We start from the raw sequence: 120,922 nt of genomic DNA on the forward strand, positions 1-120,922 counted from the left end.
CAATGGGTAGGTGCGGAGTGAGCAAATGGCTGCGTGGTTGTTTTGCTGCCTGCCGGGTTAAACCACAACACAGTTATCAACTAGATCATCATGGCTGATGTTGTGGTGTAATTAGGAAAAATGTAAATCACAATAAAAAGCTATGTAGCTATAAGAAATAAACCACCAGCATTTTCTGTCTTCAGAATGACGCACTTGTTTTCTGGGGGATATAAATACAAGTACTACTCTTTGAATATTATTATCACATGCTCCTATTTGCATTTTTTTTGCTAAGGACCTTGCGACACCATTAACGCATTGACATGTTTTTACAGAAGGCCTGGAGTTCATCTCAACAACAAAACATGGTACCCTACCATGTGTTCCCATGAAATCCATTCAGATAGTCCAGTAGCTTTTAATAAAAGTCCTCGTGAGATCTTCACCACCCTTTATTTTTCATATTGCCTAGAAAACATCAATGTCATAGCTAGGTTTGGATGCAGTCATTCAACAATATTATGGATCATTTAAAACCAGTCATGTTTGCCTGAGATGATGTTAGAGATAGCCACTGCACTTATGGATGGATATAGTCTGAGTGCTTAAGGAAAACAACCCACCTATCTGAGGCTAAAAGTGCAAGGATTAATGTGAAGCCAGATGATCTCCATGTCCTTTAGACATCCCTGCAAAAAGTCAGGAATGAAGTCATCAAACTGTGATGGTGATCAGACTCCTCTTCCATGTATGTGAAGAGCAACCGTAAGGGCACTGGACACAACACCGCTGGCCTGCAGTATCAGTAGGAAGCAACATTTAATGAATCACCCACTTCTCTGTATCTCATTTGCCATCGCTTTCATGTCTAAAGACAGTGGAAGTTTTACAGACTGGGTGGCAAGGAGGCAAATCCATTCCTTCTTTTTGGATTATGCCCTTGAGCTCAGGAGTCAGGGTTGGCTTGTCCCATTAGTGGAATTTCTTCCCCTGCAAGGTGTGTTTCAGGAGGCTGATTTGGCAATTTCTCTCCCTGTAATCCCCACTCTGCTGCTCCTGTGACAGGTGGGCTGGGAAGTGTCAGCTGGTGGATGTTTTTTGGTGAATTCAGTTTCTGTTTCCTCTTGGTTTTGTGGGATGGATGTTTGTGCTCATGCCTCTGGGAGACAGTTTCTGATAAGGCACGTGGATTAATTCCTGTGTTGCGCTCTCTGGTACCTCCCTCCCCTCTCTGATCGGCCAGGCAGATGCCCCATGCAGGTAGCAGTGCTGAGTGTGCATCCCATCAAGAGCCCATCACCTCCTGGCTCTCAAGGTGGCCAGTCCTGACCCCCCACATCACAGCCTGGTGCAACTGCCCCTTCCTGTCCCGTAACAACCCTCCTACTTCTCACAGTGCCCAAGGAAAGACTGCTGACAGGCTGCAAACCATGGCTGGGGAGCTCCCTGCTGAGTATCTCCTGTTTCCCCCCTCCGTAGCCAGACTGGGATAGTCCTTCCCCTGAAAGATGGGGGTGCAGCATGATGCTGGGCGAGTGAGCAAAGGGCAGGCAAAGGTAGCAGCAGCACTGTGAAGATGGGAGGAGGAGAAGGTGGGGAGGTGCAGGAAGTGTGTGGGAGCAAGAGAGCTACAGGAGCGTACAGGAGCTGGTAGGAGAAAACCTCTGAGCAGTCAGAGGCAAAGCTCAGCTCTGCTCCTCCCTTCTCACAAAGAAGCCTTTCTCCTGCCCTGCTTCACCCTGGCCCACCTGATTTGTGTCCACAGGAAAAGCCCTGGGTGGGATTCCCATGCAAAACACATGGGAAGCACAAGGCTGCATAGGCACGTGAGCAGGACCAAGCCAGGACCCCTTGCTGTACACCTACTCTGAGAGACAAAGTCTTCAAGATCTCCTGATGAAACCCAAACCAGCACATTTTGCTGGAAGTTGATGGCTGGTATTCTGTGGATTACAAAAATAACTTTTTTTTTTAAATAAAGATGATGCTTTGCCCATAGAATCAAATGAAAACAAAAATTTGTTTGCATCTACCAAGGTGTTTCCAGGAATACAAAAAACCCACCAAGCAAACCTTCTCTTAAAGGGATTTATTCAGGTTGCAGCCTATAAGCCTCTTCTTTTGAACAGGGTTTTATTTCCATACTCAGCAGCTTTGTTGGCTTCATATCAGGATGGGGCCAGGATGGTTCATAAAGCAGAAACAAAAAGTGAGATTGTGTCTGAAGAAGTTACAGAAATATTAAATAGTTCAATAGCTCCTGATTACTACAAGGGTTAATATGCTAAGAATAGTTATAAAATGGGGAAGCAGATTGCTTATTGGATTGGCTTATGGCTATATCTGATAAGATTAAAATCTGCTCTTCCTTTTAAAGATTAACCTTTTTGATGGCTTACTTATCAGTACTTCTGAGGGCTATTCACCTGCAGGACGCTGTATCTACACTGGCAGGTGGCACCAGATGATCTTCTGAAATGGATTCCTGGAGGATATGCTGTTTCCAGCACTGGCTACCTGCTCCTAAGCCTTTCCGGTATTCCCACCTGCTCCTCCATTTTCTGGTTTGGGATCAGGGTGAGATTTCATTACATTCATCTATGATTTTGCAATTGTACTTTTTATGTTTCAGATCCAAAAGTCTGCTGAAGGCAAAGATAAGGATGCAATACTTTTATGTTAGTGGAAGCCTATTGGTCATCAAGTGGGGAATTATATCAACTCCTGTCATTTAGTCACTAACTTAGGTGTATTATTTCTTTTGATAGTTGATGGTGTTGATGGAGGACAGCTTACAAAGGACATTCCAGAAATAAACTCAGGTAAGTCAGGACAGTAAGCAAGCAGAGTGTTGAATTATTACAGAGATCTGAGGTAGCCTTTGGGGACCAGTTCAAGACAGACAGGGAACTACTGGAGAGAGTCCAGCGGAGGGCTACGAGGATGATGAGGGGACTGGAGCATCTCTGGTATGAGGAAAGGCTGAGAGAGCTGAGGCTGTTTAGCCTGGAGAAGTGAAGACTGAGAGGGGACCTCATCAATGCTTATCAATATCTAAAGGGTGGGTGTCAAGAAGATGAGATCAGACTCTTTTCAGTGGTGCCCAGTGACAGGACAAGGGGCAACAGGCACAAACTGGAACACAGGAAGGTCCATCTCGATATGAGGAAAAACTTCTTGACTTGGAAGGTGACTGAACACTGGAAGAGGCTGCCCAGAGAGGCTGTGGAGTCTCCTTCTCTGGAGATATTCAAAACCTGCCCGGACACGATCCTGTGCAACCTGCTCTAGGTGATCCTGCTTTAGCAGGGGGGTTGGACTAGATGATCTCCAGAGGTCCCTTTCAACCCCTACCATTCTAGGATTTTGTGATTGTGTGACCACAAGTCTGGCAGATGTGATGGCACCAGAGCAGACTGAAAGCTCCTTCCTATGTGAGAAAAATCATAAACGTATTGTGGATACGGTGAGTATTGCAGGGCAATTAAAAATGTGTGGGATGAACCCCAACTATTTCTGGAAAGAAGGAAGAAGATCTCTGCTTTGCATTCTAGTAGCAGTCAGAGAAGATGGAAGGGCAGGAGCAGGGCATGGGGCAGAGGCCAGAAGGTCCATAAAAGGTTGGTGTTGGAAAGGGAAGATGGAAAGGCCAGGAAATTTCCATAAGGATAATTTTGTAGGGAGCCCATGATCTCAAATTTAGAAACACGCTTAACTGTTCCTGGGGAAGGCTCAGCAGCCCCTGGACCAAACCTGCATCCCTCCCCATCTTCTGCCACACAACTGCTGGAGAAACCTTGGCAGTGGCTCTAATTTAACTTCTGCTTCGTTGATGTGCATTCATCTTAAGTGAGTTGGATCGTTTGACATGATCGATGACCAAGGTATGAAACTTAAGTACCTTCATCCCTGCCCCAGGGTTTCAGAGCATTGCCCTGAGAGAATTTTTGTTTCTGACAGTGCCTGTTATCTGCTTTACGCTCTGCTGTAGGTTTCCTCTGGTTTTACTGACAGAGCAGAAAACATGGTGCAGGGTTGGGTGGGGGGTTGTTTGGTTTTTGTTGTTGTTGTTTTTTTTTTTCTTCTCTCCACATGTATGTGAGGAGAATATAAGTTATTTCTATAACAAAAGGTCTGAAGATGAACTGTCCATGCTGGGATTTGTGCTTATATGAAGGCATTAAATGAAAATGTTACACTAGCGAGACCATACAGTGGCTGGGGCTTGGGCTCAGCTCTGCATGGGGATTCTGGCACCTTAAAAAAAAAAAAAAAGGTATAAAATTAGTCTCAAATGCTGTATTTTTAAAGCATGGAAGCTGTGGATCAGCTGCTTAAAACACAGGTGTTTGTTGCCAGTTCAAATCCACTCTAGAAGTGGAAGGAGCTTCCCCAAACTCCCAAAAACTCCCAAACTCCCAAATCTACCAGCTCATGTGGATATTTTGGATACCCTTGTGCATCTCAAATGGCATCAGACACCTAAATGTTTAGGCAACTGGATGGACACACAGCTGTAATGGGATCTGAGACACATAGCATGTATTTTTAATTGCTTCAATCTGAGCTTGGTTCAGGCTCAGGTGGTTGAAAAGGTGGACTGAACCTCTTGCCTCTCCAGAATCCTTGTCTTTCTCCTTTGATCATATGGGGAATCCAAGATGATTAGCCTAGGTTAGCTATGTAGTTAGGCTATTAGATGCCTAACATCTGGACAAATCCATTCCACCATATATATCAACTTCAGTGCTTAGAAGTTCAGTTTCAGAATACAAGCCTTGGAAAAATAGTAAGATCTCCTCTGGGCAGCTGTTATGAAATTTTTATGGAAATCCTAATTCAACCCCAAATCCTTGTTAGCTGCAGACAGAGGATTGGCATGTTACAGTGCAGCAATGGTTATTTGTTTGCTTGTTTCTGGGCAATTGCTGTTTAAAGAGAGATGGGTTGGTAGATGAGACAGCCTGATAGCTTTTGTGGTCTTTGGAAAAAAAAAAAAAAAAAATTGTGGTTCTTGATACGTTACTCTGGCCCAAATAGTTGTTTATCTCTTTTCAGAAACAGGAAGGAAGCTATTCAAAGATGTCATTATCTTACCAGTACGTGCTGCTGATCTAATCCAGAATCAGCAAGAGTGTAGATTGGGCTTAAAATTTTAACACAAGCATGTTGATCTCATTAACACCTGGAGAGGAATGCTCTGGGGAACGACTCGTACAGATGGAAATTTCCCATCCCCTATATCCTAGCTGACAGCCTGAGGAATAAGACTTTTTATTGTGGTAGCATTGTATTACTTGCATTAAATATACTCTGGTTTTGTCCAGCTCTCTGAGCTGCTTTTGTTTCATTTGCTATTGAGTTATGCTGCGTTAATGCCCTTGTTACTGCTGGCCAGGCAGAGCGACGCAACTTTGCTCCAGAAAATGTTTTCAGTGTTAACAGCCCCAGCGACCAACCGGATGCTGATGAGCAGCCCAATTTAAGTGGTTTCAGTCTATCTGGCTGAGATCTCCAGATACTAAAGGCAGGAAATCCTAATCTCAAGAACATGCATGTTCATCTACTGCACCCTTCACGCCTTATCCCTTCTTGACAGTCCCAGCTCAGTACAGGCAGAAAGGAAATGCAGATATAAGTCAAAAAATTCAGAGCATTCTGCCTTCTTGTTTTCATCTAATTTTAGGCACTATTTCGAATTGTGAACAATTTAGGAGTAAAAACTAATAGTAAATCAGTGTTAAAATCCTATGGATCTCTCCTGTGTTTACTAGCCCCGAGCTCAAAGTTTACAATACTTGAAATTATATAATAACGTGCAATAAAATTAACCAGAAAAACCTGAGCAGTGCCCTGTATGTCCAAAAGCCTGCTTGTTTGTCTCAGGACTATCAGTTTATCTAATAAAATATATTATCTCTCCTTATAGCCTCTGCCAAAATTACTCCAGTCGGGAATTTTTCTAACAGCCTCTTGCTCTTTCATCCAGGTAGATATTTTTTATACGTGTTCATATTTTTAATGCACTCTCTTCATACTTTCTATCTAGAATTATAGATATTTATAATATTATAAAAGCAGAATGGCTGCTATTGTTATCCTCTGCTACGTGTTTCAGATCTGAGTGCTAAAGGTGTTATCCTGCAGGTGTTTGACATGTTCAGGCTGAAGCCTTGTGCTGATTTCAAGCCCTACGAAGGGGAGCAGACTTACGTGAAGTATGAGAAGCAGGACGGGTAATTTTGTATTAGCAACCTGCTTTGTACCACCTTGTTTGACATGATAGTTTTTCCAACTCAGGAGACGTTTGTTTGCATTCTTGCTTGTACAAAGGACATTAATACCTGAGCCACATTTCTGTCCCAGTCCTTGTTTGTATTACACTGGAGATAAACCCAATGCAAACAGGTTTGCATTGGTATTATCTGCATTTGATGTTCTTTTAATATAAGAAAACAATATTTTATTTCCATTTGCATCCTAGCTACTGAAGTGAATCCCTTTCCTGGCACTGTTTCAGGGAAAGCAAGCAAATAACTTCCTCCTGGTGTTGGTTAGGGGCAGGGTATGTCACTAGTGTTTTGGCATTAGTGTGTAGCTTCCTCTTTGCTTTCAGATGCAGGGTTGGGTTTACCCGACCAAATATTGAAAGCAGCAACCTCTATTGCTGTGCAGGTCACCGCAGGTTGCCTTTTCATTCAGTGGGGAGGAGGTGACTCTTCCAGGCCACAAACCATCTCACCTAAAATAGAAGTCTAAAATAAGTCTGGTGACTCACATCCCAAATGCCTGTTACTGCCCTGGGACTGTAAAGGTGCCAGGGAAGCGAAGTCAGCGGCAGATGCCAACACTGTGACTGTCTAAAGTTAGGTCAGGGACTTCCCCGCAGGCTGGGGAGGACCATCAGGAAGCTGGTGACACCAGCTAGTGTCTGTGTCTAGGACTCCAGTGTAGGCCTGCCCTCAGGCGTGGGGAGATGGTTGCACAGCATTTTTGGGAAGCTTTTTTTATTTTTTTAAATACACACAATTGTTTCTGAATGGACATGAAAAGCTAGGATTTCAATCTGTAATTAGGAACCAAACCTGAGGGCTGCTCAGCACCTTTGAAAATCAGGCCAGTTATTTAAATACTTCAGTAAACATACACATAAAGAGTGGCCAATGCAGTGCATGAGATTATAAAGCATCTGCTGTACTTTCCTGTGCTGCTCATCTGCTGCTGCTCCCCTTCCTATACTGGTTGAGCTGGGGCTACCCAGAGTTGAAGAGCAATAACCTTTGCCACCACCACCTCCTTTACAAGAACTGCAGCCAGCTGAAGAACATGCATGCACTCCTGTCCTGGGGGGGCGAAATGAAACAAGAAGGCCAATGACATCTGGGACAGGGACACACCACCAGGCTGTGGAAGGATGCTGAAGGTACACATTGCTCTCTATTCTGGCATGGTAAATCTTGGCAAGACTGCAAAACTCAGGTGCGAAATTCTAAAAAAATACTGATATTTCTTTTACTTTTACCTTGATCTTGCAGTTGAGTTAATCTGTAGATAAAAATCATAGATGGTACTAAGCAAAATGGGAGCAATATCTGAGTCTTTGACTTACAGGTGCTGGTCTTATGAGAGGGACCTTCAGAGTGGCCAGACAGTGTCTATAGGAGAGAGGTGTGACTATAAACAGGGGAGGTGTCAGCTGCTGCATGTCCTGGGGTTTTATCATGAGCAATCCAGGATGGATCACAATGACTATGTTAAGATATGGTGAGTTGAAATTATTGAAGGTATGATGCAGGTCTGAAATGCTTGAGAATCATCTGTAGCTGCGTGTCCCTTTTTTACAATGCTGAAACCTGTCCGGTTGAGAATGGCTGCCTACATGTTGACAGCTGGACCATTATTCAGTCACTGGTAAAGCATTTTGAAAATATCTTATGTGCTAAGTTTTATTTCTGGTCTTGCCTAATCAGATGTGTATGTTTTTGTCTAGGTTTTGCATATGCCTTTGACAAACACAATGACAGTTTCCTTAATGACCTCAATACCCCATATGATTATGAGTCAGTCTTGCAGTATGGACCATATTCTTTCGACATCAATAGCAACGTTCCTTGCATTACAACAAAAATTCCTGAGTTTAATGAGATCATGGGCAGTGGTTGGATTACAGCAGGATTGACTTACTGAGGTTGAATCGCATGTACAACTGCAGTAAGTCCTTCTTCTGACATATGTTTTTGAAAATCCTTACTCAAGCTTCATGATAACATGGATGGAGACACATGAGAGGAGCAAGAAGACTTCACCCTTGGGATCCTCTCACAATGCTAAAAGAAACTATAGTTCTTATGCAGCAGCAAGCTCCATAGTGGCCAGATCCCCATTGCTTTGTAGAATACTATGGGAGTGAATCAAGAGTCTAACACCTTTCACACACAGACTTTCCTGTAATATTAGTTGTAATAGTTACAGTCTCCTTCATGGATTATGATTGTCATGCTGTTGATAATGATAAAATCTTCAAGTAATACTAGTCTGGAATTGAGGCCTCTGGACTCAGAGTTTTTCAAGTTCCTTTTTCTGCCTATGTGATGTTTGGTAAGACAACTGGGGTCAGTAGGGTGATAATCATGCTTTCCAGCTCCACTGGCAAAGCTGTGAAAGTAAATACTCCACGTGCTGTACAGTACTGACATATTATGTTAACATATACCTGAATATTTCCACTAGGTTCAGCAGAAGTACTTCTGACTTACACCCTGAAGAGATAAATGGCCCACAGAGCCTATCCCAGGCAGGCTTAGAGAAAATGATGGAAAGGGAAAACGAGCATGCAGGGGCCAAGATGGTTCCCACAAGGAAATATTCAGCCTGAGTGGGAGAAAGAGATAATGTGTTTCTTTCAGGAGGAAACATGATGCATGTGTGGTAACAGAGACATAGATGTGAAAGTTTTCAGTTGTATTAAGAACATATTTCCTGATGTTACGTGCTGTATGTAAACACTCCAGTATGGGGTTAACAGTGAGAGTCTTATTTGATATTAAACATAGAATCACAGAATGGTTTGGGTTGGAAGGGACCTTAAAGATCATCTAGTTCCAACCCCCCTGCCATGGGCAGGGACACCCTCCACTAGACCAGGTTGCCCAAAGCCCCATCCAACCTGGCCTTGAACACTGCCAGGGAGGGGGCATCCACAGCTTTTCTGGGCAACCTATGCCAGTGCCTCACCACTCTAACAGTAAAGAATTTCTTCCTAATTTCTAATCTAAATCTACCCTTTTTTACTTTAAAGCCATTGCCCCTTATCCCATCACTACACTCCCTGATAAACAGCCCCTCTCCAGATTTCCTGTAGCCCCTTTAGGTACAGGAAGGTGCTATAAGGTCTCCCTGAAGCCTTCTCTTCTCCAGGCTGAACAACCCCAACTGTCTCAGCCTGCCTTCATAGCAGACATGCTCCAGCCCTCTTAATGGACATGATAAGATATGTTACTCTATTCCCGGCAGCTTCAAGCGTCACCTTCTTGGACCAGTGCTCTTTTGAATACATCAGTATCTATGGGATGGTGCTAAGTGGACAAGACAGTGCTCATTAGGACCACACATGGGGCAAACCAGGAGATGAAGACCATACTTTGGTGGGAAACTGTGCAGGTAACACATGTAGTTTTAGATGGTCATTAGACTTTACCATGCTTTCATGAGATGCGAGAATGAAGATATACAGAGATAAATAAGTCATTAGGAATACCCTTATATTAATGTTAATCAGTGTATACCTGATGCTAAACATGACTCTTGAATTTTCAGATGGAAAGGCTAATAATTTTAATTTGAAATGTTTAATCCTTCCTTAAATCTTTTCCCTACATTGTAACATCTCATGAAGAAATGACAGTTTGAGACTTTGCTGCTGTAAATTGGTGGTAGCTCCATTAAAATGAAGGGATCTCCACCAGATTGCCGTAACTAACTTTGGTGAAACTCCATAGAAATGAGTTGAGTGACTCATCTTGGCCTTTTATGCATATGTTACAGGATTTTGAGTAATTTTCTAGTTTTTGTTTAAAGCTGAAAGACACTTTCCCTTTGTACAGGAGTTCACTTCAGGCATCCCTACAGAAGTACACACATAAGCAAATACCACAATACACATATGTTGTTTGTAGACAACTTCTGACATTGAAACAAATCCAGGATCATCAAAATAGGAAGCTGAGCTTCAGCAATGTGTCATGGAGCAGGAGGAAACCACCCTCTGAAGACTTCTTCAAGGGAGGGGATGCTGTGTGACACAGAGCCGTATCAGGAGAGTGTAGCTGCTGCTAATTCAAAGTTTGTTTGAGCTGCATCACATAGGGAGGCTGAAGGATTATCTGAGAAGCAAACCAGCAGTGATTTCCCCTCTTCTGATGCGAGTGTTGCATGGGATCCTTTTGATTGAGGGTTTGGCTCCGACTGGACAATTTAAATATATAGTGAACAAATATGACTGTATTGAGTTCTGCAGTATTTCAGTTGCCGCCAGGGCACAGGAATTGAGTAAGGTCTGTTGTTTTCAAAGGCAGTGGGGAGAAAATTAAACACTGCAGAGGAGTATCACATAGTCCAAAAATCCTTGAGCAAAAAGGTTTCTTTGGAAAGTCAAAAGAAATGCAGCTGGTCTGTGTACAAGGGGTCACAGGCACATCTCCTTCCCAAAACACAAGTGGTGGTTAGTCACAAAAGTGTCTCAGGGTGCAGGAGGGGAAAAAATTAGTGAATAGAAAAGAAAGCCATTTCTGTGGAACTTGTTCCCAGGGAGGAGAGAGCGAGAGATGGCTTTTGGCAGTAACAGATCGTGTTTGTTGCCTAACGTTGCATTTGGTTACAGTTTAGAGATCCTGCAGTTATACCAAATTTGCAGGCAGTGAAGAGGAGACCAGGCGTGTGGCGGGCAGGGTGAGGGGATGCTCCTGTTCTCATCACATGTGGGGTTCAAGAGGGCAGATGTGCGACCGGTGAAAGGCACAATGCAAAAGCCAGCTCTTGGAAGATCCATCAAGTGGGGAGCAAAACAAATAGGGGGGTTGTTTAGGTCCCATCATTGGCAAGAAAAGAGAAATTTCTTACTTCAAGAGGAACAAGTCTGTCTGGCTGTTGTTTGGCAGACTGTTTGCTTGTGGTTCGCAGGGCGTGCGGTTTGCTGACACTGTAAAGGCTCTGGATGTGTGACAGAGCATGTGGCCGGGGAGCTGACAGCAGCTTCCTGCCTCTCACAGCCAGTGACAGACAATTAACTGCTCTTCTTCGAGGAGGGGGAAGAAAAATGTTTAAAACCTAAGCAGTCAGCCTTCATAAGTTTCCTGAGGGCAAACGGGTCAGCAGTTATTGGCAAATAAGCAGCTTTATTGGGTATGTGTAGGAGAACGTACTGCAGAAGGCCAGCAATGCATCCAAGCACAGGCATGCAGCTGGAGGCAGCAGCGGAGCTCAGGGTGGCATCAGGTGGCAATTCAGAGTTGTCGTTCTCTACAGAGTCTCTTCTACTTGCATCAGTCAGCTCCCAGACAGACAGAAAAGTGCAAACCCATAGGCGCAGCCACAGGGTATTTGGAAAATCCCAGTGTGGTGCAGCTTGAAAATGTCTTTGCTGTCAGGAGACACTCTTCCTATAGAGGGAGATGTATTGAGATTATTAGATGAAGCTGATGCACTTGCACCCCACCAAACCAAAGTTCTTGTTTTCATTCCAGCAGAGAATGGAAGCACTTTGGAAACAGCAAGAACTTTTGCAAGGCAGGAAAGCTGCTTCCCATGATTGCTTAACCAGGAACGTGTGCTGCCTAATAAAAATGCAAAGAGCAGTCTACATTTCTGGCATACAGAATGGCCCCGCTTTTCTGTAGGTCATGTAGCACATTTGGCAGCGCTTCCAAGTCCCCTTTAGCAATAAGAAAAGCAGCTCAGGCCTCTTTGTGCTTTCCCTGACAGCACTTTGTACCAGCGCTTTTGTACTGGGGGAAATTCAGTCCTGCTGGGTGATATGGGTGCCAGTGGTCTCAAAAGCATTTGCAGTGGCTAGGTGAAGTTGTAGTCAAGAGACTGAAAGACTTGTTAGGAGACTGCATTTAGTCTCCAGCTGTAGACTGGTTCAGCTTCATTTCTAGACATTAATATAGTCATATTTATAAGGTTCCAGTCTCTGCATTTGAATATTCAGTTTGATACCAGGGTGCCGAAAAACTCAGGGGCAGTTTTGCTGATGAAAGTTGGAGGTTGTGTCTGTATAACCACTGAAGGTCTGCCCCATGCCTCCCACTTCTCCACAAGCCTTTCCACCCTTTCTCCGCACCTCCCAGCCCTGTTTCAGATCCCCCCCATCCCAACCCAACCCCTTTTCTCTCTTTCTCCAGTCTCCCTCCAGCTCAGTAATCCCGGGATCTCAGGTTGGATCTCCATGTGCGCCTGCAGCTTTCTGCCATTCCAATTTCCCCTCCCACCTCCTTCACCAGGTATTGCTTCAGCTTCTACAGACATTTGGATAAATTATTGTTGCTTCATTTCTTGTCCCTGGAATCAGCCCAAAAATCATCCCAGAATACACAATAGAACTGTACTATATTCTCCACGTATTAAATTAATTACTTTTTTTTTTCTTTTGTTGCAGATCTCACCCCTTTGGTTACATCTGAAGTCCCAGTTTGTCCTTGAAATGCCCTCAAACTCTTCACTACAAATGCAAGCAGTCATCTGTGACAGATAAAATATATTACTTCACTAAAGAAACTCTGTTCTGTGATTTCTGTATTTTAAGAATTTGAACTAAACTTCCCTGATAGTTTTAAGAGAATAAACCCATAGACTCCCCAAAGATTATTTTGGTCCAAGCAACAAAGCGCTTCTCTTAGTTATACCATCTTTTTTCTTCCCATGTTTCATTCTTTTTGTTTATCTTTACTGATGGCAATGCGTGCTTCCCAGCTCTTGTGTCTGAAGTCTCTTTGTCCAGCCTTCCTTAGCCAGAAGCACCACTGCTTGACTTTCCAAAATCCTGTTCCAGGATTTCCCTTTTCTCCCCATGGCCATTAACACTCCTTCTAGCCCAGCTTTTGATAAGGCTCACTCCGAGGTATGCAGCTCATTATGTCACTGCTAAAAGAATAGGATGCTTCCCTACCTTCATCTGCGTCTGGACCCAATTCAGCATTATGTAGAAGTTTTCATGAAAGCAGAATGGGAATTTGTTTGGATCTGGTAATGGGTTGACCTTGGCTGGCCACCAGGGGCCCACCAAGATGGTCTATCACTCCCCCTCCATCAAGAAGGCAGAGGGAGAAAAATACGATGAAAAGCTCATTGATTGAGATCAGGACAGGGAGATCACTCACCAATTACCGTCATGGCCAAAATAGCCTCGGCTTAGGGAAATTATTTTAATTTATTGCCATTCAAACAGACTAGGATAATGAGAAATAAGAACAAATCTTAAAACACCTCCCCTTACCCGTCCCTTCTTCCAGGGCTCAACTTACTCCCAATTTCCCTTCCTCCTCCCTGCCAGCAGCACGGGGGACAGGGAATGGGGGTTGTGGTCAGTTCATCACACGTTGCCTCTGCTGCTCCTTCCTCCTCAGGGGGAGGACTCCTCACACTCTTCCCCTGCTCTAGCATGGGGTCCCTCCCATGGGAGACAGTCCTCCACCAACTTCTCCAACATGAGTCCTTCCCATGGGTTGCAGTTCTTCACGAGCTGCCAGAAGACGTGGGCTGCTCTCCATGGGTCTATAGGTCCTGCTAGGAGCCTGCTCCAGCATGGGCTCTGCATGGGGTCATGACTTTCTTCAGGGCACATCCACCTGCTCTGGTGTGGGGTCCTTCATGGGCTGCAGGTGGATATCTGCTCCACCATGGATCTCCATGGGATACAGGGGGATGACCTACATCACCATGGTCTTCACCATGGCCTGCAGGGGAATCTCTGGAATCTCTGCTCTGGCTCCTGGAGCACCTCCTCCCCCTCCTTCTTCGCTGACCTTGGTGTCTGCAGAGTTGTTGCTCTCACATATTCTCACTCCCCTCTCCCAGCTGCTGTCACACAGCAGTTTTTCATCACAGGCTCTTGGGGGTAATTTCTGGTGTCTTCTCACAGAAGCCACCCCTGTAGGCCCCCTGCTACCAAAACCTTGCCACATGAACTGAATACAGCATGCATTTGGGGATGTATACATTGTGCAAGGTGCTAAATGAATATATTAAATTGCATTAGTATAACATGAGATGGCTGCATAGCCATTGTCCTCCACAAATTCAAACATATGCCTACAGAATGACTTATCTTTAGACATCCTTTTTGGTTTCTTGGGTAATTTTTAAGTTAAGGGGACTGAAATCCAAGTATTTCTCAGACTACTCTGATTTTGCTTTATATTTTTGTTCCTTTCTCACATCTACTGCTACAGATCTGCTAATCATGGCCTTCATTCTGTGTTTTGACTTCCTCTGTTCCTCTGTGAGAACAGCCTTTACATGATGTATCTTGAGGCATGCTTCTCTTTTACTAGTAGCGTGTCCTGTTCTGCTTAGGTATCAGTGTCCTTCGAAATAATAGTTCATAAAAGCAAATGTTGAAGAAGACCCATGTATGCTAGGTGAAAGATCAGCCCTCTGGGGCCCTTCTTAAAAAAAGAAAAGATCTCTGTATTTGTTCCTCTGCAAGGTGATCTCATACAAATAGCTTCCTACTTTGATTTGTTTAGAGGAAAATATGTTGCTCAGGCTGGAGGACTGACTCCTTTCTAGGACAGGGTAGTCACAGGCACATTTCCTACTGAAAACCTACTTGCACTTGAGGCTTCTTCACACTCCAGTGCTCAGTGTCTCCCCCCATACCACTGGGAAGCAGTGTGTGAAGCACCTCCAGAGCACTTTTTCTTCTCTTCCTACTCAAGCCTTCTGTGTCGTGCTGTGGGTGGTGGTGTCTTTTCCTACCTAATTGCTGAACATAGAGGTGGATGACCTCACCTTCATCACTTGTCATTTCAGATGTGAAACGTGGGAGCAGGATTCAATTGCCTAAGTTTAAGGCACTGTAGCACTCCAGGGCACATGGGATATTTGCAAGGAGATAACAGGTATGATGCAGGACCGGTGAGATCTAGAGCTTTCTGGAGCCTTGGCTCAGTTAGCCCATGTGCCCTCCCTGACCCATGTCCCCTGAGAAACAAGACAGCAAAGTGCAAGACAAGAGTTTGTCATCTCTGAAACCCACCAGAAAAGAAAAGAGCATCAGTCTGGGAGGCCAAGGATCTACTGAAGTATGTGACCATCTCTGGAGGCAAAGGGTGGCATGTTGTGCACTGGGGCATCAGTCCTAGGATGGGATCAGCTGTGGGAAAACACTGTCAGGGCATTCATAATCATACATTTTTTATCTCTAATCTTTACAATGTGATGTTACTTATTAATTGAGAACAGCACTGGGCCAAATTTTAATGTCACTGGAGTGCTATAAACACAGAATAATTCTGCTTAAGCATGTGGCTTTCCTCCGGTGCAGTTGAGATAGTAATGCTGACAGATAACAAGCACAATGGAAGGAGTCAGCAACTTTGGGCCAGATTGAGATCTTCTTACATGAAGTCTGGGTGGGCCTTCCACCAGCTGCACTGAACAGATGAAGTTATCACATTCCTCTCTGTAACATTCCTCCAAAGTAGACTTAGGTAATTGATAACAACAATGCCATCATGTGCCATTTAGGAGGTAAATCTTGCTGTTATAATACTGTTATGAAGGTGGAAAGTTCAAAGCTGGTTGGCTGATGTTCCACGGAAATCTCGGCAGCATGCCCTATATATTGCAAGAGATGAGAGGGATCAGCTTCTTCTCCCATTGCAAAAATGGGCTCCAGCATCTTCCCGCTCCTAGCGCTTCTGTTATGTTATGTGTATGGTACTCCAGTCTCTGTAAGTAGAAACTTGATTTCTACAGGTTTCTCTCAGTCCGGAGACATCTCATACCTTATACTGGTTGTATTTTATTCTCTTTCAGGTTGAGCACCTCTCCAATAAAGCTGGTAAGTGTTCTGTGAACTCTTTTGAGTTCTGAAGCATTTTTGTTTGCTTGCTGTGTGCCACCACATCTGAACACATAATGTTTTGCCTGTCTTGTAGCAGCAGATGCTGAAGTCGGTGAGATAATCAAAGACATTCCAGACATAAACTTAGGTGAGTTCATGTCTAAATTCTCATAAGGCCTGAAAAATTGTGAGCAAAATGCTGAATTTTCAGTATTGTAAAAAAGACAGGGGTGACTGATGGTCAGGAAGTTCATGGTAACAGGAGAAATATAATTAAGTGAGCTCTGAATGACCTTCCTCTGGCTATGACACATGAATCTATCCTAGGACTGTAACCCAATACAAACAAGGGATGCAGATGTCTTTCACTTGTGAAGTCTGGATGGACCCAGGGTGTTAGGGCAGTAACACACTGTACCAATTGGAAAGGCTCTGGAGTCCCACCAGCATTTTGTCCCCATTTCTATATGATTTTTATAATGTTTTACAAAGTGGAAAACAGCTGAGATGTTTATTGAGCTTTTATATAAGTGGTAAGGAAATCAAATGGAAAAGACACAACACACTGTACTGTCTTCCTCTATTATTTTTTTATTTCTCGTAATGTAAATTTCCATATATCCTTTGATCTTGCACTGTACAATATTATTCCTGATGCATTACTCAATATTACTATATTCTCTAGAGCTTTGTCTCATTGTGTGATTGTTGTCACTGCCTTATAGCAAGCAAGAGGTTATCAAACTAGACAGGGATGATGGTGGCCACTAGACTTCCACCACCAAAATACAGACATTGTTGAGTAGTAAATATTGAGTAGAAAGTACTGTTATTTTTAGGTCTGTCCCCATATTTCAGTGTAAAGAGGCTGGTCTGTCTGTATTTTTCTGTAAATACCTGAGGCTATTAACCTTCTATAAGCAGGCTCAATATGGTTTACAAGGTGAAATACATTTGATATTTCATTTACATTATCTTTCATAAAATTACTTTTCAGCTGCTGGACTGGATCTCTTTCAGGGTGATATCTTGCTCCCTGTAAGTAATTCTAAACTTTGTCTCTATCACTTGTCCAATTGTAATTTTGGTACAAATCAGCCCACCTCCCCACAACAGATGCATCACCAGCTGTTAATTCCCTTTTCAGCAAAATCAGCAAAATGCCCTGAGAAATGAGACCTACAGATGGAAGTTCCCCATTCCCTATATTCTGGGTGATGACCTAGGTAATGCAGATACTTTATTCAGATTTTAGTTCCAATCCTTACTTCCACTGGAGTCACTGTGATAAAAAATTTGCCTTTTTCAGAACTGGCTCTCTCACATTAAAATTCACTAATAACTAGATTGTTCCTTTATATGAAAACCTTTTTTCTCTTCTTCTACAGCTATCACAGCAAAACACAATTTAATCAAATGCAATCATTTTTCTTTTCAATCATTTTTCTTTTGATCCCATGCATATATCTGTGTGCATGCCTTACCTCTCCAGGATGAATGGTTTGCAGTGTGGTAAACGTGCTTTCCTGATGTGTTTTCCAGATCTGAATGCCAAAGGAGTCATTCTCCAGGCATTTGAAATGTTCCGTCTTAAGTCTTGCATTGATTTCAAGCCATATGAAGGAGAGAGAACCTACATATTCTTTAGAAAAGAAAATGGGTAAGGGTTATAGCAATTTCTGTTTAGTTTTGCCATGTAGAATCAGCTGGGAATTCATTCCATCTGATTTCAGCAGTCTAAAAGTTTAGTCTAAGTTTGTTGTCAGCAGAGAAAAAGAGGCCATGGAGAAAGCAACCCATCTTACTTTCTTAGACACAGAGTTTGGAAGCAGCTGCCTCCCTCTGCTGACTGCAGAGGATGTTCAAGTGATGAACTTGCAATGGCATCTGACATTTGGATGGTTACTCTTTGAGGAGGTGAATCCCAGCATCACTGGGTTTTCATCAACTGGTTCCACTTTCCTACTTAGAGTTGTTTGCCATTTCAGTCGTGGGTGAAACGATCCCCATGTAGATCCTCTTATCTTACCAAGAATACAAATAGCCAGAATTTAGGTTTCAAAATCTTTGGAAGACAGTTCAAAAAAAAAAAAAAAAAAAAAAAAGCTATGGAAAGCCAGTTTATTGTAATATTGCTATTGTTTTTATGTGGGTCTCTTTTAATGAAAGGTTCTCTCAAAATCTGAAAGGGTTTTTTACTCAGAGATTCAGGATTTCAGGAACTGGAAAGATTTATTTTATTTCCTACATCTAAACATGTTTTGAAAGAACATCTAGAAAAGCATAAAAATCTTCTCACTATATCAGCTGTGAATATTTCTTGTTCTCCTAGAACTTCACAAAGGCCTACAGGCACTGATTTTTTTGCCCTCAGCTCTTCCCTGGGCAATATGTCCTATGACACTTCTCTTACAAGACTGCAAACACCATTATTTTTGACAAGTTGGTGCTGAAGAGCCTGGTATGGGAAACTCCCTGGTAGCAGCTATTCAAGAGATCATAGGATCAAGATCTATTTTTCAGTACCCGCATTACTTTGTTCACAGCTCCTTCAACAAACTTGACCCAATACTGCTTTGTGATGTGCAAAAGAAGCTACAGTCCAAGCAGATGCTCTTTAGCAGTTGCTTCTCACATCGCCCTCAGGTTACCCCAAAAAGTTCCCAGTGAATTGGCTGAGGAGGTCCTTTTCTCCTCAGTCATGATTAGCTTCTACTGAGTCACGGATGAGGGGCTGGGCCCTCACAGAAATAGATAATTTCACACCCATGGCCAATGCATTGCATAGTTGCTGTTAAAAAGGACCAAATGCTGCTATTCTAAATCCTACTAGATCCTTTCTCTAGCCCAAGTGATTGCAAAAAAGCTCAGTCTGTCTTGACAAGTGTACTGTTTCTATGTGTGTATTATGTTTCTTGGCATATTTCTTGGCAAAATGGCAGCTGATATAGGACTAAACTTCTGTGGATCTAAAAAATCAGAGGTCAGATTGTCTAACACAGAGGATATGTAAAGAGCTGGCCTCATGCAAGTGACAGCGAGTATGTTTTCGAGGCTTAGTCTGCTTTCAGAGCTGAGTGTCTGCAGAGTATGAGGCTGAGTGTCTGCAGAGTATCAAGGCACTTGGTCAGCACCTAAATAATGATTTGTGTTATTCCTTTTGTACTTATACCTGGTTTGAAATTACTTTAAATCCAGTGATCACACTGAGAACTTAAATACAGAGAAGAAAATTTTACTTAACAGACAGTAAGATGTCTCTCTTTCTCAGGTGTTGGTCCATGGTGGGGGACCTGCAGACTGGACAGACCCTCTCTATTGGGGAAAGGTGTGACTACAGAGCAATTGTGGAACATGAGATCCTGCATGCTCTGGGATTTTACCATGAGCAGTCAAGGATGGACCGGGATGACTATGTGACCATCTGGTGGGACCAAATTATTATAGGTGGGTTTTGACCTTCAAGTCAGATTTTGTAAAGTGCAGACTCATCAGTATCTTACTTTCCCTCCTAGTTTAAGACCTTCTCAAAGAGATGATTTTAGAAACATTGGGCCACACCTGAGACAACTGTACATTAATCTGTAGACGAAGTGGGATTTTGATACAACTTCTCTGGTCAAAGACCGGAGACTGTCTAAGGCCAGAAGAGAGAGGCCCTGCTTTGAAGTCAGAAGACTTTATTTCCCCTTGTCCCCAGGACTGGTCTGCTCTCTGATTTTGAACAAATCACTTCCCCTCTCTAAGATATTGTTTTCTCTTGCCATGTAATGCAAATTGTAAATTTACTGGCATGGTGTGTTGGGATCCCAACTTGTCCTGAGCTTTGAGGCAGTTCTTCTTTAATGAAAGGTCCTCTCAAAATCTGAAAGGTTTTTATCTTCAGGGAATCAGGTTTTCCTGGAACTGGAAAGATTTACTTTGTACATAAAGAAGTCTTAAAGTGATTAGATCAGACAGGACATATAAAATGTCTCTGCCCTGCTCTCCCCTTTCTAGTGTGTCTCTGCAAGTTCTTGCCTTCATGTTTAGTTTCACCAGATCCAGTGGCTTTATAAGTTTCAGCAAACCCTCCACACTCCCGCTGGTCCCTAGACAGTTTCTGCTGTCTCCTGTCAGGTCTGCTTCCATACTACTTAATGATCATATATTTGAAAAAGAGTGAATGGGAGTCTATAACAGGTTCTGAAAGGCATGCTAGCAAAGACTAATCTCTTGTTCCCAGTGGTGGTGCTTTGCGATGCCAGCGATGGTGCCAGTGTAGCAAAGTTGTCCTGCCATTGCTCATGCTCTGTGCGGACAAACTGATCACTTCAGTGTCATGTACTCACTATGTTTACAAATAAGTGAAAAATATGTGCCAAATAGTCATCAGAAAGGAACAAGATTCAGGGAATGTTGTGTTCTCTTTTGGATAGATAAGAAGTGCTGGTACAAGCAATTTCTGCTGACCTCTAAGAGCAGTATCTGCTATCTTGAATTGCTCCAAGTTGAATGGCCATGGGCATTACCACTTGCCTCTACCCTGTGATTACAGTGTCTTTTGGGGTGGCTGAGCAGTAGATGGGATGCAGATACTGATTTTGCAGACTATTATTTTTACTGTTAAGAACAGCACTAAAAACAATTCCCCTTATTACTGACTTGGTCTTATCTTGAATCATGGTAACGAAGATGATGATGATGTTAATATTATGTAGACTCTGACTTTTGGGCCCCTTTTTGCCATGCACTGTAACAAACCACCTCCAAAGTAGGAAGACTTACAGTGTACTTCTAATGCACTATTGCGAGCTCCATGCTGTACACAGGTATTGAAAAGCTTGACAAAACAGTGCCAATTCTCTGTGCTTTTTCTTTTTCCCTCAAAAAAAAAAAAAAAATTACCATTGAATCCTCTCAACTTACTCATGGTGTATTCAGCAGGCACAAATCTGGAACATCAAAATTTCTACAGATGATGGACTTTAGTGTGACATTATTCTGAATGGAGTACTGGGGCTGATCTGATATCATTACAATCTATTCCTATATTCTGTATTTTATTATCCATACTAGAAAATGTCATTTTCCAGTTAGGCAAATTCATTAAGTAGAAAACTTCTACTGAAGCCATTTGAAAGATGTCTGCTCCTCTAAAGGGAAGCAAGACTGGTATGATTGTGCTCTGTGTGTTTGTGTGTGTGCACACATCCATTCCTGCATTAGTGATCTGATTTAATAGCATGGTAGCAATTTTTACCATAATGCATTTTCATAGACTGCAATGCAGGTAGCTGGCTGGTGTGAGAAGAGATTCCCTATTCATGTTGCCGTTGACAGAAAAGATAACAAGCCTATTAGACTTCAGAGAAAGCACAAAAGACAGCCTAATGAAATAGCCTCCTCGCTGTATGGTTTATTTCTTTTAAAACCACATAGAAGTTACACTTTGCCTGGTAATGCTCTTAAAAACTAGTATCATTACACACACCTGTGTCCTGCCAAGATTTTGGCCCCAGCTATAAAAAGTGATAGCACTTAATTGGCTAGATTCTCACCCTTTTTGATAAATGATGCAATTCAAGTATCTGTAAGAAAACAATCCCAAGCTTTTATCCAATCTCAAGCCCTGGACTGAAGACCTTTGTGCCCATAATGGCCTTGCAGAAGGGAAGGGCAGCCTTTGCACAGAGAAGCTGTAATTATGCACTGAGCACAATCATGTGCTGTTTCTTCTTGGAGAGAGAATGTCAAATATTCTTAAAATATTTGCAGTTGGAAATGCTGGCAATCTCTCTTTACTTCTATACCAAAGTATGTGAAATGGCTCCCTCTCTCTGCCCCAGCAGACACCTTCATAATGAAAAACTTTCTCTAAGAAACCTTGAGGAACATGTTTCCAAAAGTCATTTCAACAGAAATATCATAGCAATATTGTCCATCTAGGGTAAAAACATCTATTTCCACCCCCCAGATTCCTAAGGTACTCTTTGCTTCAAAAAAGAACAGACCCTGGAGGCACTCCAGGACTGTCATACCTGCCCCCTTAATGAGTAGAGGGCTCCAGGGCCTCTCCTTGTCCATAGGTGATCTAATATCCTGGGAAATGTTTGCATCAATATTCACAGGCTCTGCAATGGAGTACATTAATCCTTAAGATTAATCCTTCAGGATGCTTACTATTTGACCATGTAATCTGACCTCCTATATATCCCATTATTTACAGCTCATTGATATTTGATCTTGAACTTACTGAAGTCACATGTGAAAGCACAGAACTGCAATCAGATAAAAATAAATAATAATATAAATAAACAGATCTTGCTAAATTTGAATATTTTATCATAAAGTAATTGCTTTCGGGTATATCAATTTTGCCTCAGAAAACTGTATCCAAGGGGCCATGCTAAAGCCATTTCTTTTCCAGTTTCTCTAAAAATTAAGCACTTTTTTGTTCTTTTACCAGACAAAGAGCATAATTTTCTGAAGTACGATGACAGCTTCATCACCGATCTGAACACCCCCTATGACTACGAATCATTGATGCACTATGCACCATTTTCATTTAACAAAAATGAAAGCATCCCCACGATCACAGCGAAGATACCAGAATTTGATAACATAATCGGACAACGTCTAGACTTCAGTGCCATTGACCTGGAAAGATTGAATCGCATGTATAACTGCAGTAAGTCATAATTTAACCATGGCAAAGTGTTTCTTTGTTTAGACTTGAGCCTGGCTGGTTTACCACCCTTGTGTCTCTAAACCCACAAAAACTCTTCTCAGGGGGTCTTGAGGTGGTATGGGAGAGGGCCTGTGGTGCAGAGACCCAGAGTGTTTATTTCCTTCTCATCCATCTCTTTGGCTCTGCTACTGTCATTACTTTTGTAAATGTAATTACATTTTACACAATTAGTCAATGAAAGTCATTCCATTCACATTTTTTCTTCCATGTTGCTCTTAGGGGTTTAGACATGTGGTTGTGTTCTGCTGGTGTGTGGGCAGCTTCATTGTGCTTTTGTGAGGTGAATGCAACTGTATTTTGTTCTCTTTTCCTGACATTTGGTCTTAATCAGATTATTTTGCATCTGAGATTGGCTAAAAGTCTAGAGTCTGACACTGTCTAGTTGGTTGCACTAAGCTGGTTAAAAATGTTATCACCATGTGTGATTGTTAGCGAGAAGTTATTGTCCCCATGGATCTGTCAAAAGAAGCATCAACTTGCAGGCAAACTCAGCTGAACTAAGATGACTCGGTGGACTTTGCTTGAAACGGATTAAACAGTGCTCATGCTCATCAAACAGACAAGTGAGCCTTGGAGAACAATAACCTCCAGCAGAGGAATTGTTAAATGTAACACCACTGCTGTTCACAAAAAGTGACTTGTCTCTCCAAGGCTTAAAAGTGGGCACAGAGACAGCCACCACCAGTCACCGGGCTTCAGCTGCGGTGTGGGAGTTTGTTAACCTTCTGCAAAGTGGTCAAATGTTGGTATCTTTATGCAGGGAATCCCTCCAGGAATCAAACTTTTCCTATTTTGAGTCTTTGGGCTCACATCTGCTGTGGGTTAAGTCTTCTCTACATTATGTCTATACCAGTGTAAACAAAACCCCTTAAAATTAGAGCAGAAATTTTAATGAGATACTACTTTGTAAGTAACCATTGTGCACTTTTTTTCAGCTTCAACTCACACTTTTTTGGACCAGTGTTCTTTTGAGTTTGAAAACATCTGCGGCATGATTCAGGGCACCAGAGATGATCTAGACTGGGTCCATCAAAAGAGCGGTGCTACAGGGCAGGAAGACCACACACTTTCTGGGCGCTGTAGAGGTAAAATGAAGTAACAGAACACTATCCTATGGAAAAGGGGTTAGCTGGAGTAATGGTCCCTTGTGCATGTCTGTACCAGTCTGTGGGCTTCAAATACAGTGTCTTTAACAACTTCTCTGAACCTGTTATTGTAGTCAACCCTTGAGAAAATCCAGCACTGGCTACTCTGAAAATACACGATTAAATGACCATGTTTAAGACATTACCCAGCAAACAGCTGAGTTGTAATGTTCTTAGTTAAGCAAAAAGCCCTTTTTCTTTTCACGTGTCTTGGCCCTGTGAGTGTGAGTTTATGGTTGCGCTCATTAAGCTTTTTCAGCATAGTGCCAGCAAGATAAAAGGGGGCAAAGAACAATCTTAACTAGAGGCCTTTTAAAAATAACCTGGGAAAGGACTTACTGCAACTTCCAAAGTCTCAGTAGGAGTTATGTTACCCCACGATAAGAATGAAACAGCACTCACAGCCACTCATAAATGTTGTGTTTGCAAAGTGAATGATAAGTTAAGCTTGAGGAGTGCTGGTTCTGAAGGTAGAAGAAAGTTGCAAAGTATTTTATGGTATAGGGATTTAGGGATAATTTTGGTTTTCACATGGTAATTTTGCCATTTTTCAAAGGAAGAAAATCTCAAAAAGGGTGGAGTCAGCTGTAGCCACAGTCAAAAGGTGCTAGCTTGCAAGTGAGAATAAAGATTAAATCCCAACAGGCGGTTCTGAAAAGCAAGGGCCTGATGTGTCATTATTTAGACAAGGAAAGCTACTACAGACTTTAAAAGAAAAGGTTGCTTTGGTTGCAAATTTTGCCCAAGTACAGAGTGAAGGAATCCTGGCCTACATTCAGTTGGGCTTTGTTACTCTTTGATAAGGGAGAAATTTGACTTGTTGTGCTCAGGACTAGACTTTTCCCCTTATGTGAGCCACACACTGGAAAGAAGAACAGATCCTCAACCTTTTATAATGATGGTACTTGTCAATCAGGTCTGAGAATGCAATGTAACTCAATAAAACCATCTGACAGCTTCTATAAGTACATGCTCCTAACCCTCACCTGACTTTTTTCATTATTTCTCTCCTATTTTTTCTCCATATACTATAATTGTAACTGAAAAGGAATTCAGCTGAGTTGTTTGAGATTATCATGCAAAATCCAATCTGTCTGAAGTAAGCACTTAACTTGCCCTTATGCTTTAGCATCTACTGACTTGATGCAAAATCCAAATCGACATTCTCTGAATAGTACCCGTCTGGAGAAGGGTAGGTGCCTCTGAGGATCAACAGAGTGTCTATATGAATTGCATGAGTAGGAGTGCCTCTCCTTTTGGAGAACTTCAAAGGCACATTGACTCCATTAGAAATTTAGACATTTTTTTGGCGAATTTCTTCTGCAGCCATCTCAAGCAGGGGCTAATTTTAGGTTTCTAGCATAGATGGATTGTATATTGCCCAAACAGTTAGTCTTCTTTGCTTTTTGACTTATTACTGGCTAAACTGAAAGAGGGAAGATGGCAGCCTGGCTCTGGATTTGATCACTGTATCCCCACGCTAAGGCCATATCCTAGCTGCCACAGATGCTGAATGTTGCCATTATTTGACTTTCTTATCAAAAAGGAGGTAGAGCCTAGATCATCTGGGATCATAATGGATAACTAAAGAGCAATGCAATACAGAAAAAATGTGACAAGTCCATGTGATACCAAGATAAGATATGTGTGTAAATGGTGAATCCTTTGTAAATATAAGGATAAAAGTAGACATTTCAAATCTAAAGGGAAGAGCACTTCAGAAAATGTTAATGGAAAATTAAGCTAGAGGGGCAGGAATTCTTAACTAATTTCCCCAAACGGAGAAGCTGAGTTTCAAAAAGTCTTTGGGCAAGCTGTAAAAAAGACCTTCTTCATGTTCAAGGTCAGGAGAGTGCTAGTTCTGTGTCCAACTCTTTTTATTATCTTCATCACTGATAAGAAATGATCTTACTCTTTGCCAGGTAAAGTAGCATATGATCCCTAAGATCACATCTTCAGATTATCTTCAGTATAAATCAATTAAAAAATATGATTACTAGCTGCTTGCAGTCAGCACTGAATCCTCTGTCTCATACCTCTGACATCCTCGAGGCATCCAACTTCCAACTAGACCAACTAATACAAAATTGACATAAGCTGCCAGCAACATGTTCCATATATATGCTAAACTACTAGTCCTGTTCTTATCCTGGATATCTTGGATGGTTATCCTATACCATTTCCTGCACTATTTATGTTAAGTACTACACTTATGCCTACTAAGAGAGCAGAGTTGAAATGACAAATGTAACCCATGCAGCTAGCAGGAAATCTAGGAAGAGTCAGTGATGCTCTACACTTTCTTCACAGATGCTGGCTATTTCATGTATTTCAACACCAGCTCTGGCAAGGCAGATGATGTGGCAGTCCTAGAGTCTCGAATCCTTTATCCAAAGAGAACTCAGCAGTGCCTCCAATTCTTCTATAAGATCACAGGAAGCCTTTCTGACAAACTGATCATCTGGCTTAAAGAGGATGATGGCACTGGAAATGTTCGCAAGATGAGGAAAATTCAAACCTTTCAAGGTAATTCTGGAAATATGAGGAATATATAGAATATTGAGGGAGGAAAAGTTGTCTTACTGAGTCCATGAATGCATTGGATTGGCTCAGAAATCAAAAGATTTTCCTGAAGCTACCAGAATGTCTTGCAATCCAGCTAAGAATTTTGGTATTACGTGAGTGCATTTAGCAGTGGAACTGTGGGTTGTAATAATGTAATTTAGGTGCTCCACAGCAGAAGTCACAATGTTCCCTATAATGTTATGTTACACTCAGTGATTGAGAGGGACCCCAAAATCTGCTGGAGATCCATTGACTAGATCTCTACTGGCTGCTATATGATCTAGCAGTGAGCTGTTCAGATGTAAATACCGGTGCTCACCTGCAGTCTGTAAGAATCCCAGCCTGATTTTTATATGGTTGGAAATACAAAAATATATATATTTTAGACATGTGAACTGAGTTCCCATTTTGGGTGATTTTGCTAAATAGGACACATTCAGCCACGGTGGCCCTATGCGTTTATGTTGTCAAATCCCAAGATCTATGATAACCTGACTATATCAAGCTGCAGCACTTTCCAGGGATGGATAAGTCCCTGGAAAAGTGGCAGCAACGGTTAATTCTAAGATGTTGGGTCATTGACTCCCATCCACTTTCTATGTCCTGGCCTTTAGCCTGTTGCCCTTTATACTGGAGACTGCCTTTCACTAATGTGTGAAAAGTTCCTAATACAATGTGTTCAAAGCATTTAGATGATAAGGCAATGTCAGTACATTATAATCACAATATCAACTTAAGATCTCCAGCCTTCAGGACTCTGTGAGAAGTTCAGTTGTCTAAAAATGCAGCTGGAATGGGTGGCTAGGAATAAGCTGCTTCATAATATCATGCTGATGGCAATGTTTTGCTTTCCTTTTGCCAAAGCGGATAATGACTATAACTGGAAAATTGCCCACGTAACCCTCAACGCTCAGAAGAAGTTCCGTTACCTCTTCCAAGGACTAAAGGGCAACCTCAGCTCTTCATCTGGTGGGATTGCTATTGATGACATCACACTGACAGAGACCCCCTGTCCTACAGCTGTGTGGGCCATTCGGAATTTCAGCCAAATCCTCGAAACAGCATCAAGTGATGTTATTCAAAGCCCTCGGTTTTACAGCCCTGAGGGTTATGGTTTTGGCATAAGTTTGTATCCGCACTCCACAATCAGTGGCTACTCTCGCATTGCCTTTCACTTGTGCAGTGGAGAGAATGATGGTGTTCTGGAGTGGCCAGCTCTAAACCGCCAAGCTACACTCACAGTGCTGGACCAGGACCCTGACATCTTGAAAAGGATGTCCTCAAGTAAAAGCTTCACCACAAGCAAAGACCATGTTAGCTCAAGTAAGTGGTGTCTGCCTGGAGGAATGATGAAAATGAAAGCCAAAGAATCCAAGTGAGAGGACTGGGTGTAGGACTCAGAGTTGGGCAACTTTGGCTGCATTTCCCAATTCGGGACACTTTCCTCTGTATGACTTAGAATTCCTGTCTGCAAAAGATCATCTAGTGTGAAGTGACACATAGAAGGTTGATGTTATTATGAACAATCCACGGGATACCTGACTTTGACTCTAAATACAGAGTTCTCTTAAGAACTGGCAATTCCCGTTCTACCTGTGGTTTGCCCGTTATGATAGGTGACCTATCACCACAGGATGATGCAATGCCAGCAGGGTGTTGTATACCATTACTCAATCAACAACCATTTAAGTTAAAATTGCATTTTGGAGGCTTTGTTAACTTGCACATTCATGGTTTGAATGCACAGGGTTCACATTGTAGCTGTATTTAAGAAAAAAATACCTGAAAACACCTGTGAGATCAGTCTGCAGCATTTGAAGCCTGTCTTGCTTGGCTAGGTGTGGACTGCAGATTATGAACTCTTTCACACAGGGGCTACCTTTGAACTAGAGGTTTATATATCATGTAAGACCATAGTTCCACATCCATCCCTAGAATTCCCCATGAATGTGTTAATTCAAAGAAATAAGAGCAACAGGAAAATATTGAGTTTGGTACAGAATAAAATACTAGAGATGAATCTCCATCCATCTTCACTTTTTCCAGTGGAAGTTTAGTACATGCTTTTTCAGCAGGAGGTTTTAAACCTTAGGTAGGAATATGTTTAACTGAACCATAGCTATGAACAAAATCTGCTAGCCTCTAAACCAGAGGTACTTAAAAAGTGATGAGGGAGTGTCCTTACACAGGAGGGAGTTCTTAGCCAGTGTCAATGAGGAGGTAACTTGTGTTTGGTTAGTCCTCAATGAAGGAGGAGTTGTGGAATTTCAATGCCCTCACATAGACTAAGAGTCCTCATGCAGACCACATCTAAGGATCTGCTGGCACTCATAATTTGTCAGTCCTCTGTGATTTCTTTGGGCATTTCAGCTCTGAATTTGATTTTACAGCATAAATCCCATTTAACACTGTAATGCACAAGTCAGTCATGTCATACTTCCAGCTGCAGAACTACGTGGTTCTTACTCGTCACTCATACTTTCTTTGCAGGTAATAACAGTACCTTAATATGGGAGAAGCCATCAATTGTTGGAAAATTTGATGCCTCATGCAATTGCTATAGAAGTACATCCTGGGGGTGGACTAACTTCATATCCCACAGCCAGATGAAACGGAGAAGCTTCCTGAAAAATGATGACCTGATTATTTTTGCAGAATTTAATGGTAAAGGCCCTCTTCTTGATTGTCCTTACAAAACCAAAAAAGTGATCCTTTCTATCTCTTTTCACACATTCAAACAACTATTGCCACCTGTCTCTGAGTCATCTTCTCTTCTAATGGGGATCAACTTTTAAAAACATATTTGTATCTTAGTTTCAGGTGGGTGATGTTGGCTGAAGTGACTGAGAGTTCAGAGGAATCTAAATGGCAACGATTTACTGAAGGTTAACTTCTTAGACACCTTTCAGCACCCTAACCAGTAGTTATGTCCATTTCTAAGTGTAGAACATACTAAAAGGCCTTCCTCATTCTGTTTATTTTCAAACAGAACAGCTACACTTCGCATAATTTTTCAAAGTACAGAATATCACCGATTTACCTAACTAGTTACCATAATTTCAGCATTATTATCTTGTGCTTTGAATATGCAGAACTTACTGTGGTATGGCAAGAGCTCTGTTAAGGGCAAATGGACAAGGAGTACATTCTGTTCCACAAAGCACCCTGTGAGCCCCTGGCATGAAGAATACTACATATAGCATCACTCACTGTTACCTGATGTCTTTCTCTTCTCTCCTTTTTTAAAAGATCTAAGTCACCTCAATAACACTGAAGTCCCTGTTGAACCTGAACAATCTGCCTTCATGGAAGGCCTCGCTCTTGAAAGGAAGAAGAGAGCAGCCCAGGATACGGAGTCTGTTAAAGACCAGCTGCCTTATCTGCAAGACGCGTGTGACCCAAACCCCTGCCAGAATGACGGAATCTGTGTGAATGTGAAAGGGAAACCAAGCTGCAGGTACCATGAATCTCTGCCCTGATTGCCTTGACTTTCTTCTGAACCAAATGATGCAGCTAATAAGTATTCAGAGCTACAGACCTCAGAGGTCTGAGCCACTAGGTCTTCAAGGAACAGTAGGAACAAAACACTTCACCACAGTGACTGGTTTCTACTAGCATAAGGGGAGGCAAAGAGACCCCACTCTGTAGTGCTTCCAGGGGATGTAAATAGCCTCCAAACAAGGTGGGGATGTTGTGATATGAACCCCTCTAATGGGAACTGCCCATCCAGCATAGTGATTGTCAGGACCTTGAGGTGGGCCTATAGAGCAGGACAAAACTCCTGATCCATTTGAATCTGCACTTTATTTTTCCCAGGTGCCCATCAGGACAAGCCTTCTTCTTTACAGGTGAGAGGTGTCAGTCAAGGCAGGTCCATGGGAACATCCTGGGGATGACAGTTGGTGGAATTGCTGGAGCCATTGTCTTAACCATTGTCCTCATTTCCATGATGGCTAGAAGACGAAGAGTTGCAGTGGGATAAATCTCAGCCTGGTATTTTTTCAAGTTCGTAAGACATCAGTTTTCAGTGAAAAATGATGAATACAATTTGTAGAAGACCAGTCAGCACACGGATGAAATGCTTTATCAACATCTTGGTAGCAATCTGTTTACCCTGTAGGACTTGGCAGTTGAAGAACATCATGTAGAACTGCTGTCTAATGAAAGTTCATGCCCTGCCTCTCTTGTGTATTCTTTGAATGTTTCATTGCTTCATCCAATAGCAAGCGGTAGTGCTGGGAGTCCATGCATTTACTCTCAACCACAGTTCAAACTTAGATTAAATGACAGGTAGAACCTCTCAAAACACTAGAAAAAGTCACATCAAAGCACATATATTAAGATTCCAGAAATGTTCCTATAGAAATTACTCAAGAAATCTAAAGGGTGCATATCCATAAGTATGTGAATCAGTACATCTACACTCATTTTCCATGGAGCTGTGCTGGTTTACAAAAGCTGAGTAGCTATTACATAGAATTCATAGTAAACTACTACTACTACTACTGCTATGTATTTTGGGCCAATTTTCTAGCAGGGAAATAATTTCATATCAAAGCTAGTTGTCTTTCTAGGAGACTTCACTACAAAGGTTTTCAAATATTCAAGTGTAAATATATTCTCTGGGCATAATCCAAAGTTTGTTTAAACAGCTATAAAGGTCCTTGATTTCAGCAGGCAGTGGATGAACTTGGAGCAGAACATCAGTTGTCATAGGACTGGATCTGTAGCGGTTACCATTAAATTCATATCCCGTTGGAAATCACAAATCAAGGAGAGCGGTGGGAGTGTAGGAAGAGGAAGACTGGGTCTGTGACACTGGTGGGTGCTGGATAAGGTGTTAACACCCTGGAGCTTATTGCAGATGGCAGGAAACAACTGATCTAGTATGTCCCAAGATCCCTGCTTTCAAGGGCTCTAACAGTTTCCACATGTCAAACTTTGTTACCCAGGTTTCCTCCAAAATCAGTTTCTTTTTGCCTGTGCATCAGAACAGAAGGAGTTCAGAATGCAAATGGTACATAGTCACAGAGAGTGAGGCTACCGTTGTATTTATTACATACCTGTCACAAGGAATGGCAGCCAAGGGAAAACGCATTCTCATGGCAGTAGGTTGTACACACAGAGCTGTTGTCTGCTTGTTTTTACACTTGAATTCATCCTGGTGCTCACACCAGTCCCCTACGTAAGGACAAATCATCCAAATCATGGTGTATTTAATTAAGGCATTTTGAACAAGTAAATACTCAGTCCCTCTTATTCTCTGCATTTGGGAAAAAATAAAAAAACCCACTTATATCAGCTTTTCCTGCAACATGTCTGACTATCTGGCTGGACCTCACCACAGGTGAAAGATAGTTACAGGTCCGATTACCTTCTGCCAGCTGGATTAGGAGACTCCTCCCTGGGTTAAGGGACTCCCCCACCCAAGTTGACAAGCTCATAAATTGCCCAGGGTTATGGAATGAAAGATGAGAGATCTATAAAAATGAATAAAATTAGATGTTACAGCTTGCTAGTTAATGTGTGAGACAGAGAAACAAGAGACAGAGATGATCCAGGTAAGTCATATCCTGCATATAATTTTGGTGTCCCTAAAGGGACACCAAGAATAACACTGCAAGTTGTCACCACTCACTCCAAAAACATGCGTAGGCTCTGACACTCTTCATTTTACTTGAGTAGACAGAGCCCATGTCTTCACCGCCCGTCAAACCACACAGTGACTCCTCTCTGCCGGGGGAACTTGTGATGGCGTCCTGTCACAGAGGATGTCCCGGCAGGTGATATTGGGTGCACTTGGGCCCTGCTTGATGCTCTGGCTCCCTGTTGAAATCCAGGAATAAAAGTCTGTCCCCAACCCCAAGGGAAGGAGATGGAGCTGCTCTCCTCCAGCAAAGAGTAAACCCCTGCCTGGTCCATGTCTGGGACATGTCCTGCCCCCTTGCAGGGCCTGGCTGGGATCTACTGGTTGCTGTTTCTACTGGGTCTGGGGGCCTGCTGGGCTTGCCAGCACTGCTGGTGACTGGGTCCAGGGATTTCTTCTCCTCACATCAGAAAGCTGGATTTGCCTTACTCTCATTCATCTTCAAAGCCTGCTGGCAGCAGAATGTGATGGTTGGGAAAGATGACAGGCCCAGCTCCCTTTGGATGATGTTACTTTAAGCCTTTACACTGGGGGAAGAACATATCCTAGCTGCCCCTTGGCTAGACCCTAGCTCCACTAGCTCCTCATCCTGAGAGTAACAGAGTTCAGAGCATCTCATCAGAGCAGAAAGAACATCTCAAGTGTCACTCTCCACAAACATTCCAGTACCCGCCCCTTTTCTGGGAACTGTACATGCAGTTCATTTTCCTTGGGATCTGAAGACTGATAGTGTCAGTCTTCGCAAAAGATGCCCAAAAGGAGAAGCCCTATATTCCGAGTCTGCTCACTTCCTTGCTCTTCCTTGGTTCCCAATCAAGGTGCTTTATTTTACTACCCATTGACCTTTGTACTGAGTACACTAGGATGCTCTATTATCTGCAACAAGTGCTTCCAATATCCCCTAAACATTGTTCAACTTAATTTCATAGACAGTTTCCAGGATCTTTGCAGGTCAGCATCACTGCTCACTCCTTCATTTCCTAGAAGCCTATGTCTCCAGCATACAGGATTTCTCTGTACTAGTAGCAAAATTCATGTTGGGCAGTCACTGTTGCTTACAAGTGGACACTTGGTTACTAGCAAAAGAGGAAGGTTATTATGGGCAAAACACAACACTGATCGATGTTGGATAATGCTCTGAATAGAGCAGCACAATCAACAACAGTTGTTGCTGGGCCAACCACTTGTTTCACTGCTTTTGGGAAAATCATCTCACAAAAGTAGGATAGCCTCAGAGAGCAGCTTGGTCTTTCCTGTGTTGGCTTCCAGGCTGGGTTAACTCAGCCAGTTTTAACATAGGCTTGCAGTTCCTGTCCTTGGCTTTTCCTGCTTCTGAGCTGATCCAGAAAAGCAGCATGGGAATGGACGAAAGGTGCCATGGCCACAGGTGAAATGCACTTTTCTGGAACTCCTGGAGTTCAAATAAAAATACTCATCACGGTGTAAACTGTTTCCCAAGCGCAAATGCTGCACTCAGCCCATGAGCTACAAGCTCAGGCAAGGTCAGAAGTCAGAAGAAGTTGTTTTAGGTAGTTCTTCTCTCCAGTGTGCCTGCACTGCAATTAACTCATATACTTTGTGTTCAGTCACTATAGGATGTAGCTGACAGCCTCTCTGTGCTCTCTTAAAAATCATGTCTAATAAAGGCAGCTTTGCCAGAGTCATTGGAGCAGAATATTGAAAGCATGAGTTTCTAAGGTTCTTAACATCTATATTTAGGCTCCTTAAATAGACCTGTATTGAAGTTGCCCAGAAGCAGTGACTAACTGTAGTTTCTAGCCTGAGATCTTGTTTGATCTGTACCAGGTCAGTTCTAGGAAAGGCCCCTAACTCTGACCCATAAGGAGAAGGACTAGAATAAGCCTGACCTGCCATCTGGAATTTCTCTAGAGAAGTGTTTTTGGGAATCTGCAGATCAGATTTTTTTTTTTAACCTGTGTTGTATGAAGGAAAAAAAATTGCTTTGTGTACAAATACAAACATTAGCTGAAGCGTTGGTGATTTTTGCTTGTGGCCAAAGCATGTGTAGGTCTTTGTTTCATGTTCAAACTTGCATTTAGGGTGTTCATTTTCCCAAAAGCCAAGAACTGTGTTTCCAGTTGACCTGTGCTTAACTTGTACCACTTGCATGAGAAATGGGAATTCCATTGTGGGATGAGAAATCCCTTTCTCTCTAACCTCCACCCACAGGCTTTCAGTGCAGAACATCAGCCTTGCTTCTGTGCCCCAAGCATGTACTGGTGGTGGAGCCAGGTTACAGACCTGTAACCCTGGCATGGGTTTGCAGCTGCTGGTACTTTGCTTGCCTTACCACCCGTTTTATCTCACAACGTTGAACTGGAAGCAACAGTGGTCCAAGGTAATGGAGATCAGAGACCTGGATCACAGGGAGACGCCACACCTCTAGCTTCTGCAAAAGATCCATATAACCTACAGAGGATCCTTTGGTGCCACCAAGTGTTGTCAGCATTGCTTGTAGCTCTTGGTTGCAGGGAAGAGATGTGAACGGCACAGCTCAGACAGCCTGAGCAGAGAAGCAAGAAAGTGTAGCTTTCTAGGTCCCAACCCCAAGCTTAGGATGTCCCCTGGGAAGAGCTGTCATGGCAGTTATTCTCAAGCAAGGTGTCTGTCCTATCTCTTGTGGGTTTTCTAATCAGCAACAGCATCATTGAAGCGTGTGAATCTGCCTTATTCACTTAGCCAGGGTAAAACAGGATCTGCAGCCTAGGCTCCATAGGGTAGAAAATACTTCTACAGTGATTGCTGGGACATTTCAGACTCCACGTAAACAACTCGGGTGCTCACAAACAACCCCATGTATCTTTGCTCCCCCACCCCACTGCCAGATCTTCTCCTGGTGTGAGAAATGGAGCCTCTAACACTTCAGAGACCACAGCAGGTCAGCTCCTGTGTGGTTGTTCCCTCATCCAAGGCTGGGACTGTAACTAGATGGTTCTCATGGACATGTATTTTCTTTGTTGTTAACAAGACACCTCACCTTCCCAGCATGGCTGGCTGCTGCAGACCTGCAGTTAAACAGGGGCTCTCACTGCAGGGCTGGCTGGCCATCACTGCTGCAGGGAGGGCCGCAGACACCCTCCTTTGCTACCCTGGCTCACCTGGCCTTGGGGCAGCATAGGCCAAACAGGTTGGGTGACACTCGCAGCAGCACTGGGCCGGGAGCAACAGGACCCTCTCCTGAGAGCATTGCTTTGAATGAGTGCTCCTGCCAGGCAGCAAGTGGAAAAAATCTTGCAGGCTCTCATTTGGCCCACGTGCAGGTGTATTTACCGTCGGGAAAGGCTGCAGCTGTGGGAGGTGGGACTGCCGCCCAGGGAAGGGACAGAGCTGCCTGGGCCAGCCCGCGGCACAGCGGATGATGCCTACAAGAAGCCAGCAGTGTTACCCCGTGCAATGCGCACCCCGTTTTTCAAGGGGCTGACAGGCAGGCAGAGATACACCCAGACCACTTGATTCTTGTGCACTTTCCTGTTAGAAAGCCAGGGTAAAGCACAGGACACAGCCGTTTGCGGGCAGGCCAGGCTGCCTGACGCAGGCAGCAGGCGAGCAGAGGCCCGCCATGTGCTGTGCCAGCACTGCCGTTCACCCGCAGCACTTCTTTCCCGGGTGCGGGGGCTCCATCCCCTTCCCTGGGGGCTAGGGGCAGACTTTCACTGCCCCGTTTAATTAGCCAAGCGGAGCACTAGGCCGGGGCCAGGGATACCCCAACGCCCAGCCGCAGAGGCCGCCGTTATCCGCCCGCCCTGAGGGGCGGTCGTGCCGTTGCCGCGGTAACGAGGCGCGCCCCAACGGTCCGGTGGGGAGCACCTCCTTGTGCGCATGCGCGGCGGCAGCCGTTGCCAGGCGACGCGGTCGGCGGTTGCGGCGGAGCTGCTGTGTGAGGGCCGCGGCCCTGCGGCTGTGCAGCCCGGCCGGAGGGCTCGGTGCCACCGCCGAGACGTCGGCGTCGGAGGGGAAAGCCTCCTTCCTGCTCGATTAAAAAAAAACCTGACGTGCTCTGATTTACATTGTGCGTTATCCTGCAAAGAGAGCGGAAAAAGGGAGGAGTGATCCATGAAGAGGCTGTGGGAGGATCGGCACTACTTAATCCAACAAAAAAGCTAGAAAGAATGCAGAAACATTGTAAATTAGAAGAAATGATCCTAGATTTTGTGTAGATTGTATTGTATGCTTTAGCCTTGTTTTCTACCAGGAAAGTACTCAAGAAATGACATGGTCCCAGCGTGAATCTGCCTGTCGGCCCCGTGTCTTCTCAGCAGCATTGAATCCTGTTAGCTGCTGAGGACCAAAGCCTCAGAGAAGTTCTTGTGAGTTTAGAAATACTGACTGTTGGTGGAGCTTGGTAGAGCTGCCACTGAGGGAAGGATGGGCAGAACACAACCATCCCAGCCCCTGGCAACCCCCAGCCAGACCTTCATCTCCTCTGTGGCTCTGCCCTCCCCACAGCACGTCCAGTTTCCTAGGGAGGATACATCAGCAGAAAGCACTGTGTGTATGGGGGGAGGCTTAGGGAGGCCCTAATCTTAGGGGCAGAGATACGTGAGGACTGGGTATGTGAGGAAGACCATGAAAACTCAGATGATTGGAAAGGGAAGAGAGTTGGTGGGTACAGGACACAAGCCTGTAAGAAATGAACCTCATTTCTGTTGCTCATGGGATTAACAAATCCACCTGAGGTCACAGGTGCTATAAGGTAATATGCCTTACAATACCTTACATACTGGGCACTTTGTACATGGGCTGGGGCAACTTTTTATTCTTGCCTAACTTTTCCAAAATGCAGCAGTTTACTGATCATGTTTCCTGGGACAGTGTGGGAAGCGAACATGCTGGCCAGACTGCTGAGCCGTGAAAATGGCATAATTGGCTTCATGGTCCAAAGAAGAGGTATCAGAACTGCACAGCTGTAAACCTCAGTTCTGGGGCACGTTGATTTTCACTGACCACTGTAGTGTGGATAAAATGGTCCTGGGCTCTTTGCATTGTTTATATCAAAGGTTCCCAAACTCTTTAATGAATGAAGGTGAAATCTAGACTTGAGCACATGTAAGAGTTGTTCAGCAACTGTCACAATCCAAAAACTCTAAGCAGGGAGTGTGAGAGAAAGCAAGTCTGTGCTTCAGACACCTGTGTCACAATTCCCTCCTTCACTGTTTTTTGTGAGCTGGAATAAATCAGAGGAAGGTACCAAGGCAGTGACTGCAATCATCAGGAAACAAGCCTTGTGACAGCCCTCACTTCAGGGAGGCAGGTGAGTGGAGGGATTTGGGCTTTGATCAGGACAAAGAGAAGTCAGGATGAAGGATTGGGCCAGCTGCCGAAAATGCCAGACTCCTGAGGAGAGCAACCTGTTGGTGAGTCCACTGCCCGCCTTGCATGTGCCAAAGACTTAGTTCTTGCTGCTGAGAGTGTGTAGGAGGGGTATAGGGTGGTTGCTGCCATGTGTTTGCCATTCCTCCTCCATTCAGCTCTCCCACCTTCTCTCTCCTTTTATCTTGATCCATGTATAAATACAAGTGAAGCCTTGGCCCCAAGTCATTAAGACTGGCACAGTTAATTTCTTATCTGCTTCTCTTTCATGAACTGGCATGGCTTTTGTAACACTAGCAAGAACCTTGCCTTGGAAGATCCACCCAAAGATGGGTCCCAGTGCCAGACAGCTCCGCATCACATCCTAATTTCTTATTCACATACAGTTGAAACCCAGGCTTAGCTAAACTAGGAGATGTGGTGAAACCTCAGAGGTGAAATATCTGCAGAGATAAGGTGTGGTGGGACTGTGCTGTTTACAGGGACTTGTACTTTGCAGTTTATGGGAAGCCTCAGTGGGAGTGGATGGTTCTGCAGCAGGTCAATATTGCACAAGCGACTTCCAGAGCGAGTTAGACCAAATGGCTGTCCAAAGGCAAATTTTGCTTGGAATAATGTGCAAAGGTCTGATTTTCAAGTTTCCACTGGCCATACAGTTCAGAGAGATTCTGGATTTTCAAATATTTCTTAATTTCTGTGTTCTAATTCTAGTATTACATCTACATCTTCAAGCAAAAAGAAAATTGCTTTCAATATAAGTAATACATTTGCTGGATGCTTGTTTACTGTCTTTACTCATCACCACCTGCCCATACCAAGCCGTCACACATGTCTGTAACTGTAGGCAACAGTTTCCCATCCTGGTTCATCCCAAAGTCCTGAGAACAGGTTCACCACCAGTAAACATAGGCCTGATTCTCCAACAACCAAATGGGGCTGTACCACCTGACAGCAGTATTTGATATTGGCCTCAAATCTAAATCTTTATGATTCCATCTATCATATTTTACATTATTTCATAACATTTGTGTGTGCTATAAATACTTTGCAGGCTCTCTTGTAGCCGCCTGCTTAAGACAGGAGTCCTGCCTTTAAAGGTATACAGGCTTGGAAAGAACTGATTCCACAAATGTAGTATTAGAGCAATAATTTACACAAAACCTTTCATCCTGCCTGGCACATGGTGGTTTATATTCACTGCAGAGTTGACTCTCTGAGACCTCCAAGTGTGATTCTCCTCTGAGAGGAGACCCAAATATACAGACTTTACACAAGAGACTCCTTGCATACTTAACATTACTATGCATTAAATAAATGCATTCCCCTCTATGGTAGAGGGCAACAGTCATCTCTGTCTTACCACATTACATATCAAAGGAAGGAGAATTATAGCTAAGGTTATAAAGCTTCCTTAAAAAAAAAAAAGTGCCACGTGGAGCTTTCAGTACATTCCATCTGAAAGAAGACCACGCAGGAATCATCACAGTCTTCATTTTATCTAAGTCAAAGTGAAGATCTAAAATGGACCTTCTCAGTTGTGAATCTTTGTTCCAGAAAGTCTTAAATAGAAAGTGGAGAGCACTATACCCTATGGCCTTTCCAGACTCTAATACAAGGCCAGGCGAGAAGCTATGAGGTACTTGCGTATCTACACAGGCCTTTGGAATCATTCAGAGTTGATAGGGGAAATGCTAAAACCACTGGACAACAGCTGTATATAGCACTGCAGTTCATGGCTCAGTACTGCATAGTGCTAAGCACCCTCTTAATGGCTGAGAATTCTTCATTCCCAATGTCTTTTCTATCACTTGAAGGCCTTCAGATCCTTCCAAGTTTGAAACATCTTGTCATCTCTTCCAGGACTGGCAGCCCCTGTAAAATTCCACCTCTCAAAGCTTCCCTGCCTTACACATTAACCAGAAATGATTATTCCAGAAGAATGCACCAAGGCAGTTTAGTCAAAGTGAAGCAGTCCACTTCTTGATGATTCACAGGTGCTTTTTATGTGTGTCTTGGAAAGGGCAGAGGTCCTTTCAGAGTTACATGATTTAGCATTTGCAGTGCCTCAGTTAAGCAAAGAATATGATTTGGAAATGTTTTCAGAGGAAGAGCTGGATGGCTCTGAAGAAGATACTCTGTATTTTCCTGCAAAACAAAGCATAGTGGTTAGATGTAAGGACAGATAGCCTGAAACATGTTGGCACTGCAATGTAAGGACTATTAAACCTGTCCTGATGACTTTGACTTGGTCTGCAGCCCTGATACGAGCTGGATTACAGCAATACCACCAACCACAGAAATTTTGTTGGGTGACACAGCCAGGATGTGTCAGCTTGAAATGATGATCATGCCATAAGGAGTAGCTTACTCACACAAATGAAGGGACTTGCTGGTCTTCCTTGAGCATGGGGATCCATCTAGAATACGTGGTCTTGAGATGAATCCCAGCTCCCTCCCTTCTGTGACCTCGAGGCTCTAAACTAAGACCCAGGTGCACAGAGCCCGAGAGCAGAGTGTGGAAGAGAGTGCTAATAATCTGCGAGTTTCAGGTGGCAGCAGCATGGGAGGCAGTTGTGGGCAAATCTCATTCTTGTGGTGGGAGGCTTCTGCATCTACCTAGTGTACTCTTGTAAACTTACTATAGCAGAGTCAGAGACCAACTTCTTGTTTCATTATCTGACTAATAAACAGGCTCTTAAAAAGCAGTTGCTTGCCTACATTAAACTCCTTCATATCCTACTGACCAAATGTCACCATCTTCTCTGAGCAAGGGTTGGATGCAAAGATTACACATTTAGGGATGCAATTACTCATATTTTCACCAATGCTTCTTCCAAAATAAAGTCATAACTGAAATGGTGACATCCATAAAATGACTGCCAGAGAACTTTGAACAGTTTCAACTCCAAAGTGGTGAAAAGTACATGACCAGTAAATGAACAGAGGAGCACCATGTCATCATGCCATTAAGCTCAAAACAAAGCTCAGTTAGTGGGTTTTAGAATTGGTGAAACAGGCCACCATCCAAAACTTGTTTTAGTGTTGGGCAATTATGCTGTTAGCATTATGCTACAATCATGAGCAATTATGCTAGGGATTCCAATGACTTATTACAGTTCTTTTGTACTAGAAGATGAAATACCATCTATGGATGGATGGATAGACAAATAGATTAACAGATATCAGGATAGACAGACCCTGACAATGAGAACACAGTAGGAGAGATCTATTGTCACATACCTGTTTTCCCACATAAGTTGTTAAAGGTTCTTGAAAATGGATAGCTCATTGCAAGCATTGGCGTCACCAGGATCAGGGAGGTGGACTGTAAGAGAGAACATTCCTTTCTGTCAAAAGCCTAGGACTTTCTTTGTAGCCACATTGCAGTGAAAAAATAAAAGTTTACAATAAAATGTTGTTCAGTAGTACAAGCAGGCAATCCACAGAGGGACAAATTACATGTTTGTGAGGCATCAAGTTCACACATTTGCATGTTTATGATGGCAATGAAGGTGATCAACTTTAAAAGAAACTACAGGACACAAACAGCCTGTCTCTAAATGTTGGCCAGGGAAGATGGCTTAGGCTCCAGAGTCTGTCATATCAGACAGTACAGAGTTCTGGTCCCTTATCTGAAGGAGTATGTCCATTAAGGTAGCCAGAAAAGCTAAGATTTATATGCTTGTGGATGGCTGTTGAAGGCTAATAGGCTGAGATAATCAGAGGCAAATTTAACTTGACACACTAGAGGGCATTGGAACACAACTTTCTACAGTCCAGATGGGAAGGAAGAAACTTTTTGCTGCTAAAATTAAGTTTCTTTTTCAGTTTTGGAGTGGTTTAGGAATTTAAGGGGATTCCTCCAAAATATGTTGAAAGTATGGAAAACACACCTTTTTCTGTTCATTCCCTCTCTGTTCATTAGGTTGTACCATGGTGGGGGAAATTAGGCAGTTTTGTGCATTGGCACCGACATCATAAGGTGGTAGAGGAAGGTTAATGAATCATATCTAAAAATTTTGATCAAAGACTTTGATCTTGCTTTATTTATTCCTTATCAGCAGAACAGCCAAGGAAATATGCCAATTCCCACTGCCTGGGGCAGCTTCCACAGTGTCAACTAGTGTTGGAAGTGTCTGGTCCAGGAGATTTTGTCTGAAAAGGAATTCAGAATTGGGGTCCAAGACTTAACAGACTTAACAACTTGTTCTCTCTACTTCATTCTCTTGGATGTGTCCGTACAGGAGGAAATGAAGAAACTGACATGCTTAATGATAGTTGTATCAGTTATTCTGCCTTCCTTCCAGTTTCCTGGGAACAAGGAGATTTTCCCACTGTCAGAATAGCACCACAACCAGCAGATGTCATTTTCAAGCCAGAAAGAAGGAATGGCACTTTAAAAATGCATTAGGAAATGTTCCCAGACCTGGATTCCCAGGAGTAATCCTCCTGCAGAAAACGCTGGAATACTTTGAGTACCAGTTAAAAAAATTCAGATGGATGATTCTGAGGATCCTAAATGAAGAAATGTGAGGTAGAAACTGCATCTTTCCTGTCTCATCCTGACACAAGATCTGAATGTGGCAGGTGGTTGGAACATTTAAAATTTGAGCGCTGCTCTGCCTGACAAATCACAGGCTGCCTCCTCCTGGGCTTCAGCGCATTGCGTGTCCTGGAGGGGACATGCAAAGAGGTCGTTACTGGGTCCAATACTGGTTTAACATCTTCGTTAATGATAGAGATGATGGGAAAAGTGCACCTTCACCAAGTCTGCAGATGATACAAAACTGTAAGGAGCGGCTGATAGATCAGATGAGTCTGGTACACCCCCCAGTGCTGAGGGTTGTCTGACTGGAAAGGTATAAAAACAGAGCCAGACTTTTCTCACTGGTGCCCAGTGAAAGAACAAGAGGCGGTGGGAATGAAGACAGAGCCAGACTTTTCTCTTTTGTGCCCAGTGAAAGGATAAGAGGCATTGGGAACAAATAGAAATACAGGAAATCCCACTTAAAAAGAAACTTTTTCACTGTAAGGGTGGTCAAACACAGGAAAAGGCTGCACAGAGAGATTGTGGAGTCTCCATCCTTGGAGCTACTCAAAACTCAACTGGACACGGCCCTGAGCTCTCGCTGACCATGCTTTGAGTGGGAGGGCTGTACTAGGTGATCTCTAGAAGTACTTTCCTGCTTCACCAATTCTATGATCCTTGTGGAAGCTGGAGTGATTTCAGCCAATGCTGCTCCTAGCTGACAGTCCAGCCTTAATGGACTCCTTAATTCCTTTGAGGCTATGTACCTATCTGTCCTAATTATACTGGTTTTCAAGTCTGCTTCCCAGTTCTTTAGCAATACGTCTACAGACTTTTCTTAATAAACCCTGTTCAGACACCAGTATAAAACTAAGGTCTATTGTCATAGAAGAGTGATCCTAGCATTTAACACCATTTTCTTTTTCCACCCCAAGTATGAGTGGTTAGATTCTGATGCTTTCAATCCCTTACCCATCCTGGTGTGGGTTCTTTGGTGAGAGATCATGAATGCAGAAGTGTAAGTTGAAACAAGCATTTCTGTGTTAGAGTACAGAGTTATCCATCTTCATGCAGCCATCCCAGATAGAGGTATTTTATTCCCATTGCCTGAAACTTTTCTGTATTCGGTGTCTGGGACTGTGGCTTCTCTTGCGCAGAAGCAGAGATGGACAGACCTTTGCCATCAGCAGGAGGAGGATAACAAACAACTCGGTAGCCCCAACATGTCTTCAACAGGCAGACTTCTTTGTGAAGTGAATATTAGTCCATAGCCTCAGCTCTTGGCCCTCTCCTGGGGCTTTGAGACGTGTCCCGGGTCACTTTGAATCTGCCACTCATTAGGGTCAGGTTTGGTCCTTAATTATCAAACTGATGGCACATTGTGTCCATGGCCACATAGCAGCGTATGTCACTTTTAAAATTCCCCATCAGTTGTCTAGGCTGAAGAGTCCTATGTCATTCGAGCACAGCAGTCATCCCACCTCTTCAATACTTGTTCTGCTCTGCATCTTTCCACTTGGGCTCTGTCTTTTTGGAACTTAATTAAGCTCGTTTGTCCCAGCACTTTCCTGAGGCATAAATAGCTCTGCCTCCCTTTAGGCATTTGGGATGAAAGGCCTATGGTGTCATGAGATGTGTGGAGGTGAAGGAGGCATGGAGAGAGGAACCAGGAGCTGCTAAAGATTAGGAGGTGTGAAGGGAGCAGATACGTGGCTGGCACAAGACAGTCTAGCTCCATGGCTGCTCTGTAGCTTATAGCAGCTGGGCCCTGGTTTACCCTTTTCAAACACCTATGTAGCATTTTTTTTCAGAGTCTTTATCTCTGGACCACAAATTGAAATGGAAGAAATTCCATTTAATCATAAGAAAAAGCGCTTTTTTTTTTATGCTGAGGGTGGCAAAACACCACATTTTGTCCAAAGAGTTAGTGGATTCCCCAGCTTTAGAGATACTGAAAACCTGATCGGACAATGTCCTTAGAAACCTGCTGTAGTTTACCTTGCTTTGAGCAGTAGGGTTTGGACTAGATGATCTCCAGAGGTTCCTTCCAACCTCAACTGTTTCATGATTCTGTGACATGTCTTTTCAGTAGGAACACTGCCTGCATTTCTGTCCTAATTGTTTTCCTTAGCAGTCATTTTCCTGAGACACTGTGCAAACTTTATTTTTTCTTTTACAGATGGCAGTGGAACTGTTTTCCCCCTTTAATGTGGACACCTGTTCCGAGCAGAGGCATTTCCAGATGTCCATTCAAGTTGTACTTCAGTTCAAGAAGGAGTGCAAAAATCACTGGGCCAGAGAAAGTATCTGTGGATGGAAGAGAAGCCCTCCAGGATCTTCCTTAAGAATCCAGTCCCTGTTTGCAACGTTATTTCTTTTTTTTTTTTTTTTTGGCACTGAATGTTTTTGGTTAAATGCAGGAATTTGCTGGGTATCGGACCCAAGTTTCTCCTCTTCTGGGAGTGTGTCCAGGACAGTTAGTTCCAGAACCACATTCATTTATGTTCTGTCTTTTGCTCATTGGAATCTGTGTCTTTGCTGCACATAGACATGATTTTGACAAAAGATTCATACTTCCTCCCATTTTCCATTCCCATCAAAAAGTGCAGGGTAACCTGTCTCCTTGTCTCACGAGTTCAAGTTGCAATATCTCCATCCTTTTCTGCTCATAGCTAAAGGGCATCTTTCTCTTAGGTTGTGAATAAATAATGGTGCCACTGAAATTTTCAGTTTTCTAACTTAAAGTTTCAGTTACATTTTGTGGTTTATTGTGGAATTTAGATAAAATGTCCACCAACCTCCTTCTTATTTTTTACCAATTATAGGTGAAATAATGAACCTTCAAAAAGGGGGTATATTCATATTTATGTTGTTAGTGTCTTCTATTTCTCTGACTAGTTCTAATAAATAATTCAGAATACAAAGTGCATTTGACTGAAAAGACGCTTGGAGAATGTTAGACTATTCAGCAGTAACTCTGAAATACATTCTTAAGTCAAGGTTCTAACCTTTGTTTGCTGCGAACTCCATTTGGACATTGAATTCCTCTTCAGCAGGGCTTCTTGTATCTATTTATTTTAAAAAAATCAATCAGTAAATATAGCAATTATGTTCAAATTCCAACAATATTTTCACATAATATAAGAAATAGTTTGAATTCTTACCCTCTTGTCCCAGAGAGTCCCAAACACCAAAATGAATAATCCCTAGGAGACAGATAATTACATGGAGTTTGATGACACCAACCTTTTAATTGCAGTAAAATTAAACATTGTCCATGTTGACTATTTGAACTATTTGAGAGAGTGCATTTTTCTAACTGCATCTCACATAATGGACTGCTGATGTGGCAGGAGTTCTCCAGGCCTGGCCTATTTAAACCGGGTGTATATCTGATCTACAAAAGTGACAGGGATAGTTTGCAAGCACTAAACGTATTTGGAAGAATGGACCTTTGTGTATGGAAGACACACCCTGCCTATGCTCCCCAGATAAGCTTACAGGCTCACAATATAAAAGGCAAGTGATTTTGGTCTGAAGCATACAATTTTGAGGCCATACTTAAGACACAGATTAGACATAACTATTGTGTCCTTAAGAAATCCCTTTGTACTGGCATCCTACTGGCCACCTAAATATGTTGTAAAAATCATACTAACTGAAAACGCTCAATCGTGTATTTTGGTCAGTTCCTCTCTTTATTAGTAGTACTACTTAGCTGTTCTTGGTGACTTTCATGTTGTTTATACTCCCCCATTACTTGAATCCACAAGAGCACAATATGATGCCTCCAGATGCAAAATAAAAGAGACCAGACATGATGAAGCTTGTCCGCCTGAACACAATAGGGCTATTTTCCTGCTCTTCAAGAATGAAGTTCTTCCCAAAGCTACTGGCAAAACTGGAAGCTATCTTTATGTCAGCTTTATCTATAAGGCACATCTGTTAAGGCAGCTAGGAATATGAAATACTGCTGGATTCCTGGAATGAGTTTCCCAAAGAGTCCTTTGGGAATAAGGATGTGTAAGGCAAACCTGAGCTTTCCCAAGCTGTTTTTATTCCCCCTCCAGGCACAGCACTGCAAGAACGTCACTATGTTCATGGTCACAGAGGAAACAAAACCATACATGTGTGTAACTCACCTGCAAAGTATTGAGCAGAGCAAATAGGATGTGGAAAGCTCGATGGCTGTTTTTGATGATGGTGGCAAGGCCAAATCCCCAGGTGAGGCCTAACAGTGGTGTCAAGATGGCCACACTTTTGCCAATTTGAAACAAAGAGTTCCTTTCCTGCCTGTTTGACCTATCCCCAATAGTTGGCCTCAGTATTTTTATTATAACAATTGCAGTGATGAATAAATTCATGGCCACAATTATCAGGGCAGGTATGACGAATGCCAAGAGAGCTTTGCTGTCCTTCCAGTTGAGCCAGCAGACATCCTTTCTGGTGTAATTGTTCCTTGGCAGTGTGACAGCAATGGTGATGACTGCAATGACAAAGGGGCACCCATATCCCAGACAGAATGCCACTGCTTTCTGAGCGGTCTTGCTTGTGTTATGTAAGATGAACACCAGTCTGTAGAAAAGAATGAGGCCCAGGCTGAGCATCCAGAAAAAGACACACAGGTAGAATAAATGGATGAAGAAGGTGGCGACAAAACAGATACCTCTGCTTATCTGTTGGTTTTGGTCATTGATGGAGGCAGTGACAATGAACCAAATGTCAGCAATCAGGAGCGATGTAGCTATGTTGAGTATACAGACATGGCGCATATAGGAGGTTGTGTTGTTTGTCACGTATTTCCAGACTAAGGATTCAATTATAATGCAGACCACCAAACTCAAGATTGAAATGGCCAGGCCAATGTAGGTAATATAATCTAAGATTACCTGGGAGGATTTATCAGGTGACATCAGAATGGAGAATGATGTCAAGTGATTGCAGGAGCAAATGACATGTTCATCTACCTCTGTGGGTCTGCAACCACGAGTATCCCAGCCACCCCCATGTATGTTGAGTGTGAAGTTCCAAAAGACACACTGGGGCATCTTTAGAGATAAGTTTTTCTTTGCAAAGGTCATATTAATATTGAACTTCTCGCTTCTGTTGCTGCTCACAGTTGTTGTTATCAGTAAGCCGTTCACATAGGCAGACTCATTCTGGGGCAAAATTTGTCCAAGTTTTGAGTACATCACACTGACGATCGTTGAATTTTGTGTTAGAGTATGAATTTCAGCTTCACCAATGAGCACATTAACGGTGAGGTTTTCTGTACTGCTGAAGTTTTTCTTATAATCCATGTTATTTTCTGTGACAACTATACCTTGTAGCTGAAGGGTGTTTGCAAAGACAAGAGGAATGGTATTATTAACTGGTTGGAGGCGCAGGGAAAAATTTTCTACCGAATGCAGTAACGAAGAACTTTTGATTATCTTGTCTTTATTCAGGTCTTCCCAAGCTTTAGCTGTGGAATCAGCAACAATGAAGTCCACTGTGGAGAGGAAATTCTGGAACAACAACAGAATAATGCTGTTACTGAAATCTCATTCAAATCATTGTTGTTTCTGATGGTAATTTCTGCGTGGTCCTAGAATTGCCTTTTGAAGAAAGCCCAGTATTTTCTTATTTTGTTCAATCCATGTGAAACCTTCAGTTGTTAACCCTCTGCATGCCCTATTTTCAAGTCAAAGTTTCCAAAAGAGGAGCTGTGTGGCTTTTTGTTACATATTAGTATTTTTTCTTCTCCTTATATCTAATATAAATCTCTCCTTCAGCTTAAGGCCATTACCCCTTGTCCTATCACTCCATGCCCTTGTAAACACTCCCTCTCCAGATTTCCTGTAGGCCCCTTCAGGTACTGGAAGGTGCTATAAGGTCTCCCCGGAGCCTTCTCTTCTTCAGGCTGAACAACCCCAACTGTCTCAGCCTGTCCTCATAGGAGAGGTGCTCCAGCCCTCTGATTGTCTTTGTGGCCTCCTCTGGACTCGCTCCAACAGCTCCATGTCTCTCTTGTACTGGGGACCCCAGAGCTGGATGCAGTACTCCAGGTGGGGCCTGACAAGAGTGGAGCAGAGGGGGAGAATCCCCTCCCTCAGACTGTTGGTCGTGCTGCTTTTGATGCAGCCCAGGATATGGTTGGTTTTCTGGGCTGCAAGTGCACACTGCTGGGTCATGTCCAATTTTTCATTCATCATTTCTTGTCCTTTCCTCTAACTTAGAATGCTAGAGACATTTATGGGTGCCTAGAGGATTTCTAGTTGCTAAGCATACAGCAGTCTCTCTTTTATGCACAGGCTCCTTGTCTTCATCAATTTGACTTTTCATAAACTTTTTTATATCTTTGCTGTCTTTTCATCTTTGATGTCATTTCATCTCATTCCCTTAATACCTTCCTGTTCCTGACCCTAACTGTGAAATTTTTTCAGGGAGAATGTCATCTTCTGTGGCAAAAGGGGCCAAAGGGCTTGGTAAGTATAGATAAGACTTAAAATAAAACCTTACTTGAACAGTGAGCTTCTCTGCATCTGCTGGGATAGAGGAGATCATACCCAGGATGGTAATGATTGCACCTAGGTTTGCAGGAGAACTGTTTATTGTGTTTTGCTCCTTTTCTGTCTTTTCCTTAAGCTCTGCAAGGTAGTTAGGTAGGGTTGCTTTTGCGTCAGGACTGTTGACCAAGGACTGGAACAGAAGATAACAGTAGATTACACGTGTGCAAGTTGCCTAGAGCTTGGTCCTCCTTCATAATGGCTACCCTTATACTAGTAAAATAAACGGAGCCAAGGTCATTCTAGACATGCTGGTAGCGTTCAACTCTCTGACTCTCCAGAACAGGGTATCCTAACTGCCTACTGAGAGTGGTCTCTCGTCTGTGCTAACTCGCAGACTGCTCCTGGAAATTTCAGGGGGAAAAAATAGTTGGCCTGGGCCCAGACCATATGAGGGAGTAAGCCAGCAAGTTAATAAAATACATAATTGAGTAGCTGTACCACTGCCTGGGGCCTTGCTGTGCCTGATTTACTAAAATAAACATAGTATTTGATGAAAGATGATTGTTCTCATCTAACCTCACCCTAAGAGGAGGGTGACTCTGGATGGTTTGTAGAAGTGAAGAGCACTATGACGGGATACCTAGGCTGAAAGCCGAGGCCCTGTGAAGTGTCATGGCTGGGGTCACGCTAAACGTCCTGGGGTCTGAGGTTGGACAGTGGCCCAGAGCTGTCCCTGCTGTGTCTGTAGCGTGCTTTGGGTTTGTGCCACTAGTGTTCACCAAGGCAATGCCTGAGCACGGTTCAGGGAACACCCCGGGCCAGCGACTGTTCCCGCTGGACGCTGTGAATAAGGTCACCTTGTCTGGGGGAGAGAGTGTTCATGTGTGCGGATGTTAGCCATGCGGTGCCACATGCCCGCTGGGCCAGAGAAGGGGACGTAGCCTCTTTCACTGACTTGTGTAGCTATAGTCAATCATTCTTTATATCTTTTAAAGGATATTTTTAATTAAATATTTGATTTTTTAATGCTTCATATATTTTAGATTATTTTAAGCAAAAAACACTCAACAAAAGTTTTTGTTCTGTCCTACCCGCCCTCCTGCCCCAACCTCTAGAAAACTCATAAATGTTACCTCGGCATTAGTCAGGAGGTTGCTTATTGGTACAGACAGGCAGTCATTCCTTTCAACCTTCCATGATTTGTTGGAGCACTTGTAAGTTTTATTGCCTCGGGTAAAATAATCTGGATTATTTAATTCCTGGCATCGTTTTACTAATATGTCCTCTTCTCTTCCAATGCCAATGCTGTCTGAGCAGGAAACGTCCTTATCTGTATGGACAAAAAGACATAGAGGTGGAAAACTAACATGGAGGGAGATGAGTAATTTACCCCCATCAAACCTGTGATCTCCTGAAGTTCAGAGGTCTTTTAATTAGTTAGGATTTCAGCTTGCTCTCTTCATTAATTATGACCTTTCAGGTTGTATATGTCTTACATTCCCAATTTTTTGGAATCGTGAAATTAAAAAGGAAATTGAATAAAGCCCCTTGTTTTTGAGTACCGAATCAAACCAACAAACAAATACCCAAAGTTTTAGGATTTGTCTGTTAGATTACAGGGTTAGATAGAGGTGAAGTGGGATTATATTGAACAGTAATTCGCACAAAGTTTATTCTTGTAAAGGATTCGGTGCTGCTGTAGCACTAATAGGGAATGCATTAAGACTTGGATAGTGAGGCCTCATCCTTTTTGATGAACAGCGAGTCTTGCTAATTGGCTTTGATTGGGTTAGTCATATCAGTAAGTATCTGATGACTAAAATATATAAAGCATCTGCATATTTATTGCCTAAAAGAGAGTGAAATCTGGCCAGATACAGTGATTCAACAGTAGGCACGACTACTGTAGAAAAAAGAACACTTCTGCAATATGGGGATGTTCAACATTTCTTTGTTTCCAATTTAGAATAAGAAGCTGAAATATCCAAACTCTGGTCAGAACTAAACATCAAAACTGGATTTAGCAATGTTGAATTCTAATTACCCAGCATGTCCTGCAGAGCTGACTGGAAGCTGGGTCTGCCCTGTTCTCTGTAACACCTCATGGAGGTTGCCATTCTTGTGTTTAAAGTGGATATGTTCTCCCACAGGCTGACCTCCCAAGCTAGATGACTTCTTCCTGATGCACCACAATCTTTTATCCTTGCTAAATTGTTGGTGCAAGCTGGGAGCTGCATGACCACATTTCAACACAGGAAATGAAGCTCGGTGGTGCAGGTAGGGACAGAAGATGACTAAACTATAACTGCTTGGGAACACACTGGAGCCACTGTCAAATACAGTGAAGATAAAACATCTCATCTATTTATTTTTTAAAATTTTAGCCAAATTGATATTTTCCTCCGTATTTCAAAATTTCCCATCAAAAAAGGAGACAATAATTCTTGGCTAACAAAACCTGCTCCTGTTAGGTGTCACCAGTGATAAATTTGTGGCATCTGATTTAACAAAGATATGTGGATTTCCTCTTTAACAGCTTTAAATAGTAACTTCTTTCTTACCAGGTATCAAGTTCAGTCTTATTCTTTCACTGTTGACTTCCTGTCCAATGCGGTTAATAAACTTGCAATATACTGTGATCTCTTTCTTTGTGTTGCATTCTGTTTCTGTGTAATTGTACATGTAGCAAAACAAATTTCCTGTTTTCTTTTTCCCTGTATGGAAGGATTAAGACAGGTTAACACAGAGTTGGGGGTCAATCGGCTAGCAGACAGCAGAAAGCTTCTGCAAAACTTCCTTTTCTGTGGGTCCTTGAGAAAAAAACTTTGATGAAAAACTTCCTTTCTGTATGCTGATCTCTGTCTCTTACTGCTTATTAACTCTCCTGGCAGCTGCTGCATAATCAGTACGTTTTCAATTACTGGTGTATGAGCAAATCCTGAAACCTTTTACCGAGCAGAAACCAAAATTTGCTTTAGAAACCATTTTGGAGAATACTCTTCCTGCTCCTTCTTCTACCACAGGTGTTTCATTTAGCCTAGGATACTTTTTTGCTGTCCTTACATGGTTCTTGGAACTCAGGATCTGTACCACACTCCCGTTGCTTTTGAGTATGCCTGTGCCTGAGGGCCCCTGACTCCAATCTCTTCCAAGAAGATCTTGGCATTTTTCTTAGCAACCAAAGGACCCCTCAGTCTCCACCTGCTTTACACTTCAGCCTGGTTTTTTTGCACTCCTGCATGTTTTCTGACTTAGTTTAGGAGGGTCATCTTTGCTTTTTTCAAATGAACTGTTTTGTAACCCACTTGAAAACTTCTCGTATATAAAAACATCCCAGGGAAGCTGCAGAACTACCCTAAATTTGAAGACATGCAGAAGAAGGTTAGGCTTTTGTGCTGTTAAAGCTATGTCACCTGTATCCTTGAAGAAAATAGAATAGTTCTTTGAATAGCATTCTTAATGTGTTATTCTACATTTCTGATGAATTAGTAGATCTTCTTCTTGACTAACCTTTCCTCGATACTCAGTTCAAAAAAAATTACAAGAGTGGGAGGTAAAAGCAAATAAACAGAGTTCAGCAATTTCTGATCTGAACAATGATGAGGATACTCACTTCTTACTGCCTGGCAAGGCAAACCAAACGTTGAATTTACCTTTTACACATTTATTGCCACACCAGTGACTTCAGTGGCTCTTCTATTAATCTCAGCCACACTCCCCAGGCATGGCAACCATCCTAAAAAAAGTCCATTTCCCTTTTTTTACACTCTCAGGAGTACTTGTGGGTTGTCATAATAGCAGTAAGTATGAATTGGTTACGCGGACCTAACTGAAAACAAAAAACCCAAGGGACTGGGTTCTGACAGTGGTTCTGCAAGTTTATTGTTTCTTACCAACTTGAACTGCATTTCCTGGAACCATGAATGTGACCTTGTAATCTTCCATGGTGCTAGCATTTATGCAGCACTCAAGGGCTTGTTGCACTTTGCATAGTATAGATGCTGCAATAGGGTTTATCAGGATGTTCTGCTTCAGAGGCAAGGAAATAACCTCGATTGTCATGTTGGCAGAACTTTCCAGATGCTTCTGGGAGAATGTGCAGATGAAGGTGCCTGAAAGAAGTGACACAAAAAAGTATGTCTCAGTCAACAGAAGTGCTCTTCAGCTTTTGCATGGTCATGAGCTTTAATAGTGAACAACTATTGGCAGCATCATGTCTTGCTGTCCTTCAGCAGTTATGATCTTTTAACTTTATTTATTTACTGTGGCCAGGCTTCACAGTGATTTGCAGGGCTAGGGATGCTGTAAATGATCTGGTACGGAGATTTCATTGCCTTTGTAGCCAATACAAACCAGATTCACTCACCGCTCCAGTCCTGTGTGGCAGTCTTCACTGTGAGCACAGACGTGGCTGGAAATCTGCTATTTTTGATGCACGTATCACAGTCTACTCTTCTTGTGCTATTTCCAGACTGGATTTTCCAACTGATACTGTCATAATTGCTCACATCACTTTCACATGTTAGATTGAATGCATATCCCTCGGAAACTGATGAGTTTGTGCTTGAAGATATTGTTACATGGGCTGAGACAACACAAGAGAAATGCCATATTATTGAGAGTCACTTGTTATAATCATTTGTTTGCAAATGACGTGCCACAGAGGCCACCTACACGTTAAAGAGCTGATGGTCTGTTACATATTACCTGACTCTTACCTGTCCGGAGGTACGTCACTCTGATGTTTTGACTGCGCCTGGCACCGTGTCCAGTCTGTAGCTCACATGTATATGTTGTCACTGTACCTGACTTCTCAGGTGGGCATAGCGATTCATTGATGTTGAGCTTGTATTCAGTGCAGTTTGCACTGAAACTGGAGACTCCTAGAGGGAAATAAACATTCCTTGAAGGGCTATGGATGTCCGAAAATACCTGGGCTCTGGAAATCACAAGCATTTGCTCTAGCTAAGGAAAACCTTGTGGGTTTGTATGTAATCTTTGACAGCGTGGCACTTTTAACTTATTATTGCTGAAGTTCATTTGCATATTTTATTCTGGCAACACTTGCAGTAGTCTTCCAAAGGCCTGAAGACAGCTCTCAGCACAGTGCTGGGCACCTTGCTGCCAAAACCAGTCTAACTGAGAGCAACAACATTACCTCAGGATAAGCCAAAATGAATAATATTCTGGTTCAGCCTAACCTCATTATCCGCGATATTTAGGATGAGTAAGATAAGTAAAACAGGAGTAAATACTGCAGATTTTAATGTCATCTTATTTTGAAATAAACATTTGGAGGTATTTGTCATTCAACTTTAAACCTGAAGAGTGCAGGTTTAGCTATAAGGGGAAAACTTGTCCCAAGCTGGAGCTGAAAGTGAAAGAAATTCTGCTGTCTGGCATGAGAGAAGGGGGAAAAGCCTTTCTGGCTGGGGGGAAAGCCTGGCCACAGGGAATCAAGGGCAGCACAGCTCTTTACAGCAGGCCAGGATCACCCCTCTCTCTGCAAGCACTGCCCACCAGTACCTGTCCTCCGTGCACATGAGCTTTGAAGGTTTTCTCTCATTTTGCTGTCCTGCTTTCTGCTAAATTTCATTTGTAACAAGTGGTTAACAACAGTTAGCCCATACCCATAAAACATTAAGAGAGCAATAGGCTGTTTATGACTATGGTTCATAGACATTTATGAGTGTTTCTATTGATGTTGCTTTTAACTCTTTGTAACACATTTACTTGGTGCTTTGTTAACTCTTTGTATTCATATTATAAGTAAAATCTTGTGGGATGCCACTGACTCACTGGCATGTGATGTATTACAGCTACAGGTGGAGAGGGAAACTGTGTGCTCAGTATTTAGCCATGCTGCAGCTGTTTCAAAGTGTAGCACCTGCCTCTCTGGGTTGCCAAATCTCAGTCTGAGGTACACAGAAGCTTTTCATACCCTGAGGGTGATTCTGGAGATAGTAGTAGAGACTGATGCACTCATCCTTGCTCTCAAAACTAGACAATATAGGAGGAAGCTTTTTGGGAAAAGTTGGTATGATGCCGGTCCAGGCAGCTGTTTCCATCCAGGATGGCACAGTTTTAAGTATCAATGTCTGCACTACGCATGGAAATGCCCAGAATCCCACTGGCACCTGCACAACACTTATGGAGTCTGTACCACGCTGTAAATCCATCATCCTTCCCACACACAAACCTTTGGAGCATACCCTGTATTCATCCTAGGAGTCGGCCTTCAGGGTGGCCAGTTAGGAGGAGATCTTTGAAGAACAAACAAACCTAGCAGGTGAAAGACAGTATTTTTTTTAATCTTACCTGTAATATTGATTGCTCCATTTACCTTCCAGTCACCAGTAAGTGATGGTAAGTGTCTGTCAATGCAACAGGACAGCAGAGGACTGTTTGTCTGCATTTCAGGACTGTTGCATGTAACATCGGTGTCGTTTAAGTTCGCAGTGATGTGTAACGGAAAGACTTTTACTGGTTTTGTGGCCTTGTATATCAGTCTGTGAGACGAATCGCTCTTTGTGAAAATGCAACTATAGGTACCTGTAAAGCATAGGCAATATCTTAGCATTGAGAACACATTTTGCTGGTTTTTCCTCTACACTTGGAGTTAGGAGCTGGGACCTACTTCTACACCTATTTTTCACATCTCCCTGCTCTGCAGGGGCTCTGCTACTTGCTAATAAAATTGTACCCTCAGGTCATCTGCAGTGTGCTTTCTGCAGACTCCTGGTGCCAAATGTATCTGCATTAGGGAGCTTCAGTGTTGATGGGTACTTGAGAAGAGACCAGTGCTCAGGGACTGAACTACTTAAAATCTGGCTGAGTTGGTGTTTTTGGGATCTGTATATTGCCCATAGTCCAAGTGGCAGCAATATGTCATGGTAAGAGTGTAGACTGACTGTGCCAAAGGTTCCTACACAGAATGGGTAAGAGATAGGTCCCCAGGGTGGACTCCACAAGAGCTGGCACTCCGCGTTTAGGTACATACACTTGCTCGGAAGGTATTTGCAAAGTGGTATTTATCAGCTGCTTTCTCAGGCACTTGTCCCCTGGATGCAGCCAGGCTTCCTTTTGAAATTGGTAATCAGAACTCCAAACTTCCTTCATACTTTAGGTAGGTGTGTTCTCCTTCCCCATTGGAATAGCCAAGTGAGTAGGCCACTTTCATAGGAGTGGAGACACCAAGGTTCAGGGCATCCTTAGCCCAAAGAAGTCCTGCCTCCCATAAGCGTGCCCAAATACCTGGTCACAGGCCACCCTTTTTGAAGTTGAATGTAAAATTCATAGTCCAAAGAGAAGAACTGAATGGGAGCTTGAGTGAAAACTCTCATAATATATGATAACTCTCCTGATAATTCCTCCCAGCAAAATGTCACCAATTTACCCGTTTCTGATTTTCAAAAAGCCCTAAGCATGAACACATGAAAAACTGTAGCTCTGAGCTCTATTTAGGTAGGTTATGTTTGCAAGGGGGGGCAAGGGCCATCAAGGACAAGTTCAAGCACAGCCTAAAGTTCCCCCACCAAAAGGGGGTGAAGGCCTCACAGCCATGTAGTCACTGCTGTCTCCTGTGATATGGCAGTGAGGCCCGGCACTGAGAATACCCAGGCCTGTATTGTCACTTCAGTCAGTTCACATTTTACTATGCCAGTCAGAGCATAGTTCATTGTAGGAAAAAAACCCCAAAACCAACCAACCAAATCAAAAAACCCCACAGGAAAATTATGAAGGACAGTGTATTTTTCACATTTACTCTAGGAAAATGCAGTCGCTGCATTTGTCTTTGCTTTTTATAGAATGAGACACACTAGAGAGATACATCTGCTGTTTTAACAGTAGAAAATCGTACCATAATCCTCCTTTGTAATGTTGATAATTTTAAGAGTCGAAATCGTCCTTGAAATGGTTCTTGTAATTTTTCTCTCTATTGAATACCGGAAGCTGGTTGAGATGATCTGATCGAAGTGATACCAGGTCACATTGTCAGATGTTGAATTTATCTCACAAGTCAGTTTTACTGTATCCCCTTCAGAAATGTCTACAGGACTCACAGTGAAGTTTGTCTGATCTGGGAAGACAAGGAGCAACATTCTGCATTATTGTCATTTCAGCTCATGTCTATATGGTGTCTTTCATCTCATGGGAATCCTAGGTGCTTCACAACTAATATGCACTCAGCATCAGTTGCAGGGTACTCTGATTAAAGCTTTGCAATTTTCCCACAACATACTCTTCTACTATCTTTGTCCACCAAAGATCTCAGAAGGTTTTATGCAGAGAGCCAGAAATATTATCACCACCACTACCTTCTAAGTAGATAAACCAGGAGAAGAAGCAACCAGGTTGAAGTAATCCTCTGAGACGGTCCAGCGCTCAATGTGCTGAGTACAGCAGCTCTGGGGCACTTGATCAGACAGCCGAATTGTAACACGCTACCTAGCAGCAGCGTGGCAAATGTGCCAGGGAAGCCGGGGGGAACCTGTTCTCATGTAAACTGCAAGAGGTTATTTTGTTTTCTTTGAAGAAGCAGGAAGTGCTGGCAGCCTGATACTCTAAGAGTTGTCTCAGTTCTGGAGGTGAACTTAAGGGTATTCAATCTCTCTCCCGTGGGAAGACTGCATCAGGGTCCAGTGGATTAGCTGGAAGGATTTGGTTTTCCGTGGGAGGTACTGCCTGCATGGTCATCTCAGGTAAGTCCTAAGCTTTGGTGGCACAGGATGAAATGAAATAGCCAGAGAAATAAATGTTTTTTGAACGTCCAGCACCAAATAACAGTATAAGGCAGCTACATGGTTCAGGCTAGAAATACTAAAGTAAAGGTTGAAGGAAAATACTGAGGGAGCTTTAAACTTACTAGTTATTTCTGTTGTGAAGGTAGTTGGGTTTAGCTGGTACACTGCAGGTAGAAATTGTGGTACCATTTTGTTGGCACTTGCTATCTGATCGAAGCTTGCTGCTCCTGCTTTTACTTCATAGTTCACAAAAACACTTCCAGGCCTAAACAGATACAAGAATGAGAGAAGCACCAGAACTAAATATCCTTACATATTAGTGGTTTTCTATGTTGTGGTGACCCATCTTGCATGGCTAGGAAGGCTTCACAGGGCTCACCTGTGAAGGCTGCTCTTGTGACTCAAGGCTTGCTCTGGTATACAAGAAGGTTGTGCTACAGGTCTTCCCAAAGTAAGAACACCTTCATGTGACATCTATCTATCTATATCTCCTTCGTCTGCTATTTCTAGTTAACTGCCCTTAGAAAACCTAAAATACAGCTGCATTTAAATATGGGTGGACTTGAGTAATGTCTCTTCTATCCAGATCCAGTGTTATATCCAGAGTCAATGTACTAATGCATCTTCCTGATGACCTAGGAAATGATGTTAGGTTTACTCACATCCTTTCCCCTTTTGGGTGGAATTCAGTCTTTCCCACAAAAGGCTTTGATCCAGATGGAGAATGATTATGTTTCTTGGACTTCTGCACAGTAGTGAATTTTACCCGCAGTCCTATTTCCATGCTAATAGTTGAGTTTTCATTTGCAGCTATTATACTGTTATTCTGTATGCATATCCTGGGCACGGGTTCTCGCCAGAGTGAGTGTAGTCTTTGCTGACAGGTGTCTCCTTGAGACTGGACAGAAAGATTTGTGTGTTCCAGGAAAAAATGAAATTGTTTACTTACCTGAAACCAGTTACTGTTCCCGATACAAAGCCTGGTAAACACTTGTAGCTATCATTAAACTGTGAACAAAGACATATTACATGACATAAGTCTTCTGTATATTACTCTAGCATGCTTAAAATAGGAAACTCTCCATTCAACATTGATGTGAGTAAAGGTATGTAGCATATCTGATAGAACGGGCCCGTACTCTCCCCACTGTCATGGGATAAACTTGTGCTGATGGTTTCATTCTATGTGTGCTCACATGGATTTAAGCTGGGACCAATAATGTGATTTTCTTTTTCATACTTTTGATGCAAAAGATTCCTAAATACTTCCTTGTTGGCCAGCATATTAAAATGAATGGGAATATTGTTACTGCCTTTCAATGAAGGTCAGCTTTGGCCCACTTTGTAGCTACCACTGCTGCACACTTCACAGCTCCCCACAGAGACAGTACACCCTATTTCCCAGACCCCTAGGGTAAATACCATATTTCTTAGAGGGTTTTCTACCTTCAGAGATGGAAAACTAAAGTTATTACCGCTTTTTCAATGTCAGCTTTGTATTTTTTGTATTGTTCAGAAGAAGAATTCCTGAGATCATCCGAAAAGTCTGTGTCGAGTCTGACTGACATATTCATTACAATGGGCTCTCCGATAGCACATAAGTCTGCAAGGAAAAACATAAAAATACATGTAAAAATAATCAAAAGCAATGCTTACAAAGTGATCAGTCAGCTTTTTCTTCTAAATCTTAGAATCTTAGAATCATGTAATGGTTTGGGTTGGAAGGGACCTTTAAAGATCATCCAGTTCAACCCCCCTGCCATGGGCAGGGACACCCTCCACTAGACCAGGTTGCCCAAAGCCCCATCCAACCTGGCCTTGAACACTGCCAGGGATGGGGCATCCACAGCTTCTCTGGGCAACCTGTGCCAGGGCCTCACCACCCTCACAGAGAAGAATTTCTTCTTAATATCTAATCTGTATCTACCCTCTTTCAGCTTATCCTGTCACTCCATGCCCTTGTAAACAGTCCCTCTCCAGCTTTCCTGTAGGCCCCTTTAGGGAGGAGCATTGTACCCAGGGCCCTGGACTTCTAAGGTGTGTGCAGCTTCCACATGGAAGAGATACTAGCTCTAGTCCTGGCAATAGTATAGCAGTATTGGTATGGAGCTGCCCTGTGATAAAAGCATTGCCTCTAAGCAGAGTTGATTAGAATGGGCATGCTGACAGCAGTGGACTGCTTCCAGCTCTAGGGCTGCCTCTGGGTAGCTCTGCATGCTGCTCCATCACAAATCAGAGGCAGAGCCTCATAGGGGTTTGTCTTGGATTGCAGAGAAAACAGGTCCTCACCCCAGTGCTGCCAAGCCTAAGTGTCCAGTCATCTGGTTCCTAAAAACTCATGGGCACCTTGTCACGAGAGCCATGAAATAAAACCAAACAGAAGATACATGCTCGGTTTTTTTGTTCCTTCTCTTCTCCTGAGCACTGTGGCACACTTTGGTCACATTTATAAGTTCCTCTGTTGAAAATCTGATGAGATGAAACTTTCTTTGCTTAGGGAAGCTGAAAGTCCCAAAGAGGCACCTGAGTGATTCCAGGAGCTGGGGCTCCAGTATGGCACTAAATATCTGCAAGTACTTGGGTCAAAGGGGACCCACATCACAAAGACAAGAGCTCTAGACCATCCCTACAGACTTTCCACATTCATAGGCAATGTCGTAGCCAGCTCAGTCCTGACGTGCTGCTTTCTCACACCTATAACACTATTCCATCTTCTAACCAGTTGTACGATGATGAAGTTCGGTACTGTTTCTCCTTACCTTTAGTCTGAGGCTCACAGTAAGGCCCGTAGAAAGGCATTTCCTTCATGTAGCCACAGAGCAGGGCAGGTGCTGGGCTGGCAGAAGGGCAGGTTATCAAGTCACTGCACACCGCATTTGGCCAGGCGTATCCATTTTCACAAAAACAACAGCTATTGTTCTCACCACTGGGCAGACAGACTAATGTCAGACAAACAGAGAAATACTGTAAGAATGGTAAACAGGGCAGAACTTATTGCACGATATATATTTACCCTGCTGTATCTTTATGATCTCAACTAAATATTGCCCTTCTTGTGAGTTCACTTGAATGATGCAAACATGATGATCTGACACCGTGCAAATCTGACTATACTAATTATAAATTACTAACCAGAAATGGGAAACAGACTGGTACAGGGATAAGTCTGATCAATTACTTTTAAGTAATTGAATGGAGATGTGAAGCCTCATACTAAAAATTTACCTGGCATTTTGGCCAGGATTCTGTGATAGTTTTCAGATTGGATATTTCTATATTGCCGGGGCTGAAAGCAAATGTATAGGCTTTTAAAGCTTTTAAGAGCACGTAATGGTCATTCAAAGTCGCAGTGGCTACTGAGGTCCTGTGCCATTCTGACTGTATCCTGACAGACGCTGCATGAGACAAGGTGACTTTATCGCAAAGCGCTTTAAAGACATACATTCTCTCCAATAAAAAAAAACAAACCCAAACCACAAAACACTTCACTGTAAGTTTTTCTGCTCTTAATCTGGCATTGGCAAAGTGAGATATTAACAAAGTGATTTTCACACATTTCATGTGACCCTGAAGGCCTTTAAAAGATCCATTTGCGTGTTGTTTTGAGAACCGATGAACATTTCCTTTCACTGCTTTATGGACCAGTGATAAGAAGGTACCAAATCTCCTCCTCTACTGTTGTAAATGCTTGGTGTGTTTGTATGTCCTCCGCTGTATTAGTTACTTGGATGTGATGTTGCAGAACAATTCATGTAATAAAACCTTTCTGCTATCTTGCCCTGTAAGAATATGTTTACTGAATTATATGAAGAAAAAACTGTGTCTCATGCAGCTTGTATCTATCAGGGTCAGAGTACAGCCTCTTACATTGATTTACATTCCAAACGCAAGTGGAGGGAAATAAACAGTCCGATAACTGCTGTCGCAGCTTCCTGAAACTTGAAAGTAACTCAGGCTGCTTGTTAGTCAAACTAGAACAAAATCCTTTGGCTCAGGCTTCCTCTGACTTTGTCCCTTCCTTAGGAAAAGCAAAGTGTTCAGGGCTATTGCTAATGCCAACGTTATACAAAGAGGAGTGGTGGGATGCAGAGAACAAAACATGCCGTTGTGTGCTAAAGCGTCAGTCTTGTTGGGTCTTTCGGCAGGCAGCAGAGACAGTTCGGTTTGGCTGATTTCTGAGTGTGATGGATGGTGAAACTGGGAGAGATCACATACTGGCAAGAAAGCACATCACTCAGAATATAAAAATAAATAACCAACCCACCTGTTGTAATGTTGATGCTTGAAACTGTCATTTCTACATTTGAAATATTTGTTGAAATAGGAAGATTAAGGTTTTTGAAATACTCTTTGATTGGCTCCAGAAAAGATGAATCCATAAGGCTTACTTCAATGTCAACAGTGTGCTCCGGAGGGGGAAAGTCAAAAGTAAGTACTGAAAGAGAAATAGCATGAGACTGCAAAGCTGTGTGTGAAGGTAAATCACAAATTAATGGCTTCCGGTTCGGCATTTGGGCTCTTTGTTGCTATTTAATGGTAGCTTAGTGTGGCATTCTGCTTAAGAAATCTTCTTGCTTCCTACTCAGCAGATATTCTGCATGTGTTTTATCTGCTGCTTCTCTGACAAAGGCAGATTTCTTTGGTCTCAGAGCAATATGAAGATGATATAAATAGCATAATACATACAGAGAAAAGCCGACTAATCCCTTCTCTCCTTTGACTCAGCAAGTGGATGGTTTGTCAACCATAGTCTGAAGGCATACAGGATTATCTTGTGACCCCTGTCCTGCTAAAGGCCTCGGGGGTTTTTCTACACCATGTATTTTAACTTGCATAGAAGCTGTGATCATGTATGTCATCATATGGATGCCATCCACAGGGACCTGGACAAGCTTACGAAGTGGGCCCATGTGAACCTCATGAAGTTCAACAATGCCAAGTGCAGGGTGCTGCACGATTCGGGGCAGCCCCTGGTATCAATACAGGCTGGGGGATGAAGGGATTGAGAGAAGGGAGAAGGACTTGGGGGTACTGGTGGATGAAAAGCTGGACATGAGCCGGCATTTTGTGGGCTTGCAGCCCAGAAAGCCAACTGTATCCTGGGCTGCAACAAAAGAAGCATGACCAGCAGGTTGGGCTTGTTCATCCTGGAGAAGAGAAGGCTCTCGGGAGACCTTAGAGCAGCCTTCCAGTACCTAAGTGGGCGCTTGTAAGAAAGATGGAGACAAACATTTTAGCAGGGCTTGGAGCGATAGGACAAGGGGTTTTAAACTAAAAGAGGGTTGATTTAGACTAGATATAAGGAAGCAATTTTTTACAATGAGGGTGGTGAAACACTGGCACGGGTTGCCGAGAGAGATGGTAGATGCCCCATCCCTGGAAACTTTCAAGGTCAGATTGGATGGGGCTCTGAGCAACCTGATCTCATTGAAGATATCCATGCTCATTGCAGGGGTGCTGGAACTAAATGACCTTTAAAGGTCCCTCCCAACCCAAACTATTCTGTGATTCTATGGTTCTATGGCAATCTCTGGCCAGACAAAAGGTTCCACGTCTTTTGTTTGTGCCTTTGCTTCTGTACTGGTTTTTACTGGGGTAAAGTTACATTGCTTCATAGTAGCTTGTATGGGGCTACGCTTTGGATTTGTGATTAAAACAGTGTTGATAATACAGAGCTGTTTTAGCTACTGCTGAGCAGTGCTTACATAGAGCCAAGGCCTTTTCTGCTTCTCACCCCACCCCATCAGCGAGTAGCCTGGAGGTGCACAATAAGGGGGACACAGCCGGGACAGCTGACCCCAACTGACCGATATGATGTCACACACCATATGACCTGGAGCATGACACCCACACCATATGACATCATGGTCAGCAATAAAAGCTAGGGGAAGAAGAAGGAAGGGGGCAACCTTTGAAGTGATGGCATTTGTCTTCCCAAGTAACCATTATGTGTGATGGAGCCCTGCTTTCCTGGAGATGGCCGAAGACCTGCCTGCCCATGGGAAAAGCTGAATGAATCCCTTGGTTTGCTTTACTGATTAAACTGTCTTTATCTCAACCCACGAGTTTTCTCACTTTTACCCTTCTGATTCTGTCCCCCATCCCACTGGAGGAGAGTGAGCCAGCAGCTCGGTGGTGCTTAGCTGCCAGCTGGGGTTATGCCACAACAACTACTCTCCCTTGATGATCTCAGTTCAGTACCTCAAGAGATGCTGTCCCAAATAGTGATTTCACCCTCACCTTCCTAGAAACCTGTTCTGTTACCATACATTTGTGTACGTACTGTTTCGCTTCTGTCTTTGCATCTCTGACTGGAAGCTTTCCTTTCCTAGTGCACTGTCAATCTGTGGGGAAAAAAAAGTGAAAAAACAAAAAGTGAAGCTTTAGCTGCTGTTGTTGACATGAAAGAATTAATTAGCGAAGAAAATACCATCATAGATAATTTTTTTCCCCTCCACCAATCTTTGCCCCTCCCCATCCCTCTTTTCCTCTTTAAACAGAATATTTCTATTTGCCAAGCAGCGACATGTTAAACACCAGCTGAGGGATTGTGTTGGTTTTGCATGGCAAGGTTTTGGTGGCGGGGGGGGCTACAGGGGTGGCTTCTGTGAGAAGCTGCTAGAAGCTTCCCCTGTGTCTGACAGAGCCAATGCCAGCCGGCTCCAAGATGGACCCGCTGCTGGCCAAGGCCAAGCCAATCAGTGCCTCTGTGATAACATATTTAAGAAAGAGAAAAACAGTCAGAGAGAGCTTTTGCAGCCGGAGAGAGGAGTGAGAAGATGTAAGAAACTCTGCAGACACCAAGGTCAGTGAAGAAGGAGGGGCAGGAGGTGCTCCAGGCACTGGAGCAGAGATTCCCCTGCAGCCCGTGGTGAAGACCATGGTGAAGCAGGCTGTCCCCCTGCAGCCCATGGAGGGAGGATGAGGGGGTGTAGACATTCCACCTGCAGCCCATGGAGGACCCCACACCAGAGCAGGTGGAGGCACCTGAAGGAGGCTGTGGCCCGTGGAAAGCCCACGCTGGAGCAAGCTCCTGGCAGGACCTGTGGACCCATGGAGAGAGGAGCCCACGCCAGAGCAGGTTTGCTGGCAGGACTTGTGACCCCGTGGGGGACCCACGCTGGAGCAGTTTGCTCCTGAAGGTCTGCACCCCATGGAAGTGACCCGTGCTGGAGCAGTTCGTGAAGGACCGTAGCCTGTGGGAAGGACTCACGTTGGAGAAGGTCGTGAAGGACTGTCTCCCGTGAGAGGGACCCCACGCTGGAGCAGGGGAACAATGAGAGGAGTCCTCCCCCTGAGGATGAAGAAGCGGCAGAAACACCGTGTGATGAACTGACCGTAACCCCCACTCCCCGTCCCCCTGTGCCGCTGAGGGGGAAGGAGGTTGAAGCCGGGAGTGAAGTTGAGCCCGGGAAGATGGGAGGGGTGGGGGGAGGTGTTTTTAAGATTTGGTTTTATTTCTCACTCCTCTACTCTGTTTTGCTTAGTAATAAATTAGATGAATTCCCTCTCTAAGTTCGGTCTGTTTTGCTTGTGACAATAATTAGTGAGTGATCTCTCCCTGTCCTTATCTCGACCCACAAGCTTTTCATTATACCTTTTCTCCCCTGTCTAATGAAAGAGGGGAGTGACAGAGCGGCTCTGGTGGGCACCTGGCCCTCAGCCAGGGTCAACCCACCACAGGGATGTACCGAGTTTGCAGGTGTCTCTGCATTTCTCTGCAAGGCAATCGTCTCAGCTTAGCAGAAATTCTGTGTCTGAGCTGCAAACTGGCTATGGGGCTGATGCAGTGCTCTCAGTCCTGGGCCAGCCTTGCAAACTGCTTCAGCCTTTGAATCCAGAAAGTGGACCCGTATTACCCTTTGCTTTCCTCTTTGCTCTGAGCTTCCAGCTCTGCAGCAGCAAAGCCAGCCTGAGTAGGAGTGGAAAGGGGATTGAAATGTCTTGGCTCCAGCTCAGGTGTCAGGTCAGCTATTTTGTGGGCCATCAGTAGCACAACAGTTGACCAGGGCAGTGGTGGCACAATTTCAGTACAACTGGGTTCATGCAAGGTGCAGCCAAGTGAGATGCAGACCGTCTTATTTTTTTAATCATGCCCTAAAAATACATTGGCACGACAGTTAGCAAGGAAGGCTAAAGAACAAGCAAAGACGCAGGCAGGAAATCTGCAGCTTTGCCAGTTTCTTGAGTTCTGCTGAAATCTTTATTTACAGAAAGGGTGAATAGCTTGGCAACCCTTAAGTCATCTCTTTACATAAAGGAACCATCTGGTGTGTGATTAGAGCTGGGCTTTGTATCGCAGCTGGGCTGGCAGTGAAGATCCCAAGGTGCATTGGCATTTTTGCACTGCTGGGGTGCTACCTTTCACCTTAAAGGTTAGCTGCAAAAAGTTACAGGAAGCCCACTGTGGTCCACTTCTTCCCCCAGGTTTGGTCTCAGTGGTTTCCTTTTTTAATTATTCTCCCGAACAACTACAGGGTATTGCTATGTCGTTAAATACTTCACTGCTATGCCGTTAAATACTTCGCATATTTCACACCATTAAGTGATGACTCATTTGCAGGATCAACCATGGATCAATGATGCTATAAAAAATAAAGTGTTACTCTTCTCATGAAAATGCCTAAGTGCTGAGCTGGAGACAGTTTGGAAAAAAAACCCCCAACAAAACACAACCAAAAAACAGATCAAACAAGATATTTGGTCACTATTAGACATCTGCCAAAGGGCAGACAGGGCTGCTGGAACCAGCTATATCTTGCCAAGACACGGGATAGTGGCAGAAACAGCTTAAGGAGTTCCCACCTTCCTCTTCACCTCTCCTTGCCTTTTTTCAACCTGCTCAAAAAAGCACATTGTGTTCTGGTCATCCATCAGAACTAAGGTATCTGTGGTGCTAGGGGCTGAATATAGATGCTAGAATCTGTTTTGGCTTGATAGGGTTCATAATGCAGAAGACAAAAGAAGTATTTTCTGGTCTAATAATAATTGCGATAGACCAAGAGCTGGCAGATTTGTAGGCTACTTTTCTTTACCAGACTATATTAAATTCCACTTGGTCAGTCCCTTTGTTTCTCTGTTCCTCTTTTGTCGTTTCTAGTCAGGGACTAGTTGTGCAGAAACTGTTACCAAACCCATACACAGGATGAAGGACAAAATTTCCTTAATTTGCACCACTGATGAAGTAAAAGAGGTATGTGAGAATTACTGAAAAAGTGGGAAACTGAAGTAAAGTCTGAGTCCAAGTGCAGCATCTAAACACAAGTCTAAACTCAGGAGTAGCATTTTGGTCATGTGTACTCATGTCCCATTGTCAAGACAGTGGTGAGACTCCTGTCACCTACCTGTAAGCAAAACGGAGCCAGATTTGTTATTTGGCGCCTCTCTCTCCTAGGATGGGTGAATCCCATCCAGGAACAGTGCTGCCCACGTAACTGTTACCTAGGCTTAGCTCCAGGGACAGCAATTCAAATCCCTTGCAGACTAACACAAGTGAGAAACCAGAAGTTTTGCTCAGTTCTTTCTGGAGAGGCTTTAAGACTGGGAAGCAAGAAGAGCCCTTTTCCTGGATTTCTCCACCTTTTTTATGTACTGGGGAGACTCTGGGTTCAGTTTCCCCACCTGATCTTACGCTGACTGCCTCTAAGTTTTTGTGGATGTAAAGGAGAGCTATACCAGCTGGGTGCTACAGGCAGAGACCACATGAAATGGGTTGGGAAAGGATACTCACTACATATTGGAAGAATGGATCCAAGTTTGAGTCCTGTGATGTCTGGCAACATGCTGTGACCAGTAAAAATAGGCAGTGGAGACCTGCAGTAATCGGGGATGGCATTTTGTCCACTGACTTTGCTGTACAGCCTGAGAGGAAAATAAAGCAAAAGGATCAGGGAATTTTCAGCTGACTCACACAGTAGGAATACCAGCACACTCTACAAAAACAGTTATGTTTGGACTTTTTCAGCACAATCGGCCTGTTCACGCCAACCAAGACAGAGCACGGAACAAGGTCTGTAATTATTCCTCTGCCACTGTCACCAGACTGCTTCCCTCAAATCTCATTTTTGTTTTCATGTTGGCTGTACCTACTCAAAACAGAGGGAGAAAGAAATCGCTTAGAGAAAGCAGAATCCTAAGCAGATTCCTGACAGGGACAAATGAGGTGCTAGAAATTCATCTGCCGTGAGAAAAGTTGACTTTGGATCTTCAAATATTCCTCACAGTGGTACCTGGCAAATGCACAGCTGGAACATGAGGGAATAGTTAGAAATATTGCTGTAAGCGAGGGCTTGTCCTGTTGTTGCAGGGATAGCTCTGCTACCGGCCCTGTCCCGCTCTGGAGAGGGCTGTAGTAACATCATGGGCTCAGCTAGAGATTTCTTTTTTTTTTTTTTTTTGTTGGTCACCCCTTGGCTAACAAGGGAGACAATGAAGAGTGATACGTCCTGGAAAAAATCTGCTTAATTTTGAGTTTTTAGTATACATCTCCATTAATTGCACTGAATATAACAAGTGAATCACCTAGAACCCAAGAATACTGACACACTGAAATATAATGTGGTGCCTGAAATAAAAAAAAAAAAACCAGAAAAAAACACCTTTTTCCAGCTCATTAATACCAAAGCTATTTTACTCATGCAGTAGATTGGATGATGAAACATAAAGGGAGAGGCAAAACATGCATGGACCCTTATACCGGGTGCTGATACATTTATGCAACCAGAGGGATAGAGAAAGGGAGCTGAAGAGTACGTAAAAATATGTATTTTGCTATGAATATGCCCTTTCTGATTATTCCAAACAAAGCAGTTCCCTAGCTCCAGGATGAACAACTAGTAGAGAGGCAGGAAAAGGCAGAACCCAAGTGGACTGTGAAAATCATTTTAAGGGAAGCATAGAGAAAAGACTCAAGAACAGTGCTGAACAGTACCTGAGCGGGTAACCTCAGCTTGACTAAAATTATGAGCTTTTGTAAAATTATGATCTTTTTGTATTGAAAAGGCTGCTCAAACAAAGTCAGGCTTTGAAAGGCTGTGAATCACCAGGTGAAAGCAGAAAAATCAGCACCCCCTGAGATGATAATGAGCGTTGGCAATGGCTGCCATTGCCACCACAGTGCAGATCAGAGCTGGTGCTCCCAAGTGGATGAGGTGCTTCGCTGTGACTTTCCTGCTCGAAAGAGCCCATGACAGAAAATTATAATGTGAACATGACGTGTGGTCTCACCTTGTGAATGGATAGAGGACAGCAATGAGCTTATAGCCAAGCAATATACTTGACGTCACCGACGTGGGTATCCAGCAGGGACTTGTCAGAAAGATTCATCTGCAGAGGGCTTCACCTGGATACTGACCTGGTTAAAAAAATAGGAGGCAAAAGTAGGAAGACATTATTGGCTTTTCCAGTAGAGAGATGTCGTCACCAGAGCTCCACAGGAATGTGCGTGTAAGCCTGTGTCTTACCCTCTATTCTCAAGTGATGTGGAAAAGGCAGTGATCAGTGATACAACACTGTGAATGTGTGTTTTGTGAATGTGTGAATGTGAACTTTACATGATTGAGGCTAACAAAAGCAAAGCCTGCCTGCAAAGATCTGCGTAGGGATCGCAGGATACTGAACGACTGGGTCATGAAATTAATGAAATTCAGCGCTGGTAAGTGTAAGGTAGAAAAACGATCCTGACGTTATGTATTCTGTGATGGACTCTGAACTAGTACCACTCAGAAATGGGGTCTGAAGAAATGTCAACTGAATTCTGAGATGCAATTAGAAAAGGAAAATTAATTTGAAGATATTCTAGAGTAGCAACAGAGGTGAAAAAAAAAACCAACCCAAACCTAAAAACTGTGCTCTCTAGACTTTGGCGCTGACCTAGTATGGCTGCTCTTATGCTCCTATATAGGAATAACCAGAAAGCAAGACATCTCCCTGGTTCAGAACACCTTCCTACCCCATCCCAAAATCCATTAAAAAAAAGTCTGTTACTGGCTTTTTTTTTTTTTTTTTTTTTTTTTAATCCAATGGATGAATGACTGGCAGAATTGAAAAAAAAGAAAAGAAAAGAAAAGAAAAAGGTAGGGAAAAGTTTCTTTGGTTTGCTGGGCATGTCCATCAGTATATCCAGCATTCTACAAAAGAGACTATGTTGCTGTTTTGAAGACATCCACTTGTGACAACTTCAAGACTTCCATGGGTCTGGCTGATCCCAAGACCAAGATGGATCAAAACGGATCAAGAGGGAAACATTGCCAAGTTATAAGCTGTGACACACATCCTTGAGATAGTGACATGCCTCGATACTAGAAACAGTAACAGAACAAAGATTTCTGATAGTTTTGTATATGCAGCATATGCTCACAACATATGGTACAGTAGCTTAATCTGTACAAAGAACTCGTATTTCATTGGTAAAGGGTTGATAAAACAGATAAAAGGAAAGAAGATCACTAAACAAAGTTTGTGATGAGTTTAAACAGCATCTGCTACAGTTTTGCATGTATCTTTTGCACTGTTCACAAGCTTGCATTCATATTCAAATGTTGTGGGTCAGCCTCTATTTTCAAATACACTCTTTGTGGAACCGTGTAGCTGAGATCAAATGCCCCATTAATTGTATACATAATAAACCATATGAAGGACAACTTGTGCAAATGAGAACCCTGCTGCTACTCAGGCTTTGATAGCTAGTTAAAAATCCCCAAATCCCAAGCCAGTGTTTAGAAAACCAGAGAACTAACAAACAAATATCAAATAATAAATGAGGAAAAAAATATTAATGTTCTTCTCAAGTAATGGGGCTGTTCCCCTGTTCATTTAATTTCTTGTTGAAAAAAGAATTGCTGTAAATTTTTCAGCAAGCAATTTCTCAAGTATCTATGTGCCTTCTCTTGGTAAAACAGAAGCTATGTGGACACATTCATCATTTCTCATACAAACTTTCTCCTGGGACGCAATAAGTATCTTTGACTTATAAAGCCCCAGAGAACTAAAGGAGCCCAGGTTTGCTCCAAATCTCTTCTCCACAGTATTCAGGCTGAAAAATGTTGTTAAAAATTAACTGTAAAGTGGAGGAGATTCCTAGAGGTAAATAGCAAGGTCTCACTTTAACCCAGGACACAGGTGGTATACATGACCTCCTTTTTACTACTTTGGTAAGTTTCTCTTTTTCATAAATATTGCAAAATAATTACACCCTCTTTTGCAAATCCACCCAGCACAATAGTTACTATCCCATATCTTTTAGAAAATAAAGAAGACACCCAGAGATATAATATGGTTTACCTTCTCAGGTGATTCAAAAAGTTCTTCTAATTAGATCCATCTTAAACGTCCTCTGTTTTCTACTACAGCCCAGGCTGCTCTCTCAAAGGGAAGCCAAGTTGCAGGAACTCATATAATTAGCTGAACATGTTATTACCGCCCAGAAAACGAGTTGCCTCTAGAGCTTGCACTCAATTTACAAGTGCGAGGCTGACCAGAGATGCCACTGCAGAAAACCCACAAGGCGTTTCGAGAGGAGATATTTCCTGATACCGTTCATCAGGTAGTACTCATTATTTCCCCCTGCACTGATCTAAGTCCTTCAGGTCTTATCTGCAGATTACTTTATGAAGTGGACTAACTTGTTCCACTGCTGCCATTACTCACCTGCTTTGTTCTAACGAAAGAGGGTGTTGAGGACTCAAAGGAGTCAAATCATATTTTGTAGCTATGGCAAAATGTTTGTGGGTTTTGATTTAAATAACAAGGGAGGGAAACCCTGAAGTTTTCCTAACCTGAGCTGGCAGCATGCTCGCTGTGGACTGGACCTGCAAGGCACTAGGGATTTGCATTGATCCCCTTGGAGAAGCTACATAGAGATGCCAACCTATAGCTCTGATGGCTACTGTGGAAGGTTGGGAAGATCAGGAAATTCCCAGAAATCAGGAAAAAGTCTGACGTGTTATATGCATTTCTACCTTGAACAAAATCTGGAGCCAGGAACCCGCTGTACAACCAGGAAACGTCTGTCCAAATAACAGTGGGGCCCTTGTCCCTACAGTATTCGATCATAGCTGGTGTATCAGTGGAATTTGTTTCCACAGCAGTGTGTGTGAGGCAGTCACTGAGTTCATGCAATTTCTGTGGAAAAGCCTGGAATTAAATTTATGTTCTGGGGGATTTTTTTTAAAAGTGATTCATTCAGGTCTGTGGAAAGAACTCCTGTTCCCCCACAGACTGGTCTCTGTGGAGATCTAGACTTCTCGTAAGAAGTTTGTGGAGGGCGATACTCTCATGGTGTAGACAGAGGTGCCCCAGGATCTCCAGAGCCACCGTGCAGCAGCTGAAGGCCATGTGAGGCACACCAGGCCATCTCAAAAGGGCACACGTCTCCAAGGTAAACTGACTCAAGCTGTAAATGCCACTCATTGTCACACTGCAGAAGGAAAACAGGAGCAAAAAAGTCTATAAGGCACCTGATAACGTGTCACGCCTTTCCCACTTCTACACTAGTTCCCAAATTAAGGGGTTGTGACATTGGGGCTGGTCCAGCAGTTACACGTGTCACGTTGCCAGCTGACTTTGGCTGTTTCAAGGGAACAGGAGGGATGGCTGTCAGGGCAGCACTGGGCAAAGTCTGGGTTGCTCTTGGTGTTATCTGTCTAGAGTAGTAGTGGTCATTTTTGTGTCACGGTGAGGTTGGACCAGGTCTTCAATCCTCTGTCAACTGTCTGCGGTGAGTGTGCTGGTTGCTCCATTTCTAACAGCCCTCACACATGTCACCGCATTTTGCCTCTTGCTGAGTCTGAGTCATAAAAAGCAAAATGTGTGTTTAGCAAAGTTTACCCTGCAGGCTTGCAGCTGCCAGCATTTACTGCAGAAGCTAAGGATAACACGCTATGTGACTGTAAACTTCTCTTCACTGAGCCAGCTTGAGGAGCGTTGTCCTCGGCAGCAGTACAGCCTATTCCTGTTCCCTTTTCTGCAAACGTGGTCACCTGCTGCTCCCCGCAGTGTCTCAAGTCAGCCCCCAGCTTGCCTTTCTGCAGCAGTTTTAAGGTGAATAAATTGGCATGATTGATGCCCTCGTTGCCCTTACAGCGTGTCCTCACTGTTGCAGTGGCATCGGTCTGGTTTATTGCCCACCCAAACTGGTTCAGGAATCTGAATAAGCAGAAAACCTGGGCTACATCTACAGCACTACATGCAGCCACCTCTCTCTCTGCAGACAGGTTTTATGGCTGGCCTTGTGCTGGTGCCTACCAGACCCCTCTGAGCCAACTTAACTCACTGTCCCTGCAGAAAACTAATGCAGCAACAAAGCATCTAGCTTGTTTTCATCCGAGCAAATTTAATCAGCTCAGAGAAGGGCCCAGAGTGTGCCAGGGCCAGAGCAAGGAGAGGAGGAGATACGTGGCCCCAGGCAGGGAAGGGGGGAGGAGCAGAAGCTGGCAGAAAGGGCAGGAGGGTAAGGAGAAGGAAGGGCTGGAGGGTAAGGAGGAGGACCTCTTCCCTTCTGCCCTGGCAAGCGGTTCAGCATGAGTTCATGGTCTGTCCCTACAGAGCAGCTGTGTCGTTTTCACTCGGTGTTACTCCCTTGGCTCTCTCCTTGCCAGGTTAGGTGAGCAGCAGTGCCAGGGCAGAGGATGAGGTGAAGAGGAAGGCAGGCTTGGTTTAAACGGAGTTAGCTGTGGTGGATCTACATTGCCAGCCTGGACTGGACAGCCAATCTGATTTAAACCCTCCTGCTCCCCCTTTTTTTTGTTGCTTTGGCTTTCAACAGTTTTAACTAACAGCACCTTGGGGCGGGGGAATGGAAAGGAATGCCAGCAAGGGGGAAGGATTCCTTAAATGAGAGTTTCTGCTCAAGGCACTGTATCATCAAGCTGCAGCCTAAAGGTATGAGAAATCTCGGTTCACTTTGCAGGACAATGTGAAAATTGCACAACATCAGAGCATTAGGTGTGTAATCAGTTTTGTATGTGAGCACAGGGGGACGTCCTGATCATCCTGCTGTTTTTTCCTGTATGCATTCATCATGTACTGTCATGTCACCAGAAACTGTCAACTTCCTGGATTTTAAAGCTTTCAAGTTTCAACCCCAGAACACTTTCAGTTTAAAGATCTGAGGCTTGCACTTACAGAGCCATCACAGGCTCAGGAAAGGAAGCAAAAGGTGTGTTAGAGGGTATCTGCTCTGAACAAGGAGCACTCATCCAAAACAAGGCAGAGATATGCTGATCCTATAATTCACTGGAAATGTGCCATTACAAACGCATGTGGACACATCTCATCTGGCATGAACAAAATGGACCGGGGTAACGTTCCCACATAGATGCAACCTGAGAGATACTGTTCAAAGCAAAAAATAAATGCAGAAACAACTTAGAAATGAAGTTAACAAGATACAGCCCTCTTGCCTCACTCATCTTCATTCCAGTCCTGGCTGTTAACACTTTGGTCTCATCCCTAGAATCTAACCTCAGCAATTTGTGTCGTCAAATCCCATTGCCACTTGTATCCCAAACTCAGAAAAAGATGGCAAAACCTCTCAGAAGCTGGATGCAACACTGCAGGTTCTTAGACCATTTGCCATTCTTATTATTTTTTTAGTATGAATTTTGCATGGTCAGATTCTCAGGGAGATGAGTTTTAGAAATGGAAGGACAGTGTGAATCCCAAGAATGTTGGGATTGATAGGCAGGTTACTTTGAGATAAAAGGGTTTGGGGTCAATCTGGCAATGCCTGGGGCTTCACTTATTATCTCTCTCACATGAATTTATACAGTTTTGCCCACCTCAGTCTTGCAGAAAGGAATCTGGAGGGAGTCCTAGCAAATTACTACCTAAATCCACTCAGCATGATGCTGTTGAAAATAAGGCTAATCTTATTCTGAAGTTTATGAACCAGTATTTTTAATTTAAGACCTGGAAGATAACAAAAGTGCTCTGTTGATGCTGTTGATGCCTTGGCTGGAGTGCTGTGTCCAGATGTGGCTGTATTGGAGAGCATCCAAAGGAGAGCCAGGTGAATGCCAAGGCATGAGCAGAGTATGGCCTTGTGAACAGGTGGAAGGTTGTTTGGTTTAGGTAGGAGAAGACTCAGGTAAGGCCACAGTAACAGGTTGTCACTGGGTAAAGGACTGACATAAATGTTCACGACAATAGCTGGGTGAAGGATGATGTGAAATCACACAGTCTGAAGCAAAGAGATTCAGAAGAGACATGCAAGACCACCTATCTGTGTACCTAGAGCTGTGTTTGAACTCTGCTATATGCACCTTAGACAAGTTCAGGAATTATTTTCTGGACCTCTCCAGCACAACATTCCCCACTAGTTTAAGCACAGAGGAGGTGAACTGTATCTACAACCATATCAAGAGTTTCTCCAAAACGGTATTTCCAGAGAAGAGCTCTGGTTCACACCCTCTTCTACACCAAGGCACATTTTCCATCCTTGTTTACGAAGTATATACTTTTCCTTCTTGACCTATGACTTTAAATTCCTCTATTCCTCTGTAAGCCTTGCCGTGAATCGGTGATGACCTTTTTACATACTCAAATAGTCTACATGGAAAATGAAAATAATTTAGTCCCAGCTATCTGCAGATCAGACTCAAATCATACAATGACCAAGCAGGACTTCCTGCAAGAAGAAAACAACTCTGCAACGCTCCTGTTTGCAAGGCACAGTTGCTGAAATAGGAACCACTCAGCCAGATAATTGAGAGCATAGAAAATACTGCCTGGCTGAATGGCCAAATTACATCCTTCAAGCACTCCTAATGCTCTGAGAGCAGCCAACAGAAGTTTCCACAAACATTTCAGCACAGTCTGGACAGTACCAGTCAGCCCTGGAACATCATCCTAGCCCTCCCGGAACAGTTCACAGTTGGATTTACTGCTTGTCAGCGCAGACCAGCAATCTGCTGGATCGGTGAGGGTATTCCGACATGAGTAAGCATCGACTGCAATAGTTATTGGCTAAGCGTTAACTAAGGGAAGGAGGAAGGTGAGAAACAGTCTGCCACACTTGGCAAGACATTACTGCTGTCCCAGTTGATGGCTAGCTGTGCAGCTGACCTCTCTGGGTGTGTTGGTTTTGCGTGGCAAGGTTTTGGTAGCGGGGGGGCTACAGGGGTGGCTTCTGTGAGAAGCTGCTAGAAGCTTCCCCTGTGTCTGACAGAGCCAATGCCAGCCGGCTCCAAGACGGACCCGCCGCTGGCCAAGGCCAAGCCAATCAGCGCCTCTGTGATAACATATTTAAGAAAGAGAAAAACAGTTAGAGAGCGCTTTTGCAGCCAGAGAGAGGAGTGAGAAGATGTAAGAAACTCTGCAGACACCAAGGTCAGTGAAGAAGAAGGAGGGGCAGGAGGTGCTCCAGGCACCGGAGCAGAGATCCCCCTGCAGCCCGTGGTGAAGACCATGGTGAAGCAGGCTGTCCCCCTGCAGCCCATGGAGGGAGGATGAGGGGGTGTAGACATTCCACCTGCAGCCCGTGGAGGACCCCACACCAGAGCAGGTGGAGGCACCTGAAGGAGGCTGTGACCCCGTGGGAAGCCCACGCTGGAGCAAGCTCCTGGCAGGACCTGTGGCCCCGTGGAGAGAGGAGCCCAGGCCAGAGCAGGTTTTCTGGCAGGACTTGTGACCCCGTGGGGGACCCACGCTGGAGCAGTTTGCTCCGGAAGGTCTGCACCCCGTGGAGGAGACTCACGTTGGAGAAGGCCGTGAAGGACTGTCTCCCGTGAGAGGGACCCCACGCTGGAGCGGGGGAACGATGAGTCCTCCCCCTGAGGATAAAGAAGCGGCAGAAACAACGTGTGAGGAACTGACCGTAAGCCCCACTCCCCGTCCCCCTGTGCCGCTGGGGGGGGCGGAGGTTGAAGCCGGGAGTGAAGTTGAGCCCAGGAAGATGGGAGAGGTGGGGGGAGGTGTTTTTAAGATTTGGTTTTATTTCTCACTCCTCTCCTCTGTTTTGCTTAGTAATAGATAAGATGAATTCCCTCTCTAAGTTCAGTCTGTTTTGCTCGTGATGATAATTAGAGAATGATCTCTCCCTGTCCTTATCTCGACCCGTAAGTTTTTTTTTTCATTGTACCTTTTCTCCCCTGTCTAATGAAAGAGGGGAGTGATAGAGCGGCTCTGGTGGGCACCTGGCCCTCAGCCAGGGTCAACCCACCACACTGGGAAGCTACCACACCAACGCTAGACCTCTGTCCTGCCTCTCTCGTGGGACTAGGCAACAAAGTTCACCTGCACTTACAGCCATTTCGCTGTGTTAGGATAGAAGAGACCTGCTGAGGACTAACTTTTCTTCAAAGTAGGTACCTCTATCTTTTGGCAGGGAAATGATGCCCACATAGCTCATGGCTTCTATGGCCTTACCAGTGTAGAATGGTGCAGAGACATCTGGGTTGTACCAGAGCCAGAAGTAACATATTGTTGACATGCTGTATTATCCCTTGCAGCAGGGTTTGGTAGCTCATGTCTGGTGGCCAGACTCTTCTATAGACAGTCTCACAGTCCTGTGGCTTGTTACTTGGGTTCTTCAGCTCAGGTAACATCTGTTCACTCAGCAGGACCTGGCTTATTCCACCTTATCCTTCTGACTCCCAGATTCCCACTCTCTTGTCTCTTACAAGCAGACATATTTGGTAGCTTCTCTTAGCCTGCCCTGCCATGTGTTCTTTCTAGACTCTTTGACACAACATTTCTCATTTGATACCAGAGTTAATGATGAGAACATTTCCTGGTTCTGGATGGCTCTGAAATACAGTGTCCAGCAAAGGGCCAAGAATATGATTAAGGGTGTGGAGCATTTGTCATACCAGGAGACGCTGAGAGAGCTGGGACTGTTTAGCCCAGAAAAGGAAAGGCACAGGGGGATCTTATCACTGCCTATAAATAAATGATGAGGGGAACTAAAGAAGCACCCACCCTGGAGTGGCTTCTTTGGTGAGAGATCATGAATGCAGAAGTGTAAGTTGAAACAAGCATTTCTTTGTTAGAGTACAGAGTTATCCATCTTCATGCAGCCATCCCAGATAGAGGTATTTTATTCCCATTGCCTGAAACTTTTCTGTATTCGGTGTCTGGGACTGTGGCTCCTCTTGTGCAGAAGCAGAGATGGACAGACCTTTGCCATCAGCAGGAGGAGGATAACAAACAACTCGGTAGCCCCAACATGTCTTCAACAGGCAGACTTCTTTGTGAAGTGAATATTAGTCCATAGCCTCAGCTCTTGGCCCTCTCCTGAGCCTTTAAGACATGTCCTGGATCACTGAGCCTATGACCATCCGGTGTGATTGGCCTCCCATATTCTGCTTTAGAGGTTTGTCAAGCCTCATTGTAAAAGCAGTTAGTTCTGTGGATTTACTCCTTTGTTCACATCGAGAGACCATTCCCCCAACCTTTCAACGGGTAGTGGTTCTTCCTGCCCTGAGCAGGTTTGCACTTGGCGGATTTAAGGATTCTCTAGCCCAGTCACTTCTTGTCCAAAGAGGGCTATAGCGGAGGCCCTAGGGAAGAGTTTTACAAAAGCAAAGTAAGCTTGTAGCAGCACATCTTCAGAACGTTCTTTCCACCTCTGACTATCATCAGAGGTACAGGGACTTCTGGAGGCAGGGCAAGACCTTGGTGTTTAATAGCCCTTAACGGCCTATTAAGCTTACACAAAATGAAGTAAACTATGAGAAAACCTAGGAAAGTGTCAAAGATCCATAATGTCCAGGAGCAAGGAGGTTTAAATCTCCTCTGCTTACTTTGAATCTGCCACTCTTTAGGGTTAGGTTTGGTCCTTAATTACCAAACTGGATGGCACATTTTCTCATTGGCCACATAGCAGCATACATCACTTTTAAAATTCCCCATCAGTTGTCCATGCTGAAGAGTCCTATGTCATTCGAGCACAGCAGTCATCCCACCTCTTCGGTACGTGTTCCTGCTTTAGCAGGGGGGTTGGACTAGATGATCTCCAGAGCTCCCTTCCAACCCCTACCAATCTGTGATTCTGTGATTCTGCTCTGCATCTTTCCACTTGGGCTCTGTCTTTTTGGAACTTAATTAAGCTCGTTTGTCCCAGCACTTTCCTGAGGCATAAATAGCTCTGCCTCCCTTTAGGCATTTGGGATGAAAGGCCTATGGTGTCATGAGATGTGTGGAGGTGAAGGAGGCATGGAGAGAGGAACCAGGAGCTGCTAAAGATTAGGAGGTGTGAAGGGAGCAGATACGTGGCTGCCCATGGCTGCCCTGTGGCTTATAGCAGCTGGGCCCTGGTTTACCCTTTTCAAACACCTATGTAGCATTTTTTTCAGAGGTTCAATCTCTGGGGCTAAAGCCTTTGTTTTTGGTGACCGTCAAATTTGTTCTTCCTCAGCCACAACAGAAGAGCTTTCCCTTCAGTGCATAAAGCATGACATTTGGGTAGTGCGTATTAAGTTGGATGATCGGACAATGTTGCAGACATAAAACACACAATGACTTTAACAAACACACACCCAGGCACAACAATATTTCATGGGAGAGTTGGCTAAAAGGGAAAGGAAGGGGCAGGGGAAGTTGCACTGACCTTAGATAACACATCTGAATGAGAACAAAAATAAAATAAACACAAATTAATCAAGGACTCCATATCGAACCACTTAGTGATAAGGATTCAAACAGGCAATAAACAGGCTGTGAGATACTCTCTCTGTGATGTTTGAGGAACTGCATTATTCCAGCTTTGTGCATAGCATGGTGCAGGGGCCTGAGCTGGCTGGCATGCTAAGGGATCTGTAGGGCTTGAGCAGAGGTTTAGTGTTCAGAGGGGCTGTGGGGGCAATTTTTGGTTTTTTGTGAGTTAGTTGCATGCAAACAGATGCCATGGCACTCATAAGTGAAGGGATGAATGCTCCCCACATGACACATTCATATGCCAGGCTGAAAATAGCAGTAGCTGAAACCAAAGTGAAAAAGGCATTTAAATCAGCACTTTACTGGAAAAAGAAAGCCCTGCCTAATTCTTGCCCTTTTCCTGGCATTTCTTCCTCACCTTTGCTCAGGAGGTTCTGCTCAACTCCAGCTAAAGGCTCCTTCTTGACCTTTGTGTTTTGTAGAAGGAACAAAGAAAAAGAGTAAAACAGAAAATGCAAACCAAAGAGTTCCATTCTGCTATTCCGGCTCCATGCACATAGCTGAGCACCATATGTTTTGAAAGGCTGGGGAAAAGCACACGCCACCATACATTTGATGGCTGGGATGGGAGAAGGGATGCAACCATGAACTTTCCCTTCTTCTCCTCATCCTTTTTGGAGCATCCGCAGTTATTAGTGGCAGGTCTATCTCACAGCTAGCAGTAGCGAAGCACCAGATTTGGAGCTCAGCGCTGCGTGAGTTCAGGGAAGGTGGAAATCTCTGTGTACTCCCATACCGATATAGTGAAGAGAGAGGTCTAACAACATCCGTTAAAGTGGAATTTTCATGGGCTTCAACGAGTTTTGGATTAGGTCCCTAAGTCAGGCCAGCCACGGGTTACTTCTATAGACCAAAGTACTAGAAAGTCTGATGACTGCATGCTTCCTGCTCGTTTCATTTTATTAACCTCTTGATTTTTTTCCTGTTATTGCTGCAAGCACAGCTGGCTGTATAGGAAGCTACTACAAGTTGTGTAAGTGTCAGCCATTTGGAGTTTTTATAATCCTGCTCTGGACAGCAGGAGTTTCCTGCCTGAGGGCCTGGCCTGTCACACCTAGCAACAAAAATGTAGAAGTACAAAATAGCATCCACCTTTTGCACAAAAAAATCATATAGATGGAGGAAAATCCCCTAGATCAGTGAAGGCAGGTCTCTGTTGTACCTCTCTCATAATTCCCTTCTGTAATGATCAAACTGAGAGAAAAAAAAAATTGTATTTTGTTCCACTGATCTCACTTCCAGCCTTACTATTTTTGTACTGGTCTGTCTTCCAGAGCACAGGATAACTCAGAAATGCTAAACAGTACTAGTATTTGCCTTCTTTGAAGGCTACACTTGTCTACAATGTTTTCAAAATCATCAGAGCTCTTTCATCTTCATCACTGGCATTAGGTGTGAGATCAACATGAATGAGACTAGTTTGTTTTACTAATGTTCAGAAGACTTTAAGGAATAGTGGACTTTATACAGATGCTAGGCTTGATTGAAAAATGACACTTCAGATTTAGACCAAGGATGATCCAGCCTTGTGAACCCCTAAGGTGCATATCGGGCTCACATGGTGTAGAAGCATAGCAATGCAAAGACAACTTGCACCTGACAGCAGGTTTGCTCATGCAATCCAACACTGAGCTGGGTAGATGACTGGCATTTCTCAGGCCCCAGAGATGCCCTCAGAGAGCTTAAACAAGCACAGGCCATGAGATGTAGGGCTGGAGTAGATGACCTATCACATGTAGTGATAGGACAAAGGGTAATAGTTTTAATCTGAAGGAGGGCAGATTTAGATTAGATATAAGGAAGAAATTCTTCCCTGTGAGGGTGGTGAGGCACTGGCACAGGTTGCCCAGAGAAGCTGTGGATGCCCCCTCCCTGGCAGTGTTCAAGGCCAGGTTGGATGGGGCTTTGGGCAACCTGGTCTAGTGGAGGCTGTCTCTGCTCGTGGCAGACGGGTTGGAACCAGGTGATCTTTAAGGTCCCTTCCAACCCAAACCACTCTATGATTCTAACATCTTATGTGCCCTTACTTAGATAAGAGCCAGTGGTTACGAATGGCAATTGAACTTTTTAAGCCATAGACTTGAAACAGGATGGATAGTGAGAGGAAGGAAGGAAGTTCCATCAGTCCTGTTTTACAGCCAGAGAGACTTGAGGCATCCACAGGCTCCTCTGGGATCTCAGCCATAGGGTCAGTTGACTCAGATTTTAGGGACCCCATGCAGGAATTAAAAGAATTTGTCCCTCAAGAAGGAACAGTAAAGCAATTTCAGGAGCAAGGGACATGCTGTGTACAGCCTGTCATAAGGCACGTAGGGACAGCTTTGGAATGAAGATGGCTTTTACACACTCAGCCTGATGGTTGTCGAGGGCCAAGCCTGTGGTCACAGGAGCGAGCTGAAGCAGGAACTCTAGTAGAGCTTTTCCTCTGTGCATGAACAATCGGGGGAAGCTCTGCTGTTTTGAGGAATTTCCGAGGACAGTAAATTACATACTAGATCACAGCTCTATTATGTTTTTGGGGAAGGCGTTTGGAAATTAATGTTTCGTATTAAGATTTAAGTGGGGAATACATACAGCTCTGCTGCTCACAGGCATCCTCAAACCTGGTCTGCTACCTACAGCATTTTCTCTCCTGTTGAGGTGCGTTTAAGCGGAGCCTGGCTCACAGCAGCCAACCGTGTAAGCCAACCCTCTCTACCTCTGTGCTTCAGTTCTCCCACTCACCACCTCCCACAAGCAGACAGATGCCCAGCAAGTCTCCAAGCAATGGTGACCTTGGAAGACAACCCTGGCCCCTGACCCTATTTTTTATCGCTGAACTTGATGTCAGATGGTTTGAAATATCCCTTTTGTGAATTTGGGTCAGCTTTCCCAGCTGTCACCCCTCCCAACTTCCAGCCCACTCACTACAGAAGCAGAGTTGAAAAAAGAGAAAGCCTTGACACTGTGCAAGCACCGCTCAGCAATAACCAAAACATTGGTGTGCTATCAACATTGTTTTATCCACAAATCCAAAACACAGCTCCTTAAGGGTTGTTATGAAGAAAGCTACCTCCATCCCAGCCAGACCCAGTACTCCCGTCTTGTTTGGCTTGCTCAGGTGGAAGTTCCGATGGCGAGGGGAGGGCTTTGGGGCAGAATTCATTACAGGCTTCCACAGGGATAAACTGAAGTTTGGAGAGAAGATACGGGCTGGGTACACAAATGATGGATTAAGGTTATGACATCCAGGCCATGTCATAGGATGGTTGTCAGAGTGAAACCTCTCTTACAGGCCACCACCATAAGCAGACGAGCCCTCAGAATAGGCTGCAAATACGGTTAAAATTCCTTAACAAAGTCCACCGGTGCAGCATTATAACAGGAAAATATAGTACTGTAATTACTAGACAACCTCCCACAGTGAGTTAGCTGCTCTGCAGGAACTGCTCGTTCCTGCAAAAACCACGGAGTGGATCATTTCTCCGACAGAGAGAAACAAGCCATTGCAAATCATCTTTTGCAAGCTCTTTCCCATGCTCCCTGTTCCTGCACACCCACCCTGTGCCTTCCGTCTCACCCACTTTCCTAACACAACCCCTCCAGCCCACCGTAGGGCCACCATCAGAGCCCTCCAGTTTCTGCCCTCACCCAGCGCCGGCTCAGTCCACATGCAGGATGCTGCCGAGCACAGATAAGGGGAACAAGCTGCTGCTTTGTTACCGCACACAGCAGGTGCTGGATCAGGTTAGTTGATGGGTGATAACTGCCCATAGGTGTGCTGAGCAACATGCAAGAGCATTTGAGAAATAAACTCTTCATAACCATGCAGCTACAGTGAATCAGCTCACGAATCTCAGTTGGACCCCTCTTTGAGAGGACAATCCTAAGAGACTGTTTCATGGAACACAAGAAAATGATTTTCTGAAAGGAGTTTGGTTTTACTGTACATTCATCCTGTCTGGTCTTAAAAAGCCGGGATTCTTACACAAGGCTGAGCTTAATTCCAGCAGCAAGTCATTTAAGTTTCAACTGCAAGTGCATTTCAGTTGCAACGTGCAAATATAGCCCCAAAACTAATGATGCCCTCACAGATGAGGCAATTCACATCCATATTTCCCTACTGTAAGCCTTTGTTTCTTCTGGCAAACCACAAATCACAGGCATGAACAGCAGCAGCAGCAGGGAGGCTTTCTTGATCAAGATGAATGGGTTAAAAAAGGAATTCTAGTAAAGGCTGCGCTGGTCTTTTGTGTTTTAACAATGGGAGGAAGCTCTGCCTAGTTTGAGGAATTTCCCATGTCTCCAATTCAGACTTTGGAAAACTGCTTTATTAAGCCTGTCTACGAGGTGTTAAAAAATAAAAATAATCAAGGAGATTAGGATAGATAGATAGCTTCCCAGAGCTTACGCATGTTCTGTGGGTTTTTTAAACCTGGATCACCGGAGGCAAATTCAGAGGAATCTGGGGACATTAAGTAATGACAAATGCCAAACACACCGGGTTCCTGCTCAGCTGGCCGAGCCATTACTGAATTCAGTCAAGCGTCACTGCTATTGCCCCTAAATTTCCTTATGTATCGCTTCGTGCTGCAATGTTGCCAGACATCGCAAGGCAGATTAAGTGACAGAAATAGATGAGGAATTTTCTGAGTGAGAGGAAGATCTATGGGTTGTGCAATGCCATTTTCACCATGTACCAGCAAGTGATGGAGCAAGGAGAAATGGAGCCTCAGGCTTTCAAAGTCCCAACACCCATTCCCTTGCTATTCCCTTGCCTGCTACAAGCTCATTACCTCCCATAAAACTGTCACTGAAAGCGAGAGTCACAGTATTCAAACAATTACACCTTTCTCCCCCAAACCTGAAAGCTCCTTATGCACATAGGTGAGCACCACTTTCCCACTGATGGGGAGAGAGAAACCAGGTTGTACAAGGTCACATCACAGCTGTGTTTTTTCTCAATCATCTCGATCGCTTAAGCGACAGGTAGATGCTGCTGCACCCGAGAGGTTTGGATGGGGCAGGACTTTTGGGGTTATAGACATCAATGGAGGTGAAAGCCTCAGAAAGCATCCCTGCATCCTCCCTGACACCGAGTACCGGCAACAGCACTCCGTCACTCCAACATAACACCACAAAGCTGGCTTTCACTTAAACAGCTCAAAACACAGGTAGAAAAGAATGGAAACAAGATAAATGTGACACTCAAAGACAGTACGCAGCAGCCTCTCAGCCTGTGGCCAGGGGTGCCCAAGTCCCTCTCCCCTGCCAGCCAGCGTCACCTCATAAGAAACTGAAGGGGATGCTGGAGATTGCTCTTAAAAAAAACAAACTCATTTTATGCAGTTGACAAAAATACTGTGCCTGTTAGCTGCACTGCAAATCCCAGACACTGTAAGCATAAAACAAAGTGAAAAAAATCCAAATGCTATTGCAGGTGATCTGGTTTGGGAGGGGTTTTTTTTGTTTGTTTGTTTGTTTTTTCTGAAACTATGTAATATGCCTTAGGAGGTAATAAATGCAGTCCAGATAAGCACACTATTTCCATGCATGTCTCCCTTTACATCTGCAGCCCTGAGCTTAAACATCATTAGTCATAGCCTCTATTAAAATTCACTAGCCAAGCTAACAGGCAGCAGCACTTTGTCAGAAGCTTAAATGGCTGAAAAGCCAAAAAGCACCTTACAGAAAGCTGTCATCTAATCACCACAAACCAAAACACGCGCCAATCGCTGTTCTCCCAGGAGAAAACTGCAAGTTAACTGGTCGTGCAAAGTTTACACAGCAACGTCAGAATCTGGCCCTGAAAATTCCTCCAAGCTACCTTAACCTGCCCCAAACTGTCAAACTGTGCCAGAAGAACAATGCTACATTTCACGCCCCCCATCCATACCTGTAGGACAAGTGCTGATCATGTCCGAGTCTTTTCCAAACTTGTCCTCCTGCTCTGGGAAGGAAACTTCCCATCCAAGTGTCAGCTCCTGCCTCAGTCTCTGCCCTTTGTTTTCTCAAAAGCTGGAGACACACCTGCTTTTCCGTGTCTGTCTGTTGGGCTCGGGGTTTAGGGTTTTTTCTTTTACTTTTCTTTTTGGAACAATTAAACAGCTTGTGAGCAATTCCCAGTAAGCGAGAGAGAGAACTTTTTGGTTTGTGGTGATTTAATCAAACCCTGTGACCTCCCTTTCCTGCCGTCAGTGAGAACAGACCCCTTCTCCACCAGCGCGGGGTGGAGTTGCAGCTAAAAAACAAGCACTGTGCTGGATCTTCCTCGTCCGTTTGTTGTTGTTGTCACCGAAATCCGGGAATAAACCTCGTAACACCAATGTAGTGTTAAAAGGCAGGCATTCTTTATTGCAGCGCTGGATGCACGGGGGATAGCTCCACCCAACGTGCATGCCAGGTGATCACCAACACACAGGTTATGTAGGATCAAAACATACATATTCATTATTTTCCCGAGAAAAGGTGATTCTATGATAATCATTTCTAGGATTCATTTCCATATTCTCCTCCCCATCACGCATGCTCAGTGATTTGAGTCGGTGGTCCTCAGGGGTCTCTGGTGGTCGTCAGTGGTCTTGCACCTGTGTCCGCTGGATGACCCCCTTCGTGCAGGCATGCGCAGTACCCTTGTTGTGCAGGTACATCTGCACCTGTCCTTACTTTATAAGATTGATATTCCCGGGCCTATTGTCCGGTTGGGTAGGGACTGTACAAAAAACATAGCAGCATTGTATCTTGACACGGTCATCTTGCCACTTGCCATGGTTAGTTAGCTTCATTACCTATTACTTTGGTTACAATCTACGGCCCCCTATCCTACGGTTACATTGTCAGAGAACACGGTGATTCCTGCTGGTCTGAAACACGGACATTACCTCTGGCCAGGAAGGAACCTGAGATATTTTCTAAGCGATTTCCTGCCGAGGTTGAGGGGGGGAAGTGGATGCAAGGGATGCTTGGGTAGGGGTTCTCACAGAGCTGCTGGAGAGTGTCATTTCAAGATGAGGAAAACACCTTTTTGGTCATCAGGGGTGTGGAAGTAAAAGAAATTACTTTTTTTTTTTTTTTCCCTAGGGTAAACTTTTCTAAGAGCTTCAATTATCACTATACACAGTGATCTGGAGCCTAAGTTGTGTAGGTGCTTCTCAGACTTTCAGCTGCGGTGCCTTTCACGCTAAGAGGTGCTGAGATACTCTGCAAATTAATACAGGAGAGCCTGTCCTCATGGAGCTCGTGTTCAGCAACACCCCAGCCATGCCGCTGTGGCACCAGGGCTCCTTGTCAAGGTGCAGAAGAAATCTGGACAGGCTCATGCATCCAGAAGGACAACTACCCCTGGAATAACCCCCAACTGTGCTGTGCAGGTCCTCCTGCCTCACACTGGGGGTCCCAGAGCAGGATTTTCATGCACTAGCCAAACAACTGCAGCCCAGGAAGGTGGGGATCGTTCCTCAGGGCTCAGTCCTGGTGCAGAGGTTATGCTGAGAAAGTGAAGGACAATGTAATGACCGCCTTGCTTTTGTCTCTCCTGGCTTTGCACATCTCTGATGTTCACACTACAGCACCGTGGCCCAACACCAACACATCAGATGGCATGTGTCATCATCCATCTGTGATGAGTATTGCTTTCTGGAGGTATCAGCTTCTGCTTCTTGACTGTAGAAGTAGCTGGGGGCAGCTGGCCTCTCTATATTTCAGGGTTTGAGCAGAGTGAATCTGGACCATCTTTCTGAGGGTGCCTTGAGATGGAAAATTTTATATAGGACTCTAGTCTCTACAGCTAATAGCATCCTTCTTTCTGGACACAAAAATAACTTATTTTATTATCTTGGCATCTCCACTCAGGATTGCTTCTTAGTTGCTCTATCATGATCCAGTTCATTCTATAAAAGCAGAAAAGGGCATTGGAATAATTGGCTGCTGAATGCACCTCACCCACATGCTCACTGGTACATACTTTTTTTTTTTTTTTTTTTTTTTTTTTGCAAGGAGAGGGAGAGAAAGAGACAGAGAAGGAGCTGTATACCACATCTATATGTTCTTTCGATTAATGCGATCTGTATTTCCTTATATTTTTAGATTGGATATTAGGAAAAAAGTCTTCATCAAAAGGGTTGTCAATCACTGGAACAGGCTGCCCAGGGAAGTGGTTGAGTCACCATCCCTGGAGATGTTGAAAAGACGTGTAGATGTGGTGCTTAGGGACATGGTTCAGTAGTTGGACTTGGCAGTGCTAGGTTAATGGTTGGACTTGATGATCTTAAAGGTCTTTTCCAACCTAAAAAATTCTATGATTCTATGGTTCTATTCTATATTTAACAGCATCCTCTATATTTAACAACAGTCACTTCGTTTCAGTGAGATTTTCAGTTTCATTTCCTTTTGTCTGGCTAGAACTGGAAGTTTTATTCCCACTTATCTCCTGCTGCTGGATGGGATGAGTAAAATATGATGGTTGGGACATCTAGGAAAGAAAATGCTGCTGAGATACTTCGATTAGAGTAACAGAATTATTATTTCTTTAAAGTAGAGCACCTGAGTGATTATTTTTTAAAGTATATAGAAAGTGCTCATGGTATGTTTATTGTTCATTCCTGACTTTTATCCCCCATCTATATTTTGGTTTGCTGGTGGGTTTGGTGTTGTCCCGTCCCACTCAGGGGGTGAGGGCGGTAATTCCATTTAATTCTCTGCACGGTAACGAGAAGTAACGACAATTACTTCAGAGGTTCAAACCAACTATAAATTTACTTAAAATTCAGTGGAACTACAAAAGATAGAGGTTTGGCAAAGGTCATAACAACGCTCAAAATTTAGCAGAACTATGAAAGGTAAGCGTTTAGTAAAACGTGTGACAATATTACACTAATGTGCTGAAAATTAAGTTACAAAGAGAGTGATAGAGAAGAAAAGAAAGAGCGAAAGAAAAGAGAGAGAGAGAGAGAGAGAAAAGATATCACCACCCTTGGATCCAGCGATGTTCTCTGCTCGTAGTTGTAGTCTTCAGGTGGTGGGCGTGCGCTGAAAACTTATGTTTCCACTTTTTATAACCCGATGTGCCCGCCCCATAGGCGGGGGTCTGTCATCACTGAGCAGGCGCAGTATGTGCTCAGGAATGTTCTAGAAATGTTCTAGAAATGAGTCGGTGGGTTGTGGGGGTCCGGGGGACTCACTGCCCCCCCCACTTCAGGGCTGACCAAGCGAGCTGTGATCTGTCACAGGCACATGGTGCACAGAGCACAGATGGTCATTGTTTACGTGTTTTAGGAATAGAGGAGTGGTCTCACAAGACGTTATCCTGCCTCCACAGGCTCCGTCGTCCTTGTTCAACACTCACTGGTCATCATCAGCCCATCCCTGTCCATGTCAAGACGGGTGTTTGCGACATTCGCTTGTTATCAGAGCCTCACACCACCCCGTGGCTCAAACAGACGTCTTGATTTCTTCTTGGATGTCATCTTCTAGGGTGGTGATTCTCACATAGCGAACAGAGGGGGAAAGGAGAGAAGAAAAGGAAGAGGTGGCATGGGTAATCATACAGCGAACAATAGCTATGCCAATGATTTAAAAATATGAAACCGACAACTAATGTTAGTCCTATTTTCATTAACCATGCCCCCCATCCCGTGAGTCCCATGGATCGTAGGATGGATTGTAGCCAAGAGTTCGGAGTCTCGCCATCAAACCAGTCTTTCGGTTGCATGGATTGAAAAAGTTCCACTGTCTGGTCTGTTATCTCCTTCATTTTTGTTCGAGCCTCCTCTATTGAGGTAGTAGCATTGTGTATGGTGATGCAGCATTCTCCGTCAGTGAGATTTAACATTCCACAAACTCCTTGTTCTTTAAGCAATATCATATCTAGGGCTAGATGATTCTGAAGGGTCATCTTTGATACCTGTTGAACCTGTAAGTTTAATTCTCCAAAAGCATATCGTGTCCAGTTACTTAAAAGATGTACCTGCCAGGTAATATTTTCTAGGACAAATTGGTGTTGTTTTAAGGTTACATAAGGGGTAAAAATATTCTCGAACATTAATGCAGTTAGTTGTCCAGCAGTATAATAATTGGGAGTTTGGACTCCATTAATCGCCCACTCAGGACGAACTTTTGGATTATTTTTCTGCTTCTCTATGCGATCGCCAGGAAGGTACTATAAAGTTAAAAACACGAGATGGACACAAAGAAGGGATAGCTAATCCACACCTATGGCCAGCATGATACTCCAGTGTTAAGTAAGAGTAAAATTTTCCATTGGAGCATCCCCATGCTAGTCCCAACGGAGCTGGATATATGCTAGTTTTACAGGTATATTGATCCATACAATTTACAGCATATATAATAAGTTTGGTGTTTAAGGGGGTCCCTCGTAGGGGATAATGAGTAAAGGGTACTCCACACCGTTCTTGTTTAAAAAAAATGCGACTTCTGGGAAGAGTGATGTTACAGGTTTTGTCACTATTTCGCCATCCCTTTGATGGATATCCCCAACATGTGCATATATCTCGAATTAGAGTTCTGAGGCTATCAATAAACCATGTTTCAGGAGGATCTCCTGGCCCTAATCACAAGTGATTGTCTTGGAACAATTAAAAAGGGGGTTTTCAACTTCCCTGATAGGTGGATCAAATTTGGGCTCTACAAAAACTTCTCCCACTTTGTTTCCTGACCAAGCCCACATCAAATTATTTCTATCTCGAGAGGTTATATGAGTTTTATTCGGGAGTAGGATACACCATTCTGGGTCCCATCGAGTAGAATAGTTTGCTTCATAGAAATCAGGCTTTGTCAATGGATCAAACAGAGGATCCCATGGATAATAATAACAGGAGGTTTTCTTGGTGAATTTTTTGAAAGTGACATTTCCAGCAGGTATGTTTCCTTTGGCGCTAGCAAATAATGAGTTTGATCCATCTATCGGAGAAGGAGTAGAGACATTAAATGATTGTCTAGTAGCTTTACACACCACTGTTGAATATAATTTTGCATTTTTGACTTGTTTTGGAGGTTTACTCCGAACGTCATATATATCAGACCTTATCATTGGCTGTTGTCGAAAATATACCCAGTTATTCTTGACGGTCCACTTGGGTGACAGGAACGTTACAGACGTGGCATTAGTCATATTAAAGATAAACGACAGATTTACAGGTGACATAAAAAACCTTAAACCTTCTTCGGCTGATCTAGGTAAAGTAAGACACAGACCTTTATTTTGGTAACCCCACGTTCTAACAAAACCTTGAACTAATTCCCAAGCCAGATTTGGGGTATTTTGGCTTGTGATTTCTATAACACATAGGGAGAAACAAAGAACATAGGACCAGACCCACAATTGTCAGTGTTGAGCAGAATTGACAATCATGGTTTGGCTATGTACCTCTCTGTATCACACAGATTATGAGTACAAATTCCCAAAAATAGCACCAGCTTCAGCTTTTCTGAGGTAGAGGATGTTTCCGGTAGTTACACCTGTAAGAAAGAACAAAGGAAAAGATCCTGATTCTTTTACATCGGTGCTTAAAAGGATGGGACAATCCATCTGGTATTAATCTTGTGTTCCTTTCCATGGGTATCAGCAGCCACCCATGAATAGGTGTTCAGTGGAGTTTTAAGGGTCAGAGGCACCTCCCCCACTGTTGGGAGGTCCACCAGAACAGGTTGTCCTGGATAGTGTAAGGGTTTTACAGGATCCTTTTTCTCCCTCTTTCCAGGGAGCGAGGAGGGGGGTGTTGGACAGAAAGCAGTAAGTTTAGGGCATCCATTTATTCCCCCATCGGCCATTTACTCTGGCAATGGCATCCGGGAGTCTTGCAGACCACCCAGGGTTGTGAGGCCTCAGGATGTGTTTTAGGAGTCCATTGGTCCTTTCTACGATCCCATTGCTTGGGGATAGTAGGGGGTATGGAATGTCCACTGGATTCCCTCAGTTTTTGCCCACTCCTGGACCACCCCGGCAGTAAAGTGGCTGCCGTTGTCCAATTGAATCGATTTAGGTTTAGGTAAAAAGCCAAACCACACCTTTAACCCTTTTATTGTATTTTCCCCAGTTGCCCGTGCTACTGCTTTGGCCTGAACAAGTCCTGATATTACTTCTACTCCAACAAGCACATATTGTTTCCCTTCTGATTTCTTGAAAGGTCCTATGTAATCGACCTGCCAGGTTTCCCATAGTCCTTTCCCATCTCTCGAATGGAGTGGGGGATCTTGTAAGGGATGTTTTTCCAGCCTGGTACGGCATAGGCCGCAGGCAGAAATTACTGTGTTACAGAGTTTTGGGTAAAAGGCCATCCTTTGCTCCCAGCCTCCTTAAGATCTTTGACTCCTGAGTGACCACGTTTCATGTGTAACCACTCCAATAAGCGTTCCCATTTCTCCTCTTCTCTCTCTTCCACCAGCACAGCCAGGCGGGTGAGTGAGTCTACCTGATTGTTCAGAATGTGCGCTGGGTGATTTCCCCCTTGGTGGGCAGCTATCCACCCCACCAATATGGGCTTTTGTTTGGCCACATCTAATATTTCCTCCCACTTTTCCTTTTGCCATATGGGCACCCGGTTTACTTCCCACTGGTTTTGTTCCCAGAAGGAGAGCCACTCAGTGCATCCCTTGAATACGGCATAAGAATCAGTGTAGATGTGTACAGGCTCAATACTGTCTGTCTCTCTATCACACTCCAAATTGCTATCAGTTCTCCCACCCGAGCGCTTCCTTCTCCTTCTGTTACAATTTGTTCCCCAGAATCAACGTGTAGAGCAACTGCTCGGTATTTCCATGTTTTCCCCTCTCTCCTTGAAGAGGCATCAGTAAACCACACATTTTTCAGGTTGGATTCAAATGAGGGTGCTTCCTTTATGTAGGAAGAAGGGGTTTCCTCATCTGAGGGAGTGGATGATTTTTCCTGGATTTGAAGCATTTTGGGTGCTCCCTCCTGCACTTGATAAGCGTGACCGTAATGCTCCAGCTGGGCATACCATTTCCTGACTATTTCCCGTTGTGCAGCTCCCACAGGGGGTGGGGTGCCCACCAGTACGGGTTTTAGGACCTTAAAGGGCCCTCGCAGGATTATGGATTGTTGTCGTATAATTTTTTCAGCCTCCTGCAAGGCTAGACTAACCACAAAAAGACCCTTTTCCCAGACTTGAGTATCGTTTTTCTGCATCTTTAAAGCTGCGTGAATAAAACCTAATGGGGCGGGTCAGACCCTCCGGTCCACGCTGCCACATGTGTATAGACGCCCCATGAATTGCAAAACCCCATTCAATTTGGAGCGGATCTGTCGGGTGTATTGGACCCGAAGCTTGATATGCTCCTGCTTCAAACACTAGTAATTTTAGGGCTTCCTCATGAACAGGAGTCCAATCCCAGGTAGCTTTTTTGCGTGTTAAATCATACAGGGGACGAGCTGTGATAGAAAAATGCGGAATTTGTTTCCTCCAGAATACCAACAAGCCTAGGATATGTTGCAGTTCTTTTTTGTTCTCTGGGATTTTTATCTGTTCTAAAGTAGTCAAGGTTTCGGGGGGAATACACATCGTTCCTCCTTTCCACCATATACCTAAGAACTTCAGCTCAGGGGAGGGGAGTTGTATCTTTTCTGCTGGAACCTGAAGTTCTAAACTTTCCAGGTAAGTGATTATTTTCTTTTGGGTTTGTCCCACTGCAGTGGCGTTGGACCCCCCCACCAATATATCGTCAATGTATTGGTAGGTTTTAACTCCCTCCTCAGGGGTGATTTGTGATAGTGCTTGTGCCAGGGCGTGGTGCGCCAAGGTAGGCGAGTGCCGATATCCTTGGGGCAAACGAGTAAAGGTGTATTGTATACCTTCCCATGTAAATGCAAATCTATCTCTATCACCTTCCTGTAAAGGAACCATGAAAAACATGTCTTTTACATCAATGGTGGCTAAAATTTTGTGAGACTGTTCCTGTATGGCGACGATCAGTTCGGCTATATTAGGCACGGCTGCTGTCAGGGGACTAGTGCCGGTGTTTAAGCGTCGAGAATCGATCGTTAGCCGCCACTTACCATTCGGTTTGCGAACTGGCCACACTGGAGAGTTATAAGGGGAGTGAGTTTGAATAATTACCCCCTGCTCCTGCAGCTCTTTTATCACCAGAGCGATTCCCTCCCTGGCTCCCAGCGGTAAGGGATAGGGTTTCACACTCACGATTTTAGACGGGGGAAGGGTAGGAGCAGTTTGCAAAAGCCTTATCAGGGTTGCCGGAGACCCGAACTTCCACTCTCTCCCTGCCGAGTCTATCCAGGACTTCCCTTTCAATAAATCTAATCCCAGAATATTCGTGGGGAGCACTCCCAGTACCATAGTGGTCTCAGTGGGGGTGGTGTCTCCCGGCAGCCAGCACTTTACTCGGGCTGTAGGTTGGACTTTGGAATATCCGAACACATCGGTAACCCATATCTGTTTTTTATCAGGGACAATTCCACTCCGATCTGCGGTATCAGCATTTAAAGCAGACATTTGGGCCCCTGTGTCTACCAGCAAAAGTGACTGGAGTCTTAAAGGGACCAAGGGGAAAAGTTACCAGTAGATCCCCCTGCTCGTTTTCAGTGAGCCTTCTAAAATGCACCCACCGGCCATCCCCCGGCTCACTCACTAGGGATGGCGCAAGAAGTTTCCCGACTTTGGAGGGCTGGTGAGCCCCTCCACGGGAGCCCTAGGAACAGCTGATCTCTGAGGTACAGGGACTGTGGAGACGTTTTCTTTTCCCGCCCGACCTCTATCTATCGGTTTCCACATTTTTACAACCATCTGCAAATTGGGGAGGGGTAAACCATCCATTAATTCTCGGGGAATACCCTTATCTCGACCTTCCTTCCACAACTGATTCCTTGAGGGCCCCCCCACAAAGCTTCTATCTCGGGGGCGGAGTATTTTCTCCTCTGTCTTGGTCCTACGGACCGCCGCTTGTGCCTTCCCTTCCTTTCCAACATATCCCACACGCCTGCCATAGTTGATCAGTTCCCGTGCAATTTCCCCCCAGGTAAGACCCGGTCCACCCTGAGGTCCCATGGTTGCAGTGGCTCTTAGTCGGTCTTGAATTTGCATAGCATAAACCTTCAGTGAATCAGGTAACCCTTTAATCAAGGGAGTCATCCTAGCCGGTTGGCAAACAACAGCATCGGGGAAGGCTGACGGGGAACTAGGCGCCTGTCATGCACTAGTTGGAGGCAAGCCGCCTTCGGTACGCTTTCTGTAAGCTGGCTTACCCCAGGGGTGGGGATAGCAATAGGATCTCCTCTTTCCAAGGGGTCTAACCCTCCAGCCCAATACGCCACCCTTTGGGTCAGGGACCAAGGTTCCCGTTCATCATCTACGGTCAAAAATACACCAGGACCCCAGTATCCCTGAGCCTCTTCCTCCGAAAGCCTTATTCTGTCTCTGCCTGTCAGGGAGACCCTCCATACATATTCAGTCTCACTTTCCTTAGCCTGCCTACTATACTTTTCCTGTAGTTTTGCTAATTCAGTAACGGTATAAGGTATTTCTTTAGTGGTAACGGCAGGTTCTGTATTTTCACTGTCATACATGACTTCAGTTTTAATAAGTGGCCAGAGCTTGAGAGTAGGGTCAGGTTCTGTCACTGCCCTGAGCTCCTCCCATGGATAGTGAGGGGCAACCTCCCTCGCAATGAGGTCTGCTTCTTTTGATAAGCTAGAAAATCCTGGTTTGCTGTCAATGTCCCCAGGGAGCTGCAGCTTCAGCTCTCTTTCCCTCACAAAAGCATCTCGTAGGCTACCCTTCAAGTTTTCTGTGATTCTTTTCTCATCTGCTAATGCTTTTTCGGCTAGTTGCCGTCTCACCCGTTCCGTTTCCAGTTCTGCCTGTAGTTTTTTAACCAGTTCCTGAAGGGACTCATTTGCCTCCCGCTCAGCTTGTGTGACAATGTATTTGTCCTTCTGGACAGCTATCAATGCGGCTCCCAAGACACCACAAACCACAGCCTTTCCCTTTCCAGGCTTAAACTTATGTTCTTTTGCCAAGCCTCTTATCTGTTCCACTACAGTTTTTGGGGACTGCCGGTGTCCCTCAGTCCAGCTATGCCCTTTCAGAGTCGGGCAAGCTTTATAGCTCTTCAACAAATCCAGCAGCGGGGAGCAGTCATCAGGCTTATCCCGGGTTGCCATGACCTGCTGCTGGAGATTTCGGCTTCAACCGAATATCAGTTCTCCTTTCTACAGCACTCTGGCTGATACCCCTTTTATGGAACCTCTTTACCACTTCTCACAGAGATTCCTGCCAACTATGCCAATTTAATGTCCTGTCCCACTCAGGGGGTGAGGGTGAGGTTAACTTTTTAATTCTCTGCGCAGTAATGAGAAGTAACAACAATTACTTAAGAGGTTCAAACCAACTATAAATTTACTTAAAATTCAGTGGAACTACAAAAGATAGAGGTTTGGCAAAGGTCATAACAACGCTCAAAATTTAGCAGAACTATGAAAGGTAAGCGTTTAGTAAAACGTGTGACAATATTACACTAATGTGCCGAAAATTAAGTTACAAAGAGAGTGATAGAGAGGAAAAGAAAGAGAGAAAGAAAAGAGAGAGAGAGAGAAAAGATATCACCACCCTTGGATCCAGCGATGTTCTCTGCTCGTAGTTGTAGTCTTCAGGTGGTGGGCGTGTGCCGAAAACTTGTTTCCACTTTTTATAACCCGATGTGCCCGCCCCATAGGCGGGGGTCTGTCATCACTGAGCAGGCGCAGTATGTGCTCAGGAATGTTCTAGAAACGTTCTAGAAATGAGTCGGTGGGTTGTGGGGGTCCAGGGGACTCACTGCCCCCCCCACTTCAGGGCTGACCAAGCGAGCGGTGATCTGTCACAGGCACATGGTGCACAGAGCACAGATGGTCATTGTTTACGTGTTTTAGGAATAGAGGAGTGGTCTCACAAGACGTTATCCTGCCTCCGCAGGCTCCGTCGTCCTTGTTCAACACTCACTGGTCATCATCAGCCCATCCCTGTCCATGTCAAGACAGGTGTTTGCGACATTCGCTTGTTATCAGAGCCTCACAGGTGTGGAGTGGAAGATGTTTTCCACCTTCATGGTATTTTCCAAGGTTTCAGAACTGTTCTTATTCAACGTTGAGATGTTTAAAATCTTCAAGAAAGCCTGTGGCAGATTTTACTGTCACATCTGGGAACTGGAGAGAAATGGGTGCTCTAGAAAATGGTTAGATAAATATTTAAAACAGCTCAGAAGAAAGTATCTAAACCATCTCAAACTAGAGATGCTCATTCTCTCTGTTGACTAACAGGAGCTTCAAAGACTAGCTCAGGAGCAGGTATCTATTGCTGGCATTTCTAGTGAAGAGAGATGAACACTACTCTTTCTTTGTGGAAAGACCTTCCTGCAATCAATGTGCCATTATATTATGCAAAATAGAATGGCTCTTTGGACTTCAAGATAAGAGCTGACAGGCACGGTTCAGTAACATCATCCAACAACAATTCAATTTGCCAGAGTGCAGGCTGGTGCTTAGGCTGGACATACAAATTTTGAAGGGAACAAGAAAGCCTGAACTCTTGATATTTAAGCAGACATGAGTAAATGCAAGCTACACCTAGGTTTGGATTAATCTGGTTTAGTGATTAGGAAAGGTGTGCAGGACCTCAGAAGAGTCCTATCATCTTTTTTTTTCCTATATCCTGTGTTCTGTCTTTGCATGGCAAAGCTTAATCTGTTTGTGCAGCACTAAACACTATGGGGCTTTGAGGTTGTCTGGGGCATCTCCTTACAACTGTATCCAATACAAATCATTAAATGCCACAGCTCACTAGAAGGATGCTATAGCAGGTGTCTCACAAACCTGTCCTGTCATCAAGGAGTGACATGACTGTGAAGTGAGCTGCAATGCTCTAATGTGCACAGGGACAACAAAGGAATATTTCAGATGTCCTGGTGATCCTGGCAGAGAGCAAAGAATTAACCTTTGCTCATACCGGGGATAGCAAATCCTGAATCACTTTGCTCTAATGTGCTGAGAAGGAAGGAAGTAATGAAATGTCTCATTATACATCTGACTTGAGTAATATATTTAGAAGTGACAGTAGTGCTGAAGGCTGCACGGTTTCATACCAAAAGGAGTGACATATTCTGGAATGTCTCACTGCAGCCAGTGGTCAACTGAAACTATTTATCTGCATGAATAAAGTCCCTGAAGATTACTTTTTCTCCTGAAGCACCAGGAATTCACTGCAGTGATAGAGCAATTAATGTGGGTATTCAGAGAACTTCAGTTGTACACTGCCATTGCCCAGCTTTATGGGTTTATTTTAGTCTTAAGTGACTTGGGTTTATAATGTGGGGGTTTTTTAGGCTCATTACCACACTCACGTGAATTTCATCATAGAAGAATGATGACTCCAATAATGTGTAATGTAATCATTGTGTTGAGAAGGCACAAAATGCTAAATCGCTATTTAATCTTCTAGAGAAAAGCACAGAAAAAGCAAATGTGGGAAACTGAAGCTGGACAAATTTAATTTAAAAGCAAAGGTCCGTATTTTTAATAATCCCAGCAATCAACCATACGTGCCAGCTTCCGTGCAATTCACTAATACTTGACAGATTCATATCACAGCTGGCTGCTTTCCTACATGAGGTGTCTCATTTTTCTTCATTATTTGGCTTAGGTAGAGATGCAGCTATTTGACATCCCTAATAGAGGACCTGCTCTGTCAGCCTTTAGACTTGCTGGAGCTCTTTTATTATTAAATTAGGGTGCTTTAGTGGACTGTGGTTTTAACAACATGTTCTGTCTGGGGTTATATAAAGCTTTGTGTGCTAAAAGCAGTATTGACAATAGGCAACCAAAGGCCTTCATACCTGATAGGAAATCCCAGTGCAGAGACGCAGGCCAAAGTAGCGACTTCTGCAGAACGATGGAGAACTCATTGAGCTCTTGTGAAAACCAATAGAGGAAGTGGAAAACGCCTGTAACTGGTAGCCTTTGTGTTCATGCAATTGTTGGATTTCCCCTAGCAGAAAACACACAGTAATTCCTCCAGGGATTTTGAAGTCCCTACTCACAAAGCGCAACCCACCCATCCCTTTCTGAAACTTCAGGCAGCTTCCTTTGGGTTAGCTGGGCCCTGTTTAAAATGGACGGTTCCAGGCGATGGCCTGTTTTCCCATCCTTTCTTCTGACAATGGACAATGAAGGAAATGCTTTTTAATGGCGCATTACCAAACAGAAGTGATGACCTGAGGGGTTTGGGTGTCGAGAGCTCTGCAAAGCTGTATCCTACACAACATGGGGCTTGAGGACTCCATACAACACAATGTGCTGTGGAATTCCCACTTATTATTGTAATTGTCTGCACATAAAAGTTATTAATAGAAGTAATAATAACAACACAGAGAAGCCCAGCAGTCAGGAGGATTCCTTTGTATTGAAGGTGCACAGATTCAGACCTCTTGCTCCAAAGAGCAGGACAAGTAGTAGCTGAAGATACAGAGATGGGACAGGACAGGGACACAAGGAATGTGTCCTGGTCCTGGCATGTCAAAGGGACAAGCTAGGACAATGCTCAGGCTAGACATGATGTGTGCAAGAGCAGACACCAGGAGAAGGAGATGAAAGAATGTTGTCATCATCCAGGTGGTGCCATCAGTAAGATGGCCAGAGCCTGGGTGGGGATGGAGGGAAGAGGCTATCTCCTGGAGCTGGAATCAAGCAGATCCTGCAGGATTTAGGCAGGGTGTGAATGGGAGATCTTGAAGAGTTAAAGCTCCAGTTGTGCACAGACTTTGGCATAGGAGTGACCTCATGCACATGAAGAATCCAGTTGGGATTGCTTTCAGGGCCAAGACTTTTCGTTTGAAGTCTGGTCGATGTGATCCATAGTCCAACATGGTGGGGAAGTTGATGTGTTAGATTATGATTTAAAAAATTGTATTCTTCTCCTGGGGTAAGGGGGAGGGTGTAGGGAAAGAGCTCCAGGAGCTTTTCTTCTCATCTCGTCCCCATGACAGGCACAAAAGTGGGGAGATAGACTACATGTATTCTGCCTTTTCTTATGTTCTCATGCTCCTTTCACTTAGTACTCTATTTACTTAGTACTCCATTTATTTACAAGAGAGAGGAAGCCTTATGTAGCTAGGCATTAGGATAATAAACTTGCCTAGGAAGACGTGGATTTAAAATCCTTGCTCTGACAGCAAATGTCATGTATGATATTAAGTTACAATACCTTGAGGAGGTCCTCCAAAGTGTTTTCTGTGCTTATGAAGGTGAAGAAGAAAGGATCTGCCATCTGTGAGAGGCTCCAAGATGAAAGAATACGAGCTGTACAATCGCTACTGATTCACATTTAATGTGTGCTGGCTGAAGTACATGTCAGTGGGTTACATGTATATTTAATTCATGGATTTGCATATCCTTTCCAGTGAAAAGAGAGCTTTTGACCCAGTCAGAACATGTTTATGCATCATGCTGGTTACTGGTAAGAGCATTCTGGTCATACAGCTGCTTCCAGTCACCCTTCTGTCCTAAATGTCCATCAGCTCACTGCAAATCCCAAGCGGGCACAAGACAGCAAAGCTCAGATCCCTCTGTGTGAGCTGTGAGCCACCACATGGATGACCAGAGGTAATCGAAAGGCAAATACAAAAAGGATTTATGAATTCCTGCTTGCAGAGAGTCCATATATAGAGACCCCATTCATTAAGCAAGCCATTTCCTCTTTTGCATAGAAAATGAATAGGCAAAACAGAAACTTCTGGCTGTACCTTTGGCACAATTCCTTGTGAAAGGCACTTTTCATGTGTGAATCTGATCTTTTTTCTCTTTTGCAGACATGAATGAGATGTCTTCACCATCATATGTTCCCTCTGGCCACAGGTCCAGCTCCCAGACCTATTTTTTTTAATAAATCTAATTCTTCTTTACTGTCTTCCTTTGCTCTGAGACAAGAAGCACTCTTTCTGCTGTTGAAAAGAAGACAACGTTGCTGCAAAAGTGTCCTGGCCAGACATCCATGGCACTTTTTAAGAGACAACCCCATGTGTATTGGGAGAAGCAAACTAATATGAGGAAGGGGTTCTTTTAGCCATGAGTAAGCTTTTTGTATTGCAACGTTTGTTAATTCTTTCTCTAACACCTTTTAGACTCATGACAGTGTTTCTCTGAAGGAAAGAAATATTGTTATTTCTTGTAATCTCAATAAATACCTACATGTTTCCTGTCAGAGGCTGGGCTAAAGGACAAATACCTAAAGCTCAGCAGCTGGAAAAGATGTTCAGCTAGTCAAACACCAGTTAAGTGTTTGCCAGTTATATGGTGAAGACTTTTGTTAGGCCGACAGCCAGGCAGAGCCAGGCGGGAGACACGTGAGTTGGCTGATGGTATGAGGAAGGGGGGAGAGTATAGAAATCAATTGGGGGGCATGAGGAGGAGCTAAGGGATAGGTCTGCTGGAAATACAGGAGAGAGTTGGTAACAGAGACATAGAGAAGACACAGAAGGACTTCACTAAGGTCTAGGGCAGGTGTGGTGGCCTGAGTATTGTTATAGTGAGTGTTATAGGGAATATGGTGGGACTCACAGATTCACAGATTAGTAGGAGTTGGAAGGGACCTCTGGAGATCATCTAGTCCAACCCCCCTGCTAGAGCAGGATCACCTAGAGCAGGTTGCACAGGATCGTGTCCAGGTGGGTTTTGAATCTCTCCAGAGAAGGAGACTCCACAGCCTCTCTGGGCAGCCTGTTCCAGTGCTTGGTCACCCTCAGAGTGAAGAAGTTTTTCCTCATATTCAGTTCGAACTTCTTGTGTTCCAGGTTGTGCCCGTTGCCCCTTGTCCTGTCACTGGGCACCACTGAAAAGAATCTGGTCCCATCCTCTTGACATCCACCCTTTAGATATTGATAAGCATTGATCAGATCCCCCCTCAGTCTTCACTTCTCCAGGCTAAACAGCCTCAGCTCTCTCAGCCTTTCCTCACACCAGAGATGCTCCAGTCCCCTCATCATCCTCGTAGCACTCTGCTGGACTCTCTCCAGTAGTTTCCTGTCTTTCTTGAACTGGGGAGCCCAGAACTGGACACAGAACTCCAGATGTGGCCTCACCAGGGCAGAGTAGATGGGGAGGAGAACCTCCCTTGACCTGCTGGCCACGCTTTTCTCAGTGCACCCCAGGATACCATTGGCCTTCTTGGCCATGAGGGCACACTGCTGGCTCATGGAGAGCTTGATGTCCACCAGGACTCCCAGGTCCTTCTCCGCAGAGCTGCTTCCCAGCAGGTCAACCCCTGTACTGGTGCCTGGGGTTATTCTCCCATGGGTGCTTGATCCTACACTTGCCCTTGTTGAATTTCATTAGGTACCTCTCAACCCAACTCTCCAGCCTGTCCAGATCTCGCTGAATGGCAGCACAGCCTTCTGGTGTGACTCCACAATATTGTGGTAGAAGATGTTGGATATAAAGTTGGGGAAAAAATTCATTACTTCTATGGTTCATAAGACAACTTTATCTTTTCACAGCTCTATGCTAAGCAGGTGGGAGGTAGCTGAAGAATCCCAAATGTTCCTGCACCCTAAGGACTCTAGAGAAAGAAGTCCATGTCCTGGGTGTGAGACACAGCAATGGGCTTGAAGCCAGAGCAGTGGGGAAAGGCACCTTGGCTCCAGTGGAGGAGCATTTAAGCAGGCTTTTGTCAGTGCTCCTGGAAGGGGAGAAATAGTTCACCTAAATTCCCATCTTCTAACAGAGACTTGTTTGCTTATAGCCTTACAAAATGGGGAAAATCTGCCCTGTAACAACATTAAGGAAGGGTACAGTTTTGTGTTCTGCATAGAGTGGAAGGAATCTGGCACAATTTAGTTGCTTACCGGGGAAAGCTGACAAATGCCACCCCCACACCTACCAAGAGCATCCCCCTTTCATCCACCACCTGGTAGAAATTTTGCACTATCACTATTGGTTGGTTAAACTTCCTCCAGGTGTCTTTGCTTTATGCCTGATCCATGATGCTCATCAGTCCATTAGTATCTTTTTACTCAAGATAGATGGGCCATAAGGAACTGAATTCTCTTGCAGATCAGAACCACCAGCAGATATCCAAATGCTGGATAACATATTGAACCTTCAAGTGCTTGCCATTGGCATGGAAGTCTCCAGCACAGCTTCTGGTTGACTTGCAATAGCATGTTTCCAAGGACTGATGAGTTCATGGGAAAACCAATGGAAAGGCACCTGCTGAGGGACCTAGGACCTGGCTTACAACTGCCTGGGTGGACGCTTAACCCACAGGGGAGGGAGAGACCCAGTGCCAGGGAGCTGGCTGCTCTGTGTGGCAGGAGCTGGGAGCTGGCAGAGCAGTGCCCTCACTGATGGCCACAGTCTTGTGGCACCTGAACAAGGAAAGCAGAACAGGTCTGGTCACAGTGACCAGGTTCAGCCACAGTCGCATCCCAAACAAGTCCATAGCGAAGGCACAGGTCCAAAGTCAAGCTGAGCAGTCCCGTCAGCAAGTCAGTGTTGGGATTAGCAAGATACAAGACTGGCTCTTGGCCAAAATGTGGCTTGGCCAAGGACCAAGGGCAAAACTTAAATGCGGCTGCTAAGCGAAGGCAGCATCCCCAGTGAGATGTCTTCCAGCTTGTTCTCACACCTTAGCTGACTTTCCACCAGTCTGGTCCCTGGTTTCACAGCTGCACACTTTCAGAGCTGACCTTGGGTAGAGGCAAGCAAACCTCAAAGAGAGAAGGAAAGAGCTTGCAAAACCTGTCAGTGCTCTCAGGGACATGACACTTGCCCTTAGCCATCTGAATCCATGCGGAATGACTACTGGGAGTATTTCAGTGTGTAGAGATGCAGTTATATTGCAAAACTCAAAGATGTTTATACCCAACATGAAGAAAGAGGAAACACCTCACTTCTGAGCATCTGCTCCTACCATAATACTTTGCCTTCAGTTCAGTGTCCAGACTTGCCATTACACATGAGGAAGATCAGATCTGGGGATCAGATCCATCTGAAGCAAGAGCAGAACGGTGGAATTTGAGTACCAAATCTCTTATGCCTTGCTAGATATGGGATCCTTCTCTCAGCAAGTTCTCTTAGAGGCTTTTCCCCTCGCTCGGGGCCTTGGTTGTGCTAATGAGTTCAATTTGACATGTTTTCTGTGTTGAAAAAGAAAGAAAGAAGAAAAAAAAAAAAGGGAGAGAGACTAATAGACTAAGATAGATCTGAGCAGCCAAAAAAAAAACCAAAACAATTCTTAACAAGGAAAACACTCACCTCAGTGTTTGAGGCCAAAGGGTTACATCCCAAAGATGTCAAATGCCAGACTCAACCTTGATTTGCAGCTCAGTTCCCCAGAAGTGAGACCAAAGTTTGGCTTTTGTTTGAACCCTGAGCTCTTTCATTTGCCAACACCAAAAATGCCTCTGTGGTATGCAGTCATACTGGTCTGATCCCTCAGGCTAAGCTCGGCATCTTTGCCACCCATGCAGAGTTGATGCAGGTGTTGCTGAGCAGCTGCAAACTGAACCTGAAAGGGTTTGGGCGAGATAAGCGTAGTGGCACAGCCTCATTCACATCTCTTGGATGTGCTGAGACTGCATCGTAGTATTGGTATTTCTGAAGTAAAACAGGTATGGGTGTGAGGTGCTGTGTCTAAGAACAGTTTTTGCTGGAAAGTCCCTGTGTTTTTCAAAGTAGAAGACTCCCTAGCCAAAACTAAGTGCCCGTAGGGGTGTGAGTACTTAATTGCCACTTCAGGTGCCACATTCTGTATCCATTATCAGTGACCCTCTTAAATACTCTGTAAGTCCCAATCAGCCGTTGCCTAAGCCTATAGATACCTCTGTCTCCTCAGTACTTATTTCGGTAGATCCGTGTTCAACCTTGCAGGTTTCCTGAGGAGCTCAGCCTGGGCCAGGTCCAGACACTATCCATGCAGGGAGGCATTTATGAGGATTACAGGCTGTCCCTGGCCAAGCCGAAGTTCTTGGGCTACATGTGCATTTTATGATTTCTTCCAGACTTGTTTTCTCCCAATAGCCTTTCAGATCTCACCTCTAGAAATGACTGGAAACCTGTGGGATTGTGGCCCAGTACAGGCACATCACCTGTAGAGCAGATCTGGAGAGGAAAGTCTTGCTACACACCCCAAAACCTCTCCAAGAGAGAAAGGGGAAACCAGATCAGGGCAATACTGAACTATCAGGTTAATACATCCTGAAAATGCCATTTATGGATTAAAAAGGTTTGTTTGTTTATTAACCAGCACACCTGGCCCTTTTATTAGTGCAGCACAAAGGTGGTTCTTAATGGCTAGCAAAAAAAATGGAGAAAAAATATCAACAGTGGACTGTGTACATGAAAATAAACCCTGATCTTCGGTTAGGGTGTGCATTCAAGCAAGCTCAGGGCATGGGTTTGACCTTCTCACTGGTCCCACCTGAACAGAAAGGACAGCAAATATTCAGCTTGAATTTCCTCTCACACCCATTTTCTGCCACCATAATTTCATTGGCACCAGTGTAAATCCTGTTTGCAAGGGTGGATGGAGAGGAGGACCAGATCTGTGGACTGGCAGGTGGGGACTCTTCCTCCTCAAGTCCCAGATCACTGAACATGCTGATCCTTACAGAAGGGCTGATGCATCACAGGCTCTTCCCCAGTCAAATTTTTGGAGTGTCCAATCTGTCCAAGGGGCTGGGGAGCGGAGGCTGAAGATAGCTGAGATTAGAGATGGTTGAAAGCTGGACTTTCCCTCCAGCTGAAATTCAACACATACTGTAAAACATATCCCTCTCTGAGACCTTAAATGAGAATCTCTAGCATGGTCCCTAAGAGAAGAAAATATAGGAAAAAATATTTTGAAATAAACAAAATACTTCATTTTAATTATCTGATAAATGATACTATCTGATAAATGAAACAGAGACTTATCCATGAGTGTTGATGATTTCTCTCATCTTTGCTAGATGTCAGCCAAATCAGTGTACACTCAAGTTTTACAGAATTTGAGCATTGGGAGAAAATTGTTGTGGGCCAAGGTTTTGAGAGCATTCCATCAAGCCCAGAAGTAGTTCTTGTCACTTGTTGAGTATCCCAGGTGTCCAAGATGTGGATCCCAGGTGTCTAAGATGCCTTGGCTCCCTAGCAGGGGTCTGAGACACCCTAGGACCCTCAGCAGGGGAGAGCTCTGCTGGGCAGAGTTTCCCTGGAGGCATCACTGATGGTGGCTGGGCTCACAGACAATGAGAAAGCAGGCTGGCTTCTTGCACACATAACCCTGTCAGTGTTTCATCCCTAGTTTTGTGTAGTCAGACACATTTCCACAAGACTTCATTTGTGACAAAATAGCATTTCTCAGTTAAAAAAAAAAAAAAGTCCACATAGAAGACCCACAAGCTTTCAGCTCTGGCTTTTTTCCTTGTTCCCATCTGCACACAAGGTTGATCCAGAGCAAGCCTCCTTTGCCTGAGTCAGTTGTACATTTCCTGCAATTATTGTTTGCCCGCTATCCTTCCTGTTACGAAAGGGAAGCTGGCAAGATAAATTTCTTGACGCTAGTCTACACTTGAAAGCACTGGCCCTATCCTAACCCCAGCAAGGAATGCGGAGGGACACTGCTGTCACCCGACACACCTCAGAGGGATCCCCAGGGGGTGAGACAGTGCTGCTGGCAGCAGGTGAAAGGAACGCATGTAGGGGGACTTTGTTGGATGGATGTGGCACATCCCATGTTTTCCCTCCTTTCCCCAGATCCCTTGCACAGTGGCTGGCTCAGCACACTGCTGGCTCATCCAAATCCACTGTCCTCATGGTCCCAGCACCATGACACAGAGGACAATATGACGTGGTGCTGCTGATACACCTGATGGAGTCTGTTGGTGTGTAGGCACGACCTTGGGAACTGCGTGGGCAAGCACCTCGAGCACAGACTTCATTAAACGTATTCCTCTGGCCCCGCTGATTGCATGAGGCTTGTGCTCCTGGGGTAGATGAGCAGGCTGTGGTCGCTGTGGGACCTCTCTCCACTGATACTGTCTGTTGCAGGATGTGTCCCAAAGGAAAAGCATCATTCCCCCTCCTGCTAGCCAGCACAGACCAGAGCTGCTTGCTGCTGGTGGGTTTTAGTCCTGCCAAGGATTGCACACTGCTGCCAGCCCATGCTTACCTGTTTATTCACGTCCAACTGCAAGGGGCCATGGGACATCACCGATCTGTGTACACTTGGCCACAACGTCCATTCCCATGGCCAAAACTCAAGGTTAGATGGGACAGGCACTGGTCCCCACTGCTTTCTGGGAATAACAGCTTTTTCTTTCTCCTTCTGTTTCAAAGCTTTAAAGTTGGACAGACGCTCCCTGTGGAGCACAGCCCAGCTTTTGCATTGGTTCTGCTTAAAAACACACATTGATCTAGCTCAAAATACCGACAAATCTGACCAGCCTGAGCTGCGTGCTCATGGGGCTGGCGGTTGCAGGTTGTCCGGTTCAGACTACAAAGGATGCTCGTAGGATGTCTCTAAGAGGCCTCAGATGAGCAAACTCTGTTTGTCTTATCTTGGGTAAACAGGTGATACTTTCTGATAAGCAGACATGATAGAAGCAGGAAGGAAAACCTGAGGTATGGTTGTCTACCAGCATTGCTCAGCCAAGCAAGAAAATAAATCTTGCCTTTTTATGTGGCTGGAAGGGCCAGGGAAGCCTTTCATCCAGCCTGCTCATTTTAGAGGGAAATGGTTCCAAGAATGCCATATTTACTTAGTATTAAATGCAGTCTTTGCTAAGCATTGAAAAAGATAGGTTTAGCTTTTGCTGTATTTGGATAGCGATAGCCTGTCTGTCCACTTTCATATTACAATTACTCAGACACAGAGTTTGCCCAAGCAACTCCAGTCAGCCTTCGGCATCCTTTCTAACTGGGGAAACTAAGGCATGGAGCGCTAAGCTATCAGCAATATTTAAAGTCTTTTGGGGGGAGAGCTCTTTGGAACAGCACAATCACCACTCAGTGCTTCCTGGACCCTCGCCCCACTTTTAAGAATAACTTTTAGCTGGTAAAAAGGTCCAGCAGAACTACCCGGCATGCTCCAGCTGCGCTGCCCTAGCAAAGCAGGAGATGGAGGAACGGGTTGAGCACTTGAGATGCCACCAGGCAGGGGACACTGACAGGACATGGCTAAGAGCAGGAGGGGAAGAGATGATCAGCTCTGTTCAAGTCCTCATGTGTCATATAAAGGAGAAGAAAAAAAGTCAGGTGAACTCACCCATAGGAATATTCCTATTTGAGCAGTTTCAGCAGAAAGTTTGTATCCTTCCCAGTTAAATATTTTATTTAGAGAGGAATTTTGCCCAGTCCTACCAAGAAGTCCTTGGTTTATGCGGACAAGCAAGAGGTTTGCATAGATACTTCTCATGTGATCTCAGGCACAGCACCAATGACTTTCTTTAGATGTGAAGGACAGATCCTTTTAAATCAGTTAATTGCTCCCCTTTGGAGCTGTGCAATTCCATTTTCCTCCCTAAGCAAACAAAAACACTACACGTTGTCAACCTAAGTGACTGCTTTGTACTGCAAATGAATTTTCCTTCAAGAAGGACCCTCTAACTCATCATGCACATGCGAAGTATTAAGGGAATTAATTAATGAACATATTGTTCATACTAGTCTTTGAGTGGTGCTTGCTCCCTGCTACCCAGGGCTGCTCCATTTGCCTCGTGCTTTTTGCAGCCACCAAGGAGCAGCTCTGGCTGTGCCTCCACACCTCATCCTGCTCCGTGGACGTAGTTCCTGGGGAGCTGCGGGCAGCTCAGCGCCACATTTCTGCTCCCAACGTGAGCAGGAACTGCACTTTGCCTGGTGCTGCAAGTCCATGAGCACCTTCAGGCACCTTTGGGACCCTGGGGACAGACAAGGTCCCTGTGGGAGTCATGCGGCTGGCCCGTGTTTATGCAGCAGCACAGCTGCACACGGGCTCTTGTGTTTAGGGAACAAAGTTCTCATTAATTTTATTAGTGCAGCAGCTCTTTGCATGCAAGAGCTAAAATTCCCTGTGCACCCACAGGGAGGGTGAGTTCCCCCAGGCTTTAGGGTAGCCAGCAGTTAATAGGATTTAATAGGCACCCACCAGAGGTGGGCTCAGCTGTGGGGGATCACTAAGAAACCACCCATCTTGAGTGCCCCCAGCCAGAAATCTGGGAGAATGAAACCAAACTGGGCACTGCTCCTCCGGTGCATTGGTAAGAATGAATCAGTTGATTTAACAAACAGTGGGTTTTCAAAGGAAGAAAAGAAAATTGTAGCAGGAAGACAATGAATAACACAGGATGTCTAATCACTTTTTCAAAGCTTGATTATAACTGGTTATTGTCCTTATCTCAGTGTTCCCAGGGAGGCAACTGCGAGATCAAAAATCTCTTGAAGTGAGAAGGTGCATTTCTAGTGCAACGAACTGCGCAGGTCTATGAGGACTAACGACGTAACAGCGTGCGGTGGCTTTGGGGCATGAGCAAGCTTCATGGGAGGGAAGGAGAGATCAAGCCAACATCTGCAGGGTGTCCCCTTAGAGAGGGATTAGTGGAGAAGACAACCCCTCCAAGCCGTTACACATCAGCTCTCCATCAGTGAGGGGCAATTCTGCCTCCTCTGCTGCCCACTCGGACTCCCCAGCTGGCAGCTGGAGATGGGCTTGGTCCAGCATGTTTGTTCCAGTCTGCTTAAAACAATCCTTGGTATTTATGGCTGGTTCAGGGCCAAAAATATGTCCAGCATCCAGTCAGCTGGCTTTTCTCAGAGCTACACAAATCAAACCAGCCTTTGAATTCCCCTCTGTTGAGGCAAACTGGAGGTCGAGCACTGGGATTTCCTTTGGTCCCACCGGTGAAGCTCTCATCCAGTTTCGCTCTTGCATCTGGCAGTTCTTAATGACTTCATATAGACCTGTATGCAAATCAACTTAATGAACTAGGGATGCTCTCAGGTGGGCGAGGGGAAGGCAGAGCATCAAGCCATTAGTGTGCTGTGGTCAGGCTTCAACACCAGTGTCAAAGGTAGCACAGCAGTCACCCAGTGCCAGCAGCAGCTGTAGATGTGAGACTCGGTGGATTAGACCGCTCTTTCCACGGCCCTACTGATCAGGGCTTGCTTCGTCAGTCTTTGCAATATAATCTAAATTGATCTATGAATAAACTTCAGAGCAAGGAGCCCCATGAGCCATGGGAAGCTTCTGCTCTGCAAGGAGCTCTGTGTTCCATGTGGGTGCTGCGTTTCTCCACTGATGGATGGAGGGGAGCAGGTAGATGCCCCTGGCAGCCCCCCATGCCCATAGGAATGTGAACATCCAGGGTAAACCTGAGCAGCTGGGCCAGGGTTATGTCTGCACTGGCCAGAGGCCTTCAAAAGCACCTCCCTAGCTCTCCTTTCTTCCCTATCAAAATGGCTGGTGCGGGTTTGCTGCAGGCCTGGAGATAGAGGCCAAGTTCAACCAAGAGTCCAGGTCCTCTGGCAAGTTGAGGTGATGAGGCAGGTCTGAGGTCAAGCTGTAAAGTCAGCCTGCAGGTCAGGGTCAGGACCAGGTGATGGTAACTGGGCTTAGATACAGACCAGTGCTCACCAGACAGGTCCATATGGACCAGGCAGGTCCAAACAATGGGAAACTGCCCACAGCTGTGCCATCTCCATTTGACCCCAAGTCCTGGTTACCAAACCACTAAAGGGAATGCATGAGAGTGCTGCCAGTACCTAATTTCCAGGCAGGGGAGATGCATACACAGTGGCATCCCCCTGTCACCAGACCCTGGGCACCCCTCAGTCACCTTCCTCCTGAGCTGGTAGGTTGTTTTGGATGAGAGCTCAGGCTCAGAGGAAGCCTTTCACAGCAACAAGCCTTCATTCACCACATACGCCTCCTCCTAAGTCACCACAAGTCCCACAGAAACCTTGTGCCCTTCCTCCCTCCTCCTAGATGTGACAAAAAGGAGCAACGTTTTCCTTTCTGTGGTGACAAAGGACCATTTCTGGCCACTTAGACCACCCTGGCCGCTCCCCATCTTGGGGACAGCCTGCCACCTTGTGTTGAAAGCTGAGGATTATCAGGGTGGTTTTGCTCAGGGCATTGAAAATGCCTCAGCCATTACTTACCCGTTGGCATTTAGGACTCCTAAAGTCCAGAAGAAATGAAGACCTTGAGAAGCTCAGCTCTATGGAGGAGTCAGAGATGCAACAGAAATCACCTCAGTGTCCCCAATCTGGGCTTTGGTGACACAGTAGCTTTTGGGTAGGTCATTACCTGGTGTTTCTCTCCCCAAGCAAGGGTGAGCATGTCCTTGGACCCCAGCAGCCATTTTGGACTGTCCCTTCTACTGTGGAGGATTTTGGTCCATTCAGGTTGTGGCATCCCCCTGCAACTGGATGTGACCTTTCTTGCCCTTGAGCCAGGTCCATGATTTGCAGCACCTATACCAAAAAGCCCATGAAAGCTCCATTGCTTCCCTTCTCTGAAGGCCCCAAGCATCACTGAGGTGCTCATGGGCATTGGAGACATGAATATGGGCTCCAGGTGCAACATGTGGGACATCAACAGCCACTGAGTGGTCGCTGGAGGCCAGGCCAGATGCTCAGGGCACCTCACACAGCCCTAAATACCTCTGTGAGTCAAGGACTCCAGGTCCTCACACACCTCAGGGGCTTCATCTCAAACTGGACCCTGCTTCACTTCCGCTTGGCTAATTTTACTTTCTCCACTCTTAACAAGCATGAAGTGTTCATTAGAAAGGATAGATGTTTATAGGGTGTGCAATTCTCTCCAGATTATTTTTTCATTTTTCTAAATCCTCCTAAGAGTGTGACAAATTCTTCTCATAAATCCTATTAGTGGTTAATGAACCCAGAGGGAGATGTGCCATCATCTTGTTGATCTCTGCTGTAGTTTTCTGCAGAGGTTCTCTTTTACCTCTCCTCCATCTTTCATAGTTTCTGTCATATTTCACTTTTCTTTGCCATCAGCTTTTCTTCCCTTATCTTGTTTTCCTCCTGTCCCTGTTCTTGCTGCAAGTGGTGTTACGCACCACACACGCCCCATTCATAGAACAGGCAAACAGCACACGCGTGATGTGCAGCTGCTATGCAGGATGGCAGATATGGATAAAACATTCACAAAACCCCCACATTTGCCCAGCTGTATTGACTGTTGCAGCTCCCAGCCAAGCGGTGATGGCAGCTGGGTTAGTTGTGACACCCCAGCAGAGGTGAGGGCAGCTGCCTTCACCCAGCTTTCACAGCAGACATGTAGGGACTGAGCCGGAAAATGGTCATGGGTCAGAGCCAGCTTAGAAATGGAGAAAAACATCATTTTTGTCTTCAAGATTTTGGATTTCACTTCTTACACAGACCTGGTTCCTCTTACTCTTGCACAGGCAAAGAGCTGCTCAGCTGAGAAAGGACGGGTTTCGAGTTATTAACTCACAAGCAATGCTTGACTTCAGCGATACCTATATGCTTACCCAGTGGGTGATGACTCGCCCAGTGTTCAGCACGAGCATGGCAAAAGTAGGTTTTTGGGACTAAGTGGAAGTACCAGCTGCTTCCTGAAATGTGTTGGACATTGCATGGTATGTCTTTGTTGCTGGTGTAAGCCGTTGGGGTCACAGTGAGATGGTGCAATTCTGCCTCGTGAGCGACCGCAGGCTGAGCAAGGCAAAGCTGTGCTGCTTTTTCTAAATTGTCCTTCTCTTTGTTTCTCCTGCGGCTGGGCCAGCTGAGAATTAGTCTGCAGGATTAGCTTTCCATGTACGCTGAGATGAACCAAAGGAGAGCTCAACTGCGATGATTTTTCCTTATTAGCAGCAGGCTGCGGACACAGTCTGGCAGCGTGGCACCCATTGAATTCTGCCCGGGTACTGAAGAGCCTCTTGGCAGCTCGGCTGGAGAATGACTTATGGGTTTGTTTACTTGGTAGGGCTCCGACTCATGTTCAGCACAGACCAAGCTGAGTCAAATTTTCACATTTTGCTAATACGGCATGTGCACATCAGGCATGAGGAAACATGCTAAAGCTGCAGAGACTCGGCCATGTGTGTGAGCTCCTTGGTTTCCTTCTTCCTGCATACCAGTGCTGGCCAAGGAGGAAGGTAAGGCTACGACAGACCCTACTGTCGGTTCAACCCTCGGCTGCTGACCTGCATCCAAGTGCAAAATTATGTGTAAGAAGATTAAATCATCTTCTAAAGAAGGTCTGAAATCCTTGCTTTTCCAGTAAACAAGCAGGTAGCTGTTTACCGGCATACCGTGAAACCCAGCCAAGAAATTGTGCAGAGTGCTAGCAACATCAAAAAATGACCCCACGTGTCCTCATAGGAGCAGGTCCTTTAATAAAATGAGGAACAAGTACAAGGCAACTTTCCAATTACTTTAACATGCATAAAAAATCAGATTGTGCCTGGTCACGGCTTTGTGATCTTTGAGTGGAATTGCTATTCAGTGCTGACTTGCTCTTGCATCTTTATTGCTTATTTAAAATGCGTCTCTGCTTGGACTGGAGTTTTGTAATAGTGGCACTTTGGGCTTCACATCTATTGCCTCGGAAAACATCACATTAAAACCTGTTCAGCTGTACAAATCCCAGCCCCGCAGACAGAATTCAAAACATCGCTGGCGCCTTCCTGGGTTCCCTGTAAAACGCCGACAAAGCCAACCCCAAATCTGCAGTAGCAATCACATCCTTGTCACTGCACCTCTCTTACCATGTGCTATGAAAGTGCCCTTCTGGCTTCTGCTTCGGCTTAATAACTTCAGTGCACATCATCAGATGTACTTCACCACTGAAATGCATTTTCCTCCGCTCCTCCACCAAAACGTATTTACCTCTGTTGTAGAGCACAGTATTAAATTATTAAGTAATTTACTGCCTACAGGAGTTGGGAATGGCATTGCTCGCATTAGGAGGTGCTGGGCTGCACAGGTATTGCAATAGTTAGGTTTAACTGATGCTGTCCTGCTCCCTATTCTAGTGATACCCAGAACTGCTGGGGGTTTTGTGACAAGTGTCTCCTGTCCCAGCTTTGTCCTTTTGCTGCATGGTGACCGGTCTCTGGTCAGATGTCCAAGAGCATCAAAATCTGTGAAATCTTTTGCTAAAATGTAACTTGGTTCATTGACACTATATAGTATCCCTGAAAAATGGGGGAAAATCTCTTTTTTCAGCCCTCGCTCACAACCAGTGCCATGCCTGGGGAGGCATCCAGTTAAAATCGACCCCCAGCCCCCTAAAATGGGGATTGGGGCAGAGCAACCTGCTCCCGCCTCCAGGTCCACCCCTGCCCCATGCCTTCTCACAGCTCTCATACTGGGAATCGCTGAGAGAAAACCCAGCTAAGTAGCACGCTTCCTCACACCAAATAGTTGCTTACACACCAAAAGAGGTCCCATGGAGGAGCTACCTGCCATGGCCACCTGGCTGCAATGGCTATGAGTTCCCCCGAAGTCTCATGAATGCACATGGTTCCCCTATAGCGCACAGTAGGAAATGGTCACACTTTTTTACTGAGAGAGACCAGCAAGTGAATTGCGTGGGTTTTTTCCTTTTGGTTAAATTTGTAGAAGGCTTTTTTTTCCCAAGTTCAGACCTATCCAAGTGTGGGGAGAGTCATTCCTGGAGGTAGATGAACATTGTCAAGTACTGGAACAGGCTGCCCAGGGAAGTGGTTGTGTCACTATCCCTGGAGGTGTTTAAAAGATGCATAGATGTGGTGTTTAGGGACATGGTCTAGTGATTGGACTTGGCAGTGCTAGGTTAACGGTTGGATTTGATGATCTTAAAGGTCCTTTCCAACCAAAATAATTCTATGATTCTGTGATTCTATCTCCTCAAGTGCTGTATGAAGATCCAGGGTTCTGAACTCACAGCTGTGAGTTCAGGTGCTGAGGGACCAAGAAACATCAAAGCTTTTTGAGCTGAGCCCTGCACAACACTTGCTGGTGTTGGCATTGAGGAACTGTGGCGGCTGGTGGTGGGCCTGGACAGCTGATGAGCTATTGGCCCAGAGCAGTCTGCAGATGACTGAGTGATCTATGGACCCTGTGGACAACAAAGCAGGACCTTGACAAGCTCAGGGATGGGAAGTCAAATCAGCCCTGCAGAGAAGCTAAAGGTCAATCCAACCCTAGCCTGCAAGACTGGACCAGTGGCACTGGGTAACCCTTCATCACTTTTCTAGGCCAAGGACAAAGAATGTGGCCAACCCCATCTAGGTTTTCCTTATTATCTCTCTCCCATCTGGACTTCGTTTTCCCACAATCTCTGGTTTTCCCCTTGGAAAGGCTTGTGCCTTTCCCTTTGGCAACCCTGTGGGATGGATCTGAACCCATGCAGAACCGTTGAATGTCATGGAGGTGGAGGTGGGCACCTCATCATGACTGGGCGTGAAATTGGACAGGGGAAGAGTCGGGCACTTGGCTGCTTCATGGTGTTGCACATCTTCTCTTCCAACCATGAGTGGTGATGTAGACCTGTGACATATTGGGGGAATATGGGAATTTTTTGAGCTCTTGAGGAGTATAGGTCACAGCTGGGCAACTCTTTCTTACAGATGAATGGACAATAGGGTGGATGTAAGAAGCAGTGGGTAAATGTTTCTGAGGCTATGGAAATCTAATAATCCTTGGTGTCCCTCACATCTATTATGTGCTTTGTGTTCTGGAAACAAGATCCAGATCCACAAAAATGTTTAGGAGCATCATTGCTATAGAGAGTCCTGACCTGTGTCAGCACCTATGGGTGTTTATGCCACCGGTAGGAGCTGGTGCCTGCAGATCTTTCATACATCTGGCTTCATGCTATTGTTTTGGCAGACATGCAAGGACCTGGCCCAGCTGGAAGAGAGCAAACACAAAACACACGATGTCCTGTGTGGGACCATTGGTTGGGAGGGGACGTTCTGCATCTCTGCCTCCAGCTCACTAAATCACATCACCCATGCCTGGAAAATGGCCTTCATTGGGCATGTTCTTGGCATCGTGCCTCCATGCACAGCAGTTTTTATGTTCTTGCTGAGACTCATGAGGCTGAGCTGTGTGTACTAGAGGCTGGCAAGAAAAATGCAGAACAGAAGAACCTCACAGTCTATATCAGGGTCTCCAGGGAACTGGGACCAACTCATGGCAGAAAGACACAGGGAAATAAAATCAGACAGTTATATAGATGCTGCTAGACCCAGCCCAGTGCAAACCAAACCTGAGCCCAGGTTTTCAGCGTCACCCTTCTCCCCCCAATATTTATTTATCAAGGAAAAAACCTACTGTTTTTCTCCCCTGGTTATAGTTGCAGGCAAATGAATGCAATTTTAAAGGATATCCAAACATTTAGTTTTGAAAATTTAGAAATGTCATGTGCATTTCAGCCTCTGTGTAGTCCACTATAGTGCACAACCTATAGCAAAGATGGGGTGGGGGGTTGGGAGCGGAGGAAAAAAAGGGGAATAAATTCATTGTAAAATGACCAATGTTTGCAAATCTTATTTGGAATCGTAAAGGCCGGATGATTCAACATTGACTGGACATTTTTCAGTGTTGTTGCAGCAGGAACAGGAGGACCAAGGCTAAGTGCAACACCTCTGGGTCCCACCAAGGCTTTCAATGCCATGCAAGAGTTGTCTGCCCATGATCAGCTTTTCAGGAGAAGCACTTTGAAGCCCACCAGTTTTTTGCTGTTTTGTTCTCATGGGGCTGCATTTCTGCAAACATAAGATTTGAGCCAGCCCTTGTTTTCTTTTTTTTCTTGCATTTGCTTTTCTAAAGTTAGCCTCCAGAGGGCGAAAACCCTTCAAAAAGACGCTGGGAAGAGCTCCAGCCAAGCTGGAGGTGATCTGCTTGAAAAACCGCAACAGAAAGACCCGTGATAAGGAATTCCCCCCTCAATTTTGCGTTTTTCAGCTAATTTTTGTGATGACGTCTCCAACCCCTAAGCCTGACCACTGCTGCGGAGGCCAAGGCGATGAGCTGAGTGAGAGAAGGGGAACATGAACTCCTGACTCAGGGCTTCCTGGAAAGCTTTTGAGATGATGAAATCAGCTGGTGCCTTATGTCAGGTGGGAAGTTTTTCATTGCCTTGCCCCGGGAGATGGTTCAGCAGCCAGAAATCCTGGGTGATGCAGGGAAGTCCCAATGCTGCCGATGAAGACGTTATCCTTCTTTTCAATACCATATACAAGCAGTTTCCTTGCAAAGTGCTTTAGGAAAGAAGGGGATCTGCCACTTGCCAGCTTCAGAAGGGGCAGAAAAGCCTGCCAGGTCAGAGCATCCTGCTGCTCTAACCCTAACCTGGAGCCCAATGTGATGTAGAAATGGGTCCCAGGACAGCAAGCGTTAAAGCAAGGGCTTGATGCTTTTGAGGAACACATACATTGCCACACATTGGAGAGTCCCAGTTCCTGGGAAATGTTGAGTATCTGCTCTGAAAAACAGGTCCTTTGCATATGTCTCCACAGGAAGTGGTAACGTAAGAACTGGTGGGAATATTATATTCATGGATGGAGAGGGTATTGCTGGGTCCCAGCTGAAGAAAAGTGTTTTAAGTGGGTATGGAGACAAGATGGAATGAGATAGGAGCAGTTTGGGGGTGAGGAGATGGGAAATGGGGCTGAGGAAGGTGACTGAAGGAGAAATGAGACTTCTGGGGACCTCTGTGTATGGAATATTTCAGTGTATATATGCATACATACCAACTATACTATTAGTATACTCAATCTATAAAGTATGATTCAATTCTATAGTATGTTTATGGTGAGATGGGAGGACAGAGGCTTGCCTCAGGCTCGCTGCTGGGCCATGGGAGGATGCTGCTGTCAGCTGGAGGGACCCAGCATCTCTACGTCCATCCTGGCAACATCACTGAAATAAGCTGGGTAATTAAATCATGAACTGCCACGTTTCTGTCAGACGTCATTACATAGCACCTGAGTTATTTTTCCGCTTGACCAATTGCCTGGATTCTACTGCGGCGATGCTAGATATCCCATCCCTGATGAAATCCCTGGAAATAGCCTCAAAGGGGACATTTGGTTAAGACTGGTGCTTTCTTCTGCAGCAATGGTGCTGTTGGGGTATAATCCTGGTGTGGATGTGATCCTGCCTTGTCTGGCATCACAGCTGTCACAGGTAGAAGGGGAGAAGTTTGGAGAAGGGATGTAGGCAAGATCAAACAGCTCCTGCAGTGAGTAGGTCATGGCTCCTTGTCTTTGAAAAGAGATGGTTGGAGGGGAAACACGAGGAGGCTTATGAAATGAGCAGGGGACAGGCTGTTCACTGCTTCATCCAACTAAAAAAAAAATCAATTAATTAAATAAGATAAGGGCATCAGCTGAGGTTGTCAGGCTCAAAACAAAGAAACAAGTCGGTGTTTGGTACAAGGCTTGGTTAAGCTGTGAAACTCCTTGCCAGAGCAAGCTTTGGGTGGTCCCAGGAGAGATGCCCATGGAGGGTGACCCAGCACGCTGCAGGCACTCCCCAAGCCACAAATGGTCAGAGACAGGAGGGTTTGCGGAGGAAATGCCGTTACCTCTTACTATGCCTTTCCCAGACATCTGCTTCTGGTGAGTGTCGGGGGCAGGACAGCGGGTGACTGGGACATGCTGGTGAGCTGGTACTGCAGTCCCGTCCCGTTCTCGTAACCCCTTCGACTGCTGCGAAGCAGCTGGGGCAGAGGCAGCCCTGCTCAGAGCCTTTGCAGGCTCACCTCGGTTGCGCTGTTTCTCGCTTTGCTTTTGTTGCGCAGGCGTTGGGTGGCTTGTGTCAGCACAGATGCTGTCCTTATGCCAGTCCAGTTGGAGAAACACCTGGAAACAAATCCCCCGCCTTCATCCGTCTGTTATACCAAGCTAAGGAGTCTTCCCTCTGCCTCAGCTGCCTCTTAGATCCAATAAATCCTGAATTGTTTTTTGCACGGTCCGGCATTAACAGCACAGATGGAGCAACTATACTGGAATATGCATGGCTTTTAGTTGAGAGGAATAAATTACAATGGTACACAGAGTCCTTTTTCTGTGGCTAGGTCCGGCATAAATATATCTTAAAAAAAAAAAAAAGACCGCCTTCTCCCTTTGTCTTCTTTCCCATCCGAAATAATCATCCTGGCCAAATGCTTCTGCAGAACTGTCTTGGGCTTGCCAAAGGGTTTTTAAAAGCTCTGTCTTTCAATTTTTCCTTTGCATGTATCTGACACTGAAGGCGCACGAGCACCGCAAAGCTCGTGTTTTTTTCATTGCCACTTTGCAGAGTGTTACTGTGTTCTGAAGCGGTTTGTACTGAAGAAAATCAACTGTCAAATACAGGGAGCGGCAACAAGCCTGTTGTCAGAGCAAACCCACCTTCACAGGATTTCCCAAATGTTTTGCCTTTATTCTGCATTTTGTGTAAATGTTCAACCTGCTCGTTTCATTTCCTTTTTCTTAGAAAAAATAAAGCAGACAAGGTTTGAAAGCAGAGAACATGCCGAATGCTTCAGAGAGGCTTTTCTAGCGATGCTTGTCAGATCCTTCACCTGGAGCTACTCGGCTTGACAGCCTGTGAAGTCCCATTTTTTTAACCAAAGCCCTGAAAACATGATATTCTGCTTTAACTACCCCGACCTTTTAAACTACTCTAACCCTTTATAGCTGTTTAAGCTGCTTAAGATTCAGCCACAATTCAGATGCTAAAGTGTTGCAGAATAGCCAAATGCTATAAACTCTCCTGGCTTTGAAATGATCTCAAAATTGAAAATGTTTCAACTGGTAGTATTTAAATATTCATTGCTCTAAATCTAAGAAATTTGTTCTAAATAGGATTGAATTATGAGTCTCAAAGAGATTTGCAGTACAAAGCCCCATTTGCAGGGAACCTGAGTAGCAGTTTTAAAGTTATTAACTTCTGCAGTTAGGAAATTCCTCCTTAAGTGGCATCTTTAACAAATGCTTCATGAAATTGCCTTCACCCATCAAAAAAAATACAGATGCAATTAATTTGTCTTGAATTTTAAACCTCATTGACATCAACAAAATGAGCTGTATTTTATCTCCCTGGCTCTCACTACCCAAGCTGCATGCAAAATCTGGCGGTGACATAAAATCGGTACGGCTCGCTGTTTTCGTGCCCATTTGCTCAGATTCATTAAGCCATTTGTGATGGGGATGTGCAATCATCGCACACGCAGGCAGGCACAAACCCAAACCATTGCTGGGGTGAGATGGAGCAAGCCCAATCCCAGGCGCAAAGTGGGTTGTTTTTAAGTTACAAGCACCACGTGGGCCACCCTTTAAAATTGCCAACAGCCCAGCAGTTATGTACATCAATATGATGCCGTGCTGGTGGGATTGTGCCAGTTTTCAGCCTGTTGTCGCAGGGGTCAGAGGAGAAAACACCAGCCCAGGTGAGGAGCAGATAGTTCCAGTGCACAACAAGATGCAAAGTGTTTGTGGCCAAGTTTTTTTTCCTGTCGAAAGAACAGGATGTGATTTTCATGGCTGAAATAGGGCACGACCTTGTTGGGTCACCTCTCCCGCCTCCGCCTGACCATGGAAATGAGTTAAATATCAAACTCTTCAGATGAACTGATTAACCAGCTCCAACGCTGCTGAGAGCTGCTGGGGTGGAAGCAGTGGAAAAATGCGCAGGTGTGGGATGCGATGCAGAGATGTGCTGGGCATTGAACTCATCTGAAATGCCCTCTGAAACCCAGTGGGGACCCAGGTCTACAAGGTGGGGGCTGGTGGAGACCCTGCTCGCTGCAGCAATGGTGACCAGGAGAGACACATTGTGCTTGATGGTACTTCCCCTGCACCATCTCTGCAGGTGATAGCAGGTGCAGGTCCTTGGCATGGGACTTGAGCACCTACATCCCATGAGGAGATCCTGCAAGTCCCGCTCACCCCTTTGATCAGAAATCATAGAATCATAGAATGGGTTGGGTTGGGAGGGACCTTTAAAGGTCATCTAGTCCAAGCCCTCTGCAGTGAGCAAGGACACCTTCAACTAGACCAGGTTGCTCAAAGCCCTGTCCAACCTGACCTTGAATGTTTCCAGGGATGGGGCATCTACAGCCTTTATAGTTAACCTCTTCCACTGTTTCACACCCTCATCATAAAGAATTTCTTCCTTACATCTAGTTTGAATCTACCCTCTTTCAGTTTAAAAACATTACCCCTTGTCCTATCTCAACAGACCCTACTAAATAGGACCACTTAATCTCTTCAAACTCCAGCCTGGAATTGGTGACCAGGCTGGCACTGGTCGTGGCAGTGTTGGGCTTTACATATTGGGGCACAGGGACCATCCCTGGCCTTTAACGAAGAATTTCAGGTGCTTTAGTGGTGTCAGTCACAGAGGTTTCCCAGAGCTTGAGGATGGGGGGGGTCTATGGGGTGCTGTGGTGAGGATTACATTAAATAAGATTTTAATGTGATAATGCCAGCTTGCTAAAAGCTCCAAAAACGAGAAAGCAGAGGGAAATCACTGCTTACTCTCGTCAAAATATGCATTTCTTCTTATCTTCAGAAAAATGTCTCCTCCGGAAGGAAATGGCTGCACATTTAGAGACTGGCGGTGGTAAGACACCAGCATTTCAGTGTTGAAAATTACACCTTGTGTTTTTTAACAGAGCCTTGGGGAGCGACATGAATAAATGGTGCAGAGGACAGGTGCTGCAAGCCTTAATGTCACACTCTGGCCACTTCCCTCCATCCCACTGGAGCTCCTGGGGGGAGCATCTGGCCTTCCTCCAAAAACCACGTGCAATTTATTGCTCCGATATTAAAGACCGTACTATGAGCCCAAACACCACCCTTGGAGCAGCAGGGTGTAAATCCATGCTGCCTGCCATGGATCTGCCACCACATCAGGGCAGCTCTTGGTGGGCATCATGCTGTCCCCTTCAGCCTGGAGGAGGTCTGGGCCAGGCAGCACTCATGCCTCTTGCAGCCTCGTCTAAGAAATACTAATTGTGCTGCGCTTGGCTTGAGCCTCGGCTCTATAATTAGCAGTGCTGTGTCAGTGTGCGTTGATGCTGCAGCGTTAATTGCTCAGCTTGTTTTCCAGGAGCTGCT

General features: G+C 44.6%; 2 protein-coding genes across 4 annotated transcripts; one reads left to right on the plus strand and one right to left on the minus strand.

Annotated features, from left to right (window-relative positions):
• Nucleotides 1-15,869: 15,869 nt before the first annotated feature.
• On the plus strand, nucleotides 15,870-30,470 carry MEP1A (meprin A subunit alpha). Its single transcript, XM_075749988.1, has 14 exons — nucleotides 15,870-15,935; nucleotides 16,021-16,045; nucleotides 16,143-16,196; nucleotides 17,046-17,086; nucleotides 17,196-17,274; nucleotides 17,591-17,708; nucleotides 19,320-19,495; nucleotides 22,497-22,718; nucleotides 23,714-23,863; nucleotides 26,234-26,449; nucleotides 27,353-27,811; nucleotides 28,979-29,152; nucleotides 29,738-29,945; nucleotides 30,305-30,470. Exons 1-14 carry the CDS (start codon nucleotides 15,870-15,872, stop codon nucleotides 30,468-30,470), a joined length of 2,154 nt encoding a protein of 717 aa, XP_075606103.1.
• Nucleotides 30,471-38,243: 7,773 nt separating this feature from the next.
• Nucleotides 38,244-85,035, minus strand: ADGRF5 (adhesion G protein-coupled receptor F5). 3 transcript variants are annotated; one of them, XM_075750475.1, is made up of 23 exons: nucleotides 84,759-84,879; nucleotides 70,511-71,645; nucleotides 68,456-68,582; nucleotides 66,960-67,090; nucleotides 63,513-63,573; nucleotides 61,494-61,664; nucleotides 59,989-60,168; nucleotides 58,705-58,832; nucleotides 58,179-58,237; nucleotides 57,352-57,494; nucleotides 56,347-56,565; nucleotides 54,804-55,037; nucleotides 53,204-53,368; nucleotides 52,852-53,070; nucleotides 52,379-52,597; nucleotides 51,047-51,199; nucleotides 49,619-49,815; nucleotides 48,496-48,675; nucleotides 46,137-47,501; nucleotides 45,159-45,200; nucleotides 45,003-45,062; nucleotides 40,707-40,791; nucleotides 38,244-39,611 (listed from the first exon to the last, which is right to left on the minus strand). In XM_075750475.1, the coding sequence occupies exons 4-23, from the start codon at nucleotides 67,062-67,064 to the stop codon at nucleotides 39,532-39,534; spliced, it is 4,065 nt and encodes a 1,354-aa protein (XP_075606590.1). In that variant the 5' UTR covers nucleotides 67,065-67,090; nucleotides 68,456-68,582; nucleotides 70,511-71,645; nucleotides 84,759-84,879; the 3' UTR covers nucleotides 38,244-39,531. The 3 variants fall into 3 exon arrangements, with proteins under 3 accessions (XP_075606590.1, XP_075606589.1, XP_075606591.1); XM_075750474.1 differs by lacking the exon at nucleotides 70,511-71,645 and having other exon boundaries at nucleotides 84,759-85,035; XM_075750476.1 differs by lacking the exons at nucleotides 46,137-47,501; nucleotides 70,511-71,645 and having other exon boundaries at nucleotides 38,602-39,611; nucleotides 84,759-85,005.
• Between the last annotated feature and the right edge of the window lie 35,887 nt (nucleotides 85,036-120,922).

Source organism: Balearica regulorum, chromosome 3, assembly GCF_011004875.1.
Source record: "Balearica regulorum gibbericeps isolate bBalReg1 chromosome 3, bBalReg1.pri, whole genome shotgun sequence".
NCBI classification, from domain to species: Eukaryota; Metazoa; Chordata; class Aves; order Gruiformes; family Gruidae; genus Balearica; species Balearica regulorum.

Coding starts and splice junctions, on each gene's coding strand:
- MEP1A (XM_075749988.1), top strand. CDS start 15,870: ATGGGCTCCAGCATCTTCCCGCTCCTAGCGCTTCTGTTATGTTATGTG. Junction 16,046..16,142: donor GCACCTCTCCAATAAAGCTG/GTAAGTGTTCTG, acceptor CCTGTCTTGTAG/CAGCAGATGCTGAAGTCGGT. Junction 16,197..17,045: donor CATTCCAGACATAAACTTAG/GTGAGTTCATGT, acceptor ATTACTTTTCAG/CTGCTGGACTGGATCTCTTT.
- ADGRF5 (XM_075750474.1), bottom strand. CDS start 67,064: ATGCCATCCCCGATTACTGCAGGTCTCCACTGCCTATTTTTACTGGTC. Junction 51,200..52,378: donor AGGAAATGCAGTTCAAGTTG/GTAAGAAACAAT, acceptor CCTTCCATACAG/GGAAAAAGAAAACAGGAAAT. Junction 40,792..45,002: donor GGAGTTCGCAGCAAACAAAG/GTTAGAACCTTG, acceptor TCTCTCTTACAG/TCCACCTCCCTGATCCTGGT.